General features: G+C 37.8%; 10 protein-coding genes across 17 annotated transcripts; 7 read left to right on the top strand and 3 right to left on the bottom strand.

Annotated features, from left to right (window-relative positions):
• Nucleotides 1-481: 481 nt before the first annotated feature.
• On the bottom strand, nucleotides 482-4,783 carry LOC146147133 (DGAT1/2-independent enzyme synthesizing storage lipids-like). Of its 2 annotated transcripts, none has more exons than XM_083387374.1 (7): nucleotides 4,644-4,783; nucleotides 3,390-3,599; nucleotides 2,808-2,975; nucleotides 2,435-2,625; nucleotides 2,299-2,362; nucleotides 2,069-2,238; nucleotides 482-1,269 (listed from the first exon to the last, which is right to left on the bottom strand). In XM_083387374.1, exons 1-7 carry the CDS (start codon nucleotides 4,750-4,752, stop codon nucleotides 1,150-1,152), a joined length of 1,032 nt encoding a protein of 343 aa, XP_083243500.1. In that variant the 5' UTR covers nucleotides 4,753-4,783; the 3' UTR covers nucleotides 482-1,149. The 2 variants fall into 2 exon arrangements, with proteins under 2 accessions (XP_083243500.1, XP_083243501.1); XM_083387375.1 differs by having other exon boundaries at nucleotides 2,099-2,238.
• A 7,341-nt stretch (nucleotides 4,784-12,124) lies between these two features.
• On the top strand, nucleotides 12,125-17,950 carry LOC146147132 (myelin expression factor 2-like). Of its 2 annotated transcripts, XM_083386722.1 has the most exons (14): nucleotides 12,125-12,237; nucleotides 12,316-12,500; nucleotides 14,266-14,318; nucleotides 14,743-14,750; nucleotides 15,034-15,127; nucleotides 15,462-15,707; nucleotides 15,773-15,926; nucleotides 16,148-16,291; nucleotides 16,512-16,574; nucleotides 16,639-16,797; nucleotides 17,005-17,182; nucleotides 17,257-17,378; nucleotides 17,442-17,549; nucleotides 17,628-17,950. In XM_083386722.1, exons 1-14 carry the CDS (start codon nucleotides 12,167-12,169, stop codon nucleotides 17,789-17,791), a joined length of 1,749 nt encoding a protein of 582 aa, XP_083242848.1. In that variant the 5' UTR covers nucleotides 12,125-12,166; the 3' UTR covers nucleotides 17,792-17,950. The 2 variants fall into 2 exon arrangements, with proteins under 2 accessions (XP_083242848.1, XP_083242849.1); XM_083386723.1 differs by lacking the exons at nucleotides 14,266-14,318; nucleotides 14,743-14,750.
• A 2,360-nt stretch (nucleotides 17,951-20,310) lies between these two features.
• On the bottom strand, nucleotides 20,311-24,458 carry LOC146147130 (methylmalonyl-CoA epimerase, mitochondrial-like). The gene is made up of 4 exons (XM_083387549.1): nucleotides 24,345-24,458; nucleotides 24,166-24,229; nucleotides 23,987-24,099; nucleotides 20,311-20,770 (listed from the first exon to the last, which is right to left on the bottom strand). The coding sequence occupies exons 1-4, from the start codon at nucleotides 24,402-24,404 to the stop codon at nucleotides 20,531-20,533; spliced, it is 477 nt and encodes a 158-aa protein (XP_083243675.1). The 5' UTR covers nucleotides 24,405-24,458; the 3' UTR covers nucleotides 20,311-20,530.
• LOC146147131 (WD repeat-containing protein 31-like) lies at nucleotides 20,963-23,302 on the top strand. Its single transcript, XM_083387773.1, has 6 exons — nucleotides 20,963-21,275; nucleotides 21,725-21,872; nucleotides 21,968-22,112; nucleotides 22,179-22,278; nucleotides 22,460-22,611; nucleotides 22,815-23,302. The coding sequence occupies exons 1-6, from the start codon at nucleotides 21,018-21,020 to the stop codon at nucleotides 23,068-23,070; spliced, it is 1,059 nt and encodes a 352-aa protein (XP_083243899.1). The 5' UTR covers nucleotides 20,963-21,017; the 3' UTR covers nucleotides 23,071-23,302.
• Nucleotides 24,459-24,821: 363 nt separating the features above from the next.
• Nucleotides 24,822-35,726, top strand: LOC146147129 (glutamate receptor ionotropic, kainate 2-like). The gene is made up of 15 exons (XM_083387924.1): nucleotides 24,822-25,052; nucleotides 25,455-25,637; nucleotides 25,728-25,851; nucleotides 25,996-26,124; nucleotides 26,736-26,843; nucleotides 27,026-27,219; nucleotides 27,665-27,913; nucleotides 28,900-29,235; nucleotides 30,016-30,112; nucleotides 31,679-31,907; nucleotides 32,422-32,573; nucleotides 32,834-33,022; nucleotides 33,859-33,960; nucleotides 34,554-34,830; nucleotides 35,543-35,726. The coding sequence occupies exons 1-15, from the start codon at nucleotides 24,822-24,824 to the stop codon at nucleotides 35,724-35,726; spliced, it is 2,784 nt and encodes a 927-aa protein (XP_083244050.1).
• A 1,513-nt stretch (nucleotides 35,727-37,239) lies between these two features.
• LOC146147128 (transmembrane emp24 domain-containing protein 4-like) lies at nucleotides 37,240-39,762 on the top strand. 3 transcript variants are annotated; one of them, XM_083386399.1, is made up of 2 exons: nucleotides 37,240-37,253; nucleotides 38,955-39,762. In XM_083386399.1, the coding sequence occupies exons 1-2, from the start codon at nucleotides 37,240-37,242 to the stop codon at nucleotides 39,595-39,597; spliced, it is 657 nt and encodes a 218-aa protein (XP_083242525.1). In that variant the 3' UTR covers nucleotides 39,598-39,762. The 3 variants fall into 3 exon arrangements, with proteins under 3 accessions (XP_083242525.1, XP_083242526.1, XP_083242524.1); XM_083386400.1 differs by lacking the exon at nucleotides 37,240-37,253 and having other exon boundaries at nucleotides 38,897-39,303; nucleotides 39,445-39,762; XM_083386398.1 differs by lacking the exon at nucleotides 37,240-37,253 and having other exon boundaries at nucleotides 38,897-39,762.
• A 10-nt stretch (nucleotides 39,763-39,772) lies between these two features.
• Nucleotides 39,773-46,201, top strand: LOC146147127 (origin recognition complex subunit 2-like). The gene is made up of 13 exons (XM_083387923.1): nucleotides 39,773-40,130; nucleotides 40,429-40,566; nucleotides 40,666-40,761; nucleotides 41,372-41,441; nucleotides 41,499-41,556; nucleotides 41,624-41,786; nucleotides 41,937-42,024; nucleotides 42,257-42,389; nucleotides 42,679-42,790; nucleotides 43,227-43,364; nucleotides 43,833-44,102; nucleotides 45,485-45,603; nucleotides 46,066-46,201. The coding sequence occupies exons 1-13, from the start codon at nucleotides 40,040-40,042 to the stop codon at nucleotides 46,147-46,149; spliced, it is 1,560 nt and encodes a 519-aa protein (XP_083244049.1). The 5' UTR covers nucleotides 39,773-40,039; the 3' UTR covers nucleotides 46,150-46,201.
• A 2,203-nt stretch (nucleotides 46,202-48,404) lies between these two features.
• LOC146147125 (SCO-spondin-like) lies at nucleotides 48,405-93,695 on the top strand. Its single transcript, XM_083387922.1, has 81 exons — nucleotides 48,405-48,440; nucleotides 49,152-49,466; nucleotides 50,948-51,030; nucleotides 51,657-51,813; nucleotides 52,226-52,385; nucleotides 52,674-52,934; nucleotides 53,143-53,260; nucleotides 53,472-53,620; nucleotides 54,044-54,208; nucleotides 54,724-54,920; nucleotides 55,151-55,304; nucleotides 55,693-55,796; nucleotides 55,899-56,143; nucleotides 56,925-57,146; nucleotides 57,289-57,418; nucleotides 57,633-57,744; nucleotides 57,816-57,949; nucleotides 58,121-58,316; nucleotides 58,720-58,926; nucleotides 59,430-59,559; nucleotides 60,231-60,444; nucleotides 64,289-64,383; nucleotides 65,064-65,175; nucleotides 65,512-65,629; nucleotides 65,918-66,091; nucleotides 66,552-66,757; nucleotides 67,608-67,778; nucleotides 68,212-68,353; nucleotides 68,727-68,929; nucleotides 69,166-69,380; nucleotides 69,814-70,003; nucleotides 70,520-70,721; nucleotides 71,020-71,118; nucleotides 71,241-71,368; nucleotides 71,597-71,736; nucleotides 72,262-72,386; nucleotides 72,456-72,532; nucleotides 72,702-72,828; nucleotides 73,364-73,531; nucleotides 73,784-73,987; nucleotides 74,397-74,620; nucleotides 74,942-75,156; nucleotides 75,616-75,798; nucleotides 75,870-75,979; nucleotides 76,549-76,639; nucleotides 76,778-77,011; nucleotides 77,242-77,441; nucleotides 77,818-78,016; nucleotides 78,689-78,841; nucleotides 79,637-79,860; nucleotides 80,279-80,526; nucleotides 80,777-81,006; nucleotides 81,251-81,394; nucleotides 81,460-81,541; nucleotides 81,710-81,797; nucleotides 81,875-82,061; nucleotides 82,374-82,574; nucleotides 82,731-82,846; nucleotides 82,908-83,016; nucleotides 83,225-83,412; nucleotides 83,604-83,779; nucleotides 84,157-84,294; nucleotides 84,553-84,668; nucleotides 85,077-85,385; nucleotides 85,505-85,659; nucleotides 85,926-86,063; nucleotides 86,304-86,399; nucleotides 86,566-86,631; nucleotides 86,732-86,811; nucleotides 86,875-87,047; nucleotides 87,206-87,316; nucleotides 87,457-87,665; nucleotides 88,021-88,179; nucleotides 88,675-88,876; nucleotides 89,193-89,311; nucleotides 89,864-90,006; nucleotides 90,229-90,349; nucleotides 90,843-91,052; nucleotides 91,735-91,871; nucleotides 93,271-93,421; nucleotides 93,664-93,695. The coding sequence occupies exons 1-81, from the start codon at nucleotides 48,405-48,407 to the stop codon at nucleotides 93,693-93,695; spliced, it is 12,852 nt and encodes a 4,283-aa protein (XP_083244048.1).
• Nucleotides 60,209-62,011, bottom strand: LOC146147126 (uncharacterized). Its single transcript, XM_083386600.1, has 2 exons — nucleotides 61,810-62,011; nucleotides 60,209-61,664 (listed from the first exon to the last, which is right to left on the bottom strand). Exons 1-2 carry the CDS (start codon nucleotides 61,937-61,939, stop codon nucleotides 61,243-61,245), a joined length of 552 nt encoding a protein of 183 aa, XP_083242726.1. The 5' UTR covers nucleotides 61,940-62,011; the 3' UTR covers nucleotides 60,209-61,242.
• Nucleotides 93,696-98,578: 4,883 nt separating the features above from the next.
• On the top strand, nucleotides 98,579-117,383 carry LOC146147124 (dual oxidase 2-like). 4 transcript variants are annotated; one of them, XM_083388369.1, is made up of 33 exons: nucleotides 98,579-98,952; nucleotides 99,525-99,605; nucleotides 100,590-100,751; nucleotides 101,159-101,349; nucleotides 101,900-102,031; nucleotides 102,402-102,543; nucleotides 102,841-103,007; nucleotides 103,199-103,292; nucleotides 103,541-103,652; nucleotides 103,831-103,954; nucleotides 104,242-104,397; nucleotides 104,656-104,769; nucleotides 105,027-105,205; nucleotides 105,534-105,649; nucleotides 106,020-106,172; nucleotides 106,603-106,763; nucleotides 107,173-107,331; nucleotides 107,584-107,769; nucleotides 108,124-108,343; nucleotides 108,696-108,789; nucleotides 109,010-109,179; nucleotides 109,706-109,732; nucleotides 110,079-110,190; nucleotides 110,646-110,842; nucleotides 111,410-111,640; nucleotides 112,472-112,655; nucleotides 113,096-113,219; nucleotides 113,404-113,583; nucleotides 113,881-114,051; nucleotides 114,641-114,799; nucleotides 115,192-115,347; nucleotides 115,892-116,020; nucleotides 116,286-117,383. In XM_083388369.1, the coding sequence occupies exons 1-33, from the start codon at nucleotides 98,898-98,900 to the stop codon at nucleotides 116,406-116,408; spliced, it is 4,761 nt and encodes a 1,586-aa protein (XP_083244495.1). In that variant the 5' UTR covers nucleotides 98,579-98,897; the 3' UTR covers nucleotides 116,409-117,383. The 4 variants fall into 4 exon arrangements, with proteins under 4 accessions (XP_083244495.1, XP_083244496.1, XP_083244497.1 ...); XM_083388370.1 differs by having other exon boundaries at nucleotides 108,085-108,343; XM_083388371.1 differs by having other exon boundaries at nucleotides 104,656-104,791; nucleotides 105,046-105,205; nucleotides 108,085-108,343.
• Nucleotides 117,384-121,987: the final 4,604 nt, after the last annotated feature.

The raw sequence follows: 121,987 nt of genomic DNA, 5'->3' as shown, positions 1-121,987 counted from the left end.
TATATATTTTTGGTATTGCTACAGCAGTGAAACCAGAGGGATTGATATTAAAAAGTGATTAATTTAAAAAAAAATTAAGATAAATACAGTTTGTAATTTCTAGAAAATAAAAAGTATTGCCTTTTTTCACTTTCGAAAGCATAGTTTATAAAGGCAAACCTTAACCCACAACATTTTTTTGTTTTTTGTTGGTAAAACAATATTGGTGCGTCTCATAACGTTTCTTATAATTCAAAATCACTCAACAATTGCACATCCATAATATATTTTGTGCAAAAAGAAATTATGTTTAATTGCTTTTATTTCGCTAAAGTTAAATTAATCATATTAAATATAACGTTGTAGAAAAATAATTTATTATTTAAAACGTAAAAGGCCATGCAATCCCCTCTGAGTTGATCTTCTTGAGTAAACCTGAATTTATTTCATCATAATGTTGTTTTGTATTTTTTTTTATTGACCATAAATTAAAGTTGCATATACTTTTACCACAATGAATTAATTGCAACACTCTCCCAAGATGGCAGAAAATACGCAATAAAACAAACGCAGAATACACAATATACTAATTTACTTGGGAAAAATCTCATTTTGTTAAAATGACGTGACAGCTAAAACCTTACAAAAAAAACAACTTTAGCATTAAGCTGCATGTCGTTCAGTTGTATATATTAAAACACTTTAAAATACATTTAACAAAAGAAAAGAAGAAATGCTTCATGTCAAAATACAATTAATTTTTACTGGTTGGTCTCCAAGTCATTGAAATACGCTTAATTGTGTAGGACAAATCAGAGGCATATAAATATATATATAAATCTGTTTTTTACAGACATAAGGTGCATTACTTGATTGAAAGAAAGCATGATAAAATAAACCCAAAACGCCATAAAATTGTTGATACCATACTGTGGTATATGCAAATAATAAAAAAAACACAATATACAAAAAAGTTTAATCTATAAATAGTGGATTGTGGACTTTTATAAAGGGTTTAGAAATGATTGATACCAAAATAAATTAGCCTTTTAGTGGAGTTTTATGCTGAGGTTTGAAATGGGTTTAAATAGTGTGATTTTATGTTAAAAAAGTGCAAACAAATATTTTTGCTAAATGCATTAGCTGTTGCTCGTCGACAGCATCGCCTTTTTACTCCTCCTTTGACTTTTCAATCACAGTTTTTCTTTTAAATCGCTGCAAAATACCTCGCCAAATGCTTGGAGGCTTTTCTTGATAAACTTGAATCATTGCATGGAGTGCATGTTGTACCTAAACAAAAAATAAATTTTTGATATAAACATTTATAAACAAAAAGGTGGATTTTCTAAACTGAATGCAGTTCAACCCTAAAAATTCTAGTGCCATTCAAATAGGATTTTGGTCAAAACTATATAATATGGTACTGACTTAAGCTTGATAGATCAGGGCTGCGGAGTATAAAATAAATAACAAGCAGTATTTTATGTTAAATGAAAAATACAACTTAAGCTTTTTAAAACTGTATTCACATAATATTACCACCATGCATGTTTTGTGGTGACTTTACTTAAATGCATAATACAGTCATATGTATGTTCTATTCAGCAAACTTTCAACCATACCTATGACTATGCAAGGATTGCATGTTCTAATTAGGTTCACATACAAACCTCTGAGTAGGTCAAACAGTATGCGAAGATTTGTATAGTTTTCTTTTTTTCCAACAAGGCAGTCGTTGCCTTAAAGCTGAGATTATAACGTATGACTTGGTTTGGTGCATATTTACAAGTTCCATGATTGCCAGTTTGCTCTAAGATGAGAGCATTATACTCATTTTTTTCCACTGGTTGTAATTAACCATTTTAAATAGGTTTAAAAAGTCTAGTGTTTGCTGCAAGTATTTAGTGAGGTATGCAGTATAAGGATGTTGTGTATAAAAATGCCAAAATTGATAATTTTAAATTCTTATTATTTGCAAAATAGAACAATTTATGTGAAATAAACTCATGCAAAAAAATTAAAAACAAATCACTCAACTATTTTTAATTTCGTTCAAAATAGGTACAGTACAGCTATGCAATTTTCTTACAAACGAAACCATGCAGCATGACCGGCAAACCTTGTTGACAAGTTCAAGAGGTGTCAACTTTGGATCATATGGAATGGGTTCTCCAATGTATGTTCTCAATTTTACTGGAAATCCTCCATACATCGGCATAATAGGCCAGCGTGTTTTTTCATAAAGTTGTTTAAATAAATCTAAAATGTTGTTGGTGTCAAACATAAACTTTTCAAAAAGTTGTAAAATATATTACATACTTTTTCCGGTTTTCATAAAGTCAAATGCCTGTCTGCAGTTTTCAGTAAACATCGGAAGAATTGGCTGAAGTTAATGTACAGTGGTAAGCATGATATTTTAAATAGATATAAATTAAAAAAAAAAATTTATACACACCACTTTAGCCTCCAAAGCAGCTTTAGCAAATCCTTGCCGCTTCTCCCATACCAGGGAATAATTTTCACTGAAAAGTGCTTCTCTGACACCACCTGGGGCTATTGAAACTATTTCACCATTATTGAGGTGCTCAACCACTTTACTTCGTGGCCCTTCAAATGATCCCCAAAATCGAAACAATCTGGAAAGACCTGAGAAGAATGTTACATTTATTATAATGCATGATAATGTAAAACCTGATACATATGACAAAACTGAACACTGTAAACTACACTATACTGGACACTGTATTAAAGTATCATGGATAACAGGCAACAAACAAAATTAAAACAAAATTGAAAAGAGTGAATGTCAATAAAAATATCAAACCAACCTGGTATTTTAAAAGCAAATTTGTCCATGACATTATGAATTGTTCTTCCTTTTTCAATATAGATGTGCGCAATTAGGTAATACATATCAATTGGAAAAGCACCATGATAGTAGATAATTAGAGCTGGACCTGATCTGGGAATGTTTTCCATGCCTACAACTTCATAGCCTAAAAATAATTTTTGATCCCTCTATAGTTTTTTTTAATAAATTGGTTTACTTTATAAACCAAGAAATAAACACATAATGTGTTGTAATTCAATTACATAAATTGTATGTCAGCAACGCCACACTGAACAAGTCCAAAAACTGATGACATTGATCAACAACTACTAAAATTAGATTATTATTTAGGAATACCATACATCATGATTGTTTGTGGTGTACATTTAATCAGCAAATAATAAATGGAACTTGGTATAACACCTTTTAAAGTGTTGCTAATTATATGTCAATTTTTTTTAGATTAATACTGGTCAATATGTGAAATTAGCCTAATAAACATTTTACATGGTTTTTAGAAAGTTTTGTCAAGTACTCAATTTATTTGGATTATTAAAAATACAATATGTGTATTGTGTACCATGCCATATCCATCCATGTCCAGTCCAAAAGGTAGCCATACTTTGGCGATAACCCTCCCACACACTGTGATTGTGAAAAGCATCATAAATAGAATGCCGTCGGCGATATACAAAAAGCAAAAGTGCACTGAGGTAAAGATAAACAACCAAAAGCATGGGAAGAATAAAAAACAGCAGCACAAAAGGTGAAACAATGTAGACTTTCCATCCTGCAAAAACAAGACATGTACTTTATTACTAGGGAAACTTTAAGCAGAAAATAAGTAGAAATGCCGGATAACATAGAAAAGTACACCAAACAGGTCAATTTATTATTTTAAATATATATTTTTAAATATATTCCAATTCGTGTTATTTCATAGCTTATTTGGAAGAAGAAAATTAAGGAAGCAAAAGGTATGATTTATGGTGATGGAAAATAACCTTACAGCGGCTACAGTCATTCTAATTCTATGCACATTTCAGGTTTCATGTTTCCTACATATGCACTAAGCTTAACCAGTTACACGTAATACCTTAACTTAACCACAACAAATTTTGTTTTTAAATTCAGTTGTGCACTAAATTCATATCAAACCTCGTGGTATTCACCTCTAACAGAATACAGACTAGTGGTAATATACAAACAACGTCAAATTTTTCCACTAGTTTTTCTAAAATACCCCAAATGTTTTGGTAAAATAGTTGTGGCCCAACCTAAGTTTGAACAATAATAAATTTAACTACATGATTTTGTTTTTATGATGTAAGTTTAACCCTCTATCCCAATTACACAAAAACTTTGGTTGTAGCATTTAGCCTACTTCTACGTCACTATACACGTAACCATTGTCCACTGACGCGTGACCGCCGCGCCTAGCGAATTGCTTTTCCGCATTTGACAATTCATTCTACTGTACTCGTCTTACTAATAGCGGCTTGAATCACCGCTCTGTTTATCGCTGTATTTCTGAGATTTGTGAATATACTCTAAGAGCAACTATCTACTGAGTGGATTGTCTTTGCTTAGAGTATAAGAAGTTAAGGACAGGTATTCTAGCGGCCTGCTCCTTTGGAGTCGGATTAAGAACTTGTAAGAGACTTAGGCAGCCGTCGGCCCTCGTCTACAGGGTCAGCAGCCTTCTTATAGCTCCCTACGAGCTCTCCACGCTTCATTGGTAATCACATAAAAACTATTTACATTTCTAAAAACAGTGTGGGACTAAAATTTTAACTTTGCCAACTTTTGTCATGTTGACATGTATTCTGTTTACCTGGTGTGTAGTAATCAAGGAAATGAATAACTTCTTCCATATAATAATACACATAGTCTAGGGCGACCTCCAGGAAGGCAGCAAACCAATGGCTTACTACATATAGCATAATATTATTTATATTATTGTTGACATCTCTAAACTCTGCAAGTTTTCAACAAAAAGGGTTATACTTGAAACTAAAATTATAGCTAGAATAAAATTAATATACAATTATTTATACTTTAATTTATCTTATGCTCCTTACATCTGCGTTTTGAATTGCAAAAGTTTTGTAATCGTAATCACAAAATGTTTAAAATATCACAACAGCGCATTTGATTTTTTAGCAGGGGATTTCCACCTGCAACCCCAGTGCAAAAAAATCGGCATTGATTGATGAATCCTACCACAAATTTAAACAATTATTAAATCAACTCACAATATTTGGTTAGGGTATGGGTTAGTGTTTGGGTGTGGGTGTGTCAAATAATATTATGTTTATTATTTAATAATAATGCTTGACCCACCCAAACTCTAACCCAATAACGGGTGTTGTGGCAGGATTCTAGACCAGCGCGAAAAAATCACCTCCTATCTTTTAGTGGCTTTAGTTCTAGACACAATCGTTCTGAATAGTAGTTTACTTGCACATATATGGAGAAATGGTCTTACCAGCCAAGTCTACATACATATATTTGGCTTTTAAGTGCAAAACGTGATCCCTGTTTCACAGTTTAGGGCTGTTACCACCCTTAGTTCGTTTTGCTGTTTTCTATAGCATCTTAACAGCTGATGGCAATCCGAGTCACTCAGCTGTGACGGTTATTACGCTATCAAGCCTTGTATTTTTTATAGGAAATGAGTAAAAATATAATATGGTGACGTTTATACCCTGGCCTAGAATCTAGATGCTTCGCAACCGGTGTGCCACTTTAGGCTATTTAAAATTCACTACGAATAATTCCAAAAACTAACAGGTTGAGCAATTGGGCATGCATTTTAATTGTATCTCGGTAAGCTTACTTACCTAATTTTTAAAACTCACGTGATCTTAAATCGCAAAAAAGTTTTGAATTTAAAATAACTTCAACTAACAGGCCATTGGCGCGACCAAACAATACAACAATGGTTTTCCTACCTTTATACTAAAACATTACCACGGAGAAATTTTTCTTACGCTCGAAGAGCATTTTTAACCTTTGTTATCCGCATTTTATCTTGGTTGGCAAGACTGCGGAGTCGGTTAAAAATGCTCCGACTCCGGTAAAAAAAAATAAACCCGAGTCCGATTCAGAACAAGTGTTTGATTTCGTTAAGTCCCGAGTTCCGTTCCGCAGCCTTGGCGGCTGGTGTTTCAAATAACAAAGCGAACATTACAAATACTATGGTTGAGTGAGTTTCGTTTGTTTAGTGCAGTGTTGCCCAACCTTTTTTCCACTAGTGCCCCCTTGGGCTCAATATTATTTCATATCGCCCCCCTCATCTTGCTTTACAGTAAAGTGTTATAATACTAATCGTTGTCTAACATCATATTCTCTGCACTTAAGTTTCGATAAGCTGTCAGTCATATTTTAGGTTGTTTAACATACATTTATAGCAGCCACTTCGTCATATTGTGTTTACACAGAGAATTTTTTGTTTTAATCGATGTGTCGTAACGGAAAATTTTCAGTAAAAATCTATGGCCTAAATTCTTTGCAATCCCTTTAAATGTTTGCGTTACTTCTTGCAGCCAATGTGCAAACGATAAACGGAAAGTTTTCGGTAAAATTCCGTTACCTAGATTTCTTGCAACCACATTCTTAATGTTTGCGATATCCTTGCAGCGAATTTGCAAAAAATTCAATTTTTTGACACCAATTTTTATGCGTCAAGGCATTTACATCCGTTTTAGCATATGTTTTCCAAACACCGCGGTCTGAACATAAATCAGTTTCCCCGGTCGTGTGATTTCAAACTGTTGTCATTTAACTGAAGTCAGAAGCTGTTTCGCAATCGCGTTTTGACGTAAAATTGTATGTTTTGCGTCAGAAATAAGTGTGAAAAAGGCTTGAGTTACACCCTTTTTGTCACGTGATATTTTGTTAAGTATTATAAGAATTAATGACGTAAATCTTTCTTTATTCGCAGAAATTTTGTTAACTGATTTTCGTCTATAAATAGCGTGTTCAATCAATATAACATGGCTTTTACGGCTTTTACGGCTTTTACTCAGACAGCAAACTCGAGTGCTTTTGTGACTGAAGCAGATTTCGTTATTATGAAGATCAGTATCGAATAAAGTCTTGTCTGTTACTCAAGGAACCAATTGGAGTGCTCGTATGTTAGAAGCAGAGTCAAAGAACAATTCTGTTTGAATGCAGTATCTATCTTGTAGTCGCAGATTGATACATCGAGGTACAAAAGGCAATTAAATGAGTACTCATTATCAACTACTTCCACACATTCACTATTGTAATTTATAAATACATTATTTCACAAGGTTATATCATTACCAGAAAAAATTCAACTATTTGCACCAAGACTTTAAATCAGGGGTTGGCAACCTTTTCTAGTCGCGGGCACCAATCAAACTCAGAAAGGTCTCTGCGGGCCTCGCAAAATGTTAGAACAACTGTAACCCAAGCGGGCCACGGATTTTTCATCCATACTACCAATGAAAAGTGTAATAAAGCTACTTTGAGGACACGCAATAACCTCAATAGTACTGCAAATCAGTGTTTGTTAATATTTTCAAGTCCGGGCGCACCTGGCGAGCGAAGCGAGCGCGTTTTTGGGGGGCTATACCGGCATTTTTTTTAATTTCCTGCTAGTTTTTATCACATTGCCGTAAAAAAAAACATTATAAAATGTTAAAAAATATATGCCTAATATTTCTGAATACGTTTTTTTTATTTTTGAATACGCAGCCTTCCACGGCGCAACGGTATAGAAGCGCTGATCTAGTCCAAAGACAGCATCAAAACATAAACAAACTGAACGTTGAAAGGTCATTCGCGCGAATCGAGAAAATTTTTTGCCCGCACTAAGTTAGAATAGTCAAAAAATTTTTGAAATGGACTCGTGTCTATATAGTTGCCATAGAGGCGGCGGGCCTTAGGTTGGCGACTCCTGATTAAAATATACAAACATTTTGCCGCGTATAAAGCGTTGAAACGCAACAACAACCAACAACTTCACATAAGAAAGCCAATTATTACGTAACAATGGTCGGGAAACTACTACAAGTTCGCAGTACGGAAGTTGCCATTTAAGGTTAAAAGTTACCTACAGTGCTGTTTATTACTATTTTTATGTGAACTTGTTATAAAATTTTGCCATAAGTACTTTCATATAACGCCCCCGTATGTGCGTTCAGCGCCCCCCAAATGAGAAGAAGGCCCTAAACGCCCCCTTGAAACTCGCCATCGCCCACAAGGGGCGGTACCGCCCACGTTGGGAACCTCTGGTTTAGTGCGATCAATGATACTATCATTGGTGCGATTTAGAAGCCTTTTAACATTCCTCGACCCGCCATCGTGAGGGGAAGTCCAAGCAAGTTTGAGTACGGTACCCTTTTTAGGAATATAAAAGTCTAAAATTAGAAATAGGGCTTTGCTAAATATTAGGTCAAAATTTTAGGCTTACGGCGCATGTAAGCAATGATACAGTATCATTGATGCAAGTATGAAAATTTCTATTTGCCCTTGGCTTGCTTTAATAATAGCCCATTTTCTTATCGTCGTTTCATACCGCCGATATTTTGAAACCCTGTTGGTTGGTGTTCCGCAAGTGACAAAAGTTTGCGGAACCCTTCCCTACATTCGTGTAGCATATAGGGGAAGGCGGGGTGAAACGGACCCCTTAAGGCGGGGGTTCTTAAACTGGGGTCCATGGACCCCTTGGGGGTCCGTGAACTAGTTTTAGGGGGTCCATAAAGGCCTAATAAAAGAACTAGTGTATACTTAAAGTTATTAATTTTTAAAAGAAAACAGTTTAATTGAAAATTAAACGGTTTTATACTGAATGTATATAGTTAGACTCCATTTAACTTTCACATTTCTCGGACCGAAATAACAGAATCATGAAGTCTATTTGTATTGTGACGTCATTTTGGAGCATTTCTTGTCTACCGGGGTCCATCATGCAAAGCAAAAAAAATGTTTAGGGGTCTGCGGTAAAAAAAAGTTTAAGAACCCCTGTCTTAAAGGATAAATGCTATATTACGAGTTTCACAAAATATCAACTGAAAGGTCTTACTGAAAGTTACTCCTATGCTAAAAAAAACAACTGAAAGAAGAATATCTTCTGAATAAATTAACTTTTGTTGTCGATTTTTAAACGGGGCAAAACGGACCCCTGGCGGGGCAAAACGGACCCCACTTATAAAATATAATTTAATTGCTTTGTTGTGTGAAAATGCCGGATCAAGGATTTGTGTTCAAGTGACGAGTAGAAATTTTCAGAGATATTGTCACAAGTTACGTCACAACTTGACGTCATAATTTAAGTAATGGTATACATGGCGCCTTCATAGCTTGAAAATATTTTACTAAAGAAAGCCAAAACATACAAAAAAACAAACAAAATAGCATATACTAAGTACTGGTAGCATTGTCACTCTTTATAAGTTACATGGTTATAAATAGGCCGTACCGTACGTTAACTGCCTTATATTTATCTTAATGTATACCAACTCATAAGTATTAAAACAAATAGCAATCGAGCTTTTTGACAACAGATATTGGTGAAATTTATGATTGTTTGGCCTTCCAACAAACTGATCTACACATATAAAATAATGATTTATTATTTAATTTTATTCAATTTCCAAAATGATTTACTGAAAGGCTAATCAAAAATACATACAGTGCAGTTTTAGGCTAGTAATAACAGATTAACTTGTGAGGGGTCCATTTTGCCCCGCTTGGGGTCCGTTTTGCCCCAACACTATCAATCGCATGAAAACCTGGTTTCTTTAAAATCGTTCAACTTTAAACTCCAACTGTTTCGGATTAACAAACACACCCTTACCTACAAATTATTTAGCAAAAAAAGTAACTCCGTCTTTACTTGAACTTTACTAATAAACGCATCATTTTACTGCGCTATACTTATATCAATATCCCCCAAACACATTTTCTCCCCTCCCTGGTTTGTGCAAAATCGAATCAGTCTGATTTTTGTCGACAAACGTTTTTTCGACGATAGTCACTGTTCAGTAAACAAATATTGACGCTGGCAATTTTCGTCAACGAGAAAGGTGAGGGGTCCGTTTTGCCCCGGGGGTCCGTTTAGCCCCGCTTCCCCTATATTAGTTTGGGTACTTTTCTATCGTATATAGCAAGTCAGTTCGCTCTATAGATCTGTCAAACAATATATTTTAAACATATAGTTTAAATAATTTATAACTTATGTAGAATTGGGGTGCATTCTAGGGAGAAAAAACAACTGTTTGAAAAATATTTGGGTATAGGGGAGGCACAACGACTAAAAGTAAGCATAACATCGCAATTACGTTATACGGATAAAATTTTCTGCAACTTTTAAAATTTTTGGGTAGTACTAATGAACTAAAATTCTTCCCGTATATACGCATGAGACATGGGCGGCGCAAGAAATTCCCGTAGGGTTTAAATTGCTCTTAAACTGTATCTTGTTCCCGAACAGACTGCTGTAGATTTTGCAAAGCAGTTCGAGCAAAGTCAGCGGATCAATGTCTAGACAAGCGTTTCTCAACCGGTGCGCCAAAAAAAAAAAAAACATGTCGAAATAAGTCCAAAATTAATCGGAATACGACTTTAATTGCTTTAAACGGAATACGACTTTTTTCAAAATAACGGTTTGAATCCCAAAGGCTGTAAGTCCCTTTAAAGATATGCAACTATAAAACCCATATAATAAAAAATGCAGGCAATTTAAGAGAAATATCGGTACACCTCAAAAATTTCGCGCTCGCTTCACTCGTAATGTGCGCCGCCACGTTTTGCATACGTCTCTAGGTGCGCCGCGAAGCAAAAAAGGTTAAGAAACACTGGTCTAGACAGTGATTTTTAACCTTTATGCTTTCGCGCCGCTTTGATAATCGCCCTGTGCCTTGCGTGGGGTAAACTTTAATATAGACAACCTAACGCATTGAGCATACAAAAAATTGATCGTGCGCGATATATTACTTTTCATCGAGCTGACTTTGACAAACAAGTTGTGAGGATATTAACTTCACAGTTTATAGGAACACATAGAAACGACGTAAAAATGTCGCCAGAAGCGCAAATATTGAACATTTTACTCGTGTTTTAAAAGGACACACAATACAATGACCATAGCCTCCTGCAAATAACATTAAAAATTCGCTGCGAAAAGTCTGATTTACCTGTGCTAATAAACAATTGTGATAAATAAATGCGAGGTTCGCGCAAAGCGCAAAAATATTTCGCAGTTTTGTTGTTAGAGTTGGCAAAAACGCAGTTCGTGGAGAGAGTGGCGTCATAGAGCACTAATTAGTGCTATTAGTGCTCGATGGTGCTGGACTGGTGGTATATGCCCAACCGCTATATGCACAACTTAGGCCACCTTCAACCATATCATACTATTCTGACTGAACACAGCCCAAATCGACCATAATAAGTAGCAAATATTGTCCAAAAAACGAGCAGCTATTAAAACATAGTAGCACAAAGTTAAATACTGGAGTTGCTCGCGCCAGGATTTATCCTCTTTTTGTCATTATGCATTACAGAAATGTGTGACCTTTTTTCTTCGAAATATAGGCCTAGATAAAAAAATGAAAATGTTATTAGGCCTATACATCGTGTGCCGCACGCAGGTCGCACAAAAATGTTGTGGGTGGCAACATCGCAGTTTGTATATCTTTGCCTTGTTTTAACTACAAAAATGCAAAAAAGTAGCCCTTTAGGTGAGGACCTAATTTATGTTATAAGTAGGCTCTGTATACAGTCTGCTCTAGACTCTTAGCTCATTTCGTTCAAATCGGTTTAGCTCAAGGTCGCCGTGCGTCTCATCGCGCCTTCTGAAATGAAAGTATGGCCAGATCAAACTATACAAAGGCGTTTTTTCACGCTGCACATGGGTGTTTTTCGTATTTTGATTATAAAAAACGCCATGTTTTTACCTTTTTGGTCCGGCTTGTGACGTGAAGTTTTGACTTACTTTTGTTAGGTCGTACCTTGAATATTTTACGTTCTACATTCAACCAATAATCCCGAATCCACCCTTCAACTGTGATGAGTACCTGCAGTCTTGCAAGGAGGGAATCTCGATAGAGTGGTTAAAGTTAGCGAAACAATCCTTATAAAACTGTTGTTCAAAAAACTCAAAAAAAACTAAGTGTTAATTCACAACAACTTATTTGCTATATTTTGGTTGGAGATTTTGTAACGTTGCGCACCCCTTGTTGTGGTAATATGTTTGGTTTGAAAGCGAAATATCTGTAACGCCCATTGGTTAATTCGATTGTGACGTCATAACGTCAGCCGGTCTGCTCCGAGATTAGAACTACTCGAGGAAGGAAGCGTGAAGCCGGTCTTTGCTGATCTTACTCGATGGGTGTAGTTGTATCCCCTGTAATCGAAATGGAAACGAAGCCGAAAGTCAAAGTAGAGCAAAAACCTGGGTATGTTTGGGCAAACTTTATTGTTAAACGATAAACAAGTATTGTGCAAACCTCATTTTTTTTAATTACGGTTTGCAGACGGGACAGTGACCGTGTTGAGAGGTCTAGTTTTAAACGTGATCGACCGGCCCCGTATAACCGAGATGGCGGGGGTCGTGGATTTCGTCCAGGGGGCCGGGCGCCACCTTTTTGGAGGGTATTCGTAAATAACATACCCTATGAGGAAAAATGGCAAAACCTAAAAGACACATTTCGGCGAGAAGGTATTTTGTTTATTTCTTATTCGTGTTTTAAATTGTGATCAATTTCGTCCTTCAGAATTTGTTTGTTCGTAGTTGTATCAGATAAATATTTCACCTTATAGCACAAGATTTGGCGCTCTTTCACTATTGTACGTAAAAATTAATAAAAAAAATAATTTTCTTCAAATGCCGCATACCACAACACATATTGTTTGGGTTAGGGTGCGGGTTAGCGTTTGGTTGAGGGTGGGTCAAGTTATTATTAATAATAAACATAATATTACTTGACCCACCCTAACCCAAACAATATGCGTTGTGGTATGCGGTATTATTATTATTTTTTTTTGCATAACTTTTCACGTACAATAGTGAAAAAATGCCCAAGATTTGTCTGATGCTTTTGTTTTACTGTAAATTTGGCGCTGGTCTAGAATCCTACCACTTTTTTACAGATATGAGTAAAGACCTTTTGCAAACACTGCTACTTAAATTTATTTTATTATGATGCTATTTTGTGGTTTTATATTATTGAAAGTAATGGCTCCACACAGTAACTGATTTCACTTGGGTAGATCCTTTGGTGATGTTGTTAAAATGGTGTTAAAAAACAGCTTCAATGTTTTACATTATATGGTGTTTAACCTGTTTTTTGAGAGAAACAAGAATTGGGGCTGGGGAGCCACTGTTAAAAGGCATAGGCTTCGCAGCCTTCGCACACCTAACCAATGATGCCTTGAGGCTCTAGGCCAGATTGTATTCAAGTGCTTGCCAACCAAAGATCTTTAGTGTCACATTTGGTGTAAAGTATTGCTGTGATACATTGGAAAATAACAGTTTTATAGCATAAATTGCATAATTTTGTTATAAAATTTTGGCATTTTTAAATTATGTATGCAGTTGGGGCTTCAGGGCCACAAAACACTTATTTAAAAGGATTGCAAGAGGAGGTTTTTAGTGTTCTAATTATTTTTGGGCCACAAGTCATATGACATACATAAAAATTTGTATCAAAAATTATACAAAAAATTGTTAACATGCTAAAAGATAATAGTTTTTTGTTTGTACCCAACTCTCTTTGAGCTAGACTACAATAAAAATTTAATATGTAAGATTTACAAATTCAAAATGTTGCTTTTGCTCCGGCTCAACGAAAATAATAAAAACTGTGCTAGTTCTGATTCCCACCCCAACCCTGGTTTAAGTGCTTATATTGCTTGGCAAGAGTTGGGAGTAACAGAAATAAAGAACTAATAATTATAATTATTACTAACCTGTTGAAATTAGTTTTAGTGTTTTCAGGGATGTGCCTATTTAATAAAATTTGCCAGATTTAGGGATTTATAGGTGGTAGACATTTATTTTGTGCCTGGAAGTTTTTTTTGGAATTGTTTTGTGAAACTATGTCCACTATCCAAAGTCCTTATTTAACTCTTATTTAAGTGACAAGTGTGGTGGTTTACAAGCATGTCACAACATTGCTGTCTAAAAAGTTCATCGGTTGTTGCTATCAATTTGAGACTTTGTTGGTGCTTATGAAATAAATGTTGTTTTGGATCTGCCTCTTGTTTTTACTATTCTGATTGAAAAAAGATTGGATAAATATTATATAATTTTATTAAAAGGCAACTCAGTGGGCACATCCCTGTTCTTTCATTCAATTCATTGTCAGGCTTTAGGTCTTCCTAATCAATGTATGTCAGTATTTTTTTAGTGGATTCTTTGGATTGAAGTTATTATGTTTAATTTTACAAACAATTGTTTAATGTTTTCTTCCTTTTCCATGCAGTGGGTGAAGTTACGTATGTGGAGTTGTTTAAAGATGACCAGGGTAAATCTCGGGTAAGTTAAAAGGAGGTTCTGACATTGTTGGTCCAGCATTGTTTTGTGTTCACTCAAAAACAACTAAATGGAATTTGTAAACTTTTGGCTAGTACAGTTTAATTTTTTTTGATAAATTTTATGTTGATCTGTAAAAACCCTAAAAAAAGTTGTCAATGTTGAATGTAAATCCCAAATTATTAACATGATTTTCTTGGGTGAAACTCTCCTAATTTAAAAAGTTGTTGAATCGTTTCTCCTCAGTATCACTGGTTAAAGAATATGGCTATATAGTGTAATATTTCATTGAATAACTCCCAAGAACTAGTTAATTTTGGCCTTGTTGTTTTTGTGAAACCGATATGTTCTCTATCAACTGATGTTCCTTTTGTTGACATGTTGCTGATGGAATGTCTTTCATTGTTCCTGCTCTTCCAATTTGTAGGGTTATGGGTAAGTGTTTGTATGGTTTTTTCATCCTCGGTTAGGTGACAACCTTTGCTAAGCCGGTTTCTTTGATTCATCTAGTTGAAATGTTTGAATGTCAAATATTGTTGTGAAAGTAGCTTGTCAGGTCTGTCTGCCAACACATGTGTTTTGGGATTGACAATGTCTTGTTTAATGACCAAAATGATTTGATTTGTCTTGAAATAAAATTGGGTATTTGTGTAATTTATTTGTTAGGCATGACAATAGATTTAGCTTATTATTATCTTCATCTTTATCTTTTAATTAGGGTGGTTGAATTCAAGGACAAAGCAACTTGTGAGCAGGCCATTGAAAAGATGAACCGCTTTGAAATTGCTAACAGGAAACTAGTTGTAAAAGCAGTAAGTTAACTACTAAAATTATATTTTTTTATTTTAAAGGTTAAACAAGGGCTTTTAAAAATACAGCATCTCATCCTAAACATTTGGTAAACACTAAAAGCTGCTAAAATATTAAAAAAAAAAAATTTAATAGTATTTTACAAAAATATATGTGGCTTCAACCATACATGATTTTTTTTTTAAGCTCCCATAAAAAATGATGATATAAGTCTCGTTCGTCTGATGCATAGTGCAAAAGATGAAAACGACGGCCAGCTGAAAACACTAACATATGTAAATTTAGGCAAAGCTCGCCACAAAACTAGTTGATTATAAACAACCAAATTTATTCTAGGATTATGATGGAGAGTTGGTGAAGAAAATGTTAATGCGGGATGGGGGACCACGGAGAATGGGTCCTGGCCCTGGACCAATGCCTGGGTTGCCTCCACCCATGCCTGGCAGACATGGACCTTTACCTCCAATGCCACCACCGATGGGGGCTGGCAGACCAATGGCCTTGTCAAATCCAGCAAATGAAAGACCGATGAATCAAATGATGAACCGTGGCCCTCTGGGAAAAACTGTGTTTGTTGCCAATGTAAGCTGCAATTTTAGAATTTTAGTTTATAGATAACCAACCTGACAATGCCCAATTAATTACAGCTTGACTACAACGTTACCTATTCAAAATTAAAAGAGGTTTTTTCACTTGCTGGTCAAGTTATTAAAGTTGATTTGATGCTGGACAAAGACAACAAAAGCAGGGGAATGGCTACAGTTACGTACAACGATTCGATAGAAGCCCAGCAAGCAATATGTATCCTTTACTCTTTATATGTTATAAATTACTAAGCAGTGTTAGGGATCATAATTGTGCTGGAGATGATGATACAAGTCTCGTTCGTCTGAGTGCTTTCACAAAGTTTAATGCCAATGCAGAAATTGAACGGCCAACTGAAAATTGCACAAGATTTTAGAACCAAATAACAATGATAATTTTTATATCACAATTTTTCTTGACCAGTTTTCTGAACACAGCAATGTTAAACCAGCAGAGGCTGTTTAACAGAATTATGAATGTAAAGATGGACAAAGATAATTTGCACGAAGGGAATGGACCTGAGCTACCAAGTGGTTTAAGTGGCATTGGGCCTTCTCTTGCAATGAGAAGAGATCACGGAGGTAGCTACTTTTAATTAAAAGTTTTATATGTGTTTTACAAAAGTTTGTAACGACTGTGCTATAAGTGATGATATAAGTCTCGTTCGTCTGATGCGTAATGCAAAAGAGGAAAATGACGGCCAGCTGATTAGGCACCAATTTAAACTACATATGTTAATATTTCGCTTTCCATAACTGTATCAGACATCCCTACAATTAATGTTCACCAAATTTATTTCAGGACTTGGAGATGCACCATTGAACAGAGGACCTCCCAGCAACATGTCTGCCAGTGGCCTACTTGGTAAATTAGGTTTATTATCAAATCCCCCATCAAGGTTTCGTTGGTAAACTTTTTTTTTGTTTAGGCTTGTCAGCATTGAGCAGTCTTGGTAATGGTGCGGATTTTGGTGGTCTGAGGGATGTGCACAAAAACGGGAGCTCAAACCCATTAACAATGGGCTTGTCTGCCTTGAATCAACAGGCCAGCCGTTTAAGTGAAACTCTTCAAGCTGGTTCAATACCAGGTAAAATTTTGTCGGATCATTTGAAACTGTAACCTAGCTAGATTTGTGTTACTGATGATATAAGTCTCGTTCGTCTGAGTTGCGTACAAAAATGTACTGCACTTGCGGAAATTGAACGGCCAACTGACACACAAAACAAAATGTAATTTTGTAAAAGCCAATTTAGCAATGCCTTTCGAATCTAATCCTGTCGCGTTATTTGTTAAGGTTCCGGTTTGGGTCTTGCTGGTATTTCAGGTCTGGGAATTGGCGATTTTGCCTCCTCGGTTGGCCTTGGCTCCAGCAGGGACAGTCTAGACCAGCGTCTTCTTGACCAACACCGACTCCGACTACTTGCTGCCGCTCGAGGAGTAAACAGCTTGTCTGATCGAGAACGCATTGAAATGTACGTGCCTTTTCTGCTGTTTGCGGTGTTATTACTTTTCACTTCACTGAACTAACTTGGTGTTGTTGTTTAAGGGATATCGCCAGAGTTGACAACCGCATAAGGGACATAGATCGTTCCCTTGCAGCGACAGAACGTGGCGGATACAACATCAGCCAGCAAAACAATACCCCAATGCCACCCCCAATGAAAAATGGTAACTTGCTTTTTAAAGCGTGTTGTGTTGTTTGTTTAGTACTAATTTGTTTCGTTTTTTCAGATAACTATCATCGAGGCGGCAACCGTTTACCCGGAACTACAGTGTTCGTACGAAACCTGCCATACAGCCTAACGTGGCAAAAACTACGGGACAAATTTGCGAGATGCGGTAAGTCACTAACTGAAGCACTCTATCGCATTGCGGCCAAAGTCGAACTTTTAGGTGACGTTTTATATTTGTTTGCAGGCAACGTTATGTTCGCCGATATCAAAATGGACAACGGTAAGTCGCGTGGATTCGGGAACGTTCGCTTCGAAATGCCCGAGCAGGCTGAAGCTGCTGTGCGATACTTTAACGGTTTCGAAATCGATGGACGCAAAATTGACGTCCATCTGGACAACAGAGGCTGATCACTCCTTGCCAAGACAACTGTTAAATATATGAAAAATCCAAAAGAATTGGTTTCCCAGTGCGTCGTCGTAAAATCATGTGTTTGTACAATGTACATAGTGCTTGAACTGCATTTATGTTGTATGTTATTTTTATTAAACCAAAATTTTATAAGCGTTTTATTTGTTGCAATAATTATCTGTTTGTTTTTGGCTACTGTAGAAAGTTGAATTAGGTATGCAAAGTCTCTAACTGCGGCTCCCAACATTTTTAATAATTTGTTACAACTATTCATACAAGCGTACAAGGATTCAGTCGGAACTGGTGATAAAATAGTTTTGAAGTAAAATTCGTTAAAGGTTGATAGCTGGCGTATTTCACGGCTAATAAAGTATTAGAGCAGTGGTTCTCAACCTTTTATGCCTCGTTGCACCCTCGATTAGGTGTTTTCACTTATTTTATTTTACCACGTTAATAAAAACACTTCGATTGAACGAAAGCTAATGAAAAAAATACACTTAAAATCCAAAATAAGGTAACGTCGCTTCCTGGTCGAATCGCATTCTTTGGCAGAAATAACATTGGTATCGTCATTCTTTCTTCGGGGTTGCTTTTTTTAGTTCTGAGGGTAGTAATGACGTATTTGACATCACAACCGAGCAGTGCAGAGACTTCGCACAATTATGGCCGTCTCGTCTAACATTTGATAACACAAAACCTTGTTTAAGCTTTGTGTAAAAACGTATTTTGCGAGCGGTCAAAATGACCGTTTGTATAATAAAGAAAAAAAAGTCACAATAATTTAATTTATTTTATTCTATAAGTTCCCTTTACTATTGAGCGACGTGTTAGATTAATACGCTGTAGGCTACATTATAATATCATGTTCTGAAATATACTTTAGAAGCCATATCTACGAATTGATGCGTTGTTGGCTTTCAACCTGCTTTTTAGCTGCATAAGGAGAATTTGTTTTTGTATGTTTTCTTTACAACTAACATGAATATTGAAATTGATAGTAAAACAATAAGTTTTTAATTGGGTTAAAAATATCAAACAGGCATTTTTATTATGCTGCTTGTCACAGGGACCACAAATAGCTATACAAGGGTAAGACCCAAAAAATTAGCAGCGCTTAGCGTAATCTCCACATTCAAGTTATACACTATCCGGAATCTAATCTACAGCATCCACAACACATTTTTGCATTTTATTTTGTCGACAGTCCACATTAGTTGGGAATTACTTTCGCTTTCTGCTTCCGTCAACCATCGAATTTGGATAAGAAATGTTGAGTCAAAATTATGAACTAACATGTGGCTAACTGTTCAATATTCTAACAGTTACCTAAGCGGAGATATAAACGATGGAAAATCAAAAACGGTCAAAATGACCGCAACGGTAATTCTAGTGTTAACAATTAATTTTACCACAAAATTGAATCAATGGAACAACAATTATTTTGTGAAAAAAAATTTTCAACTGCTTGATTAGTTTTACTTTTATTCCAACTTGCGGTTTACAAACCGATAAAATGAAACGTTCCAAAAAAAACTGAGTAAACAGGAAAAACACAAATGTCGGTTTTATGTGACGTAACAATGATTGGCAATTAGGCGAGCAGATAAAGAATTGCAAGCTTGACGTCGAGTGTTGCAAAACTTTTTACAAATAGCAAGTAGTAACGTGTAAGCAAAAATACGTTACAATAGGTCAAAGAAGATGTAACACTAGAAGTTTGAGTTTAACTAAAAAAATTCAAAATAGTAACACGGGTTTTGCAATACCACGACATTGTTACAGACTTATGCTCGTGGCCCCCCAATGACAGCTCCGTGGCCCCCCAGGGGGGCCGAGGGCCATGGTTGAGAAACCCTGTATTGTAGCAACGATCGATAGTATAGAATTGCAACCGATGCCGTATAAAACGCGGCGGTGATTTCTACTTTGAAAGGTAAATTATCGAAAAATAGAAATGTGAGCAAGTTGAGAAACCCCATTTCTTAACGCAAAAGCAAATTATGACCTACTAACATAGAAAAATTTCGTCAGTTCCACTGATTTTCATACCGCGACCCATTTCAACAACCAAATGTAAGTAACAACCCTTTCCAAAGAGTCAAAAGTTGCTAAACAAGAGGGTCATTTTACAGAATGCTCGCTAACGTTTTACGCCTTTACGGGCTTGAAGCCATTTTTTCGCTACGGTAATTCACTGACTTATAATGAACTGTATTCATAACCCCTTCGGTAAACTTGATTCTGTATGAAATTAACTATCAAAATGTTAGCAATAAAGGTTTTTTTTATTTAAGTTTTATTTTTTTGATGTCTTATGTCTGTTACCTTGCTCTTAAGAGTCGCTTTTGAAATATCCTCTGGCTAGCTACCGTAGGGCGTAGCCTACCTATGTTGATACCGGGAACTTATCTCGCAACTTGCTTCCTGGCTGCTCACTGTTTGAACATTCACTGTCAACAACATTCAAAAATATCATTACAGTTAAGATGGCATTCTCGTTTTAGTGTTTGGTATTTACTTGTCGTCTCCGCAACCCCCTGGTTGAAAACCACTGAGTTAAACTGTTTTGCATGTTTGAGCATCACGATGACGTCATTTGGTCGTGATATTAAAGTATCGCAATGGCAATAAAATGTCTTATAGGATATCTCTAATCCTCTTACAAAATCTGTTTTTATGCATAATTTGAGACAAATACAGCGTTATGAACGGTAAAAATTGGCACACTAAAAAACATTCTACTCTTCTTCGAGTTCTAATAGCACTCCGCCACAGTCTTTTGGGTGACAGAATATAACAGGCTTTCCATGAGCTCCTATTTTTGGTTCATCGGTGAGCGTTCTGATTTTGTTCTTACGCAAAGATGCCACGGCTTCCGTAATGTTTTCCACTTCAACACAAATGTGATGTAACCCGCCGTCCTTGTTCTTCGACAAAAATCCAGCAATAGGACTTTTCTCACCGAGTGGATGAAGTAACTGCATAAAACCAAACAGAAAGTTTTTACTTTGTCAGATTTCAATAAAATTAATACGGTTCTAACTAACTATTTTTGCAAAATTTCAGCTGGCATAGAAATCAAACACATCGTGCTAATGGGGAATGACCAGGTTTTCGTTGCCTATAGATTTCAAAGAACGCTAACCTACGCTAAGCCGATTAAAAAGGGTTAGGACTGATTGCATTACGCTCGTACAACATACGCGACCAACATATCCGATGTAAATGGGAAAATGGGCAAGTAAGCATCGAAGATACAGCGAAGCCGACAATGAAACAAAGGAAAGCAAAATGACCAGACGGCGTAAAAGATGGTCGTCTTCCTCGCAACATCATGAAGCTAAATATAAACCGGGAGGAAGTCTAAAGCGGCTACAATATCGCACAAACGAAAACAGTCACGAAGATACCGTCACCAGTATTGACATTGTCTCACCTACTGTCATTATATCAGCTAGCAGAGATAAAACTGTGACAATTCAGGTCAGTACAGTCTGGAGGCCAATTTGGTTAAAAATGACACACTTTGTTAAACATGATGTAGTTAAATTGGGTGCATAAAATTCGTTTATGTGCATGCCATAGGTTCCAAAGTGCCTCTGTATGGCCAACATAATACAGTGAAGCAATAGTATAAAAAAGTTGTCCTGCATTTATGTTTCTAAAACATGCTTGTTTGGTTGTGCTTCAAATATATTCACTTTCAGACTAATTTCCATAATGTATATTGTTATACAGGACTAAGCCGCTCTTCTTAATTATAAATGTGTGATGTTTTAATTTTCGCCGGAGATCCAACAATACCTAATAACGATATAATTAGAAACAGTCAGTATATAAAAAGCTTAAGATTGTCATTTGCGTAAACATTTTAGTCATATCAATGATATGATGCTCTACAAAATTATGCACCTTGTTGCATTAAACTTTAGGATTTGTCAAGTGGTTCAATTCTCCACAAATGGAAAGCTCATTCGCATGCTGTATCAAAAGTGAGAAAAAGGAAAAATTTAATAGCGACTGCATCCAGGGACCTATCAATCGGATTGTGGAATGTTGATTGTCCAGATATATGTTTAGGTGAATTTAAACAAAATATCCTAACAATAATAATAAAATCACTGAAACCTTTATATATAACAAATGTTAATTTCTACAAAAACTCTTCTATGTAGGAAAACTGAGTGAGCATACCCTGGTAGTTTCAGCAATTGATCTAAATTCAAATGGTACAAACTTATTTTCTGGTTCACGTGACAACTCTGTAAAAATTTGGGACATTGAAACACAGCAATGTCTAATGGAAAATACAATAAGCAGGTAATTTTTCAAAATTTAAAAATCATAAGTAGTTTGTACTTGCATCCATTTATATATACATTTTAGAAATTTGGTAACTGACCTTAAGTGGATGAACGATGAAAATCTAGTTGTTCAAACTTCAGAAGACAAAATTGTCAAGTTGTGGGACACAAGAATTTTAGAGGTACTTTTTATTAATGCGTTAACAATGTATATTTTTTCAGTGGTGGAACTTTATCAGTTTTAGAGGATAACTATATAGAATCAGGTAGCTTTTTAGGACATGATTGTCCAATTTTAGGTGTAAAATGGTACAATCTTGAGCTGCTTCACATACAGTTAATAACAGCAACTTTCTGTTGCAGCCAGTGCACACTTTTCCTGTCCAGTCCCAAATTCAAACTTGCTGTGATATAAGTGGCAACCTGTGTTTAACTGGAAATAATGGATTTGGTGGACAAGGGTCACAACTGAACTTGTGGGATATCAGATCTCACCAAATGGTGCAAGAACTTAGGTGTGGAATAAACTATATCAAACAAATATTCCATAAAATGTTCCAATCAGACTTCATTATTTAAAACCTGTGTAAAAGTTTTTTTTAATTAGTAATTTATGAAGAAGTCTACCATGAATGAATAAAATAAACACAGCTTAATTATAGTATTGACTGTTTATTAATAGTAGCTATATTTATGTCCATTTGTTAATTTATTTCAGAGGCCACAGTGCAAGTGTTATCAGTTGCTGTTTTGTAAGCAAGTCGTCAGACAGCTTCCTTTCTAGTTCGAGTGATGGAACTGTACGATTGTGGCAAAAATCCAAACCAACCTCTATCAGTAGTTTACAGCTAGACAGTGGCAATTTATCTTGCATTTCCACATTAAATGCATCCACTGTCATTTGTGGCAAGGCTGATGGCACAATTAACATAGCAACAATCGGACAAAGTGGAACTCTGTTAAATCATGCATAAACCTTCTTACTTTAAATATTGTCGTTTTTCTGTTTTATGATAATACCTATTGCCATTTTCTTTGTTGTTTATAGCACTGTACTCCTCAATGTTACTTTTAGTATGGAAAATAGTCAATCCTATTCTTGTTATATATATACATCTGTATTTATCATAAAAGTGTTAACATTATCATATATTCTTTTGAAATGTATATTTTGGCAAATAAAATATTTTGTTTTATATTATGAAGATCTAATAAAAAAAGTCTTGTTCTAACAAACGAGTATTACAGTGATTTAAATATAGCCAGCAAAAGTAAATGAATTGCAGTAGATGACTTAATGGGGTCTACGGCATTTTCACCCCAAAGGAGGACAACTTTAAAAGCAAGAACAATGTAAATAAAACTACATGTTTAAAGAATTTATCACATTTTTGACACTTCTACCCATATACAGAAATATATATCTTGTTAAAACACATAGCAATAGATTAACATTTGGGCATTTTTAGTATGCTCAAAGTAGGAACTTAATTAGGTACAGAATGTTTTTATGACATCCTGTACTACAGGTAAATGACACTATTGTGATCAGGGGTATTAGACTTACTTTTTGGTGGTCCATAAAGACTCCTGAAATCTTAGTGTATAACTTCAAATAAGGTAAAAAGTTTAAGAAACCCTAATTTAGACAGTAATTATTACAGCATGCCAAGAAAATATTAAAATTGGTCAAAATGTAATCTTTGTTTGAGTTTAAATCATATTGTGTTAGAACACCCAAGTGTATTTTAAGCCTTTGCTTACAAAATTCATCAGCGAAATGTTTTGGTCAAGATCTTGGCAAAAAGACTCCCAGTTTGAAGACTATAGGCTCAAGTCTTATAAATTTTATGTTTATTTCAAATTAATTCCTTTTCGTTCTCCATTTACCTCAATTTTTGTTTCTCCTAGTTGAACAAACACTGTGGACACTCCGTGTTCTGGGAGACCCACCACATCACTAACTTTAGCTCCCAGATTTTTGTATAGGTTACTTGCTTTTTCTAAAACATATAATATTAAGTTATTTTGAACTACCTATATCTAGTTTGACAGTGCTTAGTGCTTACCCATATCTGGTACGGCTATGGCCACATGATTTAGCTTTCCAAGTCCAGAAAATTGTCTTTGAGGCTGTAAAAAAACGAGAGGAATGAAAAAATATGCCTGATATAGGAATAAGGTGCACCACATAGAATACAAAGTTTATACACATATAAAGTGGAGAGATTTTTAAGCCTTAACTTACTTGTGAGCGTAGGTTTCTTCCCAAACGACCAACTCCAACTAAATGTTTAAAAAACGACATTGAAAACAGGACTTGAAATAACTAGGACGTATTTTGTTTATTTTTACACTGTATTGTGGTTCGCGAGGAAGGGTATTTCCCGGTTTGCTACTTTGCATTCAAGCGTAAAACGTTTATCTTGCAACCCAATATATGATTGTTCGCTAATAATCTAGAAACAGTTTTAATTAACTTGTAAAACTAGTGAAGAATAAAATTATGCTGTCTCAAAGTTTCCCCAGTTTTTTTACTGTTATCTTGGCATTACTGGTTCGCGAGGTTAGCCCGTTTCCGTCAGAAAATAAAAAAGTGGTCATTTTATATGATTCAAGAAATGACCCAGGACTTAAACGAACGCTATTATGCGCAGTTACGTTTGTAAACGAGCAAGAACTTATTTCACCATGGAAGATCCTTGGAAACATAACATTAATAAGCATGAACGATACCGCGGGAGCAGTAAAATACGCTCAAGCAAAAGAGATTCAAAAACGTGGTGGAATTGTTGCAATTATTGGACCTGAAAACTCTCTAGATATTGCCCCAATACACCTCAATACGATTGGACTGAATGTTCCTCACATCTCGCCGACAGCCAACGGGCCATGGTTGCGAAACCAAGCTCGATTTCCAAGGCTGATCAGCATGCTGGATGACTACAGTGATCGCGTAATATGAAATTCCAGTTTAAATGTATCGTTTTATTTAATTTCTAACCACATAATTCCTTATAGATTTCCGTGATGTTTTCCTTGATTACCTCGCTCGGCTGGTCTAACATTGGTATTTTGAGCTCACGGGATTATTACAGCAGTTATTTGTCGCAAATGGTTAAGATTGCTGCGGAATTGCATGGAATAAAGGTTTGCATTATACGAGTTCACGTTTCAATGTTATCAAAAGTATATCTGTAGAGTAGACGTTCGGACTCTTGGCCTACTCCACATTTTACGAAAAATAAAAGTAAGGGAAATCTTTGGCTTGGAGCCGGACTATACCTTGTGAAACAATGACATTCTGATATTGACTACAAAGCCAAGTGTTAAATAATTTTGTCGCTTTTCTTTGCAGATAAGAGCTTCTGAAACCTTTACCCAGCACCACAGTACTTCGTTGAACCTCATGCCAGAGTTATTGGAGTTTCAGAAAAAGGGGCAACGCGTTATATTGCTGCTTTGTCAAGACGAATTTGTATCTAGTGTACTTAAGGAAGCGGCAAGACAAAACATGTTATATCCTACCTGGGCATGGATTGTATGGGGAGATTTCAATCAATTCGTAAATGTAATCCTTAAAAGACCTTATCCTGTTCATATCTTGTAATATATATGTTTTCTGTTTCAGAATAATTTGGATTTCAACTATCCAACAGCAAGCGAGACGTCAAATAAATTACTTGGCGGAGTGTTTGGATTCGCGATGAAACACGAACAAATCCCATTTCTTAGAGAGTTACAGAAGTTTTGTGGTGAGACAACCTACCTCAAACCAGATTAAAACATATAAGAACACTTAAAACACTTGGCTGCGCTAAATCACTGTAATCCAATTTATCAAATAAAAAGTGCACAAGATTTCGGAGCGTGTATTTTAAGCCCAGGTTATATCGCAGGTGATGACGAAAATATACTGGACAACCTTGTGACTCGCAAATACCTTGAAAGTATATACGCGCTCACCAGCGGTCTTCAAACGCTGAAAACTTCCGGGAAATTCGACACGGAGCCGCACGCTCAAAACGGTGTGATATAAAGAAATAGGCTTATTAGACAAGAAAATAGTATTACATATGGTTAACATAATTTTATTATATCCGAGGATGACTACCCTAATAGTAATAATATAAAATCTTTTAAAAAGTTTAATTTATTTTCCTTCAAAGGAGTAAAGTTGCAAGTAAAGCCAAATGGCGCCAATTAACTGCATCAAGTCGCCCAACTTTGTGGGCATTATAAACTCAAAAGACATAGTATAAAAAAAGTAACAGTGTTGTAGACAAATGGTTTTATACAGACAAGTTCCAGTCAAGTCATTTTTTGAACAACCTAAGTCTAAGTCAAGTTATTTTTAAAATAAATTAAGTCCGACAGAAAGTCAAGTCCCAGTAAAGTCACAATTAAAGCAAGTCAATTCCAAGTCAAGTCCTTGTCATGAAAATTAAACATTAAAGTATTATAACGAAAACGCGAAATATAGTAATATTTTTACGTGCAAAAAGTGAGACTAATAATCCAATTTTATAAAACATTGTTTAATGATAACACTTTATAGCAATTAGTTCAAAAGACTTAAGTCAAGTTAAGTCAAAGAAAATTACTATACGTTTATGAAACTTAAAAAATATATATGTAGATTTGAAGTTCCGTGGAGATCTTTTCAATGCCATTAAAAATCAAGCCCGTGTTCCTTTCAACTCCTTTGATGTTATCAACCTAAATCCAAATAGAACTGAAACGATTGGTAAGCGAAATTGAGTTAATTATTAGTATTTTTGTTTCGTAGTTATAACTCAATGATTTTCTTTATAGGCCTACTTCCTTCATTTTCGTTAAACCACTTTATCCCTTGGGCATTTTTTAGCTTGTTTTTTTAGTCATACGAACACGTTGCTAGTCAAATCGTTCCGAAAACCATTTTTTTAGGAACTTGGGCTGCATGTGTTAACGCATCGACCGGCTTGAGTGGACGCGCAGAGCAAACGCCACTGGAGAGCAATCGCTGGACAAACCTGACCGATCAAAATGCCATTCCAGATATCTTGGTCGACCTTAGATTCGCGCATTTGCGGGTGAAAACCATTTCATCGCCGCCCTTTTATATCGACCATGGAAGTGAGGTAAATTAAGTTCTAACTTAATAAATTTATTTCTGCTTAAGTTTGTCATATAACGGTGTCAAAAAGTAAATTCCAACTATATTTTTGATACCCAATCTGTTCGCAATAGGCCCACAACTTTTGTGATCTCTTATTGCATTTAATCAGCCACCGAACGTTAACCAAGTCAATATTTTCACTGAATACGAGCATTTGGAAAAATAAGTTTTACATAAGGCTTACACTTAAATTGGACTCAATCAATTTTTTTATTTATTAGAATTTAATTTAACTTGTTAACATGGGTTATTGTGAACATAAAATTTTTTTGATACTTTATTCCGTTTTCGATCAATCCCATGTTTACTCAATGTCCTTAGAATTTTACCAATCAAAAAATAAATAACCTGAATTTATTTTTTGCCCAAAAATGGCATTTAACATAAATGATTTTCCTGTAACCTAGTTTGTATTGTTTGATAAAAAGCAGCCCACCGGTTATGCGATCGATTTGGTCAAAGCGCTCAGCGAAAGACTTCGCTTCAAATTTGAAATGACCGAGTTTGACGGGTTCGGGTCACGTGACCCGGTGACCAAGGTGTGGAACGGCCTGATTGGCGAGCTGATAGCAGGCAGGGCGGATCTGGTGGTGACAGCTTGCAGCTCCTCAACGCAGCGAACCCAAGCTTTTCACTTTGCGCGCGCCCACTTGAAGGTGTGTTGTTCTGTTTTTGGCGTGTTGTATGCTTGTCTTGTCTGTTGCGTTTTGTTAGACGTGCGTTTCTACACGTTACGTTCTTTAACTATAAGCCACGGCCTTATTAGAAATAAACTAAGTCGCAGGCGGTCCTAATAATAATACTTTTGTATCTACACTCTATAGTGTAACAAACAAACTACGAAAAAAGTGGAAACAAGCTTTGTCCGTATTTCCATGAAACCTTTTTTTTATTTTTTATCAAACCTTTTTTGATTTCAAATTGTTTTTCAGCAGACGTTGTTTACCAGTACACTTATATTGTCTCCAAAATACACGTAGTTAGATATCTAACGTGGGATGTCTAATATACACTGTAAAATTAAACCGTGGAAATTCCCACCAAACAGGGCGGGCCCCCGAAAACAACCTATGGTAGTATAGCAACACCTTTTTAAATCAGGGTGGAACTCTCCACCCTAATGTTTACCATCATCTCTGGTGGAAACTTCAACCATCATTGCAAATCGATTTGGTGGAAATTTCCACCAAAAAGGGCGGGCCCTCAGAAACACCCCTGGGTAGGGCAGCTACGTACCCTTTTTTGTTTAGGTATGGCTTTCCACCGTAATGTCTACCACCAACTTCGGTGGAAATTACGCACAGCACTTGCGTGGCATCAGACACCCATAACACATTACCCGCAATAAACAGTAAATATTTGCCAAAAAACGGAAGTAGTTTATTGAAATAGCAGAACACAAGCACTGAGATGAAAGAAGTTACAGTATAGTTTGTATTTTATTCCGATAACTGATGTTTTTGGCAAAAAGTGTAACCGTCCGATCCGATACTAAATAATGTCTTTACTGCGACAAAATAAACAATGAAATCAAAACGTAAAAATGGAATGTTTTCGGGTGGTTTCCGTAGTCGTAAAAAACTTACCTTTGACTGTTTATTGACCATACATATATATATATATATGCAATAAATTCTTGCAGACCGGCGTAAAGTACATAGTGGACGCCGAGGCGGCAGGCGCCCGCCTGTCTGTAGGCTACGGCCGCTACGCCTTCGTCCGGCCTTTCGCCGGCTGTTTGTGGGCCAGTATACTGGCGACCGCCTTCGGAATGGGCCTCTTCCTGACCGTCGTTTCCAAGCTCAGCCCATTCGGAGCCCACGGCCAGTACTTCCAAAGCGAGGAAGCAGAAGCGGCCTCAGCGCGACATGAGCGGCGACGCAGCAGCGTTGCTTCCTTGGTTCGACGTCGCTCATCTGTCGTGGCCGTGCCTTCGTCGATCAGGAGATTGTCGTCACTGTTTCGGGCCCGCCATGAGGTGGGCCAAGTTGCTTTTTTGTTGTAGTAGTGTAGTTAGAGATCGACCGATATCACTTTCAGGCAGATACCGATTTTTAACGTTTTTCCTACCGATAACTCGATAGCGATACCAATGTTTTATATACCTGGAATATAGTAAAAATTTCTATTAAAAAAAAACAAAAAATATAAATAAAATTTCAGTTTGTCTATACCTATATTTGTTGAAATCTTTTTTTGCATAATAAATTGGCGTGTTGCTGAACAAAATTTTTTTTTAAATGTTGAAATTTCAGGAAAAATTAGCATATATAACATTTTTATATAGTAAATATATGGAATATCGGTCTATCTCTATAGTAGTACTGTGTGCTTAGCGTAAATGTTAGTAGGTTGGTCCTTATATTTTCAATCATTTTTTTAGGTTTGGCTTTGGTGAACGCAAAATAAATTTTCAGGTAACCCAAGTACGACGCGGCTTTGTGATATCATCCCTGAAAATTTTTATGACCTCCATCAAAAATCCTGGATCCACCCCTCCAAATATTGCCTATTATCTGTTGTTATAGAGAACTTTATAAGAAACTTTTGAAAACATAAAAAAACATTGGATACAGTTTTTCAAGCCTTAAATGGTTACGTCACTGTAAGGTATTTTTTCAAACGTTTCGAAGTCTACGTTTTTAGACACTGCTGGCTAACTGCATCCGCCTGTGAAAAATAACCTCATCACTCGTTTGCTCTGGTCTCGCACATCGTTTATGAAGGTTAAAACGCATGTTTCTCTTACACGTCACAGGAAGGCGAGCATAGTGACGCAACAGAAGCAGGATTTTCTTTCATGAGGTCGAGTCGAGTAACCTTTGCAGGACAGTCAAATATGAGTATTACTGAAGGTTATTAGGAATTTTATTTATTTACCTTACGGTCATACGTCGATAACTTAAATATGTTATTGTGCTGTATGTATTTTGCGATGTATTCTGACATTTGGCATTTTAGTAACGCTTTGAAAAAACGATTAAAAACAGCAAGTTTATAAAACAATTGTAAAAACAGAAAAAACAAAACAAACAAAGCTGTCCACGCCTGATGTTGCTTAAACAGAGTTAGAAGACCAGTATTTGTCATTACACATTATTCGAATATTTTAGCAAAATTAATGTAAAACAAGTCTAGCATTCAATGGTTCGAAATTTTCAAGTGTGTCGCTTAGCGTTTTGTAATTTTGGCAAACAACCTTTTCGTATAACAAATATAGGCATTAGTCACGCACGCAAGCATGTGAGACAGCTGAATATAGTATACGCTATATCGATTAAACCTGGGGTTCTTAAACTGGGGTACTCGTAGTCTCGTACCCCTGGACGCTTTTGTGACGAGCGAGAAAAATATTACTATGTGCAGCCTTTAGGTTAATATATCACTATGCTGGACATACTTATGACTTGATGCAAGACATCAACAAACCACTGTTATTGGAATGAACATGCGTTTATCAAACTATTACATATTTTCACAGTATACCAACGTTTTCTTTTGATACTATTTTCTCGCCCTAATGAATCAATAGGTCCACTGTCTGTTTTATAACAAATGAGCTTTTGAATTGCTCTGTGGCTTTCCTCGCCACAGCTGTAGGCCTATTAATCTGAAGTAAATTTTAGTTTTTTCACTGCCGTGTTTATGATGTAAATTAGAATTATGTAGAAAAAATTGGCAAGCGCGACTGAGCCGAAAACACGTGTTTTGTGTTTTTTTTTAATTTTTGTATAGTACGCCATACATACAAATGAATCGAAAGCGTACGCGGATAAAAAAGGTTGAAGATCACCTGGATTAAATAAACAGCGATGGCCTTGGCGTGTTAGCAAGGTCGATTGTCAAGTAATAATTGTATTAATCTATTATGCGACGATAGAAAGTAAACCGCTTTGCTAAGCGCGCAAGCTGAAAACGCTCGAGAATGATCGAAAGTATAGCAACAGATCGCTAATTTCTTCCAGGAGGAAAAAGACATTTGTGCGCGAATTGGCAGAAAACTTATTTATCAAAAGTCTACTTTTATTAAAGATGTTCCTAAGGTATTTCTTTTAAACTTAAAAAACACGTTTTTTCTGTTTCAAATTAATTTCTTAAACGAGTACGCCATACATTTAAATGAATCGAAAGCGTATACGCGGATAAGAAAAGTTGGAGAATCACTTGCTAAGAAATAAATACTGATAACCTTGGCGTGTTAGCAAGGATGATTGGCGGATAAGAAAAGTTGGAGAATCACTTGCTAATAAATAAATACTGATAACCTTGGCGTGTTAGCTAGGATGATTTTTAAGTAACAATTGTATTAAACTATTGTTTGACGATATAAAGTAAATCGCTTTGCTAATGCGCGCAAGCTGAAAACGCTGAAGAACAACTGATCGAAAGTATAGCAACAGACCGCTAATTTCTCCCGACAGGTTATGACGACGAGAGCGAAGAAGACTCGGAGGATAAAGACAAAGCGAAGAGGCAGATGTCGCTTGCCAATTCGCTCTACTTTGCCTTTGCCGCCATGTTGTGGCAGAGTCCCGAAAGCGTTCCGCGGGCGCCGTCGGCCCGGGTTCCCGCCGCCGTCTGGTACATGGTCGGCGTCATCCTCGTGGCATCCTACACGGCCAATATGGTCACTTTCGTCACCATTAAGTCGTAAGTGCGCCTTGTTTCGTCTTCTGCTTTTTGGTGTTCTTGCGCGTCATCACAAGACTATACTTGGTTTGCTCGGGTTTTAAAAATATCCGCGTTAAAATGGCATTTTAATGTAATTAGGTTTTCTGTAACATGGAATACCTGTATCGTTATAATTAAGGGACGTAAAAGTGATAAAAGGTCTTCAAAACAATTTGTTATGTTAGTTCATGGTGATGTGTCACCCAGTATAATTACAATTAACCTATACGTGCATGTTTTAAAATTTAAAATTAAAAAGGAAAAAATACATCGATATTGTTACTTGCAGTCACTTACTAACCAATAGTCACTTCCTAATTGGCGTAGAACTTTCATATAAGCAGTATATATACCTTATACACGTTTAAAGAAGGCTGAAAATAACACCGTCTAATATTTGGCCAATTTTACTGACTTTTACAACGTGAACACTTCTGCAACCCTTTGCGATTGTTTGGTCAAACGAAAAATCTCTACATGTTTTTCTTCATAGGGAAACGTCGCACCTGCTCAACATCCGCGAACTGCTTTCCCAAAGTGCTGTGCAGATTGGCACGGTAGACAGCAGTTTAGTGAGCAGCACTATCATGTCATCAAACTCTACCATAGCCGAGAAAATACAGGAAGCTATTCTAAAAGATCCAGGTTTTCCAATTTAGTTCCATATTTACACTTTGCAGTAAAATTTTCTGTCGCCTATATTTTAGACGATTTGTTGGTAAAGGCACAATACTTTGAAACATTTGCTTATAAGCCGAATAAAAACAAGCCTAAATTAAATAACCTCTACTAAATCAGAATAATAACATATTTTTACACCCATCTTATGATTTGTTTTAAAAATCATTTTTTACTTAAAAAACTACGAGAATATTAAAAATTATTAAAACATCTTCTATTTGTAGCGAATTCGCTGCTGACGAATCAGACCGCCGCCCTTGACATGGTAAGAGAAGGGAAGCTGGCTTTCGTATGGGAGGGAGGGATACTTGGGTACGAAGCACAAAAGTCAGAATGCCGTCTCACAACCGTGTACGCCGGTATTGGACAGATCACCTACGGTATCGCATTGCCATTGGGTTCGCCATACACAGGTTAGTCTGTTTTGCCCCAGTCTATATAAAATTCAATTGCGTGCCAATTCCGCAGAGCTATAAATGCTCGTTTTAAAGCAACATAGCTCAGTGTGCGATCCTGTTTGTACAGCTTGCGTTGCAAAACAGCTACAAAGTGCACTTATTTCAACATAATCCTGTTATTAACCACCCGTTGTTAAAATTGATTTATAGCAACCAGTTGTTTACTTTTCGGTGACCTTAATTAATGCACTTAACTTACTGTTTAAATTGGCTGGACTTCACCTAGTTTGTTTGTATCTATATATAACTTAACCTATAGAGCTTCAAATGGCTTTAACATAAACTTAGGGAAATGACTTGACGTAAATTAGTTTATTAAATAAATTAGTATATAAATAATTTTTTTGTAAGTTTTTTAAACTGTTATTTAATGAACTAAGTTGACTGGTAACTAAGTCATTTTGAATGATTGTTTACAACACTCATATAGAAACACGCCCTTTTTGAGCTTTGCTTTCGTGTAAACACTTCTTGCGCGTTTTCAAAAGGATTTTTTATTAATTTGCGTTCGCTATTTTACTTTTTTTCTATAGAGATAATTAAAAACTAACAGAAAAAAGTTTCGATCATTTATTGAATCTTATTTCTAAAATTTATTGGTCTTTTCAACAGAAATGATAAGATATCAGTGTTGCAAAAATTCATTTGACTTGAGTCTTTACAACACTGTAGGATAGGTCATAGGACAACAATTTTGATGGGTCCGCACTGCGGATTCATTTATGCGTTTGGAAACGGTGGTTTTTGAAAAGGGTCGCCTGCCGCTAACACATTGTTAAAATCACATGCAGGTGAATTTGTGGATGCTTTAAAGGAGTTGGAAGACAGCGGCTTTTTGCGTCAACTTTACAAAAAATATTTTGGGGCCAGTGAGCGGTGCGACACAGATTACAGTAAGAGGCTTCGCTTTGTCGGAGCCAATAGCCTATACGTTAACATCAACAGAGTAATATAAAAGTAAAAAAATGTATGATTCACTTGAAATGCTCTTCAGACTTAAAGTATTTAACGTAGATTTAGCCAATATATAGATTATTTAATTTAAGTTCACCGGTCCGGAAGCATTGTGCATGGAATTTTGAGTTGCATTGTTGCTCCCAAGATAGTTTCTCAACTCAAATCAGTGAGCAATATAAGGCGTGATTTATTTCACCAAACGACACCTCAAGCTTTAAACTAAATAAAAAACATGTTAAAAATAGAAAACAAAAAACAAATAGGAACAAAAAATACCGACCTAAAAGAGGAACAAAAAAGACCGACAGTCCTGGACACTGTGAGATTATTTTTATACTAAACATATAGCAATAAATTAATTATTTAGCAGTGAACACGGTATTGGCCTTTAAGGCGCAGAATATATAAATATACGTTATATCTAACCGATTTATGGTTTAATCATTAAACCGTTCCGTATTCGCCGGAATAAAATCGATTTAACGCTCATTTTCGCTGCGAATCTCTAATTTTCCCCTTAATACTGCAGAGTCAGTTGAGGAGGTTACAAACGGCCGTCAGCTGTCAATCACCTACGAAGCACTGTCCGGGGTATTCGACATGCTTCTCATTGCCGCCGTCGTCAGCCTGGCCGTGCTGGCCTGCGAGTGGCTCTGGGCGGCCTTCCAGGACGTGGACCGGTCCGACCCGCGACGCCCGGCCAGCCTCAAGAGGGCGCTGCAGCTACGCTGGCGCCGTATGATCATTGACGCGCGACACAACTGGGCGCCCTTCAAGCGCCTGAGGCGGCGTGTTTACCGCTATTGGTCGGTATATAGCAGCAGGTGTAGCCTACTTATGTTTGATTGCGACCGACTGAAATGGTTTTTAGAGACTCTCGATAGACTGGTTCGGTAAAATAGTTACAAGAACACTTATAAAACATTTTGAGCGTTAATTGTATTACAAAGTTAATTTTTTACGTCAAAGAATCCTTTACTAGTGGCTATCATCCAATTTTCCCTGAAATCTTATTTTTTAAATTGTCTGGTTTAATTTTGAAAGTGTATCTTTTTGAAACTTAAATTAAATAAATTAAAAGTGTTAAATGTTTAAAGTGGCATAAACATATTTGGGATAAACATATTTTTGCTTTTGTTCTACAAAGCCGCATGACTAATTACATGAATTTCACTTTTAGTCGTTTTTATTAGCCATGAAACAATTTGGTGCCAAGGGAAAACATTAGACAAAAACTGAACGCTATCTCAAAGTCAGCAAGCATATTATCTCAAAAACATTCAGAAAATGAAAAAAAATGTGTTTTCTCACGTAATAGAAATTTGTTGGCGGCTGACGTATTTTGTATCAGGTGTTATAAAATTTTGTCGACTTTACCTTGCTGTACGATGATATAGGCCTAGGCAGCTCGACTCTGACCGAAGGTCCTTATGTTATTTTGTTTTCCAATGTTTGCAAAAATGCACAAAAAATAAATTGAATCTGAATCTGTAATATGACATTACCTTGATATTTCAGGAACCGCGGGTCGAGAAAGAAAAGTGTCAACCGCGTTGCGCCGGAATTTCGCAGTACATCGTCGCGAATCGAACCTGACCAATGGAAGAGATACACCAGTTCGAGTGAAGCTGCCAATCTGCGTCAGTCCATTTCAAATCCCATTGTAGTTCGAGAGGACGATGGGAATACCCTCGATTTGTAAAATATATACTTTTACTCTCTGGCAGTTTTAGTTGTTTTTTCCTGTTACCCTTTCGGTTATGTTTTTTTTGTAATGCTTAAGGAAAAGATAGATCTTCGTATGAACAATACGTTTATCTTGTTTGATGTGATTTTTGCATTCCTGAAAATAAATTTAGCCCAAAACCTATGCGATCTATTTGCTTTATTTGTAGTCCATTTAAATAATTGTAGGTGATGTGCAAAAGTCATAATTCAATGTTATATTTTGCGGCTGTAACCATCAAGCGCCTATCTAGGATTTTTTGTTTGCGAAAAGTCAAGAAATTGTTTTTTAAAGATGACATCACAAAGCTACGTAATAACATGACGTCACAAAATTACGTCAAAACGTGACGCCACAAATTTAATATAAACGTGACATTATGGAAATCATCTTAAAAACACTTCAGAATTCGTTCATTTGATTTGGATCGAAATATGTGTTACTTTTAATGCAAAAATTATATTGCGAAGATGTTATTGGTTTGCGCAAAACAAAAACAATGCCTTTATATTGTTTGACATAAAATTTTGTTTTTGATGGTGTGATAAACGCACGAGGCCTTTGGGCTAAAACAAATTTATCGCAATGGGTTAGTTAGGACATACTATAAGCGTCATGATTTTTTTGCATTTGCGTATTTAAACTAGGCAAAAAATACAGTTGGGGAGGGGGGCATGACTACTTTCCGCCCTCCTGTATTCGTTCCTAGTGTCCATATCCTTTGCGTTGCTGTGCAAACATTGGCTCGTTGTTCGTTTTTAAGTTCCACTGAGATATGTTTTCTGTTAGTTGTATTGTTGTATACCTATTTAGTTGCCTTGTTTGTGATAAAACCACGCCTTCTCATGGTTAACTGACTTTAGTCACTTTTTCTAATTTTTTTTACTAGGGGAAATATTTTTGTTTCGGTTGAGCAATCTACTCCTTGATGCCTGACGTGTCAAAAAAGCTGACATAAATCCGGGTCTAAAGAAGCTAAGGTTATTAATATTGACAATGCTTTTTATTTGTTTCCATATTCTAGTATATTTAATGTGATTTAGTGTCTTTCACTGTGTATACATATAATTTTTCTTCATAATTATGTTAGAATTTGAAATATGGCAAATAGCATCATTAAATCCGTTCACCCGTTTGGTCCCTGTAGCACCGGATGCAATTTGAATGACGTTTAACTCCATATGGTTAATTTTGTTGTAAAAAGTAGTAGGAAGACAATGTTTATTGGGCTAACACTAATTTACGGAATGATGAATGGTCGGAATGCTCGGAACGCTCACAGTATTATTAATAAATATAATAACACTTGACCCACCTTCACCCAAACGCTAACCCCCACCCTAACTCAAATATTGTGCGTTGGTTTAATAATTGTTTTAACGGGGTAACACTTAAATTAGTGAGCGTTCCGACCATTCCGACCATTCATCATTCCGTAATATTTAGTTTTCCGAACGGTTGCATGTTGTAGTTAAGCTTTAATTTCGGGATGTTTATTTATTTGTTAATGATTATGCATAAATTGAATTTACTTTAAGATTGCTTACATTTACATATATATTAGCCAAACATGATTTTAAATCTCCCATCATGTTACACTGGCTTAAAAGGCTGTTATCTGCTGGCTGTAAATAGGTTTGCATAACATATACTTGATTTAGCCAGTTTAGGGTACATTTAACAAGAAGAAATTAAGGCGCTGCTCTAGAATCCTACCACTTTTTTTACAGTTACAAAAGGTACAGTACCCGAAGCCGGATTACGTCGAAATTAAAAATGAACAAACACTAAATTTCAATCATAGTATTTAATTAACTTTAGTTTCAATTGCTGTATTCTTTATTAGAAACTGGGGCGCTGGTTTAATATGTTACCACCAGGTTGGAAAGTTTGGCCTGCGTGGGGGATAAATCCAGTAGCACTTTTAGCCGCGGTCACAGCCGCGCATTTTATTTATAAAAAATGTGTTCAGCCGCGCAAATCTGACTCGAGCAAACGCGCAAAACTTCAGCCGCGCAAACTTCTGTATGAAACTTAACAAGCACAAAAGAAATTGGCGGGCCGCATACTGAAGTTGCATAACATTTTTTAGCGCTAGTCTATAAGACGTATATAATGTAATGCATCATATAGAATCCCCTGCAAAATGCTAAAAACGCACAGTTCGGCGTTTTGGTCATGCATCAGTGGACAACGGTCACATGTATAGTGACGTCAAATTAGGCTATATCGAGTAATATTGCATATTAAATGCTACACTATCCAACTTTTTAAATATTTACCTGCGCACTGCGCCCGCACACCAACCAAAAATTGCGCAGTGATTCAAGTATTCTATGAAAGCTGTAAGTTTAATATAAATTCGCAATTTACAACTTTCGGTAGCCTGATGGTTTATTTTCAGCCGCGCAAGTTTAAGTCGAAATTTTATTTTCAGCCGCGCATTTTTTCAGCTGCAAAACATCTCCCCCGCGCAATATCCAAAGTTTCCAATCTGGTGTTACCACAGCGTTGAAACAATTATTAAAGCAGCACACAATATTTGGGTTAGGGTGTCGGTTAGTGTTTAGCATTGCTGGAAAGTATGGCAGATCTCAAAGAGATCTCGTGGGTGCACGGCTGAAAAAATACGGGTGACCGGGTGCAACAAATCTCAAAAAAGTATGATTCTCTGATGCACTCTGTGTTGCATACATTGCATTGTTAACATAATCCGCACAAGCGTTTTACATATTTGGGGTGCTGTTTAGATTTTATCAGGGTGCACTTTTGAAAGGTTAAAAAAGTCTCGTGGGTGCACTCGCATACTTTTCACAGTGGGTGTTGGTGGCCAAGTATTATTATTTAATAATATTGCTTGACCCACCCTTACCCAAACGCTAACCCTCGCCGTAACCCAGATATTATTTGTTCTTGTAGGGTTCTAGACCAGCGCCAAAATCTTTGTCAATAAAAGGTTGGGTTAACTGGACCTTAGAAGTTAAATACCTCACTATGCATAAAAATATGTTTTTTCAACTAAAGATAAATGTTTTGTATTACAAGCTTGCAATGTTTTAAAAGATTTTTTTATCAAAGCCTTTAATTTTGTTCAAGTTACCTACCATTAAACTATCCAAGTCAATTTAATAAATTCCAGTATTTAGAATTTAATAGCAATTTTTTTTAATAGTGAAGTAGACAAACTAGGTTGATAATGAGAAGTGTTGGGTGCCTGGTTGTTTTGTGCCTTGTGCAGTTTTCCTCTGCAGTTTATTTCCACATTGGTGAGAAAGAGAAGAAATGCTTCATTGAGGAACTGCCTGAAGACACCATGGTTACAGGCAAATACAAGGCCCAGCTCTGGGACAAGAGGAGCAACAATTTTCTTGATTCACCCCCTGGTATGGGAATGCATGTTGAAGTGAAAGACCCAAATGGCAAGGTTCTTCTATCTAAGACATATGGATCTGAGGGTGCCTTCACATTCACATCACACACCCCCGGAGAGCAGCAGATATGCATCCACTCAAACTCCACCAAGTGGTCTCTGTTTGCTGGCGGTAAGATCCGCGTCTATCTTGACCTGCAGGTTGGAGAGCACACCAACGACTATGGAAAGATTGCAGAGAAAGACAAGCTCACCGAACTACAGTTGAGAGTTCGACAGCTCCTGGACCAAGTTGAACAAATTCAGAAGGAGCAGAACTACCAGCGTGTAAGAGAGTCAAGATTCCGTCAGACGAGCGAAAGCACAAATTCGCGTGTGCTCTGGTGGTCGCTGGCGCAAACCTGTGTCTTAGTGTTGGCTGGGGTCTGGCAGATGAGGCACTTGAAAGGATTTTTTGAAGCAAAGAAGCTTGTTTAAACGATTCCGTTTAATGTTTTATTACTGTTGCATGTTCGCCATGCAGCATTTTGTATGCAGTGCGAACAGATTTGTAAAATTTCTATACAAAATTTACTATTTAATGCTTTAGTCAACCGACTTAGTGTTTAGGAAATTGAATAAGTTTTTTCTTTAGCATCCTAAACGTTTGCACTTTAAATCATAAAGAAAACTGGTGTGAAAAGTATGAAACTGTCTATAAAAATACAGAACACGGAACAATATTTTTCTGTACATTACCTTTGCGTAAAATAAATCTTTGACAACACAATTTAAATATAAAATGGTAAACACTCTTGCTGCTGGGAAAGTGTTTTGGTGTTTTTTTTCTTCGCATTAATGGCTTACGGTAGTGTGTTTTCTGAGCACAGGTTGAAATAAAATATTGTTTAAAACAAATAAGAAGTGCTGTTAGCAAGTTATGACAGAGGAGCCAGTTACCATTCCTGTTGTGTATGTTGGTGATGAAGATGTGGCGAAACATATCAAGGGCCCAAGATCAAAGTCAACACGTAGGGCTTAATACATTTCATCTTTTTCCTTTTGGTAGTTTTCATGATTTCCACAGCCTTACATTTTTATTTTTTTCAAAAGTTTGCTTTTCAGTTTTTTTCCCACTGGCTTTGTAATTGATTAGTCTGTTTTTGTTGGTTTTTCTAGTCAATCCTATGTCTAAAATACTTTTAAGCACTTATAAAAGTTATGAATATTGCTTTTATATATATCTACCATTAAACAAAAAGCAGCATTTGCTTGTTAAGGTACATGACGTGCTTTACTTCATCTGTACTATTGCATACTGAATTTTAGGTAAAAGTACCAGGGCAACTCTTGGAATCTCATCCACATTTGTAGAAGCATCAATTGAAGATGCCCCTAAAAAGCCAGCATCCAAAAAACCTGACAAACCAGTAGAAGAGATTTATGATCCACTTGCAGCCTTAAGGGGTATTGTCAGACAACAGCTAAATGTCGGGAATTAGTATTGACATAGCCTTTTTTCAATTAAATAATATGAGGAACTTATAATTTAACTAACTCTTTAAGGATCAGAGGAACTTATTGATGTAGAAACTGGACATACAGGATCACAAGTGTTTGCTTTTAAAACACCTAAGAGATCAAAACAGATGAACAAATATGGTAAATATATCATTGCAACTTAACCCACCGCTATGACTTTCTGCGATTTGCTCATATTGTGCTTTGTATTATAACTACGATGATATTTTTTAGCTGAATCTGTGAAGAAAAAGCAAGTTGAAAATGTGAGTCAATTTATACACGGTATAACACTGGCCTAGTTGTTTACCAAAATCAGTAACCCTCTTTTAAAAAAAGGTTCTTCAATCTGACAATAATATTTGTGCCATTCGAACCTTCAAAACTAACCTAAATGCACCAAACACAGTTCCTTTTGTGTGTATATTCTAGGAATGTAATGCTTTATGAATTCTATAGGTTTTTCTGTATTTTGTACTTACTATATTATAAAGTTCTATTAAAACCTTGTAAGTAATTATTAATTTTTAAAGGTAGAACAAAGTCTAGCAGAACCGGATTCAGTCAATGGAGTTGTTACAAGTACGTATAATATAGCAAACTTAGAGGAGAAATTTATAGATACTAATTAACAATTAATGTTTGTTAAAAGTAATTAAAATTGTAGAAAAGTAATTATTATATTGTTTTTTCAAATTGGCTTTAAGAACATGTTTATTAGAAAAACAATACTCTGTGCAACTTGTCCAAGATCAAAATGAGGCAATAACTAGTGACGAAGACTCTAAATCTGAATCGGATGAAGAGATGGAAACAAATACGTAAGTAAGAGTATTCTATTTATTTTATATATTTTCTACAAAACATCTTTATTATAGAGAACAAGAAATTGACCCAAGTATTGGAAGCACGAAAAAGTCGCATGGCTTGCAGTTGGTAATTGCACCGATTGCATGTTTTCACTTTAGTGAACTGCAACCACTAGCTTATGAGTATTTTATAGCCCAGTGAAAGGGAGCTTTACTTTGATGTGCACGGTGGAGGCAGCAAGAGAAAGCAGCTGTCGAACACTTCAGACCGAACCCTACAGAGGCTAAAAAACCCACAGATGAATCCAAAACAGCTGGAAGAAGCACTTAATAAACACAAGAAAGTGGTTGAGAAAAGTTGGTGCTTTTAATTGCTTTATTTGCAAGACAGTTTTCTAACTAAATTTGTATTTTTAATACAAAAAAAAGGTTGTCGGTTTATAAAACTCTAGCTTTTACTTAAAATTTGTTCTATGTTGTTGCTATCATACTTTTGCTTTTTAACAGACACTGCAGCCCAAGAAGTAGAGGCTGCCCAAATAAAGTTATGTGAACAGCATAAAAAACATTTTGTAAAGTGGATGTTTTACTTATGGTATGATGTTGTAAAGTTCAAACTTATAAATGCATCAATCTACTTTATATTATTTATTGCTATACAACATTTTTCTGGCAAGATATGCTTTTCTTGTACACGGAAAATAATAAACTTGTAAAGGGTAAACATTTAATATGGTAAAATTTAATAGAAACCAATGTTATAAACCTTATTCATATTACTTGATAATGTTCTTAGTAGTTCTAAACCCAAATATTTTGTTTAATAGTAACAACTTTAACATTCTTCTATATGGACTTGGTTCGAAGCGCAATCTTATGCATTCATTTTGTGATAAGATGTTGTCAAGCCAAGACAAAGTGGTCATAAACGGATTTTTCCCTGGTCTTTCAATGAAATCGGTAGGATTTGTTCACTAGGCAGCTATTAATAACATTTCGTGGAAACAGTTTTCTATATTGATATAAAAATAACAAATTTTTGTTTTATAATTATATATTTTTTAAGTGTCAAAATTTTTTAAATAAATATGAAACGAAAAATATTGTACATTCATAGTTCCGTAGGCTATAATAGTATTTTTTTAAAGCTTCAAGAATTAGTTTTAACTTTGATTATTTTTTATTGACTATATTGTACTCTTTTATACTGTACTAATGGTAATCCGTATTTGTATTTCATTTTCACCAGGTTTTAACATCAATTTGTGAGGACATTTTAGAGGATGTAGCTAGTTTCACAAATGTTGAAGTGCAAACAGACCGCATTTGTCAGCATTACACCAGTGACGAAAATAAAGGTAGTGTAGGTCGACTTTCCTATAACTGCACTCCTGAGAAAATAAAACGTAACATGTTTACTACCACACTTTTAATTTTGGATTGCACACTAATCGGAGTCATTTTGGCGAATTTTACAGTTGTAAAAGTTCTGGCTGTGTAAAGGTTGTGTTCTTCCCCAATGTCACACGAGTCGATTTCAGGCCGCAGTATGACAAAAGCAGCCCGAATAAAAACCGTTTAACTTAAAACCGTCTCCGATTGTTAAAAAAATATAACCCAATACAGGGGTTCTCGAACTCTGTGAAATAAAGAGTCTGTTTAGTTCGTAAGCGTCTAGTTTTTTTGTTATAAAACTTTCCGCTACTGTTTTTTTATGTTTTAACCGTCTTCGTTCTCCGGTAAAATGAAAGTTTTTCTTGCAACTAAGTAACATTTCGAAAGGCACTTTCTTTTAAGACCACCTGTTCCTCATCGTGCACAACATCGACGGAAGTTGTCTTCGCAACGCCCGTTCGCAGAGCATCTTCGGGCGCTTGGCGCTCGTCGAACGTATCCACATCGTGGCTTCCATCGACCACATCAACGCCCCGCTGAGTAAGTGGCCAGATGGACCGCTTCCTGACATTTCCATGCCTCATCCGCGCTTGATTCTGTTTGCGTGTGCTAACGATATACGCATGTAGTATGTGGTGTGTTTTCGGGCTTATTCGATAGAAAATTTGATGAATTTAAAGAAAAAAATCCCTTTTGCGCGCATTTACTCTTTCTGACAATCGTTTGTTGTACGAATAAGTGTTAAATTTAGGCTTATATTAAATACAGTTGTATGAATACGCATCGTCGTGTGTTGTACATTTTTCTTGTTAATTAAAAAAAGGGCCTATTTTGACTGTTTTGGTAAACTAATTTTGGGAAAATTTTCCTAAATTGTCCTATACAGAAAATTCAATAAAAGCTTCACTCCCCTAGTTAGAGATTAAAAAAATAACCAAAGACCATAATGTTTTTAGCAACTTTGTGAAAATTAATATGTTTTGAGCGATTTCTTTTTTTGCATTGCAGTCTGGGACCAAATTTCCCTCTCACGCTTCAACTGGCTCTGGTATGACGTCACGACTTTCGAGCCGTACCGCGAAGAGACGTCCTACGAGGGTTCGCTGTTGTTATCCGGGGCCGGTGCCGGCCTGGGGGCCCGCGGCGCCGCCCTGGCCCTAAGCGGTCTTCTCCACGTGGCCAGAAGTCTGACGTCAAACGCCCGGGGGGTGTTCCGGATCCTGGCAGAGCATCATTTGAGCGAAATCGAGGAAAAGAAAGACCAGGGATCAGTCGACGGTTGGTTTGATTTAATTATGTTAGTACTTTCGTTAAGACCACTTTTTAGCATTTTTTTAATAGATCATTGTCGTAAAATAAAGATAAAATGTTTAAATAGATATTGTAACCAATTTTTTTAGTATGTTGTTTTCGAATCTTACACTCTCGCCGCCTTCGTGACCCATTATGGCCTCCGTTATGTTGGTAAAAAATATATATCCTACTTCAGGGGTCGGCAACCTTTTTCTAGTGGCGGGCCAAAACCAAACTCAGAAAGGTCTCTGCGGGCCGCACAAAATGCCAACTAAGAATTGTATTATTGAAATGATAGAACAACTGTAAATCAGGTGGGCCTCGGGTCTTTTTTGCACTTAATTATATTTAAGGAGGTACTAAATTGGTGGCGCAAAGCGCATAAAAAAGCGTTTGTTTGGTTGGAAATTCGAGTTCACACGTCGTCATCCATGCAACTAATAAAAAGTGTAATAAAACTACTTTGATGGAACGGCATAACATTTAAAGTTAATCTAGCTTAGTCGTTGTTAACGTTTTTAAGCGAGGTCACACTTCTTGAGCGAAGCGAGCGCGATTTTTTTGGTATACCGGCATTTCTTTTAAAATTCATGCAAGTTTTCGGTACATTGCCAAAAATGAAAAAAATAAATATTAAAACATATTTGTGAATATGTTTTCCGTTTGTCCGCGTCACACTTAGCAGCTTTCCACGGCGCAACGGTAAAGAAGCGTAAAATCTAGTTCAAAAGACAGCAAAACGGAAACACACTGGACGTAGGGAGATCATTCGCGCGAAGCTCGAATTTTTTTTGAATTTAGGTAGTTAAAACGTATGTGAAATTGATTTGTGTCCAATTTGTCAAAGAGGCAGCGGGCCGGATGAATTACATCGGCGGGCTGGATCCGGTCCGCGGGCCGTAGGTTGCCGACCCCTGTCCTACTTCCTCTTTCACGGATTAAAGTAACATGCTGCCCCTATGGGTATCATGGAGATCACTGGCGTTTTTGATACATTTGCATTGTAGCTCTTACCATTCAATGGAAACGAAACCCTACGAAAATCTGATGTCACTGTAAGCTGCGTTATTCTCATTTTTTATATAGGTATGAACGTTTTCCGCAATCCCCACGAAACTTTCTTTACTATATATATTGAAATAATGGTATTCTAAGTTATATCAGCAGAACCTGTGCAGAAATAAAGGTATAGCCAACATTTATTGGCTCGAGGTTGATTTTGAAGGAACTTGATTATTTTCCTGTTACTCTTGTATTTTATATAATGCTAGTGTTGACCAATCGTGACCAATCTAATGAATGACCAATCTATCTCAGTATATACATTGTCAAGAAATGTGAATTCAATTGACTGCTCACATTTGCAGACTTTTCGTTCGCCGACCTGTACCAGAAATGTCGCGAAAGGTTTCTGGTAAACAGCGAGCTGACCTTGAGGGCGCACTTGACCGAATTTTTTGACCATCACTTGGTGCAAATGCGTAAGGTAATTATGAATACATGGAAAAGTTATCATTGTACTGATGACCCTATTTGCTCAGTAAGGCATGTAGCTGTCACAATTAACGACCGTTGCCAAGGTAATTGCATATCGAAATCGATCTTGTTTACAGGATTAAAGAGGATCCAAGAAAGGCTTGGTCAGCCGATTGTTCATTGATTTTTTTCTATTGGCTGAACTGGCCATACTTCATGAAAGAAACACCAGTAACGTTTCCATCAATCACTTTTTATTGATGTTTTTTCACAACTTATTTTTAGTATTCAATTCTACTGAAATAAAAAACTTTTTGCAACAACCTTTTTTATGGATTTCTCGGCCAATTTAGAGAATTTTGCCGCCGGTGATTTATGCTAATATCTGACTGATGTTAACCAACATGTACTAATTTGCTAAGTGGTGCCTGTGTAAAATCCGCTCCTGATGAAATGTTTTATTTCATTGAAGGGCCCTGACGGCGCAGAGTACCTTTCAGTGCCATTGGATCCGACAACATTGACGGAATATTTGGAGAAAGACGAGTCAATGTGAAATGCTTTGTTTTATATTTTCGTGTTGCTGCTATCGTGTTGCAAAACCCCACTGCCAAACCAATATATTTTTTTCTATTCTTTCATTTTCATAAGCCTTGTGTTGTATTTTGATTGTGGATTGTTTTAGTTAGACATATGTTCGTTTGGTCCACTGATAGGCAATATTAATACTAGCGAATAGCGATTGTTTTGATAAAAATGTATATTCTTTAGGAAAGAAAGGGTAGGAACGTCTATAAAACTTTAATTTGAAAACAAACAAACAAGCAAACAATTTATTAGGAAGAGGAGATTAAATTTGACACATTGTATAACACCGCATGATTGAAAAAAAGTACATGTCAGCCGCATTTGTACTAACCTACTTTTAGTATTTAATTGAATTTTTAGGTATGTTATACTTATATTTGACTTGTTCATGTCAAAACCTATATTGAAATTAAATTTTGAATTGTTGGTAATAAATTATAAAAGTTTGTTCTGTGCATAATTTAGTATTTTTATTTCGATTTTTAACCAATTTCACTTTTTACATTGAATATTCCATTTTTTCTTAAAAATAAACTTAAACTAAACTGAAAAATATTGGTTAAGTTAGAATTTGTCTAAAAAATTCACAATTTTTAGTTTACTAGTTTAACGAAATACCATTTTATAAAGTTTTTATACAATTTTGTGCAAATTGAGTAATACAAATCCGTTTATGTCAGATTTGGATACACCTTAAAAACATATTCATTTAGCCGAAAATAAATTAAGTTTTCGCGGGGCGCGGGCTTCACAACAGTATTTTTTGTGTTGGCTTTAATATCCATTGCTTTCGCGATTAGCTTGCTTTTATCCTTTTTTATACCTAACATCCTTTGTTTTCTAGACTTAACATATCATGTGTATTAAGCTATAATTACGTCACAAAAGGTTTTTCGAGTTTTATCTCGTCACAATAATAAGACTTGCCAATCGTTTACAGCAGGGGTTCCCAACCTGTGGTACGCGTACCACTAGTGGTACGCGAAGGTTTTTCAGGTGGTACGCGAGCAGCTTTCGTTTTTTACAAAACCTTGGATAATAACTTTATATTTTGTTTATCTGGTTTTGTTACATAAAAAAATTCCCCCCCGAAGCACATTCTTATTGTTACGCAACTATTTCTGTTATTTCGAACCAATGCGATTTTTAAAATACAGGCCATATCAATTGTCGACAAGGAACGCAGTTGCTTTGTAAAGCGTACAACGCTGTAGGACACTGGTCGTTAATTATGTCAAAATACTTCGCTTAATAAGTAAAATCTACTGTTTTATAGCTTAATCTACCAATAACGTTGAATATGGCTAGTTGTAAGCTAAAAATAGGATTCGATCAAATTGGTTGTTCTGCAAGAAGTGGTACGCGTGATACGCTACAGAGCGTCCAAGTGGTACTTGACGAATGCATTAAATTTGGTTTTGTATCTATGCAAAATGATGACATAGAAGCAGACTTGCAACAACTAGATTTATTTTTACCTTTTTAAAATTAGATTATAATTAAAATTAGAGTATTTTGTTTTTTTAAATTAGTTTAGAATTAAAATTAGATCGTTTTAAGTTTTCTCAAATTAGATTAGAATTAGAATTACCTATTTCTAAAAAAACAAATTACATAAAATTCGTTCTAATCAAAGAGTTTTAATTGATTTTCTGTGTTTGTTAACTGAGAGACTAAAAATACCGTTGGACAAAGTAGAATTTTTGGAAAAATCCGAATTAAATTAAAACTAGAATTAGAGCGTACAAGCAATTCACAAATTAGATTATAATTAGAATTAGCCGCATTTTGCTCTAATTCAATGAATTAGAAAACTAGAATTATCTAGTTGTCCAAGTCATAGAAGTCCCTCAATGTGTAATATGTTACAAAACTCTTAGCAATGATGGAATGCGCCCTACACGATTGAAACGACATTTGACATCTTTGCATACCGCTCTAGCTGATAAACCTAAAGAATTCTTTATAAATAAAGGCCACTCATTAAAGAAAGCTAAATTAGATAACAGTGGAGAATTTTATGGACAATCTTCGAGCGTTACAGAGGCTTCTTATGAAATCGCCATGTTAATCGCGAAGGCTAAGAAAAATCTTAGCGTCGGGGAGGCTTCTTATAAAACCAAGCATACTTGTAGCAGCCGAACTAGTTTTAGCAAAGATAAGGCAACCAAACTTTCTCAAATTTCACTACCAAACGATACGGTTAAAGGTAGAATCGATGAAATGTCTCAGGACATTAAAGATCAAATTCTCGACCAGGTAAAAGAATCTCCTTTTTTCTCTATCCAATGTGACGAAACAACTGACATTAGCAATTGTTCTCAGCTAATGATGTATGCTCGCTTCCTGTCAGGCAACATTATAAAAGAAGAGATGTTATTCTTCCAATCAATGGAAAGTCGTACAACATCAGCAAATATATTTAATGTAGTGTCAAAGTTATTTGAATAACACAATCTTTCGTGGAATTCACTAGTAGGGGTATGTACAGATGGAGCCCCTGCAATGCTTGAGTTGCATTCTGGCTTCGTTAAAAGAGTAAAAGAAAAAAATCCATTTATTGTCGGTATTCATTGTATAATTCACCGTGAAGCCTTAGCATCCAGAACTCTGCCACCTACAATGAAAGATGTACTCGACTTAGCTATTGAGGTAGTAAATTTTATAAAAGCTGGAGCACTTAACAGCCGTCATTTTAGGCTTTTGTGTAAGGACATGCAATCTGATCACGAAGCCCTTCTTTTCCATACAAACATTCGTTGGTTATCTAAAGGTAACATGCTAAAAAGACTTTATGAATTACAAGAAGAAGTAACAATATTTTTAACATCACGAAAGAAGTCTAAATATTTGGCCAAGTTTCTTGCAAAAGATTTTCAAGTAGCACTTGCTTACCTTGTGGACATATTCGAAGCATTAAATACGCTTTAACCTCAAAGCTTCAAGGAAAAAAACACCAACATTGTTAAGCATCATGATCACATTCGGGCTTTTACAGCAAAACTTGACCTTTGGAAGAGTCGAATTGAACCAGGAAACCTAGATGGCAACATTAACCATGAGTTGAAGAAACAAATATCAACTCACCTCCATGACTTGAAAGCAGAATTTATTAAATACTTTCCAGATATAGACGAAAAGCGAGAGACCTGGAAGTTTATCGTGCACCCATTTCAATGTGAAGTGGTAGATATTTTCGAAGAAGGACAAGAGGAATTTCTTGAGTTGAAGTTTAACTCTACAGCCGAAAAAGACTTCATAGAACTAGAACTGGAGACGTTCTGGGTCAATTATCAACCTGTTTACCTATTAATCTCAACTCGGGCTCTTCGAATTTTGACCATATTTGGATCAACGTATTTTTGTGAAGCTGCATTTTCTGCTCTCGTTGGCATCAAGACCAAGTATAGGAACAGACTGAGAGTTGAAGGAGACCTACGTTGTGCGCTATCTAAGTTTAAACCACGCATCAAAAATTTTGTTGCTAGAAAGCAGTTTCAAGTATCTCATTAACGTTTATTCAATAAAACGACACAAAAACGTTGCGAGGGGGGCGCGAGACCCACAACAATTATAAAAGGGGGCGTGACAGAAAAAAGGTTAAGAACCACTGGTCTATAGTTTAAAAAAGTTTTATAAGTATAAATAATGCAATCACTGATATAGGAAAAGAAACAGGAAAAAAGAACTAAATGAAAGAATCGAGGGAAATCTTTGTTAATAGGAGAAATATTCGTTGTCGGTTAGTAAAATGTTAATTATTAGTAGATGAATGAAATTTATGGGAGTACGGTTTGAAAACGACGTTATTTTTTCATTATAGGGACCCAAAATACATTTTATCACCCTACATAGAAGTGATGTTATATCCCACAAGCTTGCCAAAAAAATATGCAATATTCACATGGATCGCGGTGTTCGTGTTGTTGCAAACTTCACGCATTGGCCGAATCACGAACGCGCGTTGAACTCTTGATCCCCTTTCACCCGGCGACCTCGGCGGCGAACTTGCCCGAGACGACTGAAAAGCGTTACGCAACTGTACGACGTTCTGCTTATCGTGATAACGATGGCACCCGTGCCCAGCTGGGTCCGACGCTCGATCAACTGCGTTCCTTTGTGGCCGTATGGAACACCCGCGGCTCCGGCCATATTGAAACAACCGCGAGGCGACCCCGTCGATTTGGAGCATGTTTGATTACGCCCGACGTTTAATGCGAAACGATGCGCGGAAGAATCGGGAAAAATACCCGAGTTTGTTTTCGAGACGTCGGTATAAAAGTCGCGCGACTGTGGGTTATGGAAGGTTATTCAGTTTTTTTTGCTTGGCGTGCAATGGTAGGACTATTCATCTCCTCGACTAAAATTGAGAGCATGGCTAAATATTTAAACTATGAATGGCGTTTGCTTGGGAGATAAAATGTGGTCGGTCGTTACGAGCTGCAAGGATGTTTTCAATAAAGATTTTAAACTTATTAAAATTTTAAGTCGAATTACTCAGTCACGCCACAGTTAAAATAAAAATCTACCCTAGAGCCACAGTAGTTTAAATATTTATGAGTCGAATTTCAAACGACGGCTACAGCCATTTCCACATAATTTATTTGCTATAGATTACCAATATATTTCAACCCCGAAAGTGGTAGTTACCAACAACAATGCTTGTAATAAAACTTGCATTAAAGTTTTTATGTTTTAACTACTCGTATAATATTTTCGTAGGCGTTGCACCTAGAAGTTCATTATAACGCTATAATAATCTGTAGGTGGCAAAACAGATTGCAATGTGGTTAAAAGCGTTATTGGTGCTTTGGTCGATATTCTGGTCCCTGCAGCCAATCCTGGCGAGGTATGTTTATTTTTTGATTTATTAAAGAAATGTTTGCAATTTTTTTACCTTTTAAAAGGAGTGGTCACCAAGTTTTTTTAAGTCTCGAGTAACTGTATAGCTTACCGCAGATCGGATATAAAATTGTCCGTCGGGATTTAATGGCCTGAATAATATTAAACATAATAAAACAAAAAAAATTTAAGCAAAAAATATATTGAGCTGTATATAAATGTGGATTCGTTGGAAAATCACCACTGTTTGATTTGGGTTTGCATCCGACAAAATTACAATTATTTCCCTAATAACTTTTCTTCTTATTTTACTGTTGTTAGGCAATATGCTGCGTTCCGGAAGAATTAAGCCACGGGCTGTAGTTAGTGACTGCTAATCTTAGAATACTATGAAACCACAATTAGTTAAAAGACAACATAAATCATTTCATAATAAATAAGAGCAAATAACTAATTTTAACTTCTTCAACCCTCGCACATAGTTATGTTGTTATACCCAATAAATCTAAACACTAACATGCTTGCGTGTGATTAGAGACATGTAATAATAAACGTTTAACAATAACCTATAAGGTTTAATAAACCTTTAACACAATTTTGCCGTTAACACTTTTCTCTTGCTTGTCTTCCAAGGAACACAGGGTTCAAATCGGGTGCTCATTGGTGCGCAGTGAACCGAACGATAAGCGAGCTGGAGATGATTTCCCCTAGACAGGAACAAGCGGTTACGTGCCTGGATCTCTACCGCCACTTGCAGGAAGGCTGGAAATACGACGACAAGCGTATGAAGGTACAAATGACTGATATTTAAAATACGTGTTTTACGATTAGGCATTTAATTGTGAGAGATTTAATTTCCATTTTATCAAGTAGCCCTTCGCTTTATATGCAAACCTAACTATTTGTAAACTGTATATGTGTGGGAATACATGCAGTTCCTCCTTTAGTTTTGTTAAAAACATTTTTCGCAAAAAAAAACAATGGTTCGTGTCAAAATTATTAATTTTTTTTTGATATTCATCTTTAACATTTTCCATTGTAGTTTAATATTGTTGCAAGAAAATCATATTGTCCAAACACTATCAATTGCTTAAATTTGTATTTACAACAGTGAACTAGAATTTTAAATTGACTTTGCGATTGGCCATAGTAATTTGTAGGGAATAAAACAGCACACTTGTTTCAAAATAAGTATTTTTCAGACAAAACATGGCGATCAAAACAACGTTACGTCTTACTTTCGCGATGAGGGCGACCGGGCGCTTTGCTACGTTTACAAGCCGATCCAGACTAAGCTTCGCAAAGTTACAAAAAATGTTTTGGAATGTTGTAGCGGATGGCAAGGAGGCCGATGCAACACTCGTGAGTACATTTTGCAGTTACTAAACAAAGAGGTTTAGGTTTACGACTTTTTAGGTTGCAGAGAGTCACCACTTGGGGTTACTGTTTCTCCTTTATCTAATTTTAGATTTCGTAAACTATATGCATACGAAAGTACAGCTCTGGGAAATAGAGAAAACTGCTTTTCTTTTTTTTATATTCTTTAAAATCTAATTAAAACAGGACGTGCATTTTCTATATCTTAATATACGCATTTACAAATTAAAAACAATTATTTTCCGTCCTTGAAAATATTTGTGAATTATTCAGCCACGGTCGCACTGGGTCTGTGCTTTGACGACGAGCAGTGTCTTTCGCCGCAAGATAGGACACTCGGTGGCACCAGGGGGCTATCTTCTACGTCACACGCGCAACGACGCGCGTTCACGCGAGACGCTTGCTGTGCCCTGTTGTCCGGATCCTCGTGGAAGCGTCTCGGTGTCGCATCCGAAGGAAAAGGATTCGAGAGCCCCTGTAGTGCTTGCAACGAAACGAGAGAAGATCAAAAACAAAATGAACGACGAATGACTGGTAGGTTTGAATTGAAGTTATTACTGTAAACGTTTTTTTCCACGAACAGATCCTAGACGTTGGAACATAGTGGTTGGTGGTTATAGTAAGACGTAATAAGAATATCAAAGCCCATAAACAAGTATGTAGCATTTTGTGAACGTTTCGAATAACTGTTATTTATTTTGAAGGGATGTTGAATGACGTATTTTTTTAACTTAATTAACAGGTTTTGCGAGGAGGAGTTGCGTTGCATGGGGTTCCCGCGTGTCTGGATTTGGAGGAGAAATGCGATCGGTTTCGACAAACTGTCCCCTGAGGTTGGCTGGAGCTCTGGACAATAGCTGGTAAGCAATGATGCGTATTAATAAAAACCGACAAAGGATTATAAATATGGAGAAACGAACAACCATAGCTATGTGTAGGCACTTAACACGACTATTAATATAACTAATGTAGTCACAAGTTCACGGCCTATCTTTTTTGATTTTGAAGTTTATTTTAAATTGATATGTTTATACTAAAATGGAGAGTGATAATTTTATTTTTGAACTATAGGTGGATTGACATTCAACACGATTCGAGAAATTCCAGCGGTGCTAAAGTTCGAGTTCACTTTGGCGAAGACGCAGTGATAACGTTAATCAAAAACGTCATTTACATTGACGATATGGTTGTACCACTGATTTCAATGCTTACACACAAAGGTATTGCATATTAAATACAGTAGAAGGTTAATTGTTAGGAATTTATGATGTGGCTAAATATTATAAACCAGGGTTGCAATTAAGTAAATCTATGACTTGACTAAATTGCACCCAAGTCATTGAGTTTTAAATGACTTTTTTAATTAAGTCTTTTGGTTAAATTGACGTGACTTAACTTAATCGTTTTTTTTCGTTTTTTTACTTGACTCGGGCAACCGATTACTTTGACTGGGACTTATTTATTCGGACTTGAATTTTTTTTTTTATAAATAACTTGACTGGAACTTGAGTCATTTAAAAAAGACTGGTTTATAACACTATAATTTAAACCCAATTTATCTCAACCAAGACATGCTAACTTCAAAATAATTAGATTGTATATCATCAATAACAATTAATAATGATTTTAAATTTACAACCAAGGCATCTCCCTGAAGAGATCCGGAGAGTTTTTAATGCTACGTTCGCCGCTCGGCATAAAGATGAAGTACAACGCAGAAACCATTACTGTTTCAACTGATGGGTACTCTGGCAATGCACGAGGTCTATGTGGAAGCACACAGTACATCGAGGACTTGTACACTGAAGGTAAGTCAAGGAAGCCTATTTAATCAATACACATAAATAGTACTCGTATAGCAGTGGTCGGCAACTTGTTTTTTTGGCGGCCCAAAATGGTCTTAAATAAAAATTTACCTTTGTAGGGATTAGTCACACGACGCAACATGCCATTATGCTTATAGCTTCTTTGAGCTTTTTAACAAAGTATAGGTATAGTTTTTTGTAGGGTGAGTAGCACGGTGGCCCTATGATGCAACAATGACCAGACATATCAAAACATTTGAAATACCGTACAGTGGATGTACACGCCCACATTTGAACCGCAGCCCACAGTTTGCCGACCACTATCGTATGATAAAAAAACGTCTACTCGTCATTACGCTAAATAATTTTCATGTTTGTTGACCCATTATATTTTGCATAATATTTATACGGAGTTGCAGCCTGTAGGAATAAACGCCATTTCATTGGGTATTTAATATTCCGTAAACGATCTGTTCACAATGTTTGAAAAAACAGAATTTTTTTTCATACACATTTAGAGATTGTTTCACCCGATGATCCCAATTCAATCGCAAAAAACGGTCGCTGTGAAACCGAAGCAATGTTGCCTTCCAAAGAAAACGTTTGCTCGACAGCAGTTGTCCGCAAGAAAGCCGAGTCTGTGTGTGATCTTCTTCGAACAAGTGAAGCTTTTGGGGAGTGTCGATTGAGTTACGAAGCCGCATCGTTTTATCAGGTAATTTTGTAACTTTCAATGAAATTATGGTGATGTCTATGACTTGATTTTGAAAAATTCATCGTCAACGTTTAGCGAAAAATAATTTCAAGCTACCAGGCACCTTAGCAATTTAACAAAACAATAAACTAGCACAGCATGTGGTCAAACGTGTTGCCTTAACGAAGTCTTCCAATTGGTGTAGTTATCACCAAGAACTCTCGTGTAATTTATAATCTTATTAACTTTAGGCATGTGTATCTGATCTCTGTTCATCTGGGGACCTTATGGGGTTGAACTCTATGTGCGCGACAGCAACTGCTTACATGCTTAAGTGCGCCTCCAGTGGGGTATCCGTTTCGCCGTGGATGGAGCAAGCAAACTGCTCGCACGAATGTCCCGAAGGTTAGTGCAGTGGTTCTCAACCGAGGTGCCCGCGGCACTCTAGGGTGCCTTTTAACGCTCAAGGGTGCCGAGAGATATTTCAAATTACTTAGGATCCCAATTTTTGCTCTATTGGTAAGCTTCTTAATACAATTTTTTGTGTACGATAAAAGTGCAAAAAATAAGGTTTTTTCAACCTTGACCTACAGCTAATGTGCTATTTCAATCTTGTTTGCACGAGCAAGAGTGCAAAAATATGACCAAGGGTGCCGCGAACTAAATATAAATTCTGTAGGGTGCCGCAAGTTAAAAAAGATTGCGAAACACTGTTAGTGTCTTTAACACTGTTAAGTTGCTAAAAACCAAGGCTACATATCTGAATTTACTTTTAAAACATGTCTCTGTTTAGGTATGGTATTTCGGGACTGTGTCACATCTTGTCCGAAAACTTGTGATTTCCTGGACGACCATTCGGCGCCTGTTTGCCACGACGACTGTGTTCCCGGGTGTCAGGTAGGAGGGAGTAAAAACGATCAAAACAACTGAAAATAATAATAAAAGCATCACTTTTTTGATTTTGACAGCATTTGGAATTTGACATTATTTTCGCTGCAGTGCCCAGAAGACCAGATTCTGCATCGCGAAACTTCTGGTGATGACGTCACGGCTACTTGTGTGGCGCCGGAGAGCTGTCCGTGCAAGCATCGCGGTCGCTTTTACGCCAGAGGTGCCGAGGTGCTCGAGTCGTGCAACACGTGCACTTGTGGCGATAAGGCCACGTGGTCGTGCTCGACCAATCGCTGCGAGGCAACCTGTCATGTGGTTGCTGCAGGTCGTCTTGTCACCTTCGATGAAACGAGGTAAGGGCTGCTGATCCGTTTAAAGACGTAACAAGTTGCTACACCAGGGTTTCTTAACCGTGGCCCTCGGCCACCCTGGGGGGCCACGGAGCGGTGATTGGGGGGGCACGGGCTCAACCTAGATCATGGTATTACAAAAGTTCTTCCGTTTATATAGGGTAATTGAAAACGATATAATTTATTCTTTTAATCGCAGAAAATTTGGAATAACGCAGCCTATCACTGTGGCGAAACAATCAATGTGCTGCAGCTTTAAATGCAGCCATATATGCGGCGTTAGCGTTTTTACCAGCGACTATACTGGCTGATAACTTTCGCCTAATTATTAGGTGTCCGTCAAATGCAGTTGGGCGAGCAACTAACGTGTCATGTCAGGTACAAATATTTCCTTAAAGGGCGTTAAGTTGCAAAACAAGCATTCCATTGTAAAAAGTAAAACAAGTGAAAACAGTAACACGTTAGGTACAATGCTAGGCATTTTTATGACCAGGGGGGCCACGAGAGTTAAGAGCCTACCAAAGGGGGGCACGAAGAATTAAAGGTTGAGAACCACTGTGCTACACAAACCTTTGTTAGATGTAGAAGCTGATTAATACATAGGAGGGCACTCAATTATCCTAGATGTACAACTATGGCTTGTAGTTTAGTTTGCCATTCCAAAAAATACTAACGATTGTTTAAGGCAGGCACTGGGATACGAAAACATTCGTGGACATAATTTTGTATACAATTTCATACATGTTCCTCATATTATACCTCAAGTCCATTTTGTCATTTTAAGATTGGCGTTGAACGACCTCGACTGTCCACGATATGTTCTCCTGCAAACTCTCAGTGATGCTTCCCCACAGCTCCAGATCTCAATAGACATAGTAGAGTCCATCGCGCCAACAAATCGCGCGGCTATTCGATCTGTTATGTTAAACTTCAATTCGGACGAAATCAGGCTCACCAGGAGCATGGAGGCTTCACGTAATGGAACAAATATGAAGTTACCTTTTAGGTAAGCAGCTTTCATCAACGTATATATTTATCTTCAATTCCTAAACGACAGAAATGGTACCGCTTAAATTTCTATTTAAAAACATAAAATCACAAAATCGATCTTGGAAGCATCTATTTTACGTTGTATATGGGTCTTATAGAAACAAGCACTACTCTATCCGACGAGCAACCACCCACGCCATGGTCGTTAGAACCTTTGGTGTGGAGATTATTTGGAGTCCAGATTTCGATGCGCTTGATGTCACCCTAGAGCCGGTGTATGCAAATAAGGTAAACATATTCATAATTATGTAATAACATTAAAGGTTGAGCATAAACATAAAAAAATCACAATAAAACAGAAATGAAGTAAAACCCAAATAAGGAAGGCTGGATTTAAAACCAATAGAAATCGGAATAAAATATCTTTATTATTTTGTTGGATTGAAAAGCATTGCGGGCTACGTGGGCGTTATTTGGTTATTCAATTGTGTAATGATTTTAGGTGGTCGGTCTCTGTGGAACATACAACTGGAATCCCAAAGACGACTTCACGACACCCGAGGGTGATGTGGAGACTGTAGCTGAGTTGTTTATTCAAAATTTTAAATTAACAGGTAGGAGTGCGACACTAGTAAATGTTCGTTTAACTTATATTCTTGTGATAACCTTTGCCTTTTTATGGCAGAAAACAACGACAAATGTGCGAAATCTGACATGTCTGACGTTGAGTTGAAAGTTGACGATCCTTGTGCAACACACACACAAAAACGCGACATGGCAACGCGGGTGTGCGGAATTCTGAACGAACCATTATTTCAGGTACATATTTTCCTATATACAATCTTAGACTTTCTTATATTAGAAAATATATCTAAACTTTCGGAAATTTTCGAATTAAAAGCAGTTAAATCTATACGAAGTTTAGTTTGTCTATCTCTTTTCCGTATGAAAACAAAACAAAACTAAACTAAATTCTTGCTCCATTTGCAGGGCTGTTTCTCCCTTGTCGACAAGGATATATACGTCGAAGCGTGTCACTATGACGTCTGTTCAAACGGGGACGTCACGATCAAATCGGCCTGTCGCTCGATTTCGTCCTACGCAACGGCTTGTATGCAATTCATGACTGGACAAAACACTTCTTTGAAAGATTGGCGCAGTAGTGCAGCTTTGGAAGGAGCCTGCGGTACAAGAATAATTTTTTTTCTATTATTGTGCTTTTTGTTTATTATTATTTGTTATTTGTGTTCCGTTAGCCTTTCATTCAAGTGCTAACAAACATAGTTCCATCCTAATTTTTACCAAACACTTTATAAAACAGTATAAGAAATTTGCTTCTAGAGATTCTAAAGTAGGTTACCTTTCTAAATTTACAAAATAGCCTATCGCATAACGAATAAACGTACAGGTAATAACTATTAAAAAATATACGGTATTCACCCATTTGCCTTTCCGTATAATAAGGCTAAGTTATAGTTGTATTCGATTATTAGATTATGATGAATTTTGAAATAGGTGTAAAGAGATTTATTTTAACTAATTTTGACGAAGTCAATTTTAAAATTGAAATTGCATTTTTATTAATCAAGATGTGGCGTGTCCATCCGGTTTGGAGTTTGTCGAATGCCAAGCGATCGCTTCCTCCTCATGCTTCGATATTTCTCAACCGCTTCCGTCCTTCGGAAGAGCGGATGGAAGAGCTAGGTGCAGTCCCGGATGCGCGTGTCCGGGAAGATGGAAAATGGCTCCTCGTCGCCTACATCCCGTTCCGGAAGAAGAGGGATCGATATCTAGAGGTTTTCGGTGTTACCGCATAACAAGTTGCTTTTTACTAAATTGCAAAGCCAAAAAGGTCGAATAGATAGACATCATCTTGAATATTATAACGTTTCAAAACAGTCACACATAAACTGAAGATGACACAAGCTCGTATCGAAACGTCTTAATAAACAAGTTGATGTCGATCTACGGCATTGAGTTTTAGTTTGATCATTTCAAGAAATAATATTTTACAATATGTTGCTATGATGCATATAGGGTTTCTTGTTAAACATTTGTCATACTGAGCAAATGTTGGCAAGCATGTGTTTTCAACGTTTAGTTGACGGAGTCTAACATAAATTGTTGGGAATCATTAGAATTGTTTATAGAAGTAGGGGTTTATTGCTGAGAAAAAATAATACTGTTGTTGGTAGCGGGAGAAGCATATTTCACTGGGCAAATGGTCTGGTGGTGCTGCGCATTTGCCACATTCAAGGAAATGCTTCATAGGTTACATGTAATTTGTTTATAACTACAGGCTTGTCAAACCGCGGTTTTCCCATGTTTGGACAAGTGATGACGTGTTTGCCGAAGGAAGAGTGTCCTTGCGTAACGAGCGGAGAGGAACACAGAGCGGGAAGTGTTATTAACAGAGGTTGCGCCAAATGGTAAGGGCTGACCAAGGTTCGGATTCAAGCTGTTCCTATATAACAGGAGTTCTTAAACTTTTTTTTACCACAAACCCCTCAAATTTGTTTTGCCTCGCGTGGACCACGGTAGACAAAACAAATTTCAAAAATAATGTCATAAATTGACGTCGCATTTAAATAGACTTTATAAATTTGCTGATTTCGGAGTCGAAATATACATTCAGTGCAAAATCGTTTTTTTTTAATTAAACTGTTGTCTTTGATAAATTAACAAATTATAAATGTCCACTAATATTTCAATTAGGCCTTCATGGACCCCCTAAAACTTGTTGACGGACCCCCAAGGGGTCCATGGATCCCAGTTTAAGAAGCCTGCTATATAACTATCGGACACGTCTAATAACTATTATAGGATGACAGGATGTGCTTTCTTTAAACTTACAGTTTTAAATTAATTGAGTTGATACATAAAATTGTATAAATTAACTTATCAATTTAAAGCAGCTTTTTTGGCTCGTTGTTGTACAATTTATGCAACCTAATGCTGTTCACCCGCCAGGATAGGTTGTATTCTTTGGTCAACCGCAAGCCTCCCTCAGCCAAAACATACTGCATTCTTATTTACATCGTAACATTTTTCAAACTAGTGATAAAACAGGTCGTATAACACTGCAAAATTTACACTACAGCGTATGCAGTTTTGGGCGCTGGAATTGCTCTTTGCGAGGTTGCGACGCCAGCGTGCGGTGCGCGAACAACATGATTTATAGTCGTAAGATGACGCCATGCGACGCGGTCACGTGCGCTAACTTCGACAGACTCGCAGTAGTGAGTGATAGCGGCGACTGTGATGATGAGATGAGCTACGAAGGCTGCAAATGCCCCGAACAAATGGTGCTAGAGGTAAAATGTGTGCATTAACGCATATGTTTAAATTAGTGCTGATACCGTGAGACGAAACGTCAAAAAATCGATGGTAAATATAACATTTAATGTCAAACATACTAAAAATGTGTAATAGTACATCAAATTCAAGAATACAAAACTTACATTTCACGGGTGAAAAATTAGAAATTAAATTAATCTCTGATTTTATAATTAACTCATTGCGAAGTGACATGATTTATTATAATTAAACAATATTACCTGGTACACACTTTACTTTCTTTCAGAAATATTTTACTTTGTCAGAATAAATTATACCGTGTTTGCCTTCATATTAAAAGTACACTTCCCAGTCGACTACCTGTACCCTAACCGGGACGGCGCCTGAAATTATGTAAAGCGATTTGGAGCCATCCGCCAGACACATGTATACCACCAAAATACATATTACACTCACTGTTTGCGAACAAATATCTTGCATTCCCAATTCAAGTGTATACTGGCGTCAGGTGACATTTGAGTATATTTTATGAAGCCACACCTTCATTTACTTGTGCAAAGTTTGTATTTTTAGTCATCGCATTGTTTGATTTGCATTAAAACCAGTCTGCGTCAAACCAAGTCGACGAGTTTATAAAAATGTGTATTGGATACTGCGCAGTTGAAAAGCACTCGTGACGCATTTGTTTTTATATAACTTCTGACAAGTGATTTGTTGTACTAACTGTTTAAACATACGTTTAAAGTTCTACTGTTTATCGAATCTTTCGTATTTCAAGAACGCATTTCGTGCATGGTGTTATAGGTGTACATAACTTAGTCCTGGACGGTGTTATACGTCAGTTCGACAGTAAAAGTTTCGCCGTCGGGCGAAGGCAGTTCCACCTCCTTTTCCGATCCGGCGAACTCCGGTTTAAACTCAAAGCCGGTGACGTCGGCGCCAAACCCTTTCCATTCGACCGCAATCAACCACCTACTCTCTTTTTTCGTAAGATTAATCTTGACTCCATATTTGATGTTGTCCTTCTCAAAAGTGTACTCTGCGGCAGAAATGTCGTTGTTGCTGTCGTTGAGGCGAATAACGGCGCCTTCATTGGGCGCGATTTCTTTTGGGAATAGGGCTTTGGCCGGCGGTGACGCCGCTTCATCGAGTTTCCAGGCAAAAGCTGTCAGGTTTTTGAGGCCGAAACACGCGGTGACGTCATTTGCTTGGGTTGACGGCGCTGCTGGAGCTTTAGCTGTTGTTCAATAAATGTGCGATATTAAAATGCACGACCAATATTGCTATGAAATGCCGTAAACTTAGAAGGTAAACCTCGTACAATATTTATCTTGAAGCAATGAAAAAAGTGAACTATATATTATACAAATTTACTGACGCACCTTTTGCTGGTTGTTTATCGAGCCCAGGACTATCCAACCTGTGAAATTGTTCTGCTTTTGGTTCGGGTTCATTTTTGTTCTTCTTTGACGAGCCGCTCAGTTTGTACTTGGTCGTCTTGAAGAAGTTCATTTTTAACAAGACAAGTCAGCTTTGTCAATTACGAAAGATATACTTTAGACTGGTCTAAAAACGTTGCAAACCTTGTCTAAACGGCAAAAAAGACAGTTATAAAACGACATTTGTTTACCCAGAGCAAACTACAACGAGATTTACGCGCAGCACGCCTATTGTTTCTGCCTTTGTACAAATAAAAATAAAGACTTTTCTAACCAGACCGCTGTCCAAATTCCTGTCTGTCTCTGCGTCTTAAATTTAGTGCTTTACATAAAAAATAGCCATATTTTCCATGTGAACACGCAAGCGCCAACCTTCTCGCGTCAAGTGGACTTGAGAGGCTGGGGTAGCATCCGAGCGTGTACACACGTCTGCTTAGCGTACGTCGACGACCAAAGACTAAATCTCCGCTGTTAGAAGTCAGACCAGACCTCGGCCTTTCGTCATAATGCTTTATGACATAACGAGTGCTCGTGTGGGTGCGTCTTTTCCAGATGTACACATATAATAGGAGAAAGCACTGGCTTCGCTGTACGATAAGCACCAAGCACCACTGCGCGTCTTCGGCCAATATTGTTTTATCGGGCGTTTTATTGTTCGCGGCTAGCGAGCAGATGCGACAAATTTGACGGCGACAGATTTACGAGCACTTGGACTTCAATGTCTGGCTTTAGCTTTTGGTGCAATATAAGACTCACCCGAGCAGCAATGACATTGTAACATAATGAACAGTCGTCCGCTGTTTAGCATAGTTTCTATACGTGACCTTAAACATGTTTGCGAAAACTCTTTAAACAACGAAACATGTTACCGCCACGAAGGTTCCTTGTAACTGATAAACAGCCAACAACACTAAGGCCGCGATATTAAACATCGCGTACAACAATTTGGCAACTAAACGCCATCGATTCTACGCTCAACTCTTATCGGTGCCTTGGCGTCTTTTATGAAGACGAACGCTCGTAACCTTTGAAACAGTGGGCCAGGGATGGAAGGTATCACATTACCTTTCCCACCGTATCACGCCTTCGTATGGGAGCACCTTGGCACTGTTTAAACTGCTATAACTGACTAGTGATAACCTTAAAATATATAATTACCCTATACGGCTTGTTGTGTTTGCGAACGTTAAAATGTAAATATACTCGCGGTCGCGTAAGCGGCGTTAAAGGCTACGTAATCAAATTATAAGGTGAGGCGTTGCCGGTTTGCGTGATATGCCCATTTACGTTGTTGAGTTGTATAAGTTTTATTTCCAGGAAAGGGTTGTCCTAAACACGTGTTAATCATGCATGTCATGAATAGCAAAATGCATGTTTGTGTTTTTTTTCATTAAAGGCTAAAAAATCTTTAACAAAACAACAACAAAATTGCATGACTTTATTCCATATGTCTGATTTACGCAAACGCTGTTTTACCTAACTAGCGCTTTACAGTCGTAACTTTATAACCACGCAGACCAGATATGAAGCAGAGCTTACTTGTTGCGACAGCTCGACTAGGTGGAGAGCCAAAACCTTTATATACGGCAATTTTAAGATAAAAGCATTCGCTATTTGCTTAACCTTCTGCTCTGTGTTTGTGAATGACATTACAAACAAGCTAAAAATCAATTTACCTCAAAGCCAGCAGGAAACGGAATGAAAAAATGCTCACAATGCTTAATATTCAATAAGCCACAACAAATAACGAAATACATATGATTTATTTAGTGGTGCCCAGTTCTTTACTCAAATTACTAACGAAAACCAAGTTTCGTTCGTTTTCACGCGTGAACATAAAATAAAACAACAGCCTTTCAGCTCATTACGTGTTCGCTTTTGTTTTTAAATTACTGCATTGATACCTATACCTATTAACTTTCATCTGTAAAAGAAGGGCGTATTAAGGGCGAAGAAACTAGACTGAAAGCCGTATTAAGTAACATATTTTTAAATAACATATGGGACATTGGGTTTATTCTCGTTTTTTTAAATTAACGAAGATTAGATTTATTTAGCACCCTATTTACTAAATAGTATAAGCAAAGTAACGCTGATGACAAGGCGAAGATGTTTGAAATGAAGTAGGTTATTACACAAATCTTTCTGAAACTTAAAAGCAAAACGAACTGAGTGTGAAACTTAAACTTATCAACACAACCCACCACACACTACCTTACGAAATGATATGAAGCAACGCAAATTTTTACTTAATTTAATAACACAAGATATTTCTAATTAAATGTTTCTACGACGATCCACATTTGTTCTGCTCGTCACTGTGATATGGCACTCTGGATACCGCATTTCGCGCCCTAAATTCATTTATTCACACGCCTTGAAGTTATTGTTCAACAATTTGTATTTGCGATACTATTTGCAGGATAACCGCTGCATACCGATCGAAGACTGTCCGTGTCACCATTCTGGCCGGGCTTACAAAACCAACGACACAATTGTGAGGGACTGCAATACTTGGTAAGCACAAGGGGCAAGTCTTTGTATTAGACGTACATCACACTAGCGGCTAGCCTAACATAGTGATGCCAACAACCAAGCTGCAGTAAATTTGTCAGTAATTATTATAATAAATCTCAGTTGCTTCCCCTAATCAACAAATTGATACTTAATGATAATATTTGTGTAGATAACTTTGTCCCAAACCTTAAAATTGCTTTTAAAGTTGAATTAGGTTCACTTAATTCACTGTTTTCAAATGGCTCGACTTGACTTGATTTAAGAATTTTTGACAAATGAGTTGACCTGGACTTAAGTCATTGTGTCAAATGACTTGGGTTGAAATTAAGTGTTTTCAATAAATATGTTTTAATAAAACTGATTTTAATATTTTTATATTTGCACGTAAAACAATTTGCTTGCCAACGTTTCGTTTTGTTATTTTTTAGTTGAGGAAATGTTCATTGTCAGACGAGACTACCAATTTTAATAGCTAGAGGTTTTGTTTTTATGCCAACTGTTTGACTTAAAGTTGAATTGCTTTAACATTGGCTTGACTGAGAGTTGACTTAGGCAACTGATGACTTGAACTAAACTTGTTAGTTTTTACAGAACACTTAACTTTGAAATAAGCTATTCGCAATCGACTTTACTGGGAATCATTTCAAAATATTTTTTACAACCTTGCTGTTTTGTTTCAGCGTATGCCGCAATCGCAGGTGGCAATGCACCGACCGCAAATGTTCAGCGCACTGCCTTGCCACTGGAGACCCGCATTACGTCACTTTCGATGGCGCGCAATATTCATTCCAGGTAAACGTCACAAATATAATACAAAACAACGTAAATAATAAATATAAAACCAAAACTATGTTATAATTGTAAAACAAAACAAAAACAAAAATGGAGTTTTTTTTAATCCTTACGTGAATATAACGGCACTTATTTTTTATGCTAAATAAATAAGCATCTAATTACTCTTTGGGCTGATGACAGGCGTAAAATGATTCGCAATTAAAGGACGTGACTTAAACAGGAAGTGAATAATAGCGTCGACCGCTAGATAAAAACCTATGATATGATATGATGATTATACTTCCTTGTGTTTTTTGTTGAAAAGGTCTAATTTAAACTTTGTTATATCCGCAGGGGAGCTGCAGCTATGTGCTTTCCCGTGAGAATGGTGGCCTGTTTACAGTTACCGCCGAAAACCTCCCTTGCGGTACGACTGGAGTCACTTGCACCAAGTCCATCTACGTCAGAGTTGGTACGCTGCCTTTTGCCAAATAAGTATTTGTGTTTACAACGTCATTGGTGCTAAAATTAGGTACCCGGCGAATAAATACAGAAAGTTAACATGATAAACGAAACACGATGCTTAAAATCTATCAAACATATTGCCGAATTGAAATATGTATATAACAAAGGCTGTTTTATCATTGGACGCTATATTCCAATCCTTAAACTTAAAAAAAAAACTTTTATAAAATAAGATGCTACTGTTCGGGTAAACGTTAAGTAGGGTCAATATCCTTAAACATTTGTTATCAAACAGGCGCAACAATACTCCACATGTTAAAGGGCAAACGCATCACCATAAACGGAGCTCCAATCGCGCGTTTTCCTCGGCGATATGGCGATGACATGAGCTACATGGCCATTGACAGAGCAGGTCCTTTCGTGGTGGCGAGCTGGCCCGACGTTGGACTGTCTGTGTTCTGGGACGGAGGTAACTTTGGATTTTACGTAACCAATTTATCGGGGCGATTAAAATTTCGTGTGGAAGTATACGTGCCTCGGTGTGTGTGCTTTAAAAAGAGTTGGTCAAAATTATATCATTTGGGAGGCAACCGAATAGATAACTAGGCTAAAAATTTGTTTGGTAAGAAACGCTTTTAAAACATTTTAAAAAACTTAAAAAAAAAAAAAAACTTTTTTTTTAAAAAAGAAAAAAATGACAAAAAAGCATAAAAATGTTGTCAGAAAAAGGAAAATGAAAACAAATACAAAACGCTTTCAAAACATCGGTAAAGAGTCGAAGCCAAACAGCGTCAGGCATTCGTTATTCTTTCAAAGCCTAAAGCTCACTGCGTTGTTAACTGATACACTGCTGGCGGGCGAAATAGCAGATTCACCATTGACGCAATACGAGTGAGTTTATCAGTGACAGAGCGATACGTCGTTGACAGGTACACGGGTGGAAATCCAGCTCCGGCCAAGACACATGTCAAACGTGTCGGGCTTGTGCGGAAACTACGATCGCAGCTCGCGAAACGACTTCACCACCAGACAAGGCTCCCTCGAAGCAATGACGTCATCTTTTACCGATAGTTGGCGCGTTTCGTCGGCCTGTCCCGAAACGCTTCTAGCCACGGATAGTCTTAATCCGTGCAAGGTAAGAACATTTTCCCGTGGATTATTGCAATGTTGAGTCGCGTCGTGAAACGATCTCGTCATCTTAATGGAAAACGGATACGTTATAAACTATATTGTTTATTCACAAACAAAACCAGTCACATATTTTTTTGTAATGGGCCACATACATTATGTAATACAGGGTTGTTTAACACTAAATTACAATTTTGTCTATTTACGAAATAAAGGCATTTTTTTCGCGCTTCGTGCGATCGCTTTGTGGGAGTGATTAAGAAATGGAGTGATATGCTATTCTATTCGTTCCATGTGTGTAAGGTGTGGCTTTTTGCAGTTAACCAAGTAACAAATGCGGCTCTTGGTATCTGATTGGTTGGCCACCCCTGATGTAATAGATCGGATACATGTCATTAAACCGTTGTTCATAAATTGGCTTCAATATACATATTTCGGAAGATCTTTTACCCAACTAAAATAGTTGGGATTCTATACAAAACATTGGTCGCACTCGGCCTGTTAATAATTATATGGGCCGAAAATTTATTTGCGGGACATATCTTGTTTTTTTCGTTACTCTTTTTTGGTTTGCTATGGTTTGCTTTTGCATGTTTCAAATCGATTTGTTTGGTCGATTTTTGTGGCTTTATAGAAAAAGTATACATCGTAGTAGAGATTTCAAATGTTCAGACATGGCGTAGGGTATTTATAGTTGTATATAACAGGTTTAGAAGTCTGCGCCCCATGTGGCCTTTGATTAGGGGCAAAAAACCAAAAAACTGTGACCTCGTCTTCTAGTGGGCTGTATACATTACCTCCCATCTAGTATTATATTTGAAATACCTTAATTCGAACTGGTCTCTGTATTTCGATAGGTCAACCCCCACAGAACAAGCTGGGCAAGGAAAAAGTGCTCTATCATAAGCACGGGAACACTGTTCGCTGAATGCCGCGCCGTTGTATCCCACGTGACCTTCTACAACTGGTGCGTGACGGACGCGTGTGCTTGCGACTCGGGAGGGGATTGCGAGTGCGTTTGTACTGCGGTGAGTTTCAGTTCAGTTTAATTACCGCCATGTCACCGAACTTGCTTTTTGTGGTACATCAATCGTAGAAAAACAGCGACAAATAATGGATTTTATTGGTAAACTATTTGACAAAGTTGTCATAGGACTGGAAAAGCCATAAAATTTGTAGCAAAATAATGCTTGAAATAAAGTTAATGCTGTTCATTGAGAATCGTCATGGAAATTCAAATGCCATGAACCTAACAATTGGTATATCTTAAATTGTAACAAACTAATACCGTTGGTCAATAACGTTCTGTTTGCTTTTTTACAGTGGCCAAAAATTGTTTTTCAAACTTGTTTTTAAAAACTACCGATACTTTCCATTTTGATGCTTTCAACTGGTATTCGTATCGGTTTACATCCGATGTAAGCGCATGCACATCACTTGGTAAGAGGAATTGCTTTGCAGGTCGCAGCCTACAGTCACGAGTGCAATCGAAACGGAGTGGCCGTGAGGTGGAGAACGCAAGATTTCTGCCCGATGCAGTGCGACGGCGGGCAGCGGTACATGGCTTGCGGATCGGTCTGTCAGAAGACTTGCCGCTACAGAGGTGAAATCATCAATAAATCGCTGGATCTATAGTCATGTGCATTTTAATAAAGTATCATCTGATTTATGAAGTGTAGCTTACCTCAAACCTCAAAGGACGATTGATTTTGTGGTGATTGTCATATCGTTGTACGTGGGACACTTATGCTTTTAAAAGAGTGGCCTCACCTCTTTTAACTGCTTGTTTGCTCTTAATGACAGGATATATACTGTCCAAAAACAAATCATGAAAAGCAAATATAAAACAAAATGGCAAAAGTTGGACAGAATTATATTTTCTTTACTCAATGCAATGTTTTTTTTATATAAACTGACTCTCTGTGCTATCAAAGGTTGGTACAACGCCCGGATATAAAAGCTTATCTTATTTGCAGGATCTGAAATGATGCGGCACTGCAATGAGCTTCCATGCGTGGAAGGTTGTTTCTGCCCTCAAGGTTCAGTGCTCCACGGCGGACAGTGCGTGACAACCTCCAAATGTCCTTGCTTCCACGAGGGAGGCGAGTATCCCAATGGAACTCGCATCACGAAAAACTGCCAAAACTGCTCCTGCCAAGAAGGACAGTGGGAATGTGAAGTACGCGTATAGTGTTTGCTGTTGCTTAGTTCGATGTAAACTATAATCACATTGTTTATAGTTGCGGATAAGCCCGTTATGGATTCAACAAGTATTGTTTAAATGTGATTGATATTAAGGTTAGCTGGCGAACGAGAACACTTTTGTTTGGTTACTTACATACAAGCTACATGCTAACCCTCGAAACTACCAGTTATTTTTGCGCACACAACATCTTAACTTGTTTTCTTATTTAGGGCGAAGTTTGCGACTCGCGAGTTCCATCGTGCGGCAAACAAATGTTTCGCTGCACGAGCGGACTCCAATGCGTCTCGAATTTGTGGAGATGCGACCAGGAAAAAGACTGCGCCGACGGTTCTGATGAAGTTGGGTGCAACCGCACAAGATCGGAATGTGTGTTGAAAGGCGGATATTATTGCGATGCAGGATTATGCCATTCGGCCGAGTCGATGTAAGTTATTGATAGCTGCATGTATAATTCTATATGGTGCTATATCCTAGCCCATAACAAATGATTAATTTTATTTGTTGTGTTGAATACTAACCCTACGACAATTGATATATTAAAAGTTACCAATTTGTAAGAAAACTGAAAACTTTTACCCTTGTTATCGTTTAAATTTATTGAGAATACTAATAGGAATTTTTTAATAGAACAAGAAACAAACATAATGCCGTTCGTTACTCTGGCTGAGTTGTCCGCCAAACTATTGTAATATATCGGGCATCATGTTCTGATAAGTAATAATTAATAAATTGTCAGAAACAAAAATGTACCAATTATAATAATTAAATCGCTTGTTGTGAACAACTTTTTTTCTACACCGCACTGCCTATGGACACCTAATTAACCAATTAAAATACAGTTAAAACTTCGTTCGCAGATGCGACGGCAAGGTTGACTGCGAAGACATGTCGGACGAACTTAACTGCGGAAGCGAAACGAACACGACCACTTGCGGAAGCACAGAGTTCGCGTGCTCAAGCGGAGTTTGCATCCCGGAATTCTTGTTTTGCGACGGCAAGTTCGATTGTGGTTTCGCCGACTACTCAGACGAAAGCGGTTGCGAACAGGTAAAAAGCGTAACGAGCAATATGGTCAAACACTGCTGCACAAATATTGAAGGGCGTTAAACTTATGTAGAAAACGTACGTCATGGGTTTATTCTCAACAGAGTATAACATAAAATATTATTAAATGACAATGAGTCGGTAGAACGTCGGTCTAACCCAGGGGTTCTATAACTTTTTAAACCGCGGACCCCTAAAATATTTTTTTGCTTCGCGTGGTCCACGGTAGGCAAGAAAATTTCAAAACAGGACGGTATAAATTAATGTCACAATACGGATCCAAAAAATGTTAAAAATTAATTACTTTTTAAATATATACTAATATTTCAATTAGGCCTTTATAGATCCCTAAAACTAGTTTACGGACCCCCAAGGGGTCCAAAGACCCCGGTTTCTGAATCCCTGATCTAACGTGACCTTGTTTAAATTTACGTCTTTTGATTGACCAAAAATATTGGCTAGCCTCTTTAAGGCTCGCTGTGTTAAGGTATTTGGTAAATATATTTTGATTTTCGGCAGAATTGCTCCATTTTATACAACTTCGCCTGTGACGATGGCCAGTGTCTCATAAGGACTGCCTTTTGTGATGGAACAAGCGATTGCCCGTCCGGCGAAGACGAGTCGTCCTGCTTTTGTCCTCCGTCACACTTCACTTGTGCCGACGGAAGTTGTGTGGATCGCGATGCAAGTTTGTGTGATGGGGTTGAAGATTGCATGCAAGGTAAGCCTGTGTTCGTGTGGTAATATATTGAGCGTTTCGTTAACTACCTGGTCACTAAGTTTAAGCAATTATAATTTAGAACTTTGATAATAAAAAATCGTACCATTACGAATCAGATTTATAAAGTTTTTTTATACTAATTTTACTTGATTTTAGCTATAGGAAAGACCCATAACTACTTAAATACATTTTGCTGTTAATATTAGTTAATAACTTATTTGAAAGTGTATTGTGGTGTAACTCTATTAAAATGACATTTTATTGCAACTCCGTTTAATAGAACTATTTTTATCAATAGGCGAAGATGAATATGATTGCACTACCGCGACCACGACCATGTCTCCGACTACAGAAGTACCAAACTACCAAACGACGACTTCTTCATTGCCTACAAAAAGTGGGTCTTTACCAAATTACAAACAATTTTCTATGCCATCAACAACCCATGCAAACAGTTAAAACAGTCAGAATTAAATGAAGACCATGAGATTTCAACACAAAACAATTTTTGTTCGGCAGGTTGTCCTCAGTTTCATTGCGACGACAACCACACGATTTGCCTCCCCTGGAAGCGAGTGTGCGACAACGTGAACGACTGTCCGGACCACTCGGACGAGACAGAGTACTGCTGGAGAGGCTGTAGACAGGTGCGTGAAAGTGGAACAAATTGTCAATTAAAAATTTACATTATTACTTCAAATATAGCAATTGAGTGTAGAATATATGGTGACATCAAATGTTGATCTTGAGGTTCAATATTACAGTTGCAGTATTTTGAACATGCCTTACCTCGATAACGCCGGTTAAAAAAAATAACTCGTACATCGACGCTTTATTAATAACCAAGCTGAAACTCAATTTGTTCTTCCTTTAAGGGCGAGTTTTCATGCGATGGTGGATCAAGGTGCATCGATTCTAGACTTCTGTGTGACGGACTTAATCACTGCATCGACAAATCGGACGAAACGCACGAAAGTTGTGTCGGTGGAGACGGAAACCCGCAATCGTGTTCGAAGTAAGATGCGACTTAGTAAACTACCATAAACTCTTTATTCATTTTCAACATAGAGAGAAGGCACTAAGAATGACTAAAGAGTTATTCGACAGGTTCAAACCTACTTCTGTATGGGCTTTGATATTTTTATTACGTTTTACTACAACCTCTAACGAACTATTATTCTCCTATAATAATCATATTTGTCAATAAAATAAAGTTCGTATCCTGTCTGGAGATATTAGAGACGCGGGTGTAATATGGTTTAACTTGTTACTATTTGTAATAAGCTTTAAACTTTTTGTGAGTATAATTAATTTTTTCCAGTACCCGGGAAACTTTTTCAAAATAAATGAAGCAAATTTGCCACTGGTATATTGTTTTTTTACATTAAACGTGAGTGTATGGTCTTTTATTAAATTAGGTGTGTGTCTACTCTATTTCCGATTCCATATCGATTGTTTTAACCCCATTTTGACTTGTGAAAACAGAAAAAGGATAATTACACTATTGTCCCCTAAATCAAAACATCTGTCTTTATTTTAGCGGATTTATGTGTGACGATGGGGTGTGCATTAATGGCACCATGGTTTGCGACGGTGTGGAGCACTGCACATTCGCTGATGACGAAACAAATTGCCCAAGTGACGTAACAACGACGCCCATTACCGGTAAGTAAGGGTCATCTTTTTTAAACAATAAAAAAGTTGAATGTGATTAATTAATTTTCATTTACGTAGCGACAACGTCTCCAACTACATTGCCTCACTGTGGCGGTTACAGTTGCCTGGACGGAAAGTGTATCGAACTTAATAAGGTAATCATATGTCAAATTGTGATTACTTTTAATTAGTTAGATGAACTATGAACAATAGTTTAAGTCAAAAACATGTCTTTAACTTCTTGCACCAAACGGATGTGTGCTTGGAAAAGGACGTGTATTTAAATGCGTTCTATATGGACAATTGGACGTATATGTCGTATAGGTATGCAATGGAATGGACGAATGCTTGGATGGAAACGGTACAAACACCAACTCGTCGTTTTTGGTCTTAAAGTTCCGGTCATCGGATGAAGCTGGGTGTTCCACCTGGAGCAGCTGGGAAGAATGGGGTAAGTCATGTTGCATATCCCAAACACTATATCAGAAAAAAAATTGTGATTTAAAAAAGAAGAATTGGCTACATGAAAGACACACAGACATGTGTTTAACAACAACCGTCATCTAGGCCCTCGGAAGCTGCTTTGACCTAAGATTACGGCTTCCATATCATTATAGTACACCGAAAAGCCATCTCAGACTCGCCGAAACCGTCGATCTATGATGCAAGCAGAGCAGACCAAAAAAACAACTGACCTGCAGTGAGGTTCAAACTCGCGACCTCCGGAAACAGAATACATTACTTTTTGCTTTTGCTGCCGGGCTTAATATTATAGGAACAGCTCTTTTGGATATTATATTTTTGTTATGACGTCCTATGGCAGGTCGGTGACCGTGATGAAGGCGACCTGTATGCCAAAACGTTGTACACACATGTTAGCCTGACGCGCTGTCCTGATTGACAGAACTTTCTTTTTTCAGTGCTTGAGCACTTGAGATCAATCGTTATACAGCACAACCTCATGTTAATAATCCAAATGCCTTTAGGTAGCTGCAGTGTTATCTGCGGATCTGGAACCCAACAACGCAATCGTACTTGCAAACAAGGGCGAGATAGCGAAGGCAACGTGATAGAAATACAAGACGACCCGCTGAAAAGTCAATGCAAAGGGCGAGGGTCGGTTACAAGGCCATGCTTCCTCGAAGTTTGTCGGAGTAAGTCAATCGAAAACTTTTGCGTTAATTAAGTAAAAACACTAAAATTTTAGATGGTTTGGTAAATGTTTGTTGTAGTATACAGTGCACGAAACGCAGACTATCAGCACCAACCGCTGTTTTTGTGACGATCTGGTTGTTTTGCTTTCAACCTATCAATTAAAAACCATGAATAAAAAACAGACATCTTATAAGAACCAAAGTTTCTTTTTAAATTTTAACGCGATTCTTATTTACTTTAATGTTCTACAGATGAGACGGAAACCCTTACGCCGTGGTCCGACTGGTCTGAATGTACGGTGACTTGCGGCGGTGGATTGAGCTCTAGGTGGCGTGCGTGCGCCGACGGCACTACAAATTGTTCGCTCGTTGTTGGAGGCAGAAGAGGATACGGGGTTCCGCTGCTCGAAATTCGATCCTGCTCGCAGGACATCTGTCCGGACAGAAACTGCGCAGGTACACGTTTGTTGAATTCAAATTAACGTAATATTTTTTTAGTTGCAATGACATCTTGTACTTGGACTTCAAGGTTCTCCTTAAAAATCGCAAATAATGTTTAGAAAATATTATTTTTATAAATGTCAGTTCGGCCGTCTTATTCTAATATTAAATTCTCCGAATTCTATTTGTCTGACTTACAATAAACAAGTTCGTTTTTTCAACATGATGTTGAAAATGAATAAAGAGTTATTGGAAACGTTCAAAATCACCTACTTCTGTATGGGCTTTGGTATTCTTATTACTTCCTACTACAACCTCCAACCATTATGCTCCAAAGCGTGATTGATTAACGATTTTAGGCGAAACTATACTTAAGAAAAAGTACAAAAGTTTATAAATAAAAATTTTTGATTTTTTTAAACAGGCAACAAAATCTACCACGACTGCGAGGCCGCCAGCCCCAGCGGTCGCATCAATCCCTGCCCACTGACATGCCGCGATTATGTCAGAGGCGGTGATGCAAGTTGCGTGTCGCCGACGACCGGCTGCCAGACGGGCTGTTTCTGTCCTTATGGCCACGTGTTGCGCAACGAAACCAGCACAGAGTGCGTTCCCGCCAAGGAATGCCCGTGTTACGTGAACAGAAAGGTAATGTGAACCGAATAATTACAACCCAGTGTAATGTCAGATGTCTGGAAAAACACCAAACACGAACGTATTCAAAAGGCCAAAAGAATGTTGAAAATGAAAGAAGAGTTATTCGAAACGTTAAAAATGATATTTACTCCTGTATCGGCTTTGATATTCTTTCTACCATGGGGTTTGATATATCTTTACTTTTTATGGAAAATTAATATTGTTTATAAACCGAATTTTTTAGCATTTAAAAAATATAGACCGTTGTTATTTTGCCGTTGCAATAACGTAGTGTGCCACATGTGATGTGATAGCTAGCCTTTGGTATTGCAGCGTTACGACATCGGCGAAGAAGTAAGGAGAAAGGAGCTTTGCCAGATTTGCCAGTGCACTGGTAGCGGAAGGCTGGGCGACTGCATCGAGGATCCGAACTGCGACGATTCATCCCTTTGTGGGTGGACCGATTGGTCGAGCTGGGGACCGTGCTTTGGTCCTTGTGGCGTCAATGGCGTGCAGTGGGCCTTCAGGTCGCCTTTACATCCCAGTCGGTAAGAGTTTAAGCCGCTCTGCGTAGGCGAGATGAGGCACACAATGCATACAAAAGAAAATTCGTCTGTACATTGTGCGTTCATCGTAAGGAAGCACCAGCAAAGCGATGTTACAATAACGAATCTATTTACGTAACCTTATCCACGAAGAATCGAAACTTGAATACATATTATGTTGTGCGAAACCAAAGTTTTTTTGTGACTCGCCAAGAAATGAATTTTTTTGAAAGTGATGAGTCCGTTTGGTATCGCGCTAGTAACTCACCACAACTATGTATATAGGGTTAGCCAAAATTATAAAAGACATATGTTTATCGTGTTACAACGTATACTCTACTAACAAATAAAACAAAACCAAGCTTCTCGTCGTAAATGACATATACAAAACGTTATCGAATAATAAAGCTGCAGGTGCATACAAAAATCAATTGTATTTGTAAAACTTTTCCTGGTTTCCAGTTACGGAAGACCACAATGCAGAGGCACGTACCGTAAATCGAAGCGCTGCCCCACAGACCCATGTCCATCCTGTGACGTCAAAGACATTTCGGGGGTGAACACACGGAAGTCGGGGGAGCAGTGGCGCTACAGCGACTGTCGCCTTTGCGCATGCGCAGAAAATGGGACTGTCTCGTGTCAAAGGTTTGGCCGTCAGCGTAAAATCAGTTTCTGATTTTGAAACGTCGAGATTCATCGCCTTATATCGTTGTTAGATATTGCGAGCTCTCAGTCGTCGGTTGTCCAAACAACTCTACGTTGGTCGAACCTAAAGACGGATGTTGTTATTGCCAGGATTTGACGACCACTGCTTCACCAATAAGCCGTATGTTTTGTAAAACTTGATATCAATACAAAATACTTTCGAATAACAATCGAATGACGGAGACTAATTACAATATCATTTGTAGATGTGTCAACGGCTATCCCTTCATTAAGCACAGCGCAACCCAGGCTTGTAACTTCGACAATAGGCCGCCCAACAACTGTCACGCGGTCGCCTTGGATCACAACGGCGGCTCAACTACGGCAAATCGCTGTAAGTTTTTTCAGCAATGAATCGTATCCTACCGGTCTGGTTTATTAGAACAGTGCTTCTTAAACTTTTTTAGTTTTGTTCACCCCTAGCATCTATCTCCAGATTTCTTTCACCCTTGTCTCATGATATGATAAATCTCGTCTATATATAACAACACAAAATGATTTAGGTTATTATCATCCATTTCTGACGGTTCACCCTTTTGGTTGGTTCACCCCTACAAAAATTTTTGTAGCGTTATAGATATAACACAGTTGGTCGGTGAACGAACTTTATCCTTAAAGTACGGCATTGTAGAATTACTTGATTGTTACAGAACACCACGACCGCGAAACCAACTCAATTAACCAACGAAGGGTTCACCAGCACATGGGAGACTGCAACATCTGTATCAAACTGCGAACCTCATAAGTTCCAGTGTTCCAACTCCGGTGAATGTATCGACAGGTGTGCAAAATTGCTTTATACAGTACAAGCTACTCCTCTTTAAATAATACAAATAAAGCCAAATCGTCCTCAGAATCTTCATGACTGTTGTTGGATATCTGCTCATCCACCTAATTACTAAATAATATTTCTTCACAGAATCGGACTTTGTGATGGCGTAAAGGATTGTCCCGACGCCTCTGACGAGGACGCAGCGCTATGTGACGTCAACATCGGTGACGTCACATGTTTGTACGGCGATTGGTCATCGTGGTCGGGATGCTCGAGCTCATGCGACGTCGGGCAAAAGTCCAGGCATCGCGGGTTAACGTCAAGACTTGGAAATAGGAGAATAAGCGATTCCGATTGCCCGGGACCCTTTCAACAACAAAGGTAAAACGCTGTACAAAGTTGTGGCCATTTGTGATACTTAATTATTTGTACAAAGCAAGCGTAAAATAATGTATATTATAAAAACAATAAATCTATCTAATTATGTATAATATTAAAAAAAATATGATAGGTTATTTTAGTGTTGTTTTAAGTTTTATACATAGATTGGCCAGACAAACGCAAAAGGAACAAGTCACAATACAACATTTATAGTTTACTTTCATTTCCAGGATCTGCTTTAAAATGTCATGTCCGCTGGACGGCGCCTGGTCGTCATGGCGACAGTGGTCTCAATGCAGCCTCTCCTGCGGAGGCGGAGTCAAGGTCAGACGGAGGTCATGTGACTCACCCGGGCCACAGAACGGCGGCAAGCCCTGTCCCGGAGTCAGCTCGGAAACTAAAGTTTGCAACTCCATGCCGTGTCACCCAGGTATGTTAATAGGAGTATATTTGTAAAAAAATGAAAATCTATGTCACCGGTAAAATACAAACAACCGAGAGTTGGCCACAGCTTATCGCATACTTCAGCGACGTCTAGATTTAATCATTTTAATCTATAGTCTTTTAATTTTATCCTTTTAAGTATATAAGCTGGCTAACACATTCTCGTTTTAATTATTAACCCTGATGAGTTCAGCTGGTATCTGCTACCGAAACGTCGGGTCATACTTCGTTTACACCAGAAGAGCGATTTCTATCTATTTTTCGTTTTTGTTTGACGATATTAGCAAAAAACGCGACTATACACGAATGTCGTTAAACAAAGTCACAAATACACTTTTTTGGTATAACTCGTTTATTTTCAGGTAACTGCAAAGGGGGACGGCTGTTTGTCAACGGGTCGCACTGTGCCGGATTTGAGGCGTGCGCACAAACTTGCGCCGATCTAAGCTCGATGGTCCGCTGTCGATCAGAGTGCTTGCCACAAGACAACTTGGGAGGCTGCTTTTGCAGTCAGGGCTCATATTTGCAAGACGGGGCATGTGTAACGATCGATCAGTGTCGGTAAGCTATATATAGCCTAGTTATATACTACATGTTGGTATATTTTATCTCCGAGAAAACTGATTGGTTTGCATTATACTTTCTTTTTTAAACGAACGTTTAAAAACAGAATCTGCCTGAATCCGCGTGGTGAAAACCAGGGCTGCGGAGTCGGTTAAAAACAACCCGAGTCCGACTCCGGCCCAATGTAAGATTTTGTCGAGTCCCGAGTCCAGCTCCGACTCTACAGCCTATATTTTACTTATTTACGCAACTAAATTGAGGTGGATTTTCTGCAATCCACTCATATTGGCGTCACCCGCATTACATGGTTTAAAATTATTTCACATTTGCTATTACACTTTTACAACTTACATTTTTAAAAAATTTGATACTGCGCATGCGCACGTCTGACTCGGGACTCGGGTGGTTTTACGCGGTCTTATTCGAGTCCCGAGTCCGACTCCGGCAAAACAAACCGACTCCGTCGAGTCCCGAGTCCGACTCCGACTCCGACTCCGCAGCCCTGGTGAAAACAAACGATTCTGGTTGCACGCCAATGATAAAGATTAAACTAAATACAGAACTTAGTAAATCGAAAATCAGTTTGTTTAGATTTTTCGGTTTACTAAGTTCCCATAATCATAAATACCCAGTCGAGGTCATTTAAACTAATCCTTTAATGTGTTCCAGTTGCACAGGGAAGAACAAGGAAGAGGAACCAGGGTCACGTTTTGACGTCGGCGGTTGCGACTGCTCCTGTGTTGCGGGGCGAACGAGCTGTCAATCAAACTGCAGCGTTGACTGCGGCTGGTCGCGCTGGAGTACTTGGTCACATTGCGACAGGTAACTAGGTTTATGTTAAAAGGTTTGTATTAGGCTTTATATTGTTCGATGATCTGTCATCTCCTGGTGACGGTCCGCACACTGCAGTACGCCACTCGCATCGCTATGTTAAGAGTTAAAAAGAAACCAAAAAATGCTCACATGTAAAGAAATAGGTAAAATACATGCCGATATTCTCCCTAATATAGCAATACCTTTATTACAGTTAGGTTTAAAATACTTCTAATACGAAAAATATTTTTTTCAAACTGAAACTTTACTTTAAACCCATTGCCAACAAGCAATCGACTTTAAAAACAAAAAGTGTAAGGTTGGGTAAACCTTTCCGGCGTAAATGTCAAATATCGAGGCCGTACTCTGATAGCTTCATATAGCAATGAAAGACACACACAAACATATGTGTTTAATAACATCTGTGATCTAGCCCCTCGGAAGTTGCTTTATGACCAACGATTACGGCTTCCGTATCAATAGTACACCGAAAAGTGGACTGATGATCCCCCAGTGTGAAGTTGCTTGTACTAACAAAATGTGCAAGTATTGGCGCATGGTTGTTTCTCGACTCGCTCCTCTCTGAGCCTGTATAGCTCAGTTGGTAGAGCGACGGTCCCGGCTTGACCGGAGGTCGTGAGTTCGAACCTCACTGCAGGCCAGTTGTTTTTCTGGCTTGCTCTGCTTGCATCATAGATCGACAGATTCGGCGAGTCTGCGATGGCTTTTCGGTGTACTTCATATAGCAGGTATCTTAAAATTGCCAAACCCCGCGGTTTAAATGTGACGTTTATTGCGTTACAGGACTTGCGGCAGCAACGGGCGCGTTCACCGCTTTAGATCCCCAACCAACCCATCAAAGTCGGGACCTCGGGGTAGTGACTGCGAGGGTTCAGGACACGAAACTCAACCTTGCGGTTCTGCGAGCAACGCTTCTTGTCCTTCGTTCCTGTCTCCGTGGACGAAATGGAGCCGATGCTCAACAACTTGCGGCGTTGGGAGGCAGTTTCGGCAAAGAAAGTGTCAAGGTATGGGTGTTAGTGTTTTTTTTATCGCGATATCCGTGGAAGGATGTGTTGAACGTCTAAGAGAGTTGCAAGAAAGCCGTTATGAGTTGCTGTGCGGTCTTGATCAGCAACCTTGTACCACTAAGTAACCTCGGCACCGAAAACGCATGTCTTTCTCCGTATGGACGTATTTGTTCCACTTTTGTCTACAAAGAAAGTACCCCCAATCTTTTTTTGTATTCTTAAGTTTTTTATATGGCGCAATATTCACCGGCAGCCTTTTACACCAAAGGTAGACGAAACATGTACAACGCTTCTAAACAATACCTTTTTTAATAAAACGAAAGACAATGTTTCGACATAAACTGATTATGTTTTATACAGCACCTCGTTATTTTCCAATAAAATCCCTAATTTTTTTTCTAACTTGTATAACCAGTCGACAGCGGCGAAGTTCATATTTCAAACTGTCGTTTCAACGGCAAAACAAGCACCAGACAAACTAGAATCTGCACCGAATCATCCACATCCAACTCCAGCTGCTCCACGTGTTCGCCTGACGCAAGCTTTCGGTGCGTCACGTGTACGGGCAGCTGCGATGACGTAGCAAGTGACGTAACAGTGGGTCCGTCGTGCTTTGGCCAGTGCCGGTGGACATGCGCTTGTCCAGAGGGCTTGTACCTGCAGGTAGGCTGTTCCCGTAAACGTAAAGTTTTGATTTTTTTAGAGTATTTTATACAACAACTTTAAGATACAAAGTTCGTGGATTTTTCATAACTAATTGTTTACAACTAAAAAAAAACACGATTATTATTTAAATATAAGCTGTATAATCAAAATTTTTATTCGCTGCTTAACCGATATTGTTCCGTTTAACACTACTCTAACACGCTGCTTCTAAATTATAAAGCCACCAATACTCTTATTTCTTTAACAGAACGGAAGATGCATTCCCATCGAAGGGTGCAAGTGCAACTTGTCCAGATACAGGCCGCAGTTTGAAGTAACGCCGAGGGTATATCTCAACCCGGGAGAAAGCGTTAACTGGGATTGCAACCAATGCACTTGCAGCAGTGGGAGGATGATTTGTACAAATCGAACTTGCGGCGAACCAGGATGGTTGCCATGGAGCCAGTGGTCAACGTGCAGTCGCTCATGCGTAGATATGTAAGTCGAAGTGACATCTTTGCAATAAGCTGGGAGAGCATGCAACGTGACAAGAAAATATGTATTTTAATCGATATTAAAAGATAAAAAAATGCAACTTATCTTTTTATTTCATTTGCTGAATTGCATTTAAAAATTGTTGCAGAAAAAATGGGTCAGTTCAAACAGCGATTGGGACAAGTCGACGATTCAGACATTGCAATTTACCTAGTAAGTATCAAAATTCTACTCATTATTTTCCAAGCAACTTGACTTATCTTGCTTTGTTTGTGTCAAAAGATGGTGAACCATGTAACGGGGAAGAATTGCAATCTGTCCATTGCGGTTTGAGTATTTGTCCAATGGAAGTGGCCTGGACACAGTGGTCTCAATGGTCGCGATGTGACAGGTTTGTTTTTATTTAATGTGATTTTTTGCGAGGTTTCAATAGTAAAGGCTGTTATATCTTTAAAGATCCTGCAATGGTGGAGTTCAGGTTAAACGAAGATCTTGCAAATCGCAAGGAACGGAGGCATGTCCTGGAAAGTCACATCGGGTATGTAGAGGAACTTTTAATATCCCGAAGTAACTTAACTCTACAATAGCAGTGATAGTTTTCGCTAGAGCAAACATTTTTCGGCAACTATTTACATTGATAAGGATGTTTAATATATCAGTTCATTTTCTGACTTTCCTTTAAATAATAAGGTTTTTACCTTTTCAGGTTAGATCCTGCAACAATCTACCGTGCAAAGATGGAGGCTGTACGGCGGGGGCAACCCTAGTCAAGGGATGCAATTCGTGCAACAAAGGTAAATTATAAAAATAAGTATAAAAAAATACATTAAATTCTCGGTCTAACAGGCCGCCATATATTGGCAATTTGTAGTTTCCACATGTTTCGGGCTAAACAGCGATTTCGGGGATGACATTGTTTGTAACCACGACAACATCACCAACAGCAATGCTTCGTGCGATCTGGAGAGATGCGAGTGTCGCGATGGTCTGTTCCTGCAAAACGGGGCATGTGTGCCGCGGGAACGGTGCAACTGCTACGCCATGGGGATTGTAAGACGGTAAGAATGACTAGACTACTATGTATTTTTCTAACCAATCAGAGGTGATTATAAGCACCATAAGCATGTATATTTTACTTGTTAAGACGCATTAAAAAGGCTTGAATAAGCGCGAGCGTTTTAAGAAATTCCGTGATAACGTACACACGTGGTGATTTCGTAACTGGTTAATAATTCACAGTTGTACTACCAAATTCAGAGTTGCACTACCAGGAAACATACTAGATTTAATTACCAAACGTAAAATGTTTTAGCCATGGTTAATGAAACGCCCTTCGTTATTTTTTCGGATTGTTTTTATCACTTTTACAGACCGGCAACACATTTCTTCCTTGGTCGCTGCACAATGTGCGTGTGCGTCAACGGGGTAGTGACGTGTACGACTAAGAATAGCGGGACAAACAGTTGCATGACGTCAGAAGAATGTGATGACATCACCAAAAACAATGTCGTGTGGTCGGAGTGGTCAACGTGCACGCGCAGTTGTGGTGTTGGTATTCAACGAAGATTTGGGTAAGTGATACAGACAGAAGCTTTATTTCGGTTTTGGATTACACGTGAATAGGGCCTACTCGTATGTAAAAACTGAAACTATTTGCACTCGTTTTCGACAAAACGTTGTGTTTGTATTTATGAGGGACAACTTTGACAAAACATGTTCGGTTCCAGATCTTTCCAATCCCGGTATATAAACCAATACATCAACGGACATTGCAACAAGAGTCTGATGGAGCAACGTGATTGCAGCACAACGGCATGTCCGGGAACAAATTACAACTGCACAGGTAAGACCGACTGCATGATTAAACCGAGGGTATTATTATTATAAACAAATTCTTTTGAAAGACCTGACAACGTGCGGAAACTCTTGGTCGTCTTGGGGTTCATGTAGTACAACTTGCGTCAGCGGTAATGAACACTCGTGGAGACACAGATACCGACAATGCCTGCAAGGGTGAGTAAATAAATTAGAGGCTTTTTTTTAACAGGGATCGTAATAATTCAAATGCTTTTAAAGATTTTAATTAAATGCATCAATTTTTAAAATACGAAGTTATTGTTTTGTTATGTAATAAGTATGCTAGAAATAAACTGTCATGCATTGTTGTTGGCATAAATAGGTTCTACATAAAAGAACTTATGGTAAATGTTATTAAAAATAGATCATTCAACTGTACTACAACGGTCGAAACAAGCCGCTGCGACAATGCGTCGCTTCCACAGTGTCCCAATCACGTGACTTGGAGCAGTTGGTCTGATTGGTCGAAGTGCTCAGTCACGTGCCAGTCAAACGCAACGCAAAGTTCTTTTAGGACCAGAAGCAGAAAGTGTGAACAAAAAGCAAACGCAGGTATATAACTAGCGTAATATATTACTTTTTTTGTAGTCACATTAAATGCCCTAAAAGATACAAAAATTATGAGATAGAATAACTAACATATTACAATGTACCGTATTATTAACTTTAAATATAGTTGAAGTACAGAAACACAAACTTACAATAAATAAACATGCTTGCAAATTATGTATTTGTATAATAAGGTCAGTGCGCCGGTAAATCCACACAAGTTGCCTTTTGCGAGACAAACAGCACGGCGCCACCTTGTGACGACAACGCAACACCTCCGATCACCGATGCCGAGTGTCAACTCCTTCTTCCGGGAAGTCGCTACAGCGAATGCAGGCCTATTTGCACTAAATCGTGTTTTGGAGAAGAGGTCAGTAAGTTAGAAACACGTCACTGCGTAAGATATAAAAACCCTTTAAAAACGTATAACAACTTATTTTCATAAAGCATAAAATTTTGTCTAAATAAGGAATACAACGAGCAAACTGTACGCGTTACAGATTTGTCGTTTGCTTTTAGAGAATTTTAGTGAAAGTTGCAATAACAAATCGATTTCTCACGCTTCGAAACAGGATTTATTCTGCGGAGACGATTTCTTCTAATATAAAAAAAACAAGTGGCACTTGAAACGCCTAATTATCATATTATTTTTAGTGAAAGATTCAAAGTTAAATCAAATTAAAAAATATACAGAAATTTTTGCTTGCAAAAAATTCGTTCTAAAGATGGCATTCGTTGGTTTATCAGGTTTGCGCTGCCTCTTGTACGCCAGGATGTCACTGCCCTACAGGCATGTTGTTATCCAGAGATTTCAAGTCCTGTGTGGATAGCGACCAATGCGGCTGCTTCGACGCAACTACGGGGATTTTTTACGCCGAAAACTCAGTATGTACAGAGTCGCCAGTGGTCAAATGTGCCGTAACGATGTTCTCGTAAAAAATAAATAATCAAATTTTACAAAAAATTGGAGGCACTTAATTCAACTCAAGTCATGTGTCTAAAATACTTAAGTCAAGTCATTTGAACACAGTGAGTTAAGTGCACTTAAGTCAATTAACTTAAGTCATTACAATACTGCTAGTTGCTACCAGTTCAACTGTTGAATAAGCAGTGCGACAATACTTAAAATATCTTTTAACTTAGAGTGTGGTGCACAGCCAGCCGATTGCTCGTCGTTGCAACTGTCGCAACGGCATCATGCGTTGTGAAAACAAAGGGGAATGGTGCGCTTGGTCGCACTGGTCGTATTGTGATGAAAGGTAAACCAAGAACGTTATACAAAAGCTATTGCCTTATTACAGTGGTTCTCAAACTTAATTATTTGCTTGCAGTACACTACAAAAATGTTGAGTATAACGCGGCATACTTTTAACAGAATAACAATATACTATACTATCACCCTTAGCACACGACCAACTATATGTAAATGTCTCAATATTATAAATTTGTAATAGATAGTGCGCATTTAAGTCTAAAATGTTTGCGTGTATGCTATTGGTAATACAAATAACTTATTTTTCCAAAATTACTAGTGTACGAGTGTGTCGCGGCACATAGTTTTGGAATCACTGCCTTATTCTGTTTGTCCATTTAGTGATTTTAAATAAACAACAATTGTATTGAAGCCAGGTGGTACTACAAGTGTACAAATGAAAATATCTATTTAGATCGTGCAGTCTCCATGAACGAAAAAGAGTCAGGTCATGTGCCTGTTCAGCCCCAGTTAACCACGATGGAAAACCACTCACATGTGAAACGACCAACGACGCGACGCCTAAAAACGAATCGAAACAGACCCAGACATCAACTTGTCCCCGGACCCCCCATTGCCCCACCGACCCGGATAACCCTTCTAGTTGGGGAGGATGGGGTGACTGGACCGAGTGTACATGCGATTCGCCATATAGCGTGAGAAGTCGTCATTGTGTGACGTCATCGCCATGTAATGGAATCAAATTGCAAACTAAGCCGTGCAGGTGAAAATGTGTATAAAACATATGTTGATAATACTCGTTCTATATAAGGAAAATCAATAGGAATGTACGTTTGTTGTTTAAATTTGTCTTTTAGAGAATTAACTTAGTTTTTGTATTAGGTGGAATATCGGTCGATGCGGTTTAACTTGCCCACCTGGTCTTGTGCTATCACCTTGTGAAAGCTCTCCGACTTCGAAAGAAGTTAAATCGTGTTTGGGTCTGTCGACCAAAGTTCAATGCCTGAACGGAAATGAATTGCTACACGAACCTCCATGTAAGAACTGACGCATTAAAATAAGCAAGAAATAGACCTACTTCAATATAAATATTTTTCACTGTTTACCTATACTAGAAATCTGGTTTTTAATAATAAATTGTGTATAATAGTTTTATAATATAACGTTTTGCTTTGTTTAACCAACATTAGGTATCAACTAGTTGGTTACTAAATTAGATGAAACTTCAGAAATTTCTCTTTTGAATAAGGTGATTCTTTATTAAGATTTAAAAGATTAGACTTCAGTTTTGTTTTATGTGTAGATCGCGAACGACGGTGGGATAACTGTATACCCCAATGCACCTGTCCAAAAGGTCTACTCTTAAGTCCTGTAGAAAACAGCGATAAATATCGTTGTGTCGAGCCTGACAACTGCCCCTGCTTTCTTATTGAAGAAACAGGTGTGTAATGGCTTGTTTTAACCCTTACTGTTTACTTTCACACTTTATAGCTTGATGTTCCCATATCATAAGTGAGTTTTTAGAATCTGTTTTTATATGGAGTAAGATTCGCAAGTGCCAACTTTAAAAGAATCAACCTTGGGGTCTTATGTTTGCTTTTAAATTAAAGCTACAAAGTGTAGATCTATTGTTCACTTTTGCCTTCTTGTGAAATATAAGGTGTACTTAATGTTGTTATAGGCGTGACCGCTGTCAGTCAGAATCACAGTGTGACTAGGGATTGTACGACATGTAAATGTGAACGCCGTGGAAATATCGACTGCCAAGCCACTACAGGTCAGTTTAGTTTGATTTAAATTGTTAATTTAAATCTGGCACACTAACCATTATTACAAAAGTTTCGCTTCGCATTTACACGATAAATTTTTACCGACAAGTTTTCGTTTATTAAAGTTTCTAATAAAATTTTGCGAAACACATAACAAGCGTCGTGATTCTCCAGAAACGAACTGCACCAATGGCACATCACATGGTTGGAACTCTTGGACTGAGTGGTCAACGTGTTCCGGTAAGTTATTTATTGTCCAATAATTACACATAGATAAATAGAAAGCTCTACATTCTGCAAAACCACCCAAACAACTACATGTAACTCTTTTTGTGGTTAGTCACCTGTAATGGCGGGATCCAGCAACGACAAAGAAACTGCTTTCTGGGTGGAAACACTTGTGCTGGAAGCAAAGAGGAGGTAAGTTAATGATTTAAAATTTGTTTTACCCAGAGATTTTTATATATACAAACGACTGTACAGATGCGCCCTTGTTACCAAAACGTATCGTGTACAATGGACATGTGGCAACCCTGGAGTGGTTGCTCGCAGTCGTGCGGAGGAACAAGGGGAATAAGAATGAGGTCGAGAAATTGTCGTCAGGAAAGCCGTTGCGTAGAGGAAGAGCTTCGACAAATAAGCAGATGCAATGTTAGGTAATAGCTGTGTTTTTGTTGGCTGAAAAGCGAAGCCATTACAGAAGGGTCTAAACCAATTGCAGTGATATTTTACTGCTTTTAATTTTTCCAAATCTGGATATAGTTACAAACCCATTAAACACGAAAGTATTTCAAGCAAATTGCTGTTTTCACAGTGCTCCTTGTCCCCCTTCGTGGGCCCATTGGTCGCCTTGGAGCGATTGTAGTCAGTCCTGCAAAGCTGGGACACAATCAAGACAACGGAGTTGCTTCAACAAGTTACAGAGGTAAATACCTCAACTTCCATATGTTATACTATAGAAAAATCGATAACAAACGAAGCTGGGAGGTATAAATATATAGTTGCAAATAGCGTTAAACATAGCGAGCTGGGCGTTGAAAAAAAAAACAACATTTTTTTGTAAAGTTTGCCGGCCGAAGAGTGTAACCCTACTTCGACAAACAACGCAACAGAAACGAGACCATGCTTCGGTAAGTTGTGCAACAACGGGACCTCTCCAGCGTGGAGCGCCTGGCAACCGTGGTCTTCCTGTCGCGGTTCTTGCGACAAAGGCAGCCAAACAAGGTTTCGCGGCTGCGGAAACGTCGAACTCAGGGAAAACCATACTTGTCCAGGTAATAGAATGTCTTTTCTGTCATATTAGGGTAAATTTGGCCAAAATGCGATATTAAACTGTATAACGTTTAAATTCTGTACCGCTGGACTATTTTTTAACAGCTGGTATACGCCAGGTAAAAGAAAAATAGGACATAAAACTATGGCATTAAAAGACAGTTACAATACCCATGAGGGTTTTTGCTGTGTGAAATTGTTTTTAGTTAGTTGTTGTGAGTGGTCATGGCATTTAAGAGACTGTATTCAATCTAGTTTCGCAAGTATTCCACTTTGAGGTGAACAAATAAAGTACCACACATAAACCGATCGGTTTTGAAGTACAGTTTGTCGCAAACACGAGTTCGTTGCTTACAGGAAGCTACAACGAAACGCGACCGTGTCGCCTCGCGCCCTGTCCCAACGTCACAGCTTGTCCGCCGGAAATGACCTTGCGTAAAAACTGTGACGATTGTCGCATGAGCGCAAGCGGATTGGCCGAACGACTACCCCGTGCTTGCTATGAGCTAACCTCGGGTAAGTTTTTAAGTAAAATTTTATTATTTTCGCCTGTATATATTACGCAATCACTTTGAATTAGACAAAATATACCGTTCGCAAACGTTTTGTTACACTAAAGCAGTGGCTCCCAACCTGGGGGTCGCAAGGGTTTGTCTGGGGGGTCGCCGTGTAGTATTTGATAAACAAAAACTTCAGAAGAAATAAGCGATATGAATTTAAAGTTTAGCAGTATAATAAGAGCAAAAGCAACCGTCAGTCTAACATTTGTGTTTATGTGGATTTTGCTGCGATGAACTAGTCGTATTTATGACGTCACGATTACACTTTTAACTTAATCAACCAAGCATAGATTCAGTCAAACAATTAAGGGGATCGCGCAAATTACTTAAAAGAAGTCGCGAGAATAAAACGGTCGGAAATCACTGCTCTAAAGGTCGCAAACACAGAAAAATTTGTCGTTTCCTTGCTGATGAGTCGCTCTAATTGTTACGATTTTCGCACAATGTACAGACTCGGCAGTTCAGTGTGATCTGGACGACTGCTCACACATATGCGTGTGCGAACCGGGCAAGGTGCTGCAACTGGACGAAGAAGGCGCGAATCAGTGTGTGAACGCGCACCAGTGCGAGTGCAAGGACGCAAAGGGCCACCGCTGGCATTCCGGGGCAGGCTGGGAAACCACCGAAAATGACGACGTGGGAAATATTTGCCGGTGGGTGCCGCAATAAACTTTTCCGTGTAACAAAAATTTATGTTCTTAAAAAATACTTTTAAGACCGCGTAATACGTTAAAAAGAGTTTGTTGTAAAAATGTTCGACCGAATATACAACAGTGCGTATTACAAAGTAAAATAAGGTAAAAAAATTAACTATTACCAGAAAAAACCTTCACATTTCAAAAAAAAAAAAAAAAAAAAAAATTTTTTGAAAAAAAATCACTTCCATTGTTAAAATAATGAAAATCATCTAGGGATGTCGAATTATACTTCATATACAACAACGATGTGTGATTGTTCCTTTTCGTGTAGGGCGAACTGCACTTGCTTAGTTGGTCTTGTGGTTTGTGGCGAAGAGAAGTGTCAAGTCAACGAGCAATGCGAGTGGAGTAAATGGGGCTCTTGGTCCAGCTGCAATTCATCATGTGCAGGTATATCGGCCACGTTTGAAACACGGGTATTACAACTTAGCTTTTGGCTGTTATCTGATAGTTAGGCCAGTGGTTCTCAACCGGGGTGTCGCAGCGCCCTGGGGTGCTATTTCTAATGCTCAAGGATACCGAGAGATATTTGAGAATCTTTAAGAATCTGATTTTTGTTCAACTCTTACAACTTTTTGTGTAAGATTAGAGTGGAATCTATCCACTTATAACTTCCTACGCTGTCTAGAGGTGATGTGTGTTCTTCCAGTTCCGTTTATTGTGACATTCTAGTGATTTACCTAGGGAAAAGTTTTGTAGGGGTGCCGCAATCTATTTACTATTCCTGAGGGGTTCCCCAAGCCATAAAAGGTTTAAGAACCACTGAGTTAGGCTCAAAAGCTGTACTTGGATTTATTGTCATCTTTTTGTCCACGTGTATACAGTAGCCTTTTCTATAAATTTTACATACGCTTGATAAGAGTAGCATTGCACATGCCTATATTTTTAGTGACTTTATGTTCCGTTATTACATATTAAGAATTATTCTTCAAAATGATCCAGATTCGATTCCTTCGTCCCGAACCCGACTCCGTACTTCAACGACCAACAGTAAAGTGTGCGAGCAAGGTGACGTGGAACGTGAAAGTTGCGATGAAATGCTCCCACCATGTGGTCAGTGCGGCGGAGCGAATTATGCAACGAAGGTATAGGAATCAGTTAAACAAAAACTGAACAAAGAGATTTGTTTTAGACAGCATGCCACTTTCTCCGGTTAAAGGAAGTGCTTCCCAATACAAACAGATAAATGACAATATTAGGATATATTTTGGTATTTTTTTAAGTTTCTAGAAAACTATTTTTATGATTTCATCACTTTTGAATTGTATTTTCTGTTTCATATATATAAAACAAACTTTATTTTTTAGACGTGGAGTGAGGGTGAATGCATACAGTGCTTTTGTACTGCAAGCCGGACAGAAACGTGTAAGGACATCTGCTGGACAGATTGGTCTGAATGGTCGCAATGTGACGCATCTTGCGGAGCTAGTAAGTTTAAAAACACGATTTTGTTCGGTGCTAGTTCGTACTTTTACACATATACTTGTCCATTGACAACCGTAGTTAAACAGCACGAAGGCTGTGTTTTGCATCACTGTTAAACTATTTATATCATGTGTATTTAAGATATGACACTAACCCCGATAACAACATTTGTTAATGTGAGTCACTGTAATCGTGAAACCAAAAAAAAGCAACGCCTTTGGCCATATAAATTTACTAATAATGGCAGAAAAGCGTACAACTCGTTTTACGTTTCACTTCGATTTCCAAGTAAAGTTAAAACAAGAATTATGAGTTATGTTTTTTTTGTTTTTAACCATGTAGGGTTTGTTTTATGCTAAGACAGATTGTTAATAAAAATTAGACTATGCCTAACATTTATGCGCATATTACTAACAAAAACCTCAATATCACGGTAATGAAAACTATAAACGCCGATTTTCGTTCGCATTTTGATGATCTTTGCCTTCTTCGATAGATGCCACACAAACTCGCTCGCGAAAGTGCACGTCCAACTTACACTGCAACACTGACGTCACGAGCATTCAGCGACGTCACTGCCCTGACGTGGCACCTTGCTACGGGCCGTGTCACGGGGTGACTTCCTGTCCGGAGGTTCGGTGCCGCGATGGAGAAGTAAAGAGACGAAAGCCGGAGGAATGCTGCGAGTCCTGCCAGCCGGAAGAGGGTAAGTCTTCACCCCAGAATGTTTCCGTTATTCGCAGGGGTTAACTTATGCCTAACCATTCGAGCAGTGTTACTCAACCCATGGGTCGCGACCCAAGATTGGGTCGCCGTTTAATTTGTTTGGGTCGCCGACTATAGTGTTTTACATGGTTAGATTTATTGAGACTGGTTCTAAGAAAGAATACTCCAATACTTGGGCACATTAGGTCAGAAATACGAAGACGTGGCGGATATAACTTAAATTCGACTTATCTATACCAAAATTTTATGTTGTTTCGCTTACAAGAAGTCCAGTGAAGAGAATTGGGTCGCCAAAGATTCGCTGTTATACTTAGATTTATTATTTGGGTCTTCGCGAAAAAAGGTTGAGAGACACTGCATTAGAGCTACAAGTAACCGAACTGGTTTAAAAATGCATTCAGTTTGTTGCACAAACTTGAAAAACGTTTGTGAGACAAGGAAACACGTTGTTCGAAAAACATCAGCCACGAAAGCGAAAGTGTTTCTACGTTGAACCGCCTAAGTTTATTATTAGCGTCTACTAAAAAAACCAACAAGACCAATATTTACCTTCTTATGTTGCAATCCTTTGAGTGTTTCGAAGAAAACTTCCCGGTGTTACGCTAAGTCAACAGACCAGATTGACGTTCGTGTGCTTTTGTTGAGCATCTTTTTGTTTGCAGACGAACGGGAAATTCCGTCACGATGCGAGGCCAGGAGCGAATTGAGGAACTTGACCGTCGAGGGCTGTGTTTCGCACAACACCGAAATTAGATATTGTGCTGGTCGATGTCGATCCTCTGTGCATTTGCTGCCTTACGTGAGCATTTTAGTTGTGTAGTTTATAACTATAATTGCAACTTCGTTTTTAATCTTTAAACTTTTGGGTACCATATCAAATACAAATATACGATTACATTTAAATTAGTATCTTCTAAAATCATCGCCCCACAAACAATAATGGTATTTTGTAGGCTTTAAACCTTTTTACTGATGTTGGCACAGAATGTTTTGTAGCACTTATTTTGATAATTTTCCCATAGACAAAGCACATTCGCAGAATACCTATCAAAGAATTTTTTTAGGCTACATCGTGCTAGATTTATAAAGAATTTCGTAATTTAAGGAACTCACTTTCTCAACCACTAAAGCAAAGTTAAAAAATGTGATTTCAAACGTGTGATTTTTATCAGGTCACCAAGGGTTAGACCAGTGCTGCGCAGCCGGTGTTCCGGGAGGTTTTTTTACTTGTATTTTTGGTGTACATTATATGTAGACCTAAAACAAAAAATATACACCTAGAGAGGCAATTGGATCACTTACAATAATCCATTACTATTTAAATTTTTGTGATATTTACGTTGTGACTATATGTTACGTTTAATCGCCAAAAGTCATATTTCTAAATAATCTTCATAAGTTTTTACATACTTAAGCATAATTGTCAGGATTTAAAAATGTTATCTAAAATACCCAAATGCAATTATAATTGATCCACTACCGTAAGGGAGTTCAAAGATATTTCAGGAGGACTGTAAATCCGTAAAGGTAAAACATTAAGTAATGTAATACCTGACTTTTTCGGCTCATTTAATCATGCGACGTTCGTTTAGTTTGTCATGTGAGTTTTGTCAAATAACATATATTTTATGGGTGTACCACCGACTGTTATTCGCTCCGTTAATTTGGCACAAGTAAAAAAAGGTTGCTGAGCACTGGGTTAGACGTTAATGAGGTGTTTCAAAACCTTGTCGAAAAACACCAAAAGCCATCGCGGACTCGATGAAAGCAAAGCAGGATAAAAAACAACTAGCCTGCAGTGAGGTTCGAACTCACGACCTCCAGAGTTATCTGGACTGTCGCTCTATCAATGAGCTACTCAGGCTCAGAGATAAGCGAGTTGAGAAACAACCGTCAAATACGTCAATGCTTGCTACATTCTGTTAGTGCAAGCAATTTCAAATTAAAGGGTTTCTAGAGTACCATATCATCACTCAATGAAAAATGCACACTACACACTTAACAGTGTTACGTCGTAACACGTTACATACTTTTAACACATATGTGCGTGTATCTTTCATTGTCGTAAACCACGAAGTCTATAATAAAAGTTATAAAAAACACCTTTAGCGCCGTTCGCCTTCCGCCCAAACCTCAAGTAGCGTTTAGGGCGCGTTTTGTTTGAATACATGGCGACACGTCGCGTTGTAATCTCGCAGGAACCCTTTCTACACGCGACCTGTGAATGCTGCGCGCCGCTTGTTGACCAACCGCGTACTCTACAAACTGTCACCTTGACTTGTCCGGACGGTGCGGAACGACATGTTGACTTGCCCAGGATAACGAGCTGCGCGTGCCAAGCGTGCTCAGGTAAATCCTAATTTATACCATCATCGCTGTGGATAATTATAATTCGTGTTGTACGTATAATCGAAGCGCTGTCGTTGTAAATCTTGCATTTACATTTTGCGAAACAACGCTTGTCAAACACGATTGAATACTCGCGAGAACGTCTATTCACTTAACCAATGGCTGTCAAACTATTAATGGTTGTGGCCTTCATGGGCTCTAAACACTTTACATAAATATGCGTTAACTCTGTTTTTTTACAGGAAATTCGGCGTTAAAGACTGCAGACCCGTAACGTCGCTTCAAGAGAAGAGATCAGTCAAACTTTGAAGGAACTCTTGCGTTCTGTGCCTTTGTTTTATGCTCCAATAAAATATGTTGCATTTCAAATAGTGTAAATATTGTGTGGTCTTTCCCTGAAAAGAATTTATTCTAAACTGACTTATAGAAAACTAAAGGGCTGTGAAATAAAATTTTAGGTTTGTCGTTTTGCATGGGTGGCAACGAATGACATACAATGTTCCTGGTTCATGTTACCCTGTTTGAAGAGTGAAAACATTCCTACGAGAATGTTCTTTGTCGTTTCATTTTCTTTATCCTGAACAACGTATAGCCTTCAGCATACATTACATTGCCTGGTTGCATCTCAATGGTGTTCCCCGTGCGATATTTTTAGACAATCAGAAATCTCTGACGTCAGGGCACCTTACATGTTAAGTAGCGCCAACTTTAAATAGCATTTCACCCAATGAACGAAACCTAATTTAGGGAACCCACAAAGCAATAAAAGGGGGCAAGTTGAGGCTTGGCGCTTTTACTTTACTTAAAAATAACGGTTAAAGCAAACTTTTTAAGCCAGTTTACTTTATATGACGCATAAAATAACCATAAAGCAGTTAGCCGTTATGCAGTACTTTCGCTTGTCTGTGGGAAATCTTGTAAATCAGAAATAGGCCTACGACATTGTGAACAAAGAACAATCATCGTAAGTTGCGGCATTGTTTTGGAAAACCGTTTCGTGCTGACTTGCGTTTTCGCTTCCTTAAAATGTCATCAGACTTGTTGCATGTCGTGTATAACACAAATGACGCATTAACTGCAATTAAAAATATGCATGTGGACGTTATTACAATTCACTCTACAAGAGTAATTAAAGCGGCGATGGCTCCGGAAAGTTTTAGTTTTATATATAAACAAAATGGTGTAAGGTGCGTCAATCTGCACCCTATTGGCAGGGTCGCCCGCAGAAAATTTTCCAGGGTGGTGCAATCAGGGGCGTAACCAGAAACTTAGGGAATTCCCCTATTTTTCGTCTCACGTTAATGAATAATGACGTCACAGAAACAGCCAAATACTTCCAGCAAAAGTGACCACGTGCGTCGTCGACAATCCTGTCAGGCGCCAGCTGCGATCACGGTGTGCAATGGTAACTTCAGGCAAAAAAACAAACTAAGACCGTGAAATATGTGTTATAAATTGTGGTAGAGTCACACGTCTTTCACCTCCTGCAATACTAAACGAAGATCGTTTTTTCCGGGTGTTATAATACCACGATTAGCGCAACATCTTCACCGAGCTGTGTTTGCCAAGTCAGCTAAATTACAAGCTGCGGTTGAAGGGAAATAAGTTGTGCCCATTCCACACTTAGCACTTGGTCCTGGAATATGCTTAAAGAGCATACTTTTGCGTTAACCATCATTACTTAAAAATGGAGACTTTGGTCACTATTATACCTCCTTTTAAGAATCTGCTTCAGTTGAACAAATGTTGATGTTACACCAACATCGGATATTAGCGCAGAGACAGAACAGCGAGGAACATATTGCGTATAACTCGACGTTTTTATCGAGAAAAAAAGAAAGACGGTTTGACTTAGCGTTGTCAATTGTCGAATGCACACTTGCTAATCAGTCAACCTAAACAAATAACGAAAGAGATATCCAGCGGTTACGGTCGACCAAACAAAAAACGAAAAACGGCGCTCGATTTTGGTTTCTCATTAGATTAAGACGCGTGACCCAATTACTTAAAAAGCACGCCGCTTCGAACACTTTGTTAAACCATGACAAAAACGAACCAAAAACGATAATATCACTTACAAAAAGAGGGTAAGAACTCCCCCCCACCCCTGGATACGCCACTGGGGGCAATGGATAATGTATAATATTTTTAACCTTTATAAGTAATACATATTACATTTATAAATAATACTAATATCGCATTTTGAAATTCCAGGGAGGGGCAAGTGCCCCCCCCCCCCCCTTTGCCCCCCGTGCGGGCGCCCGTGCCTATTGGTATAACAGATAATTTCCGCACTATATGAAAGCCCTGATTAACCGCACAAATGTATGTCTTAGTGCCGTGCTATTCCACAAACGAAAAGTAAGCCGGTACTGCACGGAAAGGCGTACCGGTGAAATAATTTTTGCGACACGCAATACCGGTGAAAAAATCTTCCTAGTTTACTAGAACATGCCTCCCTGTCACCAGGCCAACCCCCATAGTCTTAAAAGTGTGTAGAATAAGATTGCAGTGGCACATCAGTGCACTGCACTTGACGATAAATATAGGTTTCCTATATAAGGTTACGCTTTTTAAACCCCGTTATAAAGTAAATTTGCGACCTTATTTGTATAAAATGTCCTGTAAAAACGTTTACATAGTCCCGGTAAGAAAATTATTCTACTCTTACCCCCGCTGCCGACCCAGTGACACACCCGCAAGCGGTTGCGTGGAGGTAGCGGAAAATATAGCAGAACAATACGTACCACCGTACCATTCATCGGATTACACAAATAACAGTTCTTAATGTCGTAATACGTGTTGACGTAGACAGCATAGCGACAGAATTAAGAAAACAGTCGGCGAAAACGCCTTCGGCTTGAATGACGCTTATTTTAACCCATGCAAATGCGGGTAACTTGGCCGTTTATTTTCCGTTAGCGGGGTGCGTTCGCGTAAAACCCCATATAAGACAGTGGGCTCACAAAAGTCGCTACAACTAAAATACAGGGTTATATATTCAGTAGTGAACAAAACGGAAAAGAATCGACGTCCAATCCATGTTACTTGTTTGTGAAGTATAACGCACCGTTAACTCATTGTATCGCAAAACGTGAAGTTAGTGAGGAATTAAAAGAAACAGTGTGCTGTAGAATCGACAAGATGCCTTTGAACGACCATAAGCTTTGGTATGATGTGTCTCATGAAAGGTAGCAAAACTGACAAACCACTGAAAGATTTGGTACGCGTCATTAGACCAGCAATTTAATGCCCTGGTGGGTGGACAGTGGTTGACTTCGAGCAAAGCCGTAATAGGTTAATGAGCGGGAAGGGCTCACTCTTAGGGCTCAATCGACTGCAAATGATATAAAATGACAGCAGAGAGTCGCCAAATCTCCGGCGTTGCACAACAAAGATCGGTCATACAATGGGGATTATGTCTTTTGAGCAACTTCAAACAATGGCACAACGTCCCCACGAAGTAGCAGAAGGTTAAAGTAGTTTGACTTTTAAACTTCTATATTTGGCTTCAGGTGTAGCCTACATCTATCTTGATCAAACATTTAGTTATATTTAGTAGACCTATAATAATCGGACCTTCACAACGACGGCAGTTAGTACCAGGATTGTCAAGTAATCTGGAAAATTTAGGGTATTATTACTATAAAATTCGGAATTTTAGCCAAGTTATTAGTTTAGCATAATCGTAGTGCGAGGCACCTGGTAACCATCCCTTAGAAATCGGCGGTCAAAATTTGAATTAATGGATTAACAAGGTACCGGACAATTTATCGGCTTTTGTCCCAAATTTAGGCCATGACGCAGACATGGTTACTACCAAACATAAACCGGAAATGTTCGAGATAGTCCATAAAACAATAGCAAGGCTCTTATGTTGTGTGGTGGTGACTGATGTGTGGCGTGTGACAGCGATCATAAGCAATATAATGAACGGGAAGGTATAATTAGGGCACATCTTGCAATCGGATTAGGGCGCCCATCGGCGTTGGGATGCTCCGCTTTGTTAGGTTTTGTAGGGGAAGCGAAACACGCCCGACCGAGTATCGTTTCGCACAAAGATGTTTGCACTAAAAAAGTTAAAAGGGGACTGGGGTTTTAAGCGGGGTACTTTCCGTGTTGGCGAGAAAAAATAAAAGGGTATTTAACGAGCGAAGGACGCGTTTCGACTGCTCTCTTGTGAGTTGCGTGTATGTAGATAGCATCTTATTATGTTAAAAGGAAGTTGCGCTGTGTTGAACCACACTGGTGAAATTCTGTCATGCTGAACATACAAGCCTTTTAAAACAACAGTGGCAAAAGGTAAATGTCGCGGCTAAGCCTCAGACAGAAATTTTGCCTTTAGAAAATGTGTTAACAAAAAGTAAGAAGAATCATATTTGCAACAACCAACTTATTTATAGCGCACAACAGTTGTTTAAAAAATATCCTCTATCTTATCCGCTGACCAACGCTCTGGGATTCCATCCATAGAATATAGTAAAGTAGCTAACTTTATGCGGTATACATTTTTTCAATATTTGTATCGAAAAGAATTAAATTGCGAACAAATTTGTTTAGTTTTACAAGGAGATCAAACTAAACGAGCAAAGTTTTGGCACTTTTAACATGGTGTTCTAAATTGTTATATGAAGATGAGGGGCCTGGAATTACTTTTAAAGCTATTTTAAGCGCGGAGAGTGATTAGCGACACTTTTATGAAGTCAGCCGACATGTGATGAGCGTATAATGTTTCATCGAGCATAATTTGAAATAGATGAAGGCAGTTGTAATTCGAAACTTTGGGAACTCCAACTAGATTAAATAACATTTTTAACAGTGAGGCATCCATCAGTTAATAGGTATTTGATATCGAGGAAAGATCGCCTGGAAAATTACGCACTGTACACAGCCCAGTGTATTAAGTTCGTCAGACAATTCCGTGAAACCCAGTAGAACTGAAAGACGTGCAGTTTGAAGTAAAGCTGTTTGAATGTGTTATGCAGCGTCCGAGCGTATTTGAAATGTAAATTCCTCTGAAGTCGAACAAATAGATTTTTTCGAGTTTGCATCACATGCATTGTTAGTGCAGATTTATTGATCTTATTTGTTATTCCATGGTTAACGTTAAACAAAATATCCAGCGCTTTGCAAAGATCACGCAATGCTCATTTTTTGCTGATAATTGCGAATGCTTTTTGTTATGAAAAATATGTATATAAACCGATTATATATTACCATACTGATGTGTAGTAGTATATCAATCGGTTTATATTTTTCATCAAAAACGCACTCAAAATACACATCATCACTCTATAGCACGCAAGGAAACGCGCGCCGTTCCGGCCAACTGCAGTTTGCTCAACTGTCGGATCTGTTTCATTTCCGGTGTTATTTTACGTTTTCGCTCGCAGAACAATGCAATAAAAATTAGCCGCAAAATTTTATATATTTTGCAAAGACATTTTTACACAGCGACGGAATTTCAAAAAACGCCATGGAAGAGCTGCATCTTTTTGCCGTCGTGATGTGCCTGGTTGGAATATATACATGTGAGTCTTGTTATAAGTGGATAGGTTTTAAACGGTAACTTGTTTTCATGTAAATTTTACGTTTGTTCGTTCAGGACAACCTGCTGTATTTGTAAAACTGTTTCAAAAGCTTCAATTATCAGCAATGCTTAAGTCCTTACCCCCTCCCTATGCTAGGTTCAGGAAAATCATTCATTGGGTTGTTGCACAAATCTTAAATAAACAAAAATAGCTTTTGCGATAAGGTGATAATCATTTCCTTCTTATAGTTTGGGTTTTGCTACACTTGTTTACTATTTCTAAGCAAGACATTTTCATGCTTGTTTAGGACTGCATTGTAGTAACTCAGAATACTGTAGTTAATTGTAGCTATAATAATAAGAAACGCAGAACTATTTTCTATAGGTTCAAGTTAACAGAAATACGTTTAAGAACGAGTTTTTTTTTACAGAGCTACTCTAAAAAGCGGGCTGTTTTCATTCCAATAAGTGTTAGGACGCCTTTTGCCTAGCGAATTTTATCTTTTGTTTTAGTTTGATTGCCGAAATTTCGAAAATAATTTTCGAATACACAATGTACACCTATTTACGCAGGTCAAGCGGCATATGAAAAGGAATACATCCCATACGATGGCTGGTACAACAATCGAGCACATCCAGAGTGGGGAGTGATAGGTAAGTGGAGTAATGTAAAGCAACGATAAATAGGGTCAATTTTAGAGGTCGTTCACCATTTTTAAAACTATACTATGCTATATGACGATGACCAAAAATATTGAAAGAAAAGAAAATCAGTTTGGCTGAGATTCAGGACAACGAAACTCGAACCTACAATAGCAAACGTTTGTCTGTTTCTCAGATAAATCGTTGTTTGCCTCTTATTACCACATTATTATGCCAAAATGAAAGTAACATTTTAAGTACTACCCTAAATCAAGGGTCGGGAACCTTTTCACCTAAGGGAGCCATAAAAGCGAAATACTTTTGATTGTATTTTGGCGAGAGTTATATAACATGTTTCAACATCTAGTTTATGTTGAAACAAAATGGTTATTTGAATAGGACTGTTTCTTATTTAAAAGACAGGGCATATTAAAAAAAAGTGCATAGGCTAAGTTTACAAAACTTTAGTTACAGAGTGTCATATTATTAACAGGACCTTTGGAAAAATAAGATATTCCGTCAAACGGAAGAACAGAGAAAAATAGGATTTTCGCGAAGCACTTAAAAAATTGCTAATCGTTTTGTTTCTAAAAAGGAAACGTATACGGTTTGGAAATTGGCCATGGTCGCGTCTAGTTTTATTCACATTATGCTAGAATGATAGCTTTGATTTATCTCGCGAGTCATAGGTTCCTGACCGCTGCCCTATCATTTCTTGGCGTATTTGCCATATGCAGCATGATCGCTTTTAGTTGTAAAAAAAAAAAAAAAACCTTAACTAACTTTCATGACTCTTTCACAATCACAAAAAAAACAGCTTTATATAGCAGAAATACAAACAACTAAACCATATCTAAACGAGAAATGCTGTTAACGTAATTTTATGAATAAAGACCACTGTCATTTAAATTAATTTAAAACACGATTTAGTCGTCACAAGCTTACGCGAACAAATTGCTAATCAGCCACAAATAACCGTCTATTCACATTACACAGATTCACCTTTGACGAGGAGGATTCCATCACACTACCAGGACGGGGTGTACGCCCCATCAGGGAGCGACCGACCGAATCCTCGCGAGATTAGTGAGAAGACGATGAAGGGAGCTACAGGCGAGGGATCACGAGCCCTGAGGACGGTCTTACTCGTGTTTTTCGGTAAGTGTTGGGGCCTTGAGTTTCACGATAAGCGGTTATGCAAATTTTGCTATAATTTAAGATAATGTTAACAAATTCATATAGTCATACTTCCTATTTAAAAGTTTTTGTACTCGCAATCATTGTTACTTTTGTTCAGCAAGTATTTTGGCTTTCTAATAAATATTATAATCATGAAACAAATTCCAGTTTGCTGCCAAAAGGCAAACACTAAAGAAAGGGAAGTTGATTCATAGGGAACAATAACATACAATAAATGTAAAAGGGGTCAAAAAATAATGAAAAGTAGCTTAGCGTTTTACATTGAGATAAGCGCGTTATCGAACAAGTTTTAAACGAAAAGTGCCTCGTTATGACACAAATAACCACGACAACTAAAACATCGCTATTGTTTCCGCTCAAAACAGGCCAGCAAGTGGTGGAAGAAATTCTGGACGCCCAGAGGCCTGGATGCCCGCCCGAGTACTTTAACATCAAGGTGCCGAAGGGCGACGAGCTGTACGACAAGAACAACACCGGGACCGTGGAAATCCCGTTTCTCCGCAGTCGATACGACCAGGGAATCACCGGGTACGCCCCAAACAACCCGCGGCAGCAGGTAGATGTTACCAGATTTTTGCATTTTGGAATACCCGAATGGGGCGAATTATCACTTTTTTTTTAACAAAACTTAAGCAATTGAACTTTAAACACGGGGAGGTACACTTTACGGTATTTCATATCGTTTAGTCGTTGTTATATAGTTTTACCGTTGGAGAGCCGTACGCGGATGTGTCTCGTTTAAACCAACAATTGGAGCGGATATGATGTCTAAAACGAACATATCGGTTCAAAGTTTAACATAATAACGTTCAAGTACCTAACAATGCCAAGCGCTTAAATATAGCGTCGGGAAGAATCGTATCACAGCACCTAAACAAATATAACTTATTCTGAATACAGCTTGGTCGAAAAAGTTATTAGAACGCAAACAGCATTGGAGTTTCTCGATAATTGACAGCTATTTACCCGATTGCAAAATGTAAACTGAAGTAAGTTTTTCGGGTTAATAATTTAATATTTGTTGAGCGCATAATATATTATAAACTTCTACGTTTTTCACCATTTACAATTAACGGCTTAAGTTTAACAACATTCTTGGTTTTCAGTTAAACGAAATCACAGCCTTTATTGACGGAGGCTTAACGTACGGAGTGGCCAAAGCCTGGGCCGATGCACTCCGACTACATCACAGCAGTTGTCCTGAACGAACAAACGGGAGCAACATTCTGGGAAGCACGGTACTCTATTGGCCCAAAAACTGGGAATGTCCGAAAATATTGGGTTACACTCGATACTTAGTTCCACGTGTCTAAGTCTTTCAGCTGAATTAAGTTTATTATTGTGCTTTGCAGATAACAGTTATGTGATAGTTTTTATATTTTATAAACATCTCGAAAATGTACAAAGAAACGCATGCATGTGTAGCGTAACTAATTGGTTAGAAAGGTAACAGGGGCACAAAGAAAACAAATAAAAAACTTTAAGATATTTTTACATATTAATAACACAAATCTAGTGTGTTGTACTGTCGTAAGATGGCGTACATCGAATAGCCTATATGGTTCACTGTAAAAATTAACTTCATGACTCTAATGTTCTATGAAACAGGGCGATCCCACCGACTGCAGAGGTGAGCTGGCATCTGTCGAAGACAAGGGGATGTACCCGATCGAAAACAGCATCGGTCTTCCTTTGGCTAATCCCCCACCACCGCGTGATCACGTGTTAAAAAGCGCCACGCGTTTTTACCGTGAGTGTGTCGATTTAGATTTGCATTTGACTAAAACCGTGAATTTGTATTATCTATTTCACGACATTTCAAAGGTATAACGAACTGTAATTAGTTATATATCTGGTTTTTGTTGTTGATATTCATTACTGTATACTGTACCTTTTTAGCTGTATTTTTTTATAGTTTACCAAAACTATTATAACGATTTGTACTTCACGAACGGGTTTTTGAATATGTTTTCAAAATACATTGCAGCCAAGAATTTACGGTTACAAAAGGCATTATGTTTGATTTCCTTGTTATTTATATTTGCAGGACTCGGAAATCCAAGAGGAAATGAGAATCCCTTTCTCCTAACCTTTGGTGTGATGTGGTTCCGCTACCACAACTGGTTGGCTAGAATGTTGCGAGACCAACATGCTGATTGGTCTGACGAAAAGGTTTACAATGAAGCGAGAATTCTAAACATCGCCACTCATCAAGTAAATAAGCTATTAAATAAGATTTATACCTTTTTATCAGAAGACGGGTTAATCATCCAAAGCCGCATATTGTTAACAATATGCTGAAAGTATTACCAGTAACTTTTAGTCTGTTTCTCCGCATGTTGTAAATTTAATAAATGCTTGATATATATTACCAATTACATTACATCAAAAAATTTTCATTTTAGAAAATAGTCCTCTACGATTGGCTGCCTGTGTTTCTGGGCGAATGCAATGCGACTGACACTTCGAAAAAGTGCACTACGATGCCACCATACGACGGTAAGCTACAACCCATCAGTAACAATTAGCAGCGGTAACAGAAAAGCGAAATAAAACAAAAAGTGACAATTTTGAAATTGTAACGATACCGAAAACTGACCCTGCAAAAAAAGTACTCCCAAATTCGAACACTTAAGTTGCTGTGCATATACCATGCTATTCTAAAGAACGTCATTCTAGATTAGTCTGTAATATATAAATCATAAAATGGAACCTTACACTGCACTATCGTGCATCTTATATCGTAGGTTACAAATCTGCGATCCATCCCGGAATCACCCACATCTTTCAATCTGCGGCCATGCGTATCGGTCACACCCTGGTGCCTCCCGGTGTGTTCCGTCGTTCAAAGTTCAATCAGTAAGTCACAGCTTCATATAACACAATATTGCGTATAGATTTATAGAGTTTCATTTTATTCTGAAGTCAGGACATTCCATACCAGAGAACAAAGCAAAAATGCTTTATAAGTTATTTTCCTAGAATAAACTACGCCTTTGGCCCAGTCATTTTTTACAACTTCTAAACGATTATGCAGCACGTCAGGAGATTGTGATTTTTTTGCTACAACTTTAAAGACAGCAGGAGACAGGCACGACTTTCAGGCGCTGCATGTTGGAAAACCTGGCCTGAGGACCTGCAACACCTACTGGAACTCTGTGGTTAGTTGTTGGTATATTTAAGTAACTTTAGCTCTTGAAACAAGATCGACCAAAATGCCACTCAGCTACACTGTATAGTAAACCAACAAAACCTTTTTAAATATAAAACACTGAACACAACTGTGGTTTGTGAGTTTGTGACTTTTATTTTCAAACTGGAAATTCGCATCGAATAAGCCTATACCGTACGTATATAGTAGATGTTCGCTTTCTAAACCGTGATAGAATTGTTTTTTAAACTTTAAACTGAAAGGTTAAAATCTCTAATAATAATGGTTGTACAACAGGAAGCGGTAAGTGAATCTGACACCGATAAGCTACTGATGGGAATGGCAAGTCAGATTGCCGAGAGAGAAGACAATATTATTACTCCGGATCTCAGGGGATCAGTGTTCGGCCTTCTTGAGTTTTCGCGCAGAGACCTGATGGCTTTAAATATTCAGGTAAGCCTATATTGGTTATCCATATTTTGATAAAGAATAATGTTTTAGTATTTTCTAAAAGTTGTCGAAAAAATACTGAACAGAAAATATGACGCGAGGGCATCAGTACTATTTTTGTCTTGTTTCGTTAAATAAAATATGATTTTTGTGTACACCTGTGGTAAATAAAGGTTCATGAGTTGAAATATATTTTTAGCTTGTTTTAAAACAACAAAAAATACCGTAAAAAATAAGGTTCCAGTATTATGCGCGTTTTAGAGAGGACGTGACCATGGCTTACCAGATTACAACACGGCAAGAGTAAGTTACGGATTCGAAGCAAGGACAAACTTTTATGACATCAACCCAGCACTTTTCGATCGAAAACCTGAGGTAATAGTCCCAAGGTTCAAGAGTTAAATATATATATATATACATATGTATTGTGACAAAATGCAAACAGACTTCATATTGTTCCTCCGATAAAATATAATCAGAACCTAGTTTATGTATCGAAATTAAGCAACCGTAAGCCTCAGCGGGAAATAAAAAAATTGTTTTTAAAAAGCACGGAAAAAGGGCAAATTATATCCATACAGTAAAGTCAAGTTGTCCAATGGAAGAAACAAAACGTATGCTTGTCGCTTTAGTTGCTAGATAACCTTAAAGCTGTTCACAACAACGACATCAGCAAAATTGACGTGTGGACAGGGGGTCTACTGGAAACCACCGACAGTGGACCTGGGGAACTCTTTCGCGAGGTCATTCGTGACCAGTTCGCCAGGATAAGGGACGGCGATCGCTTCTGGTTTGAAAACACGCAAAACGGGTAAGACAGTTTTATGTTAGAAAAACAATATTATCGGAGCACTATGAATGTTTCGATAATATCAAAACGTTACGTCAGACATAACATAGAAGACGTTGAGGCAAAAATAAGGGAAACAAATACAAATTGCTTAAGTACAGTTTACGCCTTAATCGGGGCGAAAACAAATTGACTCCTGATTTTGTTCGACTATTAAATGTACATAAACGCGTGTGAGACTGCTAGTTTTGTTAATTGGACCAGTTTATTTGTTAAATTACTACGGTATATACTATAGTAGTATAGTGAGACATGCCAAAGGGTTTAACTTGAGTTTTGGGTCATGTAGACTTTTCAACGCTGCCCAGCTTGAATTTATACACAACACAACAATTTATGATGTTATTCTGCGGACGAATCCAACCATGGACGAATATGACATTCAGCCGAACCCCTTTTTGGGCAGTAAGTCGACAAAAATAACATTTAATACAAGTAAAATTCGAAGTTCAATAACAATTACAATTACTCCCTTAAATGTTTCAATTATACTAAAAACTGTAATTAATTACATCAACTACAATTTTCGGCATTGAAACTTCAATTTTTTGTGGCATCAATGCATTGAGCCAAAATTTTAGCAAATTACAATTACAATTTGAATTACACAGAATTAAAATTCTTCAATTACATTACAATTACAATAAAACATGTAATTAATTACATAAATTACAATTAATCCCTCTCTGGATAGCGAGTTGTCAGAGGCAATCTTTTGCAACAAATAGTTTGAAAAATTCCTAAAAACGCATGTTAACACGAGTGTATTTTGCAGATGCTAGCGACAATTACGTAAGATGTCCCCAACCGTTCCAACTGAATGAGACACAGATGGAGGAATGCACGGAACCTCAAACATTTGACTACTTTAGCGGCAGCGAGTATTCCTACGCGTTCACCTTCGCCGCAATTGGCCTGTTCGTCATTGGTAGGCCTTATGCATTTTTAAACTACATCTTGGGAATAAAATGCCGCTCGTTTTCACCATAAAATTGCAATAATTTTTTATCCAAATTATATGATTTGTGTGCTAGGAATATAAATCAAAGGCTTTAGGTAGAATTATTTGTTGCAAAACATTTTTTAATTGCTTTTTAAAGCAATTGTAAAACACATAACTTAAGCTGGACATAAAATAAATTCAAGGACTTTTGAAAAAAAACAAAGTGTTTTTCAAAGACTTTTTAATACGTAAATCAACTCAAAGACTTTGTGGTAGCCCTGTGATGACTGTGCTCTTTAAATTAGTAGTGACCAAAAATTGCTTGAAAATAAGTTATATCACTTCGTTGTTCAAGCGATTGTTATTTCAATCTATATTTAAACGACAGTTTAAACGTCAAGCTTTGTGTTTCCAGCGACCCTTCTCTTCCTGCTGTTCCTCGGTAAGGGCGCCGAGAAACATCGCGTAGAAGTGAAAAAGCGAGCTGCAAACACAACCAAGAGGAGGCAAAATATTGGGGATGACAGCGACATCGCCAACGAAATTCTGGGACCAAATTCGTCGCATGAAGTTCAGGTTAAACGCCTTTGTCTTGAGAGAGGTGCTGTTGCTGTTGCCACATAGTTAGCCGCGGAGTTGTTGCAAACACAATATAAAGCAAACATCAAAGTTACGAAGCTTTATGTTTTTATTTGCCCTTTATTTAACATAGTGTTTTACCTTTTAAAATGAATGGCATAGGGGTTCTCTTTTTAGTGTTCCATGTACTCATATTATAATATTGGTATAGTAAAGTTAATTAGGTGAAACTATTTGGATTGGTTTAGTTCATGTCTAAATAAACTTTTCTTTCGCAGTTTCATGAAACTACATTACGAACCCAACATATAGTGAACCACTGGTTTAACGTGTCCAACCTTATGATTGTGGCGCCACTTCAGTGTATTAAGCAAGTATAATCAACAAATATTTTTCCTGCTTACAGATTCAACTTCGCGAGAAGAAGATTCAAGTTAAAACAGTGACCGGCAAAGCGTTGAGAACTATTGACCTTTCCCAGACGGAACGTGTGCAGGTTTGCAAGGCCTACAACCGCGGCGGAACTGCGATGTACATCAGAGTAAACCAAGAAGCAAAGGACCTGGTAAAAAAACTACTAGACGAGTTATTTGGACGAAATAAAACGTCATTTTACATTTGTAGTGGGGAGCAATATTTTTTAAAAGTTGGTCTAAAACACATAGCTACGTGATCTCTATACTTGATATTTATTTCACATGAGAAACGGCCACGGTCCTTATTTTTGACCCAAATCGACTTGTTCGATCCAGGTAAAGCTACGTTTGGGCACAATCAGGCGTATGGGATAATTTTTACACAACAACGTTTCGCCAAGGTTCTGAACTTCAACGATCCAGAGGAACGAGATAGCTTCATCATGAGGACGCTTCGACTCTTCGTCGAGGAGGGAATTCCGCACGAGACCAACGAGGTTGGCTTCACCCAGCTGATGGAACAGGCCAAGACCAAGCAGAAACGTGACCAACAGCTGAAGAAGTTCTTCACCTCAGCCTTGGCGACTGTAAGTATTTGGTAATTACGTCCAGAATAAGGCTCGATTGATAACCGAGTACAAATGCTGTTTTTTAGGATTTGTTTAACAAAATAAATATAGAAAGGACAGGAATATAAGTTTTCTTCCTGTTTTTAGTGATCGAAAAGTGACTTTTCCTTTGTAATGACAGTCAAGGTTGGATGAACATATTTTTTGACGACAAATAACATTGCAATACTTTATATCAGTTATTATTTGCCCAGCTTTCGCATGTGCATCATGTAGTTGTTATGCAACTCAAAACAGAACGCGTGTACCTTAAAATTCGTAATTTCTAAAAAGGTTGACGCTATTACGCCAGCCCTATTTAATCAATCGCAGTCGGTGCGTCTGGAATCGGAGGACATGTCATCCACCGTCAACTCGAAAGAGGCACGCAAGTTTATTCACGTCGAGCTGAGCAAGGCCGAATTCGCCGACTATCTCAAGCTAAAGCCGGAGAGCATGTTCGTCGAACAGATGTTTAGCATCGCCGACAACGACAAGAGCGGAGCAATCTCCTTTAGGGAGTTTCTGGACATCATGGTGCTATTCACCAAAGGTAAGCGTTGGTATACACATTTAAATATCAAATCGTCAATCAATGAACAATTCAAGAATTCCGAAAGGCAGAAATACTGTCCTTTATTGTGGCAACCAAAACTGACCCTAGCGACTAGCGTCTTTAGGCACAATTGGAAATATCAAGGCTCAAAACCTTTATGATACTCTATCTTTGGACCAAAATTCGTAATATCTTAAAAACATAACATCGGCGAAAACAGAGAATCAAAACAAGAAACTTATGTTACTTTTATCTAATCAACACATTCGAAACAAATGTGACCCGTGGAGAAAAATATACGCAATTCAAGACGTTGTGTTTTGTCAAATGTCGCTATAATTATTAACAGGATCACCCGATGACAAAGCCAAGTTGATGTTCGACATGTACGACCTGGATAAGAGCGGAGAACTTTCCACCAACGAATTTAAGATAATGCTGAGGTAACTGCTACAAGAATTGCTTAAAAATGTCAAGTTATATTTTTATTCGATAATACAATTCAATGCAGCCCATTATAACAAGACATTTTTACGTTTTTTTTTAAATAAACGTAAAGCTGAAAGAGCAGTTAAGTTCGCGTATCACGCGTTTGTAATAAAACAAATATATATAAAAAATTGCCAAAACACTGTAATTCTTTAACTTAAATGAAACGCACAGGTCAATGATGGACATGGTAAACGCGAGCATCGAAAAGGAGCAGATAGACGAACTTGTGGACACGATGATGAATAGTGTGGGAAATAAGAAATCTCTTACTTTGAGTGACTTCAAGAAACTCATGCAGAATTACTCAAGCGAATTGAGTGACTCTTCTCTTCAACTGCCAGGTAAAGGTTTTCTATTGACGGACTCACAATATAGTTCGTGTAGTTGATATGTTGGTATTTCTATTCTATTGTTCTTTATCATTATGTATGCCGTTGGAGGATGTTTACCTCGATAGATATTGTTACACGAATCAGCAACATACTGGAACTATTATAAGCAAAGCAAAGTAGTTTTGACTATGCGACGTGTATCTTGGCAACACTATAGCCGAAGACAAACAAAGCACTAAGAAAAACTTGAATTGTGGGACAAAATACAATAAAAACTGTTATAGGTTTAATATTATAAACAGTCAATTAATTATTAATACCGGAAATCGTGCTGATATCTGTTTCCCAATTATGTTCCATAGATAGCCTACAGCTTGATTATATTACTACCAATTTGTGTTCCGACATTTACGTATTGTGGTTTCGTTTCAAATACATTTCAAGGACAAGTTAATATATAACAGACCTAACGTGGCGAAAATAGTCTTATTTTCACGTAGAAACGAAAACAACTAATTTCGTAATTTAATTATAGCTTTCAGAGTGAAAACACCTGGAAAAGGTAAACCTATTGCTTGCTGTGTTGGTAAAAGGGTTTCCGTGTATTGTTTTTATTAGGGATATTATATTGTGTTTGGTGTTGGTTATTAGTCGTCTGTGTTTCCGTTCTGCCTGCCTCGCCCTGTATTACTCCTCGCCCTGTACTGTTTTGCTTTACACAAGAGACGGAATGCAAACCAGCGTGAAACAATGCGGGTGTCGTTTAAATGCATGGTGTTTGATAAACAACATTTGGCTTCTGTCTGTATTTACCTTATTATGATTTGTTTTGGTTTTGCGTATTGTACAAACCTCAACACAATAAATCACAGCAAAATAAGTTTCACTACAATATGATTATTTATCAGGTGCTGCGGGGGGTAACCAAGCCGAAAGATCAAACACTGTACTGCACTCGGCCCCCGTTCGTGAAACCAGAATGAACCGAGCCCGAAAGACATTCAAGCTCTATTCTGGAAAGTACGAGTTCAAACTAACATTTTACAGTATGTTTAGTTTACAAGAAGCTACTGCGATGCTGTTGTACGCCGAGAGAGATTGTTGTCCACCAAGATACACGTTTATAGCTGTCTTCACTGTTTTACCTTAGAAATATCAAACCACTCAATTGCCCACCTATTCGCTTATAGTAGCAATTCGTCCTATAAGTAACCTAGCAAGTAGCAATTTATGCATATTTTGTTTTATTCTTAACGCCTATTGTAACAATGCATAGGCGTACACAGTATAAATATAAAACCTACTTTTCCAAAGAATGTTTAAGGTATACACAGTCTATTTTGGACCTGTACGGTATCACAAATAGGACATAGGGAGGCATAACTTATAAGACAATTGGAACTGCAATTCATTGGTTATTGTTTGTAAACGAATGCAACGAGCGTTAAAAAACAACATTTCACACCATACTATAGCGTTACCCCGGCAAAGCGACGAGACAAGAACGTGAGCCGTGTCAAGGTGAAAGTATTCAAGAGCCAGGAAAAGAAGGGGGCCTTGCAGCAAAGACTGCGCGCCTTTACCAAGCACTTCCAAAACTACAAAATGCAGATATTCTGGCTGACTCTTTACCTACTTGTGCTGGCAGGGATCTTCATCGAGCGAGCTTACTGTGAGTGATTGAGTCTATTACGCTGGAAATACGACTTATTTTGAAATAATAAGATGAAATAAGTAATTGTATTTTTTAAGCGTAAACTTACAATCGATCAATTTTGTACCTAACCATTCGGCAACATGCATTTGACTGCATGGCTTTAGTAATACTGAAACACGCCTGTACGACTCTGTCCCGCGCATTTCTATAAATCTTTTTCCTAAAGGTGACCAAAAACACACACACAAAAAAATTGAAGGTTGTGTGAATCGGGGGTCACAATATGTCTAAGTCTGTGATCCTAGAGAAAAAAATGATTAGTCTTTTTTTCGCGATCCTTCACATTTGACAATGATAAACAAAACAAATTTCGTTGTTGCTTCTTTTTAAAGAAATAATCAACATATAGTTGGAAATTTTGAGTTTAGCATAAAGTTGAACATTTGCATTTCAATAGTCGTAAGACTTGTATAGATGAAGAAATTTGTAGGTCTTCTGGTGACGCATTTGGCGAAGGCCTACTGGCGACCCCGCGTTGTGCTGCCCTGAGTTAAACGCTCTGGTTGTAAAACCACTTTCCAGATTACTCCATCGAGCGCGAACACGCCGGTTTGCGACGCATCGCCGGTTACGGTGTGTCGATCACCCGGGGTGCAGCGTCGGCTATGATGTTCACCTACTCCTGTTTGCTGGTCACAATGTGCCGGAATACCATCACCGCTCTCCGGGAGACCTTCCTGCATCGCTACATTCCTTTCGACTCGGCAATCACTATGCACAGGATCATCGCCTGGCTTGCGCTCGCTTTTACAGGTGAGATTTGGGAGAGACGGTCGTCGGCGGCCAATCAGTTCATTAGCTCATAAAACAGACCTGTGTGTTAACATACAATACCGTGTCTTCCCTTTGCAATCTAATTTCATGACAGAGACTAGTCAGGTTGTTTTTAGACAGTCAATTTTAAGACTTAGCGACACAATTTTTTTTAATTGCTGTCAATCAGCTGGCATAAAAGACGAAAGAACAATAAACTATGTTAATAAGGCCTCTTAACCATGCTTACAGTTAGTCAATGATAGCGACTGGACACAAATAACACGTATAGTAGGGCTAAACTTTCCACAAATACTTTAAAATCGGCATCATATACGAAAAATGCCTTGCATGCATACAGATCTCCAAACTATGGGGCAGCCACTAGGAATGTCTGATAATATTAAATCGGAGCCGATGACCGATGCCAAGTATCGCTACTCGTCCGATAGTAGGGTGCTATCGGTGCCCATCCGATACCAAATTAACACAGGAATTTCAGCCATGATTTGCGATCCAACGCAGCTATTGAAACTCAGATGGTAATTTTTTTGAAAATTATAGAAGGTTAACATCTGAAGGTAACTAAATTTCCTAACCTTAAGCAAGTTGTCCTAATGACCTAGAAAAGGCCTTTGAGTGTTTCTATTTTACGTATTTTCTTGTTGGAGCAAAGCCGTTACGTCATATGGTATCGGGTCGCGATACGATTTTTCCAAAATATTAGGTATCGGAACAAAATATCAATGACATCACCAGCAGCCATTAACCTTTCATATGTTGCGCGGGAATAATACGACGCCCAATGACAACGAAATCATTTTCCCACAGCGATGCATATCATCGGCCACTCGTTGAACATTTACTCGATCTCGACCCAAACACCGGGAGACCTGATGTGCCTGTTCCGCGACTACTGGCGAACTAGCGACGAACTGCCCAAGTTCCACTACTGGTGCTGGCAAACCATCACCGGCATCACCGGCGTCATTCTAACGATCATCGTAATTATCATGTAAGTTGCTCTCAAAGGAACACAAGACGTGTGGACGCAGCTTACCTTGCATACGCAAAATGCATCTAAAAATAAATTGCGCACTTTCTTCTTCGTACCAAGATAAATAAAAGACCAAGACAAATTAGGTACACTATGCATGGATCTGTAATGTAACTTGATAATGCAAAGGCAAAAAGGTCGAGACATCATCTTGATTATTAAGACGTTTCGATACGAGCTTATTAACACATTAACTGAAGGTGATATAAGCTCGTATCGAAACGTCTTAATAATCAAGATGATGTCGATCTAATCGACCTTTCTGGCTTTGCAATTCATTATCAAGAAAAATTAATAAGTTAAACAAAAACGTGCATTTTAGTTTTGAAAGACAACGCAGTCTGCCTGAAAAAACGTCCGCCACAGACGCTAATTTAACTTTATTTTGTCCGTGGCAGGTACACTTTCGCGTCTGACTACTCCCGTCGTCTACTCTTCAAGTGGTTCTGGTGGACCCACAACTTCGGATTTGTTCTCTTGTACACATTCATGGTCCTACATGGCGCTGGCTTCTTAGTTCAGGTAACTTTATGCAGATCACAATGCTACTTGTTGCGGTGCCATCAATTGTCAATAAAAAAACAAATTCAGGTAGCTCTCCGTTAAGGCATCGCAAATTCATGGAATCTTATAAACTTTGCAACGGTTACTTAATTTGTATTATACTATTTCGCATTCATAATAATGAGTCAAATTCTACATTAAGGATCCTTTCTTCTACTACTTTTTCCTGGGTCCAGCGGTCCTCTACACTTTGGATAAGCTCTACAGTTTGAGCCGGAGCAAAAACGAGATTTCTGTGGTGAAAGCTGAGCTTCTGCCTTCCGAAGTCACTTACTTGGAATTCAAACGCCCTGCTAATTTTGACTACCGAGCTGGACAATGGGTACAATATTAGGCATGAACTAGAAATAATCTCTATGCCATAGCCAGAAATATATTGTGTAAATTTCTACCGGAAAAACACCAATGATAAAAGAAAAGTTATAAAGTTATACTATAAGTACCCAACGCTAACTGTGCACGATGTAGATGTTTTTATATCGAAATGTACTATAGTTTTTACAAAAAGTACGTGGTTTGCCAATGTGTCTGCTTTAAAAATACAAACCGTTCAGCTATTTCTAATTAAGAAATTTAATAAGTTATTTTTAAAAGCCAGTCATTGTAATATGTCCTATAGGTAAGAATCGCGTGCCTCGCCCAATCGCCCAACGAATACCACCCTTTCACTCTGACCTCAGCACCCCAAGACGAAAACTTGAAGCTTCACATTCGTGCCGTCGGACCTTGGACCATTAATCTACGCAACATTTACAACCCCGATGTGCTACGTGACTCGCCCTACCCTAAGGTATATCTTTGAGACTGACTATACAGATTGCGAATCACCAAAAAGGCACATATCGGAAGATTAAAAGACCACCTGTATAAATGCGCCAGTTTGTTGACTGAAAAGCCTGATTTATTATTACGTATTGGCGTTGTGCATTTATTCCTGATACTCCATTAGGCAATTCACGATAAAGGCCTCATAGGAAGGGTACTCATAGTATTAAGTAATGGCAACAGCAATGTAACGGGACATTTCCCAAAACAACGCAAAAATTAGAAAATAAAATAAAAAAGGCAAAAATTGAACACTAACTCGGACATTGGTGCACTGTATTTGTTATCATTAGGGCGAATAATTTGTGACCTAAAAATATATTTTTTTAACAAAATGTTGACCTTTTAGAAATGCATTGATTTAACAACTTATTGTTGCTTGAAGTACTGCATAAGTGTCTTAGCGTCGTCAACCACACGTTTAAGATGTTTTGTTATGCGTAATCCAAGCTTGGGAAATTAATAAAACTATTTAGTAATACTATACCAAATGGAACGTTTTTTTTTCTTCTGAAATTATTTGTAAACATACGAAAACGTATGCGTTTGTGTAGATTTATCTGGACGGTCCGTTCGGTGAAGGGCACCAGGACTGGTATAAGTACGACGTGTCAGTGTTGGTGGGCGGAGGAATTGGAGTGACGCCATTCGCCGCCATCCTCAAAGATCTCATTAACATGGCCGAGTCGGGCGTCAAGATACAGTGCAAAAAGGTGTCGAAAGTGCCTTCATCAGAATTTTTTGTATAATAAGAAGATTTCGTCTGTACACCACCTGATGGGTTGAAATAGCTATAGTTGAAAATCAAACTTATAAACAATCTTTACAAATTTGTTACACATCGCTTATGATATAGGTCTGCACAAACATACCCTATTACCCTTTAAAACCTTTAAGTTTAGATTATATAGTTAACTACACGGACTTCCAAAATTATCGAATCGAAGTTACCCAAATTATTTTTGCATCTAAACGATATCCAACGCAGTGTTTCATCTTTTTAAAGTTGCGGTTTACGACCAAACCAGGATCTGCGTATGCATCATCGTATAGTACAAAATAACAAAGGTAAACTAAATGATATCAAGGGATTTTTCCTTTTCAGGTGTACTTCATTTGGATTACCAGGGACCAAAAGCAGTACGAGTGGCTAACCGACATAATCCAAGAGGTGGAGGGAAAAGATCGCGTGGGACTTCTGGACACTCACATCTTTATCACTCAATTCCCGCAAAAGTTTGACTTCCGAACCACGATGCTCGTAAGTAGAATTACTCCACACTTCGTTATTTTGCTATAGCGATACCCGAACCCCATATGGGCAAAACGTACTTCTGATCCTATGCACATTTCCTCATTATTATAATCATAATCAAAATAAGTTAACATAAAGCGTGCAAAGATACCACAAGTATGTCACTCAGTCATATTTTTCTTTAGGGTTCAGACGTTTAGTGATAGTAGCAGTTGCCATATTTCTATCTTTGTCATATATTTTTGAGAAATATGGCCAAAACTTGTTGATTGGTACAAATATCACCGAGTATTGGACTAGTACCTATATTTGACCACCAGTCATCGACTCTGATTTGATAATAACGGGTTCGAAGCCTAAATATTACTTACTGCAAGTTTTCGTTTCTCGTAACATACAAAGTTAGAACAATTCAACGTCTGATAGGTAACCATAGAGACTGTTTTTCCGATTAAAATATCGCCGTACAGATAGATATAATTACGCAAAAATTGTTAGGAGACTACTTTACATACAAGAAGCGGCCATTAACTTTTTGCTTGCATTTCAGTACATTTGCGAGCGGCACTTCCAGAAGGTGGCGGGAAAGTCGCTTTTCACAGGTCTGCGAGCTGTCACGCATTTTGGACGACCGGATTTCAAGTCATTTTTGGCATCATTATCCGACGAACACACGACGGTAGGTTTCAAACCAAAGTTATCTATGTATTTTAACTTTTTCAACATATCTATTTCAAATTAAAATTTTGGCGAAATGCGAGCTGTTGACCGCTATACCTGAATAACGCTGATTTACTACCAATTTATTTAAATTAGACACCAAAGGAAAAACGTTTTACAAGGTAGTTGAGTAAAGATTCAATAAGGCAAGTGACTCATTTAACTGCGACGACTACCGTAATGTTTCCACCGACGACAGACTATTTACGTTTAACGATTTGTAGGTCGATAAATTTGGAGTATTCAGCTGCGGTCCACCGCCGATGACAAACTCTGTGGGAAAGGCGTGTTCCCTGTTGAACAAATACGAGGGCGCCTCTTTTCTTCACCACTTCGAAAACTTCTAACACAAGCAACGGCCAAAAGGGTGCTCTGTCTTAAGCATTGCTAACAGTGGCGTATAGTGCTTACCATCTCATGTGCTTAAACATTATTGCATAACTATAAGTTTATGTAACCATGTTATGAAACAAAACCACCGTACATGCAAACGGAATTCTAGCAAACTTATTGTATATAAAATATAAACAGGAGCAAACATGCCGAGAAAATTGTCTCTATATGCATGCCTAAAGCTGTGTTTACTAGAACGCACAGCCTTGACGTTGAACGGGCTTTGTACCGTATGTTACATCGACTCAGTACTGTGCTTTTGTTTGTGTTGTATTCGCATAAATAATTATATGTATAATAACTATGCGCTTCCTATTGATGTATGTCAGTGATTAAAATAAAACGACTATACTATAGCAATCGTAAAGTCGATATATTTAGCCTATATGCTATGACGCCGCTTAGATCGCATTACAGAAAATAGAAGACGGTGGTTTTCCAACTGATTAAGTGGGTGGTGACAAATTTAGGCGACATTACAAAGTTATTCTCTTTTATCCGCGCACGATGTGTATTTTAACTGCTTGTTTAAACTTGATTATAAATTGTATGTCCGTATATTACTAAATACAAATCCCGGTACGCAATCTCCCACATGTGTTGTTGTCACGCTGTGGCAAACAGACCGAAGTGCAGCTGTTTAACGAGTAGAATTCAAATTGCTTATACCCTGCAGTCACGTGTTGTTAACATGGCGACACTTGAGCGCTAACAGCGAACGTGTGATGCAATAAAAATGTATATTAAAATAAAACGAATCAGTTACACCACTTACTTCTATTAGTTGTTATGATGGGTGTTTCAAAACTGAACGGATGGCAAAGGATGAGACGAACAATGGTAAATATGTTCTTATGTGCTTTTGTTTTTACAAATATGGATTATTTTAACCTTCTTTGTAATGTGCATTTTCTTTCCAATAAACATGATGCTACAAATTAATAGTAAGTATACCAATGCTCCTGAAAAGTAAACCATTCACTAAGAATACTATTGCAAGCAGCACAAAATGACACACCAGCTCAACTTTTTAGACTAAATAATTATTTAACAACACACTAGTGAAGGTTTTTCACCCGAGTCGCATTTCTCAGTATCGATTGGTAAGGACATTGCAATCGTATCAGAGACGCATGTAAGATAATGCCTAAGTGCACACACGACCCCGACATTTATCAATGTTATTTAGGTTCAGGTGATGTTTAGATAAGGCATTATCAATAGACCGTTTGTGGCAAGACATGACCGGTGTTGTAGAATTTTGAGGTTAACCGTCAGGAAATGTGCTTTTTGCCAGACATGTATGTAAAGATGTTGCGCCAAATTAATCAGGGAAAAAGACAGTGGTGAGGAGGTCTTAACATATGGATACTGGTTGACCTTTTTTGGTATCGTGTTTGCTAGCAGTTGGATTTTATCTATATCGTTTTTGTTTCTAATTGGCTTTTCGCGAACTGGAAACGTGATTTAAGTTTAGCTTAAATCGGAAGAGAAAATTGTTCAGAAGTATAAAACACAATTTGGTAAACGGGATATTTGTTGGCTAGTAGGTCTATTTTTTAAATGGTGACATAAAATACATTATATAAAAAGGCTTTAAAATATCGTTTAAGTATGTTTATGGTTCGCTCTTAGATGAATAACAGTGTTACTCAACCTGTGGAACACGTACCGGTAGTGCTATACGTGAAGATTTTTTACGTCTCGTGTGGAGGTTAGGAAAATCAACTTAACTGTTTTTGCGGCTGCCGTAAGTTATATTATTTCATTTTTGGTCTCATTAAAAATATAGAGCAAAATATTTTCTTTTTAAAACCAATAGTTGTTGCGCGGCCAGAAAACGTGAGACGAATTTGCAAAGTTTGGAAAATAATTAAAAAAAACGGTATAGGTTAAATGCTATAGTTCTACAGCTTTATATTTTAATATATTTGCCAACAAGTGAATATGCAAACTTTTTGTGAATGAGCGTAAATGTACATTTTTAAGTTATCATTTTTTCATTCGTTGTACATAAAATAATCGATTGCAACTCCGAGCACGAACCCCTGGCCCCATTGCGAATAATTTGATTGCAAAATTTTAAATAGACTCGCACCCTTGGCAAAGCAAAACTTGACCCAGAGCCAAAATGACGACTATTTCGAGTAATTCAAGCAACGCCATCTGGATGAAATCAATAGAGACGCACTGTGTCAGAGTTGTCGGTTTAAAAACTAATAGCAAACACAGTGCTTAATTATTTATGATTGAACCATTCAAAAGTGCCACCAGGCTTTTCCAGTAACAGAGCAAATCAACTGTCAAACAAAAAAAAACAACACCAACGTGTCAGATCGATATTGTCACCTTTAAAGCAAGAATTAGATTTTAAGGCCACTCTGTATGACTCCGGATCTTGTTGACATTGGTTATTGAACGTGACTAGCGTTTTATTCCCCGTAACAAGCAGTAATTTTGTTAGTACAAAAATGCAACACATGAATTGGGTAAGCTTAAAATTAAGTTTACAGTTAATAACAAAAGCCTGCCAAAAAAACGGCTAAAATTGGTTGCAAGTATGAAAGAGTTAAGGACCAAATGCAGTTCTATATTAAAATTTAGGATTAAACCTCCCAAACTAAATGGCGAGCAATCAACGATGTAATGGTTGCACTTTGCGTAATTTTAATAATAGATGCGGAAAAATGATCTTGTATTACCCATTAGGCATGTAGTGTTGACAGTGTTTTACATAAGATAAGGAGAAACTATATTGGTAGATGCATTAGCTCGAGTTTGCCAACGTGCAGTTAACGATATACCAGTAATCTCACTGAGCTAGTCGTCTGTTGTGGGTTTATAAATAATGAACACCTTGTAACTGGCGTTTACAACTTTAGATTTAGTGTAAAATAAAGAACCTTCGCACATCGGTTAAATATAAGACAAAACACTGGTTCGTTTTTGTTACAGCTAATTATTTATAATACTAATATCTCCGCGATTTAGTAATTCAAGTGTTGGTAGTATTCAGAATAACGTCAAGCTGAATGAAAATAAAATCTTAAGACAAAAATCACGTTGGCCAGAATTTTTATAACGACACTGTAGAGTCATAGTTTTCTACCGAAAAGAGATGTACGAACATAATATTAGATTTGTATCATTTATGCTATTACGCCCACAAAAAATATAACGTAAAATGTTTTTTTAACTTCTATAAAAGATTTTTAAGTAGAAGTGCAACTTTCCGAGAGATTGCCAAGTGCCGCTTGGAACGATAGTAATTTCTAAACTATTGTATATTATAGGCTATGATTAGTGGAGTTTGTTAGGACTAACATTTTATGTAAGGGGTCACCAAACGTTTCTTATGAAGGGATGTATAACTGCGAGGATTAAAGATCGCAGGCTGGATTATACATAAGTCGTAAGCAATTGGACATGATCATGGTTTACCGAAGATTACATAATTTTGCTTTTCAAAAATATATAGTGTCCTGCATATTAAGATTAAATTTCTCAAAATCTAGCGTGGATTTGCATGAGAAAAACATTTACCTAAAGAAGTATTAATAACCATATTTTGAGATCATAAAGGAAATATGCGTTGGGCCGGAAGAATTAAACTGGCGGGCCGGATAAGGCCACAGGAGGCAGTTTTCTTACACGGAATTTTACGTCATACATTGACCTAAGGGCTTTCATTAAATTTTACCAGGCGTTTTCGAAATTAAAACGACAGTATAACCTTAAATTTCAATAACTATTTGTGTGTTAATGGACGTTAACTTCCTGGACATACAAATGTTGAAGTATCGGTCAATACTAATTGAGTTATTGTGACATTTATCCCCAGATTCTAATTTAATACCCTTTAGGTTAAAGCTTCGAAACTACATTAACTAGGTGACACGAAGTGGAATTCGTCAGCGGTCTAACCCAACGACTTAAAGCCAATCTGTTTCGAGCAATCGATAGCTCAATGGGATTTACATCGACTAAGAAATCCTCCACCACACACAACCTAACGGAAATGGGCGGGAGAGGCCGAACTTCGGAAGAAAAACCACAAAGATGTGAACAGAAAACACATAACGAAACTGATGCAGGTAAATATCGTGCAATTCAAGTATTTGGTCATTTGCATTAACGAAATTATCAAAACTTAGGCAAAAGAGATAGACGACGAAATACTGCTAAAAATAAAAATTTTTTTGTCTCATTTACCAAAATACGGAATGCTTTTTCCCCAAAATGATAAAGCTTCACGTATCGATTCAACCGAAATATTGCCTACCATTGGGCATAAGAACGTGATCTCCTTTAAAAAAAATAGTAACTTTTTAGAAGAAAGCAAAACGCACTTAACACAAACTTGAAAATTTAAGAAACCGCAAATATTCATCAGTATGTTGACAGTAAAATGACAGCGAAATAAAACATTTCAAAAATTGTTTTTTCAAAAACGCGTCATTTGCCTATGCAAACCGTAAGAATTTCCCAAAACTAGGCAACGTAATTCTGCTAAACTAATAATTTTAATTGCGGATATTATGCTCAAAACTGAAAAGTAAATATTTTTACAAATGTTTTTGTTTTTTGTTTTTAAAGATACAAAAATTGTTTCGGTAAAAAAATAAAGATGGTATTCTTAAAGATAGTAAATGCTAACATGCGAAAACAGGTTTGGGTATAATTTATAGTAAATCGTGAAGAAATAACTATCAAAAAGGTTTCAAATCGACAAGTGAACCAACCGGTAGGCCTACTGATTTAGTAAAATGCATATTATAGGCTTAGGACAAACGGTTTCTTAAACTAACGTTTTATAATGTTTAAATTTAACAAAACAGAAAAAATGTAACGTTTTAAACAAATAGGTGTCCTACTGGTTAAAAGCTCTGGACAGCCACTAGCTAGTAGATCGGATGGAAGCGACATTGCTTAAAAAAACGAGGTGGCTTGTGGCTGTATCACTGTCGATAAGCAGCAATTAACTTAAATGCAACATGTCAAATCCCTATGGACTAGCGCGGTTTCGCATTACCCGTACGTATACACGCCAATTTGACCGACAATAATTGGGAATCAATCTCACTTATAAAATACTTCGGGGGATAAGGCTTACAACAAAACCACTTTTAGAGAAAAAGTTTTTCACAGTACTCCACTGAAACCGGAATGTTTTTGTGTTGAAATTAAAAAGAGTCGCTCCTGCGACACGGAAGTTTAGACATGCTTTACCCTGTATATATACATGCTTGTCACTCAAAGCGACCCTTGTCACGGGTCGTGTTTAAAAAGGTCCTGCCCACTTGCGTAGTTTTAGGGTTAGGTAATAGACAGCGGCGACATTTGTTTATCAGCCAGAGTTTGTGTAAGACGGATTCTCGCACAGCACTACGCAAAACTTTACAAGAAACAACGCGAACTTATTGGGAAGCGCCCAGGATCACATATCGCAGTAATCTTTCCTCAAGGGCTTAAAAAGATAAGGGCACATTGCAGCACTGTGTGGTCCCAAACACTTATATAGCAACTGTTTGTG

The sequence above is a fragment of the Ascidiella aspersa genome, chromosome 4, assembly GCF_963924565.1.
Source record: "Ascidiella aspersa chromosome 4, kaAscAspe10.2, whole genome shotgun sequence".
Classification (NCBI taxonomy): Eukaryota; Metazoa; Chordata; class Ascidiacea; order Phlebobranchia; family Ascidiidae; genus Ascidiella; species Ascidiella aspersa.
Note: the sequence above shows the minus strand (reverse complement) of the source record. Positions and strands in the feature narration are given on the sequence as shown.

Excerpts from the sequence above, each read along its gene's own strand:
- LOC146147130 (XM_083387549.1), bottom strand. The coding sequence starts at position 24,404 with ATGTCGTTTTTTAAACATTTAGTTGGAGTTGGTCGTTTGGGAAGAAAC. Across the intron at positions 24,100-24,165 it reads CATAGCCGTACCAGATATGG|AAAAAGCAAGTAACCTATAC; the intron begins GTAAGCACTAAG and ends TATATGTTTTAG. Across the intron at positions 20,771-23,986 it reads TAGGAGAAACAAAAATTGAG|TTACTTCATCCACTCGGTGA; the intron begins GTAAATGGAGAA and ends GGTTTTATGCAG.
- LOC146147124 (XM_083388371.1), top strand. The coding sequence starts at position 98,898 with ATGGAAGAGCTGCATCTTTTTGCCGTCGTGATGTGCCTGGTTGGAATA. Across the intron at positions 104,792-105,045 it reads AATAGTCCCAAGGTTCAAGA|CTGTTCACAACAACGACATC; the intron begins GTTAAATATATA and ends ATAACCTTAAAG. Across the intron at positions 106,764-107,172 it reads ATTCGTCGCATGAAGTTCAG|ATTCAACTTCGCGAGAAGAA; the intron begins GTTAAACGCCTT and ends TCCTGCTTACAG.
- LOC146147131 (XM_083387773.1), top strand. The coding sequence starts at position 21,018 with ATGGGAAAATGGGCAAGTAAGCATCGAAGATACAGCGAAGCCGACAAT. Across the intron at positions 21,276-21,724 it reads ATAAAACTGTGACAATTCAG|GATTTGTCAAGTGGTTCAAT; the intron begins GTCAGTACAGTC and ends ATTAAACTTTAG. Across the intron at positions 21,873-21,967 it reads TTGTCCAGATATATGTTTAG|GAAAACTGAGTGAGCATACC; the intron begins GTGAATTTAAAC and ends TCTTCTATGTAG.
- LOC146147129 (XM_083387924.1), top strand. The coding sequence starts at position 24,822 with ATGAACGATACCGCGGGAGCAGTAAAATACGCTCAAGCAAAAGAGATT. Across the intron at positions 25,638-25,727 it reads ATCCTACCTGGGCATGGATT|AATAATTTGGATTTCAACTA; the intron begins GTATGGGGAGAT and ends TTTCTGTTTCAG. Across the intron at positions 27,914-28,899 it reads TTGCGCGCGCCCACTTGAAG|ACCGGCGTAAAGTACATAGT; the intron begins GTGTGTTGTTCT and ends AAATTCTTGCAG.
- LOC146147132 (XM_083386722.1), top strand. The coding sequence starts at position 12,167 with ATGGGTGTAGTTGTATCCCCTGTAATCGAAATGGAAACGAAGCCGAAA. Across the intron at positions 15,128-15,461 it reads GGAAACTAGTTGTAAAAGCA|GATTATGATGGAGAGTTGGT; the intron begins GTAAGTTAACTA and ends AATTTATTCTAG. Across the intron at positions 17,183-17,256 it reads GATCGAGAACGCATTGAAAT|GGATATCGCCAGAGTTGACA; the intron begins GTACGTGCCTTT and ends TTGTTGTTTAAG.
- LOC146147127 (XM_083387923.1), top strand. The coding sequence starts at position 40,040 with ATGACAGAGGAGCCAGTTACCATTCCTGTTGTGTATGTTGGTGATGAA. Across the intron at positions 40,567-40,665 it reads TCCACTTGCAGCCTTAAGGG|GATCAGAGGAACTTATTGAT; the intron begins GTATTGTCAGAC and ends TAACTCTTTAAG. Across the intron at positions 42,025-42,256 it reads AAGTGGATGTTTTACTTATG|TAACAACTTTAACATTCTTC; the intron begins GTATGATGTTGT and ends TTTGTTTAATAG.
- LOC146147133 (XM_083387374.1), bottom strand. The coding sequence starts at position 4,752 with ATGCTATATGTAGTAAGCCATTGGTTTGCTGCCTTCCTGGAGGTCGCC. Across the intron at positions 2,976-3,389 it reads ACATGGATGGATATGGCATG|GCTATGAAGTTGTAGGCATG; the intron begins GTACACAATACA and ends AATTATTTTTAG. Across the intron at positions 2,626-2,807 it reads ATTTGCTTTTAAAATACCAG|GTCTTTCCAGATTGTTTCGA; the intron begins GTTGGTTTGATA and ends CATTCTTCTCAG.
- LOC146147126 (XM_083386600.1), bottom strand. The coding sequence starts at position 61,939 with ATGAACTTCTTCAAGACGACCAAGTACAAACTGAGCGGCTCGTCAAAG. Across the intron at positions 61,665-61,809 it reads CGATAAACAACCAGCAAAAG|CTAAAGCTCCAGCAGCGCCG; the intron begins GTGCGTCAGTAA and ends ATTGAACAACAG.
- LOC146147125 (XM_083387922.1), top strand. The coding sequence starts at position 48,405 with ATGTCTCAGGACATTAAAGATCAAATTCTCGACCAG. Across the intron at positions 52,935-53,142 it reads AAATGAACGACGAATGACTG|GTTTTGCGAGGAGGAGTTGC; the intron begins GTAGGTTTGAAT and ends CTTAATTAACAG. Across the intron at positions 93,422-93,663 it reads CGCGTGCCAAGCGTGCTCAG|GAAATTCGGCGTTAAAGACT; the intron begins GTAAATCCTAAT and ends GTTTTTTTACAG.